Source organism: Amblyomma americanum, chromosome 2 (genome assembly GCF_052857255.1).
Source record: "Amblyomma americanum isolate KBUSLIRL-KWMA chromosome 2, ASM5285725v1, whole genome shotgun sequence".
NCBI classification, from domain to species: Eukaryota; Metazoa; Arthropoda; class Arachnida; order Ixodida; family Ixodidae; genus Amblyomma; species Amblyomma americanum.
In genome coordinates this window covers 136,550,834-136,695,012 of record NC_135498.1, presented here as the reverse complement: position 1 = coordinate 136,695,012, position 144,179 = coordinate 136,550,834, and the positions used below count along the sequence as shown (strand labels likewise).

Sequence of the window (144,179 nt, the reverse complement as noted above, 5' to 3'; positions counted from 1 at the left end):
AACTCACGAGATGCCTTCTGACGACAGAATTCGATTTTTGAATATCAGGATTTTATTTTGTCATGCACAGATCTGCTGGAAGCACGATCCACGCGCTAACACGCCAATGCTTCCATTGGGCTCTATGCATTCCATCCTGGTAAAGACAGGCATTGTAGGCTTATGCTTGAAAAATTCGCTTTGTAAATGTGTGTTCCAGCTTACGGCTGCTAACTTCAGTGAACAGATCCTTTGTCTCACAACCGCGGGGTATTCTACTAATGTTTTGATCTGTGTCGCGGAAACCCTTATTATGCGCCTCTGCTCAAAAGACACGCGTACGTCACTGCAGCCTCAAAACAAAACAGATTGCTGTGATCCCGTACATTTATAACGTGTCTCATAGCATAAAATGATAAGTGAACGGGGCAATGTGATAGTTATTTTTCTGCCCCCGATAAGCTGCAAAAATTGTGCATACTGTTCAGGCCCGGTGATTCCAAGAATCTCAACTGCAAGAAGAAGGGCCGCACAAAGTTCATAGAATGTTCTCATTCTATTGTCCACAGCATCCCTTTGAAATGTGGGAAGAGCTATGTGGGACAAAGCAGTAGGTAACTTGAAAAAAGAACAGTCACAAAACACAATAGACAAGAGAAGGAGTGTACATGCCACCAGTCGTTGTGGCGTGTACACTCCTTCTCTTGTCCATTGTCTTTTGTGACAGTTTTTTTTTCAAGTTACTATGAACCAACTGGCCCCCATTTCAACCCTTCAAAAAGCAGTAGGTGTTTGAACGACCGCTTCCGAGAGCATTGCAATAATGTGTCTGAGCTGCGAGGAGAGCTTCTGGACGCGCACTGGAGAAACTGTAAGAAAAACGGTGCAGATGAAAATGATAGCGATTCAGAAGAACTGTTCGCGTGCCAGCCCGGTTACCTAGATTGCTTTGTTATTACCGAAAGAAAGCGTCGTCAAACGATTCGAGAAATCATAGGTGCTGAAATGATAGACCAGTTGGGTGGTCCTGCGTGGCTAAACCAATTGCTCTTACTCGTAAGGAATTGTTATACTAAAGTAAACATATGAATGTGTCGGCTACGGCGCATGCGTTATGTTTTCCCGATTTTTTTAGCAATATATACTGGTGAGATGTTCTAAATTACCTCTTTCAAGACACCACTCGAAGGGTTCTGTGTGTCTTCCTTGTATCCTCGCCTTCTTTTCCGCTCTACATTTTCATCGAGCAATTAAAAAAAGTGCAAGAGGGGCCTGGCCTTCGGGGTGAGACGGAATACGGCACAGAAAGGTGTTAGTGTTAAAATACTGGGGCTTCTTTGTTACATTAGTTACGCAAATTTCATGCGCATTTATTATTTTTATTGTTATTCTGCTTCGAATGATGAAATAAAAGATTGCTTGAAGCTCACCTGTAGAGCAGACAGAGAACTGCCTTGAAGCGCTACAGAACAACACAGCGGCCATTCGTCGCATAGAGAATTTTTTTTATTGGAAGCGACAAAAAAAGATAAATTTGGCTTCCGGCGCCGCCGCTGCAAAGAGCGGTCAATCTGCTCTAGTTCATCACACAGTTCCAAGGCTCGCACGAGAAATAAAGGGCTAAACATTCCATTGAACAGAAGCAGGCCATGGTTCCCAATGGCGTCAAGAAATAGCGGCGGTCAAGACGTTCAAAGCGCTCACCAGAGCAGACCACGTTTCCCGTCAAGTTCTTCCGATTTCTCTAGATCTGTACTTCTTGTAACACGCTGCTTGAATTGTCGCACCCAAAGCGAAATCAATATGAATTATTCCCTACAATTACTTTGTCGAGCAAGCAGATTCCTGAACAAAGCAAACAAAGCTAAATGAATCCTAGCGTTTCCGAATACCAAGGAAAACGGCTATCAACCTCTGTGATGATTTCTTTTTGAATGAACAGTGATAACTGAACAAAATGCCGCACACCTTAGTGGACAAAACTTTTGAAGAAGCCGACATCGGCTGGCCAAACGGGAATAAAATGGGTTCCACGGTGGCGCTGCAAATTGTTGAAAGCACTCTGCAAGCCACCTTCAATAGTGCCCTGTAAGCGTTCTAACAATCGATAACAAGGTACGAAAATTACGAAGTGCGAGTCCGAGCAATCGCCTGCAAGAAACACAATGCAGTTCGGGTTTGGCAATACCCAGGATAAAAGCTGTTGGTGATTAACTTGATATAGTACATTGATTTTCAGTTTATATTTGTGCAGTAGCTGCTTCTCAAGACTGCACGCAATGCAAAGAGGAAGGGATGTCACGTCAAACCATTGCTATTTATTTCTCTCCTACTATTACTTCTGGTAGGCTGAAACAGGCCCAAGCCTCATGCAAGCGCTGACAGAGTCAGCAAAGAGCCAGGGTACGATGAGCAAGATGCCGAAAACAGCCGATGTTTTTCTTACCAGAACGTTGGGGTATTAAAGAGGCCCATAAAAAAGCTTTTCCGACGCGAAAAGAAACCTAATTAAATCGGTGAGCACGGCTGCTCTTCGAGGTGAGATGGATGGCTTCTTTCCTCCCGGGTTGTGTGGAGTTGCCTCGGACAAAGAGCGTTGCCACCAAGTTGAGGCGATGGGTGTCAGATGGGCGTGTCAGAAGAGAAGGGAAGTCAGGGAAGGCTGGTACGTTAACGAGGCTTCGGCGAGGCTCAGACGAGGCATTAGCAAGCTCAAGGGTCTAGAGCACAGCAACAAGCCGGCTTTTGGCGCAAATCTTACCAACGTATTCAAATCTTCCCAAGAAAGAGAAATCTTTGCGTAAATTAGCTCTGCCCTTTCACCATGCAATTTTTAAAACTTTTTAGAACGATTAAAGAAGCGAAATTTGCAATGAAAACGTTGTAGAACTCTGCACCGCCAACGTCCACATTCGAGAGTTTTTCTGAAAGCTGTCTCTCGAGGTATGGCACTTCGCGATAGAGTTTACTACAAAGGTCAGAGTAATCATGGATGTTGTTATTTACAAATAAAGAGTCCAGGAGCTTCCAACTCAAATTCTTTGATGTTAAAGCCTGAAGCCGGGTTTTAATTTATAGCCACATCAGAAACGTACAGGCTACCAATGAAATGTAACAGTGTTGTGGAATTATTAAATAACAATCTAACGAATTCGCAGAACATCTCCTGTCAACTTTTCCATATAAATTGGATTGGATATAAAACTTAATTTTTCAACAAACCTAAATGTTGTAAATTTTTATACAGCAGGCACATTAAGAAACATACCCTGAAGAAAAAGCCACACTCTTGAATCAGATGTTGGTGCCTTGAGATCGCCATGAGAACAGATAAAAAGGAAATGTTTTAACTTACAAACACAGTCCAAACAAAGATTTTTTTCTCGTTTGGAAAAAGAGGCACCGAGGTCTACCGGGTTCAAAAGAGTCCCGTGGAAAGAAACATGATCGCTGTCGCTCCTGAAGAGAGGTTCTAAAGGAACGTACCAGAAATTGACTAATAGTGAAAGTCACCTGTATAATCCCCAGCCTCGGAAAAATGTGAGCATAGAGGAATGAAAAAAAAAGCAGAATATATAAAAATAAGCGCACAGCTTTCGTTGAAATTCCAGCCGTTGACGGAACAATTACGGGTTTTTTAAGTTGCATGTAATTAATTGGACACGTGGAAGAACTCGACTGTCCTTTCATTGATCAGGTGCACTGCTCTGAAAGGTTCGGGTGCACTTCCCATAGGGAGCCGCGTTACGCCACGTTTTGCCGCGCTTGGCCGCGTAGTCTTAGGAACGAGAAAGCGACAGCGTGCCGTCAGCGATAAGAGCGCTTTTACTTAAGCTCTTGGCTAATGCTTCATGTATTAATCTGCAGGAAAGTAATTATAAATCTCTCTCTCCGCAAAGAACGCACTCCTACAAAAAAAGCGGATGTAGACAGCGCGAGTAAGAGCGCGAACTCTGACACCGTTGCAGCTGGCTTATGAAACAAAGTATAGAGGCGCAATGAAGCCTGACCCGTCTGTGTAATGAACAACGGACGTATGTGATTTTCTTTCGATTTGAAGTAAAGTTTAGATTGAGCATTGTAAAAAAATATTCGCAAAAATTAATAACTAACACCTTAAGGTGTTTACACTCAGAGGAATGAAGCGGCTTTAATTAAACTCGGCACGAATTAAAGACGACAAGAGATGCCTTCTTGTCGCAACATTAACAGGCCCACTGAGGCATTCTCCTTCATTGTTCACTTTGTGAGAAGCCGTTGGTTTAGCGAGATCAAAATAAATTAGTTTTTGCCAGCACTTAGGTTATTATAGCAGCCCGCGTTCACGCATATCTGTTTGCAGAACTTGGTAAAAAAGTGGCTACTCTGCATGATGACTTCTGGAGAATATTTGTCAAGCAGGTGCCTCCTGTTTTGCTTACCGCTCTCTCCAAGCGACCGAACTCCACATCCCTGCAGCTTACGTTCTTCTCAAGGTCGCCTTGAATATTTGAACGTGCTGTTGGATCGCGTCACTTTAGGAGTAAGTTCATTCGGTGTGCTATCAGACTGAATATTCTTACTTTGTTTAGGTGAAGTTGGCACCAAAAATTTTTGCTTTTGTTTTCTTGTTCAAGACATTATATTCTTTTCTTTTTGCAAGCCCACAATCACTTCTCGGAGCATTGAAGTGGGGCGTTGTAAGAGCCATACAACGGGATACTAAGGCAAGCAATCCGAACAAAAAATTGGAGGGAACACTTAAGCTCCTCCTTAAGGGTATGACGCGATAGCATGGTGTGATAATTCTCATATATGCAGAAAGTCGCGACGTCAGTTGCGATATATGCCGAATTTTCATTCACGCAACTCTGGGCGTCCTCATTACTTTCCTGACGCAGCTGTGCAGCGGTTAAGCCATGTGCTACTGCCCCGCCATGGCAGGTGCTCCCAGCGGTCGGTCCTGTGCGGCCCAGGTTGCTCTTCCCGAGCCACCAATCATTAATTTACCTGCCACCTGCCAAGGTGACCAGTTTGCTAACTATCCGGTGGCCAGGTTGTGATGGCCTAGGCGCCTCTTGCCTCCCAGGTTATCCCCTGCCACCTGCTGGAGTCGTGCTCGTGATTTTTCGCTCGCAACACCGACGCCAATAGCGCCGACACCAGATTTTGTGTACAACGGGGCCTTTAACGCTAACGCGTTATGAAACGACAAAATAGTAGGCCTTGCAGCATTAGCGGCAAATTTCCTCCAAAACATGCTAAAAACGGATTTAGGAAACGTGATGAGAAAGAAAAACAAACAAGCCATAAACCTAACAGTCATAGCTATGATGCTTTTCGACATAATGCATTTAGGGGGATTCTGCAAACGGACGAGAATTTCTTCAAGATCTTCAATCTAGGCTGTTAATCGTTTTTTATAGAGCGACCAAGAAATCATCCCTTCCAGCTGTATAAATTCAGGCACTTGGCAGAAGTCGAACTCCCTTCCCAGCGCAGTGCCCCTTTCATTCTGGCGAGAGCCGCCTGTAGATCATGGAGCGGGAAAGGTTGATCCAGCTCCGTGTTCTGTCTGCCCACAAAAGAGTACGCAGATCCACGGGGTATTGGGCTGTACACAGATGCTGGTCACGAAGTTTCTGCGCCAGTGAGTCGTGTTGGCAGAGAAAGCATGCATGACTCGCTGCAAATGTTTCTCTGTTTCGGTGGTTCGATGAATTAGCTTTCGAAAGCGGCGCCATGTTTTGCGACTGGACATTTATCGTGCGTCCTTGTTGCATCTCTCCACTCGGTTGATAATAAGAATAATTGGGTTTTGGGGACAGGAAATGACGCAGTATCTGTCTCATATATCGTTGGATACCTCAACTGCGCCGAAAGAGCAGGGATAAGAGAGGGAGTGAAAGAAGAAAGGAAGAAAGAGGTGCCGTAGTGGAGGGCTCCGGAATAATTTCGACCACCTGGGGATCTTTAACAAGCACCGACATCGCACAGCTCATAGGCACCTTAGAGTTCTGCCTCCATAAAAACACAGCCACCGCGGTAGGGTTCGAACCCAGGAACTCCGGACCAGTAGCCGAGCGCCCTGACCACTGAGCCACCGCGGCGGTTTCCACTCAGTTCAGTCGGAGGAGATGGCTCTGGTAACCTTTATTCCCAAAGCAAGCAAACCAATTGGAACAGATTACCTCCACCCCATCTGTCTCACCTCTTATGTGGGTAACCTAAAGGAGACACTGCTGCGGGACCGGTTATCTGCATATCTTGAACGCAAACATGTCTTTGCGAACACCATATTCGTATTCCGCCCAGAGATCCTCACAGGATGTCTTCCTGCCACTCATTCGGGAAGCCCTCGACCGCTTGAAATGTCCCGTAATCACCGAGTAGCACACGCCTTGAATTTTTAAGGGGCCTTTGACAATGTAACACAGGAGATCATACTCTATTAACCTTATAATATAAGGCAGACCGACTGTGACCTCAACCTATTCCGATACATGCGCCAATTTCTTACCGATCTTATATCCTACAGCCGCATTTAAGATCACCCTCTTTTGTATAACCCTCATTCAAAGTGAATAGCCTGAAACTGAAACTGAACTGAAGATAGAGAGCCTAGTCCGTACCTACTCGGCACGCGGGGAACCCCCCCCCCCCCCCCCCAAGGTGCGGTATTTGGCCCACTGCTCTTGAATCTCGCTATAATGCACCTGCTGTCCCAGCTGGGCGGTGTCGCCGGCGTACCGTACACCCTGTACGCTAATGACATCACACTGCGGGCCACACATGGCAGCATAGGGGACATTGAAACCAGCGTGAAAACAGCGGCGACGATAGTAGACCGAACCCGCCACGGTGGCTCAGTGGTTAGGGCGCTCGACTACTGATCCGGAGTTCCCGGGTTCGAACCCGACCGCGGCGGCTGCGTTTTTATGGAGGAAAAACGGAGCCCTCCTCTACGGCACCTCTTTTTCCTTTCTTCTTTCACTCCTTCCTTCATCTCTTCCCTTACGGTGCGGTTCAGGTGTCCAACGATATATGACACAGATTCCGCGCCGTTTGCTTTCCCGAAAAACCAATTAATAATATTATGGACCTCCCCATCACTACTTCAATACTTCAAATAGCCTTCTTATGGCCCTTGGGGTGGCGAATACCTTGCGGGAACTCCGGTAAGCGCACCTTACAAACCAGTACACGCGCTTGTCGGAAACGGAGTTGGGTCGCCGCCTTCTTGACGATGCCATATCCAACGCACCACTCTCATGGAAGACACACTTCGCATCGCAGAACTGTGGAGACGCGCCCTTCATTTTCTACCTCATCAAGCCAACAGGTTGCACGAAGATTATAATGGTCGGCGCCTGGCAAGAGCAGAAACCCTACACCCAATATTATGGCAACAGAACAGGTGTATTGTGCGTGGACGCCTCCCACCCTCACCACGTGGGATTGTGCACGGCCGCCGTAGTTCACAACAGCAACACAGTTAACGGCCTCACGTTGATAGCCTGCAGTGCAACACACGCAGAAGAGGTCGGGGTTGCTCTTGCGGCGTCACATTCCGATTAAAAATGTATAATCACCGACTTGCGAGTGGCCACTTGGAAAGTCGAACAAGGCTGGACTCCCTTTCAAGCCATTCCAATCTACCTAAATTGCATACGGGATACGGACCCCGTACATTCTAACCTTATATGGGCCCCGGCTCATCAGGGGTTGACAGGAAACAAGGCAGCAGATGCAGCCGCCTGCGCGCCTTCTCACCGGGCTGTTTTATCCCCCCCCCCTATACGGCCAGGAACCCAATTTTAACCCGGCCTGTACCTCTAAAGATATTACAATATACTCTATACTCATCGCCTTTAACCCCGCCCATGTAAATGCATCAAGAAGGCAGATGAATGGCTCCTAATCTGCTTTTTCACCGAAACGTTGCTGTGTCTGGCAGCACAATGATATTTTGACCCCTCCTGTAACGGCAGCTGCCCGCGCTGTAGAGCGGCGTCTCCGGGCACATATCACATGGTGTGGGCCTGCCCCTCCAACCTGGCATATTCTCTCTATCGCCAATCCAACTCGGCAGGACAGGGACGCGACCTTACTCTGCTGCCACGACTTACTGGCCAATCAAGCTTTAGCCGGGCGCGCCTGGGCGCCGGCCAGCGCCACAGGGACCCCAAACTACGAACCTCCACCTAGTGCTTGTAAGGACCTGGTTCCTTACGGGCCGATCCAAGCATACCTCCTTTCCCTTGTATAGCCAATAAATGTTTTCACCACCACCCCCATTTCCTTCGCCAGCCAGCGGCGGGAGTGGAAATGCCACAAGGCGAACTGCGCGAGCCACCCCGGAGCAGAGGAGGGCGCACCTGATTCTCCTCCCTTTCCTGGATGCCGCCGTAACGCAGCGGGGGCGCGTGGTGATCACTGTCATAAGGAGAAAGGAGGCAAACACTGCTCAGGGAGGAGCAAACGATTGCCACCCTGAGCTGTAATCCGGAGGCATTAAAAATGCTCAATTTAGGTCCGGAATGGAACTCACGACGCAGACAGCTAAGGAACCCACTTCGTCTGCCCCCTGGTGCCCATTTCTACCTTTGAGTGGTGCGACGACTGGCGGGCCTCCTGTATTTGTTTTTTTTCCTTGAATGAGCACTTTTCTGGCTCATAGTGCCTCTTATTTGTGCTTACGCTAATAAAAATTTCCTACGAGCCCAGCCTCGATATGTTTCATTTGAATCCTCCGTGGCTGCAATTGGTTGCTCCACGGGCTGGGGGACACCGGAGTTTCGTACAAGTGACGTCTGTGTGTGACTGGCACGGAGACTTGCCTTCCCTGCCGGCTGCACACAATGTCTCATACCATGGCGCCCAAAGTTGGGTGGAGTACCCAATGGAAGAGTAAACTTTGTTAGTGCGGACGTCTATCGATGTTCTTAACACAGGATGGCAGATGGTGCGACTGACAGCCGGGCATTGTTCAGGCTGCCAGAGCGAGCGGCACGAAATCAGGAGTCTCTCTGGTCAACGTCCGTCTACCAAGGATTGAGGACCTCAATCTTGAGCCGTCCACCCTGTATAGCGGAGAACTCCTCCCTGGCGCGTTGGCTGAGCATTGCCTTGACATGAGGCGCACGACAACGAGCAACTCGCCATATCTTGGCGCGGGTACAGGGGCAAACGTTACAGCGACAGGCATACTAATCTATTTTATACATACACTCCATTTGTTTCCGTGCAATGAAGCACCATAACGTCGCCTTTTCATTTCTTGAAATGGCTGACTCCTAATTAGCATATATACATTTGCTTTTATTTTATTATTATAGGATCAGAACACATCTCACAACGTGTTCCTAGAGTGCCTCTCAAACACACCTAACCAACGACCCTTCGCGGCCTACGGGCAATAAAGATCAAGAAAAAAATAGGCTGTGGCTTAACTTGGCTAACCCTGGAATTTAGCGAAAATTAAGGACGCTTGCTATGCGTCTGAGGCTCTTCCATGCCGACTACGCTACACGCTCGCGACAGCCGTTCTATAGTGCCTAGAATATGCAGTATATCCTAGGCATTATAGCCGTCCTATAAAAGTGGGTTAGGCCAGCTAATACAGGAAATACAAAGCGAAAGCTGTCTGCGTTATGTTCATTGGTGTTGGCAACGTTCATGTCGCCAATGATTTTGAGGAAAGGAAAGGCGCATAACTGGCTCCCTGGCTCAGTGGACACCTCAATCGCCCTTTGGCATAAGCGGCGGTGGTGAGAGAGAGATGTGGGCTGCATGCATTAGCGATGACAAAGTTGTGGCAGACACGCGACACTGCAGCAATAGGCCGCAGCGTTCATTGGGTGACAAACCTCTAGCAGGGTGGGCCCACTGCCTATCCAGTGTGCGGAACGCAATAAAAGCAGGTTTTTTGCAGTTGGACCCCAACTCATTGTACTGAAAGCAAGATTGAGGTTTCTACTGACCCAGGGAGCCAGGTGCACCTTTCCTTTCATAAAAATTTACGGCCTCTGCTACATTGCCAACGCCAATGAACGCCGGCGGCTCGCTTGTTTTGTTCAGTTTTTGAGGAAATGAAATAACGCATGTCACATCATGGTAGAGGCCAGAACTGCGCCATTAGGGATGGGATATAAGAGCGAGATAAGAAGAATTTGAAAAGTGAATATTTTTTTTTTCAACAGATTCTCACCCGACTGCGGCGGCGGCCGCGTTTCGATGGAAGCAAACGCTAAGGCGCCCATGTCCTGTGCGATGTCAGTGCGTGTTAAAGATCGCCAGGTGGTCGAATATATTTCGAAGCCCTCAACTACGGCATCGCTTTCTACATTTCTTCTCATAGTCCCTCCTTTACCCCTTCCCTTACGGCGTGGTTCAGGTGTCCACTGATATGCGAGACTGATACTGCGCCAGTTGCTTTCCCTAAAAAGCAATTATTATTAATAAATTGTTCCAATTTTTTGAATTCAGGAAAATGCGTGGTGTCTGTCTCACATCTCTGTGGACACCTGAACCGTACCTTAAGGGAATGTATGCATGGATGAAAACTTTATTGTTCCCTTCCTTAACAACCCAATTCCCCAACAAACGGTCTTGACCCTCACTTTCTAAATAAACAGTTCATTCATTGATTCATTTATCCACCAAGAAGGAGCCCCCAAATTACCGCTCCCGGCACGCAAACCTGTGACGCGTTTAGGGGACGCTCCACAGACTAAGCACTGGTGAAGTTACATTGTTTCTTCACGGCCTCAGCCGTCACGCGGGTGGCTTGCTGTGGGCGCCGGTTAGCTTGTGAAGTTTCGATGCCGAGCAAGGACCATGCCTTCAGAGATCCCTGGTTGGGCTGAAAGTCGTTCCAAATCATTGTGCTGCCTACCCGAAGACTGCTTTACATAGCGTTGTGAAGCTTTTCGCTTCAAAACACTTCGTGGCCTATGCGCTGCGTGCACACGTGGCACGCAGTAGGCCTGGGATGGAAACCAAATGCCAGCTGTTTTCTTTTTCTTTTTTCGAAATACAAGAATTGTGGAATTTTTTTTCTGACAGATAACGGGCGATGCTGGAATTCGAGCTGGGCGAGCTCCTTACGCTGCCGCGTAATACCTGTGACGGTCCGATAGACCTCTCCTGCCTCGAATCGGAGCTGCTATTGTTGGTCCAGTGGGAAAAAATGCCGCGCACCGAGGGATACATAAGCAGGAGAAGAATGCGTGCAACACGTAACAATCGGCGTCTCTGATCGGGAAAATGGGGCAGGGGAGCGATCATCTCAAGAAAAATCAGTTCAGAAGCGAAAGTGGACAGCTTTGCCTGTGGGCCTGGCATGGGCTAGCCCATGTGGTCCTGGCATGGGGCAGGCCATGTAGGTCCCAGCTGCACTGCCACCTTAGCCCCCTGCAAGTCTGCGAATTTAAGCCTATTACTGCCCGTCTGGGTAACACAAGGGACTGAGGATAGCTCACCCTTTTTTTTATATGCATGAGAACCACAGGTGCCCTTTGTTGGTGCTATTTAGCAAGTCCACTGGGCTGGCCTTATGGGTACCGCCCGAAGCCGATTTCAAATTCCGCGCATAATCCAGTTAAAATCGCACCATTGCGCACTGTACATGTCGTCTGTGTTTCTTCATTTTTGCCCCTTTTGTTTTCGCGCAAGCACATACCGCACCACAGATATCGCACGTCGGGCCCCATGGGCAGCACTTGCCGGGCCAACAAGGCCCCGCAATTCAGAGACCCGTTTTAGCTACTGGGGACTATTAAGCTTCATTATCGACAACGGCCGTCTCCTGCCGTGTGAAGATAATCTCGCGGCTTTGCTGAACAATCCTCGCCGAGAGATTTAGGCGGTTTTAGACGCTTTGTGGGGCTGGGAAACTTTATCGCTAGTTCATTCCAAACTGCCCATCGTTGCAGGTGCCTTTGACCAAACTTTTGTAAAAAATACGAGTGTTGGAACAACGGTCCCGAGCAAGAGGCCATGATGCGCAACCTCACCAAGGTGCTCGCTGACAGAGCCAAGTTGCAGCGTCCTGACCTTAACAAGAAGTTTGTGAATCAAACGAATGCAAGCGACCTGGGCTAACGAGCAATTTTGCTTCAGGAGCACGAAGGCGCTCTCTGTCCGGTGGCGCGCGCAAACCGTTCTTTGACGCCAGCAGAAAGGAACTATTTGAAAACGGAGAAAGAATGTTTAGCAACAGTTATAGCCCTGCACAATTTTGATTAGTACGTGGACGGGAAAGCTGCTGTGATAGAGACCGATCACATGGCGCTCACATGGCTGAGACGACTCAGCGAGTCGAGCGCCCACCTTGCACATTGGGCTTTGCCACTGCAGCGTTACGACTTTACCGGGCACTATCGTAAATAGAAAAAGAATGCTGCGGCGGTGCACTCTCGCGAGCGCCAGTCGGCTATGAGGAAGGTCGCACCGCCTACCGCACGACAGCTGGCGACAGTGAGGCACTGTACCCAGCCGTAAAGGGAGCAGGGACTGACCCATGTTACCTGGCGAGAGTGTGAACCACGTACACTTCGCTAATTCCGTCCCTACCGCCCCCATCAAGATTTTTCTGCATTACACTCCAAAACCGAACACACTTGCTCTCCGCATTCTTGACCTGCATTTACAGGAGACGGGGAAAACAACCTCACCCTCAAAACCACTAAAACAGTCCACTTCGTCATCCCTCTACTTAGAAGGGTTTCACACTAACAACCCGGTCTAGACGAAGCAATCTCAAGGTGCTGCATGCCTTTGTGTTAAGTCGCATTCTCTACACCATTCCTTACCTGAACCGCTCCTGTGCGGATAAAGATGACATCAATTCTCTAATCCGCATGGCTACCAAAGCGGCACTCAACCTGCCAAAAAGCACTACCTTGGAGAGGTCCTTAAATTTGGGAATTCACAACACTATACAAGAACTCATAGAATAACATCGACATGCACAGTACCTTCGTCTGGCTGGCACGGAAACAGGGCGGCATATATTGGACTCTCTGAGCATTCGAATACCCGCGCACGCTACAGATTTACTCTCTCTCCCTCGTGCTATGCACGCCGCCTTTATCCGCAAACCCCTTTCAATGGGTGTCCACCCAGAATATCATCAATCCCGGCGCGTCGCACGAGCCAAAGCTGCCCATAAAAATATGGCACTTCAGAGGATGTCAGCTGGGTGCACGCCGCGCGTGGTCCACACAGTTCAGTAGCTATGGCTTATCATTCAGCAGCCCATCACATACTTCATAGGCCCCTCCTATACCCCGGAAGAAGCAGTGGAAGCTGCTATAACATTAGCCATCGCCGAAACCAATGCGGCTTATATAGTTAGCCTGCTATCCTTTATTTCTGCTGCCCCAGCTCAGGTGCTTCAGTATCGATGGCAGATGCCGGGGCTAGCAAAAATCTTTTCCTTCCTTTTTACTATTATTTTTAATAAAACCACTACCACCACCAAGCGAGCGGGAACACACGTTCTCAGAACTAACGCAACCAGTGCGCCTTGCCGTCGACTCTGCCCCCTTCCCAACCGCCCCCTATCCCACTCCCAACAAATCCTCTGGAGTCGACTCCAGACCCGAACTCTTCCCACCCCGCAGCACCTATTCTCTTCCACCCTGTTTCTCCAGAGTGCACTCTCTGCGGAGAATGGCACGCCACCCTGGACGACATGCTGTTCGGTTCCCCTGCCGATCTCCCACTCAGGGACAGCCCGCCATCGAAATATGGGAGGAATGGGACGCCCGCCCTGCGTCCCAGGACCCTGACACCCAATTTATCTGCGTGAACCGGGGTGCCAGTGCTCTGGCCTTACGTCGCCTGGACATATGCGCGTAATGTGAGGGCTTTGTGGTGGCTCTGAGAACTAAAAGGGACCAAACTCGCTTGCTAATTAACTTTTCCATCCATCCATTATCTCAGTACGCTCAAAACGAATGATTCGCGTTTTCGACATCAATTGCAGTTCGATAGCTAAGTTGTTTTCACCTATGGTTTCGGCCAATTCGGATACCAACGCCCACATCACAAAATGCCAGTTTGTTTAGTACCACCCTCACCCGCCGCGGTGGCTCAGTGGGTAGGGCGCTGGCTACTGATCCGGAGTTCCGTGTTCGAACCCGACCGTGGCGACGGCGTTTTAATGGAGGCGGAACGCTAAGGCGCCCGTATCCTGCGCGGTGTCAGTGCACGTTAATTATCCTCAGGTGGTTGAAAATTATTACGGATGCCTCCAATAGGGCACCTCTTTCTTCCTTTCATCTTTCATTCCCTCCTTTATCCCTTCCCTTTCGGCGCGGTTCGGGTGTCCGCTGATATATGAGACAGATACTGCGTCGTTTACTTTCCCCAAAAACCAATTATTGTTATTATTAGTACCACCCTACCGCGGTGGCTGCGTTCCGATGGGGGCTAAACTCTAAGACGCCCGTGTTCTGTGCGTTTTCAGTTCACCTTAAAGAAAATAATAATAATTGGTTTTTGGTGCAAAGGAAATGGCGCAGTATCTGTCTCATATATCGTTGGACACCTGAACCGCGCCGTAAGGGAAGGGATAAAGGAGGGAGTGAAAGAAGAGAAGAAAAATGAAAATAAAAATTGGTTTTTGGGGAAAGGAAATGGCGCTGTATAGTCTCAAATATCGGCGGACAATTTACCCGTGCTGATATGGAAGGGATAAATGTAGAAGTCAAAAAGAAAGGAAGGAAGGGGTGCCTTAGGGGAGGGCTCTGAATTAATGTCGACCACATGTGGATCTTCGGCACTGACATCGCACAGCACTAGGGCGCCTTAGCGCTACCCCTCCATCGAAACGCAGCCTCCGTGGTTGGGTACGAACGCGGGAACTCCGCATCAGTAGCCGAGCGCCCCAACCACAGAGCCACCGCGGAGAGTGGGGTGCACGTTAAAGATTTGTAAAATGAAATTTGCTTTTTCAGGAAAAGAAATGACGCAGTATCTCTGTCACATCTCGGCGGACACCTGAACCGCGCCGATAGCAAGAGATAAACGAGGGACTGTAAGAAGAAAGGAGAAACAGGTGCCGTAGTGGAGGGCTCCGGAATAATTTTGACCACCAGGGGATTTTTAACGTGCACTGACATCGCACAGCGCACAGGAGCCTTTGCGTTTCGCCTCTATTGAAACGCTGCCGCCGCGGTCGGGCACGAATCCGGGTTCTCCGGATCAGGGTTCGAACTTGAGCGCGAGGAACGCCTTGGTGGTGGAGCGAATCGGACGCGCTTCACATGGGCTCTGGGAATTTGCTGCTTCATTCTTCCAATTAACCTTCATACTGCCAGAACCTCCTACCTCAGGCTTTCGTGAACACCCAAAGGAGCTTTAGGGGGACTTCTTAGCCAGTGATTACGCTGTATTTGCGAAATCAGCTTACGAAGACCTCCAAGGCGGATTCGCCGTACTATGCCTAATACCCCTCGGCGTTGCACGGCGGAGCGGAGCGGCGTTCCACGGCTGCACAAGGCCAAGCCTTGTTCCACGTCAAAGCATTATATGGCCGATGCTGTTGCCTTCCCATCCCGCCACAGCGGATCGTGCTCACTGCCGACGGCACCGAAGAGAGTCCACAAACTTGCCGACATGAAAACTCAGGACTACATACCCGGAATTTGTAACACGCACACACCGGAGGAGGGCCTACCGCACGGAACGCCGCTGGAGGTCGCGTACTCCAACTCGTATTCCAACTGGACATCACGGGACATGACTGAAGCCTGCCCGAAGGCTAAGCCATGGTTCAGGACGATCGACGCACGAAAAAAAGCGATTCAAAGCTGTAACGAAGGCAAAAGCGCACACACCTGCGGAATGGTCAGGACCCGCACGCTCCGCCAAAGTACCGAGGCTGCCGCATGATAGAAGGTGGTAATGCGTCTACGCGGAGGGTGGCGCTGCATAACAACTCCGGTAGGTCACAACTTGGTGCTTTGCAATTCAAGCTCAGCCGCTAATTAACCCACTATGCCAGGGTCAGACTCAAGCCGGAGCAAAACATCGCTATTCTGAGCACCCCGTTTCCGGACTTCACTGAACAGATATGCAACATCTAGGCAATCAATCCAGAAGGAGAGGAATATTCAATGAATGCTTTGCAGCCTCACCAGTCAACTCAAGTAGAGGCATCAATACCGGCGCTGTACCCATACCAACAGATGACGAATTGCTAAACTGCACGGGAACATATCCCCACCAAATAAGCATCATTCAAGCAAGGCCTTTCGACACAAACGGGGCGTGTCTATATATCTTCGAAGGCAAAGCAGTACCACGGTTTGTCTACCTCAGCGGTATAGAATACAGGTGCAAACCATTCCCACCAGAGATGCAGGTCTGCGGATGCTGCCTTGTAACAGGACAACGTGCTGACATTTGCCCCACTCCGCAGGAGAAAAGATTTACGATTGCGGAATATGCAATCTTCCAAAAAGATATGTAGATTGCAAAAAAGCACTGCATGATCTGCGGCACATCCAACCACTCCATCATTGACACCAACTGTCCCGGAAGACATAATTACGCCAAAGGAGGAAAAATGGCAGGCAGAACTGATCTAGGCGAAATCTAACGCTACCCTTATGGAGACACTGGTGCACAGAGCACTCTCCTAGATGTGCAGAAGAGGCAAGGGACTGAGCAGATGCAAAACAACGCGCTGAAGCACAAGTCTGAGCAAGAGCACAAGACTGAGCATTGATCCAGGAATGAGCATCGGCCCAAATTGAACCAAAACCAATTAGACCTGCCGGGAGAACCGGAAAGATATAGCAACATCACAACACTGCCCACGAAAGTGAATGAGACCAACGGTCTAAGCAAGGCACTCACAGTCTATTCAAAGAAACCTTGGAACCGAAGCACTGAAGAATGGCCACCCTTCCCACCACTGAGGAAAGAGAACGCAGTGGTCACCGCGGCTGACCAGACAACTCTGGAGCAGGCAATGGAGACCGAGAACCCGGAACCGTCGCACAAACAAGATAACAAAAACCACACAGAAAAACACAGCGTGGGCACCGTAAACGCCGGACATAAAGCTTTCGAGCCCAGTGGTACCAAGACGGACGCCACCAAGCCGCGGGCCTCTGCTTCAAAAGCCAATGAATCCGCAGCCCGCATCCAGAGGACTCAGGAGACGCAGTAACTCCGGAACGCTACACCGGAGAACGGAGCTGGCCCTGCTAAGAAGGGTGAGTGGTCCGTCCAAGCAGCCTACACTAGTAGCCCATATCCAACCCCTGAGCCCCCTATTACACCTCAAGAGGCGGTAAAGCAGTACATATTTTCCGCTGAATTTCACTCAAAAATCGCTTACATAATCAACACTTTAGCTGCTGAACAACTCGGAGCGAGCAGTAACAGCTCATACAAGCCCAGGCGCAACTGATACAGTCCATGACTCATAGGATAGAAGCTACGATCAAAACATGCTTGGAAAAACATAAAGCCGGCATCAACAAGCTTTTCGAATTTGTAACTCAAGATTAACTGCCTCGCAAGCAGCGCAGTTCAACCCACTGCCTGTCTTCATCCAGTATCTCCAGACCAGCAACATGGCACAGAACAATAGCACGCCAAAAGGTCAGCGCCGACGCCAGTCCACCACACCAACATAGACGACTATATGGCAGTGGAACTGTCGCAGCATACGCAGAAAACAAGCACAACTAGCAGCATATATTGCAAACTCCCCTAATCCCCCATGTCATCGTTCTGCAAGAGACGGAAACCAATCGTATTCATATCCGCCGTTATCACACGGCAGCCCTTACGCCACGTACGGTAATCTTGGCACTCGCTTCTATGCCGGTGCTAGACTGCACACCAACAAACACGCCCGACAGCAAGGACACTTAGTATACCGCGATAGAGCTCAGCTCACCTGGACACACGTATGGCCTCACTATTCTTAACACATACAGCGATCCCAAAGATAAAGGTACAGCTATTCCGGGCATCCTGGCCTCCTTTCGTTCCTCAAAGTTTCTTATGGCGGGTGATTTTAATGCACATCACAAGCACTGAGGATACACGTCACATACCCCCAAAGGTAAGCTCAATTCTACCGCAATGGCTGATTACAAACTTGGCCTGATCACAAACCCCACCGTACGCACTCGCATTGACACAAGTGTCACCCGCAACACCACACCCGATCTCACATGGGCCGCACAGAACATAATCGTTAAATTTCCTACGGTGCTCCAAGACAGCCTTGGTAGTGACCACTTTCCAGTCTCCGCTACCATTGCTTACGATTCCAAGATTTCTAACCCTCGTTCACAGCTCCTCAATGACTGGGATAAATTGCGCTTATACTTGGCTGCTGATTCTACCGAACACCGTACTGTCACCGACTGTACAGACCTTCTGGTGGAGGCTACCCGGGCCAACAGCAAACGCATTAAAAACACCCCTACGGCACCGCAGGTTCATCCGCATCTGGCACACCTATGGGAGGCCCAGCAGACTTCTCAAGCGCTGGCGTCACCAGCGACACAATCGTATTTTGAGACTCCGCATAGCCGCTCTCACTCGTCAGGCAGAAGAATACGCGAACTCGCTAGCCCGCGCAAACTGGGCAACCTTTTGTGACAACCTCAAGGGTACCTTAAGCACTAAACGCTTGTGGTCCTTCCTACGCGCTCTCTTAGATCCAAAAACCACTAAATTGAGGCCACAAATAAACACACAGCGTAAAATACAACTAGAGCTCGAGAACGGCACAGACTTAATTAGCCAACTATGGGACACTTATATACCTACACCCCTTCAGTCAGCAGATCCACCATATCTACCTCCACCTAACCCGGAACTTGATGCCGACATTACCTTAAGTGACGTCGGCCGAGAACTCTTTAGTATTCACCGCTCTACGGCGCCGGGGCTGGATGGCGTAATGTACAAGGCACTACTCAATCTGGACGAAGTGCAGGAACTCACTGAGCTCTTTAATAACCACTGGCACGCTGGGGCGCTCCCATCAGCCTGGACGCATGCCAGCATGCGATTTATACCCAAACCGGGCAAACCCCTCATTCTTAAAAATTTGCGTCCGATCTCCTTAACGAGCCGTGTCGGCAAGCTCTTCGAGCATGTCATTATCAATCGCCTGCAACCGTTCCTAGAAACAAGAGGCTTTCTCTCCAACGTTAAATTTGGCCTCCGTCGAAACATCTCGGCGCAAGACGCGCTTCTGGCCCCTAAAGAGTCTCTCTTTTACGCTAAGCGCCGTAAAGCCGCTACGCGAGCCATACTGGCCCTGAATATTCATAAGGCTTTTGACACAATAAGCCATGGCCATATTATGACGACATTAGCCACCACCAGCTGCGGCTCCTGCATATAGAAATTTGTTCGGGAATTCCTTCAGGGTCGCCTGGCAGAACTCCGCCTTGGGGATGTCGCCTTCCAGCCTTTCCGCCTGCTTAGGCGGGGAACTCCCCAAGGGGCGATCTTATCACCTTTACTTTTTAACTTTGCCCTAGCGCCCCTGCCAAAGGCCCTTGCTGCTATCCCAGTGCTCCACACAATCATATGCGCAGATGATATAACCCTAGGGACAACGGGAGAATCCATTGGAACAGCCCGGGATATCCTCCAATCTGCCATAGACATCACCACCACCCAATTAGCCAACACAGGCCTCCGTTGCTCTCCAAATAAATCGAAACTCTTGATGCTGAAACCCGCCCCCAGTGACCCCCCCCCCCCCCATTGAACTGCACATGAACGGGAATCCATTGCCCACTGTATCTCAGGTGATGATTTTCAGCCTTCACTTTAACAATACAATCGATGCAACCGCCACCCCTCAGCTCTTGAAAAGACAGACCAAACAAGTGGCTGCACTAATCAAGCGCGTGACAGCACGCAATCATAGCCTCTCTGATCGCGAGACCCTCAATTTTATCATTAGCCGCATTACATACCACATCCCATACCACATACTCACACAGCGCCAAAAACAACAGGCATACATCCTAATACGGACGGCTGTCACCTCCGCTCTACGCCTTCCTCGGACGGTTAGCACGAAACGTCTCCTGGCGACTGGTACTCACAATACCGTGATCGAATTATAGAGGCTCAACGCACCAACCAATTTGTCCGCCTGAGTCGCACGGAAACAGGAAAATGCCTACGCCGACCGCTCCGTCTTAATCCACCCATTCCTACCCCAACAAGTCCTACACCTTACATGATTTCTCTCCGCACGCAGGATCACTTATATCAGAAGCCCCTAACGCGCTAGCCTCCATCAAAGTAGGTGGCAGGCTCGAGCGAGCTTTTACACCAAAACATACAGCAACCATTCCAATATCCTTCATGTCGAGGCGACAGAAAAAACTTAAGTAGGATTCTTCACGGCAGTCGCAGCCTATGAGAACGGCGCAGTGGGGACCGCCGTCACTATCCAAACTAATTAACCTGCAGAGGCGGAAGGAGCCGCCATCGCATTTGCGCTGACCCAGTCCACCATTGACAAACATTTGCTGTGGTTTAGCTCTGGTTAGCCTTAGTTGAATTGCGAAAGCTTCGTTTCCTCGGTAGGTCGTCTACGCAGCGTCTCACTCCGACGCTCTCGAGAACTCAAACAATTCTCTTCGGCAGTTGAAGAGTCACCCGGGACGTGGCACTTCTAGCCGCATATTCGTTCGGACACTTCTCGATCCAACATAGGATCTACTGGGTACCGGGGCACGCCGGAGTCGAAGGCAATCTGAAGGCGGACAAGCTAGCTCGCGAGCTTACTATCCGAGCTGGTGCATCAAACGCCTCGGACGGCCCGGAAATAACGGTGGAGCTCACGTACGCAGCTATCCTCAACCTCATCAAATGCAGAAGACGCAAATATCACCAGTCACATCCTCTGCTAACACAATATGAAGCGACATGTTGGAAAATACTCCAAACAGGAGCCTTCCACAACCTTCACATTCTAAATAAGATGCATCCGGAGCAGTGTAGAAATACATGTCCGTGGTGCGGGGAAACCCCAAAGCTGTATCATATAACATGGGAATGCATACACAACGCAGCTTTCCGAGGTAACAAAGAGCCAAATTCGGAGCATTGGGAGGACCGGCTAACCTGCGGCCATCTCAAGGTCCAAAGAGACCTAGTAAGCCACGCATGCCGGATGGCCAGGGACAGTGGTGCCTTGGACTAGAGGCGCCAACCACGCTCAGCCTGGAAGACATCGGCAATCTTCGGGCAAGCAGCAAGACTCCTTTATTAGAGCAATAAAGTTTATTCACTCACTCACACTCGAGTCATGCGAAGCATTCTTCTGCTGTCTCTTCAGCCCGTTGTCTCTTCCTCGCTTCGTTCTTTCCTTGTTGCCTGCATTTCGCGCCCTCCATAACAACTAGAATGAACTGAGGCGAAGCGCATATATATATATATATATATATATATATATATATATATATATATATATATATATATATATATATATATATATATATATATATATATATATACACCTCGAGAGGCGACACCTCCTGTCCCTCCACACCAGCGGAGCATATCTGGTGGAGAGAGCGGCGACGGCAGCGGCGTCGACGGTGCGACATCTGTTGGAGCGCGGCTGCGGCGTTGCTAGACAACGCCACGGCATACGGCTGATGTGCGATCACGCGACGAGCGGAGCTTGCTGCCTGGCTGGCGTAGTGTACCTTTCGCAACAAAAACTTAATTGAAATTTGCACAGATTCCCATGCCGCATACCGCGGCTGCATAAAGGGCGTGGCGACGCCGGCCACACACCATATTCTTGCCACAGCCAGCTCTCTCGACCGAACGGTTACTCTGTCGTGGATCCCTGGGCATGCCTCGATCCCCGGTTATGAGCGCGTTCATGCGCTGGCCCGAGAACTCTCCTCCCAGACCCCTCACGATCAAGCACCAAACCCTGCGCAAGAGGCCCCATCGGTCCTTTATCCCTATCATCAAATCACCACATTCGACAAACTCAGCCGCATGATATTACCACCACCCCTAAGTAGCTTTTCGCCCTTATCCGCCCCCATATAGCGACAAATGCAGACGGGCGGCTTTATTTCAGCCTACCGTCTCACATGCTTTAACCCCACCTTTACTCGTTATTGTAACACCAGTGGCGTGCCCAGATCCACACTTTTATTCTACCTTTGGGAATGTCCTTCCCCACAGGCAGTGCCCCCATCCCCAATCCCACTCATTCTTCCTGGGAGGCTGCTTTACAGGCCGCTCAGCCCGCCGGCCAGAAATGGCTGGTGGATCGGGCTTTATGTGAAGCGGGAGCCCGTGGACTCCTGGACCAGTATGGGACCACCCTGGAAGCTTTTTTTCGCCTAATAAAAGCTGTTTCTAACCCGACCGTGGCGGAAGCGTTTCGATGGAGGCGAAACGCCAAGGCGGTCGTGTGCTGTGTGATGTCAGTGCACGTTAAAGATCCCCAGGTGGTCGAAATTATACGGGAGCCCTCCTCTAAGGCAGCTCTCCCTTTCTTCTTTCACTTCAGCCTTTAGCCGTTTCATCACGATGCGGCTCAGGTGTCCGCCGATATGTGATACAGATGCTGCTCCATTTCCTTTCCCCGAAACCCAATTTTAATTTCGTTTTTCCGTGTTTTGATGGACCCGCCGCCGTGTCTGAGTGGTTAAGGTGCTCGGCTACTGATCCGGAGTTCCCGGGTTCGAACCCGACCGTGTCGGCTGCGTTTTTGTGGAAAAACGCTAAGGCGCCCGTGTGCTGTGCGATGTCAGTGCACGTTAAAGATCCCCAGGTGGTCGAAATTATTCCGGAGCCCTCCACTACGGCACCTCTTTGTTACTTTCTTCTTTCACTCCCTCCTTTATCTCTTCCCTTACGGCGCGGTTCAGGTGTCCAACGATATATGACACAGATACTGCGCTATTTCCTTTTCCCAAAAACCAATTATATATATTATATTTTGATGGAGGCGAAACACTAAGGCGCCAGTGTGCTGTGCGATGTCAGTGCACGCTAAAGATCCCCAGGTGGTCGAATTTATTTCGGAGGCCTCCACTACGGCACCTCTCTCGTGATTTCTTATTTTAATCCATCCTTAATTCCTTCCGTTGCAGGGCGCCGCGGTTCAGGTGTCCGCCGATATGTGAGACGAATACTGCGCCATTTACTTTCCCCACAAACCAATTTTCGCAATTTTCGCATTTCTTCATTCTGCCTGCTATCCTTTAACCGCCGCTGTGGCTCAGTGGTTACGGTGCTCGACTACTGATCCGGAGTTCCCGGGTTCGAACCACGCCACGGCTGCTGCGTTTTTATGAAGGCAAAACGCTAAGGGGCCCGTGTGCTGTGCGATGTCAGTGCACGGTAAAGATCCCCAGGTGGTCGAAATTATTCCGGAGCCCTCCACTACGGCACCTCTTCCGTTCTTCTTTCACTCCCTCCTTTATCCCTTCCCTTACGGCGCGGTTCAGGGTTCCAACGATATATGAGACCGATACTGCGCCATTTACTTTCCAAAAAAGACTACTGATCCTGAGTTCCCGGGTTCGAACCCGACCGCGGCGGCTGCATTTTTATGGAAGAGAAACGCTAAGGCGCCCGTGTGCTGTGCGATGTCAGTGCACGTTAAAGATCCCCAGGTGGTCGAAATTATTCCGGAGCCCTCCACTACGGCACCTCTCTCTTCCTTTCTTCTTTCACTCCCTCCTTTACCATTCCATTACGGTGCGGTTCAGGTGTCCAACGATATATGAGGCAGATACTGCGCCATTTCCTTCCCCCCAGAACCAATTATTATTATTATTATTATTATTATTATTATTATTATTATTATTATTATTATTATTATTATCATTATTATTATTATTATTATTATTATTATTATTATTATTATTATTATTATTATTATTATTATTATTATTATTATTATTATTATTATTATTTTATATTATTATTATTATTATTATTATTATTATCATTATTATTATTATGCTATCATTTATTTCCGTTGCCTCAGCTCAGTTGCTTCAGTATCGATGGAAGATGCCGGGGATTGCAAAAACCTTTTCCTTCCTTTTTACTATTATTTTAATAAAAAAACCACTACCACCACCTGAGCTGGGGAAACGGAAATATTGTCCATATATTACCTCTCCCCCTTACCTCCCTTTCTGTCAGCTCACATATTTAATTTCATTTCTTCATTCTGCCTGCTTTCCTTTATTTCGGCTGCACCAGCTCAGGTGCTTCAGTATCGATGGCAGACGCCGGGTATAGGCTCCGTACACTGGTCAGAGGGCGCTACGGAGCAGCGCCGCGCTCAGCGCCGCCGTGGCAGATTCCGCCTTACTGAGCCGGCGGGGGCGGCAGGGCGCAAGCTGCCCACTTGCTCTTTTCGCCTTCGCGTGCACGGCCAGCGTCCGCTTTCGTGTTGCATCTACGGTCGGCACAATCCTCTGCTATGTCCCAGGTGGTTTTAGCAGGGTTTAGGCCCATTAAGGGTACAGAAGAATATTTTCATCCCGCCTCTCTGACGAGCGGGAAGAAGTTGTACGACACTGGACACGTTTCCTCTGTGACGGAAGTTGACGGCGTGAACGTGCGGGCGAAGTGCCGCTCTCAACAAGGGAACCAAGTTTACGACGTTTCTTTGCACGTGAGTAAAGTTGTGGCATATTTAACGTGGCAACAGCCACTGCTGAATACGGACCCCGCTGTCGGCGGTGCACGTTTTGCATCGTTCGTAGCATGTGGATTCGCGAACTGCTTTTCAAATCTCCGTTAGGCTGGTTTCAGCGACATTATCATGTGCACGAATAAGCAACGTCGCTTCTCAGGAATATGATTGCATTACATAGTGGAGTTTTTCAAGTCTCTTAGGAGGGTTTGTAAAGGTATTGCGCGGTGGGAACGTAATTAATCATAATATGCGGGCATTACGTGCGAACGTTCTCTTGTTGTTGGGTGGCGAGTTTGGCGGTCATAGTTTGTGTCAACTGTTGCATTTACATTGTGTTCACCGCAGATAAACAAGAATGACCGCGAACTGCAAGCTGGACTTTGCAGTTGCAGGTGCGGCGCTGCAGGGTCTTGCAAACATTGCGCGGCTGTCGGGCTGCATGTCAACATGCACGACGACATCTCCTGCACATCTGAGAGGCAGAGGTGGGGAAGACCAGCGAAAAAGGCCCGTGTGGACGATAAAACGTCGAAGAACTTTTTGGTGGTAAGCATTGCATTTCACTGCTGAAGTAATGGAAGTTAAATGTACCTATTTTTATTATGTATTGCCCGGCATTTCGGCATTAGTTAAGAAACTTATTGTTTGTTACGCAGTTGTAGAAGACAATAAATCTTGTGCTTTTCAGTCTGTTTCCACAAAGCATGCCCCAGCTTTATTTCAGCTAATGCACCTGCATATTTTCTTTCAGCTAACAAGAACCCACATGTTGGTGGTTGAGAGCCTCCCAAACCGTTGGACCCAAGCTATCTGATAAAGCACTTCCCTGACATTCAATGTCCAATGTCTGGAATTTTGAAAGCACAAAATGAAAATGATGAAAGTGCATGCAAGACAGTCTTGTAAGATATCATAGATAAAGTATTACTTGAAGAAGAAATAGAAAACCTCAGCAGTCTTTTGCAAGAACCAAAAAAAGGCTCTGCACTCTTTAATGGTAACAGCAAAGTTTCCAAAAATATTAATTAAAAAAGGACTACGAAGAAGAAATGCCAGCAGAAGTGGCAGCGTACTACGCCAAGAACATTAAATGCTTAAGTGCTCTGCACCTATGTGCACTGACAAAGGGGCAGGCTAATAATCACAGGAAGGTGCTTCACCTCCTTGTTCATATGTCACCTTGGAGAGTTGCAATGTAACGTATCTCCTAATTATCCTGTTAAAATTTTTAACAGGTGGCACAGAGAAAGAAGATTAAGAATAATTTGTTCGCAAGCACACATGATACTCTGAACAAGGAAGCCTCCTCAAGACCTCTTGAAGACAATTCTACATCGTTGACGGTTTTGCTCTGAGGCCACATCATATGGTATGTTTTCCAATATCACAACATCGCACGTTGGGCTGACTGGAAGTTACTTTTCAGGCATGAAAATGGAGTCAGTGGCACGCAAGAACTTTGAGGAGAAAGTTTGTGCAGATGTGTTAGAGGTAAGCTACATGTGTACAACCTGCTTGACTTAAAAATTTGTGATTTCACATTTGGTAGCCACATTGCTTTCATATTTGCACATGACCATTGCACTTTTATGTCTGCGTTTGCATTATTTGTATCAATTGTGTACTTGTGGGACATAGGCTTCAGAAAAGTACTTTTTCTATTTTCATTTGCTTCACAAAAATATTTCTTTTCCCAGACTGGATTTGTGGTCCATACAGCCCAGCCGTGGCTTTGCGGAAGCCCTGACTTGCTCTTTGAAACGGCAAAGGGTGTTTTTTCCTTTTAGAGATAAAGTGCCCGTTTTCAAGACGGAACAGTGACATCATTGATGTAGAGCAGGAGGTTACATTTGTGCCGTACATTAAGTACAAGAATGGCAAATTGACGCTCCTTGCAAGTCACCGATATTACACACAGGTACAACTGTTAATCTATGTGTGTAATCTCAATGAATTTTTTTTTTGCTTACTCAGAACAACAAAACATCACCATCATTGTAGAGAAAGACGATGACTTCCTATGTTCAGCTGTGCGAGCACTGGAGGACTTTTACTTCACGTGGCTGCTCCCTGCCCTTGTCAAGTCCACAAGAGGGTGATTAACCTTTCGTTTGAATAAAAAGATGTGTGGAAATGAGAATATAGCGTAGGTCTGCTGATTGTAGATGGTGCAGCACTTCAAACCTCACTGTTCGGAGCTTATAATAGGCGGCTGGAGATTTGCCAAGACGCAGCAGACATGAAATACGTCGCTCATCACTGCAATAAGCTCTGTGGGTATGCGTGTGTTGAGGACGTTGAGCATCTTTATGCGCTGGATATTTCTTTCCACATGAATTCGCACCTGTGCAATTTGGTACGTCTCATGCACCTCACTTTCAGAAAATTGGTCCTGACCTTGAAAAAATGGGGGCATCACTAATACAGCCCGTACCTCTTCAAGGCCTGCCTTTATACTCGGAAACCCCTTATCGGCCATCACAACATCGCCTGGTTGCACTATGTCTAGAAACCCAGAATCCACTGTAATAAAGGAATCTGAACACCTACCTCCGTATGCCTTTGAACAGAAGCAGACTGCACCACATGGCGTGATTCCAACAAGGAATTTCAGAGTATATCCTCCTTTGTAATGTGAATACAGCACACGCTGTTGCTGTACAGTGTACGGTTGTTCTGTATGGACTTCTGTACAATCAATTATCATCGAGCAGTCATGGTAGTGAACTTTAAAGCAGTTTGGCATTGTCTGCCTAATGACATGATCAGGAGGGCGATATATCCACTTCTGCGTGGCAATGCTAAGTGTTTTAAGAACACACTTAAAATGACGGGAGACTGTGTTCCTGGACACGCAGAAAAGCACTGCAAGAGATGAGTAAGTGATCCCAAGCTTAAGCTTCATCAAAAACAGCACAAGCCTATCGATTATTGGCCCATCACATGTTCGCTCAGCAGAACGGGGCATTATGCTAAGCAGGAGGGCATATATGTCGGGGGACACGCCGCACAGATCCTTCATGGCAGCTGCACATGCTTGGACACTGTCGTATCCTGTGAAGCAAGCTGTCCTGCTGTCTCTACCAGACTGGTGGGAAACCACTGAAGGCTTGCACTGTACTTCCGCGTCGCAAACAATTTTGTGGTTGACTTGAGTGCACGCCTCATTGCCTCGTGCCGAACACAGGAACACCGAAAATGTGCCGGAACATCTTGCAGTGTCGTCGGTTTGGCAAGACTGCGTAGAAAAGAAATAACAGGTATCAGTCATAAAACTGGACAGCTATGTCACCTGCACTGCAGTGAGATGCATATACATAAATTAGAAGTTAAACACTTTAATTCACAGTAACGAGAGCTGGCCGTAAACTGCTGAAATTTCACACTTAAACTCTGCATGTAACATGTACACAGAGACGGCTTTGCATCAAAATAAAGAATGGCAGCGTCATTGTTCCATGCCCATCCCGGTTGCTTACCTTCTCTTTTTGTGCAGCGTCAACAGCCATGCAGAGTACCTCCAGGTTGGATGGCTCTTGATTCAGGGGATCCGTTTCAGAGGCGTCTTCTTCAGTGCTTGATGCCGTGTCTTTTTCGCTAATAGTGGCAGATGCTTGCTTTGGCATTACTGAGGCAGACGATGCCCTAGCCCTCCTCCTCCTATGCAACCTGAAGCATATGAAACATTCGAAAATTCATATTCTCCTTGTGGTCCTTCTTCTGAACGTTACATAATAAAAATTACCAGCTGCATTCAAATTCTGCAGACTAATTGAACTTAGAATTGCACACAGTAGTTCAAATATTGAATTCTTATAGGTGGTTCACAGTGCTAAAAGACATTTCATACCTTTCATATCATGCAAGCTGCTTAGTCGCATCGACGTGGCTGACCCTGTATACATCCGGGAATATGGTTGGGTAGTACCCTGGATGCGATGCGAACGTACTCTTCTCTCCGTTGACGGAATGCTTAGAGCATATTCTTGTCCTCTCATTCGGCACCCACTCGGAACCGTCGGCCAGGCTGAAAAAGACGACACAGCATAGTTTACACCACAAAATCCTCAACCCACAGAGGGCGGAGGCAGACAACACAGGCATAATGTTTCCCTAATTGGTCTGCAATTTTCCAGAACACAAGTTGTTTACACTACGGAGAAGTGGTCTGCGCACACCGCATAAAAGTTCTACCGGCACGCTCTATCATGTTTGCCACACTTTTCGCCATTTGCAGGGCCCAAAATAGCTTTGACACATGAGGAAACCGCACTCCTAGCGAATGTGCATGCACGATAACTTCTTCCGTACCCAACCCGGTGCGCCGTACGAACGTTCCTAGGCAAGTGCAGTATGTACATACATGTGAGGAAGTTTGTACGTAGGCGCGACTAAAGAAGTACAATCGAAGAAATGCAGCGCGGACAAACGCCATAGAAAGTTAAGTGCGGCGATATATCCGCGATGAGAATGACACGTATACGTAGGTACATATGCACGAGGTTCGAACAAAATTTCCGCAAACTTCACACCCCGGAGCGCGGCGAGGCGTTCACATTTAAAATTACCACGCGCGGTATGAAACTGCTAAACGTACTATGTTCAAAAGACGCTAAGACTGGTGTTAAATGCGAGAAATTACTTACTTAATTCTCCGCACTGCCGTCATCCAGTTCTTTCGTCGATCTCTTTCGTGCGGCCTACCTGGAAATCTGTACAGCTTAATGCCAAACTGTCCTTCGCGGCTATGGCAATCCTTCACGCAGCAATACCGACAACTGCTTTTTCTTTTCGCATTTTTTTTTGCCGAGGCCACCGTCACTACTACTGCTTGCCATCGTTGCAACGCGACTGAAAGCGTGCAGCCGGTGCAACGGAGCGCGGCGGCGGTGCTTCCATTCAGCCGGCCCACAGACTCACTGGAGCGGCGCTAGGTGGCGCAAAGATCGTGACCAAACTTGACTGTACGGAGCCTATAGCAAAAAAAAAATTAGCCAGTGGCTTAGTTCTGGTTAAGCCTGGATATACAAGCGAAAAGCTTCAGTTATGCTTGGTTTGACGTCATTGTTATGCTTCGTAGCTTAGCTGATATTGTATACCTTGTTTATCTGTAGGCGTAGACTTGGTTACTCAATGGCATATTTTTTCGAGTTAGACACAGAAGCGACAGTATTAAACTTCTTTATTTATTATTGCTGGACACACTGTCTTGCCGTTTCTCTACAGCCATAAAGACAGCCCGGTGATCCGAGTAGTAGCAAGCGGCTGTCTCTATGGTTTCGCTCATGTGCAGCCAACTCCCAAGCGAGTACTTTTGGATCGGACGAATTTAGTTTCTCAGCTTTTCTGCGTGGTCTAGCAGCAGCCGCACTCTCCTTCCCTTCCATATAGAGTGCACACGCCTATTCTCTGGCAAGCGCATTATATAGCCTCTTTGCGCATGCACATGACGCACATGTGCCGTACCGTGCGGCTGCACCCAAAGGTCAGGCGACGGAGTCGGCGGCGGCGACCGCTTCGGTAGCGGCGACGAGCGACCACCTGCCGGCGTGTGACATCACTCGTTTTCGCTCATGCGCATAACTTACCAGCCGCCGCCTGCGCCATGCGTGACGTAACTCGTGCTCCGACAAAATCCGACTCACGCGATGCGCGGTGTTGACTAGCATAGTGAAACTTTTCACTTCAAAATCTTGTCCTTCCTTTTAAAGCGAAAGCTTTACTATACGCCAGCCAGCGAGTCATTCCGGTTCGTCGCGTCGTATGTCGTATGTAGGCAGCCGTATGCGACATACGGTGGCCGACGAACGCCCTTCAGTCGCCGTTGCCTAGCAACACCGCAGCCGAGCTCCAACAGATGGCGCCGCCGTCGACGCCGCTGCTGTCGCCGCTAGCTCCACCAGATGTGCTCCGCTGGGGTAGAGGGAGAGGCGGTGTCGCCTTGCGGGGGTATATATGTATATGCGCTTCGCCTCAGTGTATTGAAGGGGGGCATGGGTGATTGTATTACCACCATGATATCTGATACCTGATTTAATATCTGCAGTGGGTCCTTGGACCTAAGATATTAAACTTACTTTTGGAATATGGCCGAGTGCTTGGCTTGAAGCACTCAGGCACGGGTCGGCCCAGTATTGCACTGGGATCGGCCCGGGGCATATTAGCGCGGCGCATCTTTTCTTTCGTTCTTTACTCTCCTATTCTTTACTCCCTCGTACTTTCTGCACGCGGGAGAGAGCGTGGGTCGGCTTCAGCCAGTAGGCAGGCATGCGCACTTCCCTTTTCCTTCTTCCCCTCAGCAACATCAGTAAGTGCATCGTAGTAGTTATGGAGAGCGCGAAAGAGACACAACAACGACAACGAAGCCAGGAAGATATAACGCGCTCTAGAGGCACCAGAAGAACGCGCCGCATGACTCGCGAAGCGTCGTAACGAAGATGTGGCTTGAAGAACTCGTCTTACGTCCTGGAGTGACTCAAACTGCGGAAGATACCGGTTGACTTCTCGACAGCGTCGAAATGGGACGCTGCGTAGACGACGTGGCGAGGAAACGAAGCTTTCGCAATTCAACTAGGGTTAACCAGAGCTAAACCACAGCGAAATTTTATTATTATTTTAATAAAACCAATTGCTACTACTACTTTACCACCCACTCCCCTCCGAGACCAATGGTTTGCCCACCACTGCCCTACGAAGGACGCCCCACATGACGGTTTCGAGTGCCAAAGGTCGTCGGTACGAATCGCTCACACGTACCAGGCTTCAACTCGACAAACATCTTTGTGCATCGAATCTTGCCGATTCGTTTGCCACCTTTCGGTGCCTTCTGCGGCAAAAGGGCTGGCCGAAGTTTATGGCGATCCCAATCGGCACCAGTCTAGGGACCCGGTAAGGCGGTACGTATATAGCGGAACGCCAGCATTTGGGGTAAGTCGGCCGCCTTCGCGGCTCTAGCAGTACGAATGAGGGTCCAAGCTGTGTAGCCTTGCTTGGAAGAGGGTGTGTTTTCATATAAGGGTCATTCCACGCAAAACGTCCCAGGCCCCAAAAGCGACCATCACTGATTTTGTTGAAAAAAAAATTAGGTAATTGACACTGCTTGCCATCTTTCATCACGATCTTCATTCCAATCTTGATGCTAACTTGCAAACTGTCGCCATCTTTTTAAACTTTGCCAAAGTATTCGATAAGGTACCTTATACCTCATCAACGTCTCCTCGTAGAACTTTCCAGACTAAACTTGCATCGAGAAATTATTGCATGGTTAAAAGAATTCCTCACACATCGTTCACTGTCCGTTACTATTAACAACTACTCCTCTAACCGTCTACCGGTAACATCGCGTGTTCCTCAGGGAACTGTCCTTGGTCCCCTCCTATCTTAATTTATGTAAACGACCTGCCACAAAATATAATGTCATGTCCGCCTGTTCGCCGATGATTGTTATTTATGTCCCAATTACTATTACCGCTGATCAATAATTTCTCTAGAACAATCTTAATTGCATTAAATCATTGTGCAATGGCTGGTTGATGATAATTAATCCCTATAAGTGCAAGCTCATGTCTTTCCATCGTTGCCATAACCCGAATTTATTCACTTATAATATTTCTTATTCTCCTGTCTCACTTGTCCCGTCCTATACTTACCTCGGCATCACTATCAGTAATGACTTATCATGGCGCGAGCGCGTAACAAATCTAATATCATCTGCGAATAAAAAAATAGGCTTTGCTAAACGTCATCTTCACGACGCCCTTAAAATTGTAAAGCTACTTGCTTACAAATCATTACAACTTGAGTAAGCATCCGCCATCTGGAATCCACAGCATGCTTACCTCATTGATTTATTAGAAGCCGTGCAAAACAGAGCCCCCCGTTTCATCCTCCGCTCATACTCATCCTATATTAGTGTTTCATCTCTCAAGCTACAGTCCCAATTATAGTCTTTCCTTCCGTCGCCCTATTTCTAGCCTGTGCCTATTTCACATCTGCGCACCGCCATCACTCATGTCTCACCGCATAGGTCATCCGCTGAAAGTTTTATGCCACCGTGCCCGTACGACTATATTTTCAGAGTAATTTTTCCTCCGAACAGCAAGCGACTGGAAGGACCTTTCCCATGAAATTCCACCCATCACCTGTGCATTAGCCTTCCTAGAAAAAATTATATCCCACCTGTCATCATGAAAAAATGTTTTGCTTCCTCATGTTAGCTCCACCCCTTATGCAAAACCCTCACATGGGGTCTTTAAGGAAATAAAAATGAAATGAAATGAAAAGTTAAGCGAGTACGGTTTTTCTGAAGTATTTTTGCGGAAAAAAATATTTTCTCACGTAAGTTGTGAAAGCAGAATAAATAACAGATTCTAATTTATATTATTGCGTATGCATCGTTCTCTGATCCAACGTCATTAGTGCCGCCATATAAGGCTTTGTTACTTTTTCTTGGTACAGTAAAGAAGCAAGGCGCGCGTGTGCTGTGCGATGCCAGTGAACCGTAAAGATCCCCAGGTGGTCAAAATTATTGCACAGCTCTCCACTATAGCACCTATTTCATTCTTTCTTCTCTTAATCCATCCTTTATCCCTTTCCTTACACCCGCCGCGGTGGCTCAGTGGTTAGTGCACCCGGCTACTGATCCGGAGTTCCCGGGTTCGAACCTGACCGCGGCAGCTGCGTTTTCATGGAGGAAAAACGCTAAGGCGCCCGTGTGCTGTGCGATGTCAGTGCACGTTAAAGATCCCCAGGTGGGCGAAATTATTCCGGAGCCCTCCACTACGGCACCTCTTTCTTCCTTTCTTCTTTCACTCCCTTCTTCACCGTTCCCTTAAGGCGCGGTTAAGGTGTCCAACGACAGATACTGCGCCATTTCCTTTCCCCCCGAAAAAACAATTATTATTATCATTACCACCTGAGCTGGGGAAACGGAAATAGTTTGCGTATATTACCTCTCCCCTTACCTTTCTTTCTGTCCCCTCACATCTATAATTTCATTTCTCCATTCTGCCTGCTTTCCATTATTTCGGCTGCACCAGCTCAGGTGCTTCAGTATCGAAGCCAGACGCCGGGGCTAGCAAAAATCTTTTGTTTCTTTTTAAAGCGAAAGCTTTACTATACGCCAGTCAGCGAGCCATTTCGGCTCGTCGCGTCGTATGTCATATGTAGGCAGCCGTATGATGATAATAATAATTGGTTTTGGCAGAAACGAAATGGCGTAGTATGTCTCATATTCAATTCAATTCAATTCGTTTATTTTCCAGAGTGGTACAAACACAAACTCTGAATGGTGCCCTGGACTAAAGGTTGCAATAAGCAACTTGTTTACGGCCCAGGGGCCGCCTTACAAGACAGCAGTCGACCCAGATTATCAACGAAAGAAAACCGCACTCATAAAAAGTCATAATAAATATATATGGGCAATAAAACGGGTCATAAAAGCGTGTATATACAAGAAACAAACAGTGAGACAAAAAGAAAAAAATCATGAAATGATATGGAAACACACGGTCAAAGGACAATTATTCAGTTTTAAATCAGGGCAAGATACATCAAATCAGGGTGACGCGAAAGAATTCAGTTGAGGTTAATGAAATAATTTTTACATTCTTTCTTAGATTGAAAAATTTACTTTCGATATTTGTTTAGAAGTGGTGGTACGTTATGCTTTAATGATTGAAACTTGTTCTGGGTGCGGAAATAGGGAACTAGCCAGTGTGGGGGGTTTCTTGGCGCGTTCACACTTGGACATTCGGCTGCGAGATGAAGCGGAATCCGCGGCCGCCGAAATGCTGTAATATAATAATAATTGGTTTTTGGGGAAAGGAAATGGCGCAGTATCTGTCTCATATATCGTTGGACACCTGAACCGCGCCGTAAGGGAAGGGATAAAGAAGGGAGTGAAAGAAGAAAGGAAGAATAGGTACCGTAGTGGAGGGTTCCGGAATAATTTCGACCACCTGGGGATCTTTAACGTGCACTGACATCGCACAGCACACGGGCGCCTTAGCGTTTTTCCTCCATAAAAACGCAGCCGCCGCGGCCGGGTTCGAACCCGGGAACTCCGGATCAGTAGTCGAGCGCCCTAACCACTGAGCCACCGCGGCGGGGCCGAAATGCTGTCTCGTTCGCACTTCCTGGCCACCGCATCGCCGCTCATCGTGTGTGTGTCGTCTGCTCACGGCGTTCACAGATGTGGCAAGAGGTTAATCGATGCTGTCTACGTACCACAACCTTATGCACGCTTGCGTACGCTCAATGCAGCTATTTTGTCGGACGTCACGACATTTCTAACATTCTCACCTTTTAAACGCCCAGTGACGCCATCTGGTGGTTAAGACAGGAACCATTGTTGTCAACAACTCGACGCCCCTTTTAAGCCTAAAAGGGGAAGAATCGTCACCCGAAATAAAAATTAAAGCAAATTTATCGCTAAAACGTTTTCTTATGGGCGAGATAAGACAAAGCGAAAGACCGCTGGCTCTTTATGGCCTCTGAACGTGCTGAAAAATGCAGTAACAGCGACGAATCCAGTCCGAAGCGAGGCGTCCTGCATCGAAGGGCGCCGCCATGTTTGCCGCCGCGGGTAATCGCCTTCCTATTGGCTGACGAGATTCGGCGGATTTTTTTCCGGCGGCAGAATTCGGTCCTGGACCGATCGGCCTTTCCGCTGGGTATTTCGGCGGAATCTCTGCCTCGGAAGCGGATTCTGCTCGCTCTCGCCTCCGAATGTCCAAATGGGAACGCGCCATCTAGTGAGTTCATCTATTGTTCGCTGTTGTAATGCTGCAACTGTTTTAAGAAAATTTGCAGATTCAACGGACGAAAAATAAAGCCGGTTTAAGAGTTGATATTCATAACTGTGCAGAAAACGAATGATCCCATACTTCGGAAATAGGTTGTTTGTGGATGAGTGCGTTCCAACTATCGCCACACAGCGGAAGACTTTCTTCTGGAGCACGTTAATTTTATCAATATTTCTTTTTGTTTTTGAGCTCCAGACAAGACTGCCATAATATATGCGGGGTGCAAATAACGCTTTGTATAGCTGGAGTTTAACTCTTTCTGGAATGAGGTTTCTGCAGCAGGACAGAGTGCCTGCAACAGTAGACAGCTTCTTGCAGACGTGATCACTGTGGTGATCCTAGTTTAGGTGAGGATTGAAAGTAAAGCCAAGAACAAGGCTCATTTACTATTGTTATGTCTTTATTCTTTTAATTGATGTTATTTTGCAGTGTGAAAACTTTATTTCTTGGTTTAAATAGTAAAACCTTAGTCTTAGTGGGATTGATTACTATGCAGTCAGAGTTGGACCACCCTGATAGTGATTCAAGCGTTCGGTTGCACTGCAGAGCTAAATCGTTTGGAAATTCACCCTTGAAAAGAGTGCTACTGTCACCAGCGTATATAAACCATTTAGCTGACCGATTAATAAGAACTATAATATATTAATATATAGATTAAATATTAGCGGGCCTAAAACACTACCTTGTGGTACTCCAGTTTGAAGGGGCAGCAGAGACGACACAACATTATGTATACGGACGCAGTGGCTCCTGTCTTTCAGGTATGACATAATTAAATTCAGGGGTCCACCCCGTATTCCATACTGTGATAACTTACCTAACAAGACATTGTGGTTGAGGAAGTCGAAAGCTTTACTGAAGTCAGTGAACAGACCAAGAGTAATAATAATTAATAATAATTGGTTTTTGTGGAAAGGATATGGCGCAGTATCTGTCTCAAACATCGGCGGACACCTGAACCGTGCCGTAAGGAAAGGGATTGAAAGAAGGGAGTGAAAGAAGAAAGAGGTGCCGTAGTGGAGGGCTCCGGAATAATTTCGACCACCTGGGGATCTTTAACGTGCACTGACATCGCATAGCACAAGGGCGCCTTAGCCTTTTTCCTCCATAAGAACGCAACCGCCGCGGTGGGGTTCGAACCCGGGAATATAAAAGGAAAGTTTCAAGAAAGGCTGAATAAGCTTTGTTAGCATCTGTCAGATCGAATACAAATTTTCAGTTATGCGCAGTAACATGCACCCGCCGCGGTGGCTCAGTGGTTAGGGCGCTCGACTACTGATCCGGAGTTCCCGGGTTCGAACCCGACCGCGGCGGCTACGTTTTCATGGAGAAAAAACGCTAAGGCGCCCGTGTGCTGTGCGATGTCAGTGCACGTTAAAGATCCCCAGGTGGTCGAAATTATTCCGGAGCCCTCCACTACGGCACCTCCTTCTTCCCTTCTTCTTTCACTCCCTCCCTTGTCACTTCCCTTTCGGCGCGGTTCAGGTGTCCAACCATATACGAGACAGATACTGCGCCATTTCCTTCCCCAAAAACCTATTATTATTATTATTATTATTATTATTATTATTATTATTATTATTATTATTATTATTAACATGTTTAAATGATTCCAAAGCACTTTGAGAAGTAGGCTGATAGGTGAACTCACGGGCTAAATTTTTTTTGTTCGGACCGGGAAATGTCTTGAAAACTGGGCAATGATCGCTTATGTCGGATGCGATTGTGCCCGCACTGCGTATATCTGTATTGATATTTGGTCATAAGAAGGTCAAGTGCTGGACACCTGCACGTTTGACACTTGAACAGCACCGTAAAGGAAGGGATAAAGGAGGGAGTGAAAGAGGAAAGGAAGGAAGAGGTGCTGTAGTGGAAGGCTCCGCAGCCGTATGCGGCTCGGGCTGGACCTGCTGCTCACGCTCGGCCTTCCGCCGCCCAGGGGTGCTCTGCTGCGCGACTCCCGCGCCGCTCTCAGCCGCCTGCAATCTAACGGCGGCGGTACCCCACTTGTGCGGGAAATTCGCTCGCGCAACGAGCGCCTCGCGCAGAGAGGTTGTGCCGTGCGTGCACAGAGGTTGCCCGGTCACTGCGGCATCGCAGGCAACGAAGAAGCTGACGACCTCGCGACCGCTGCACACCAACTACCTGCAAGCGATCTGCCCCTTGCGCTGGAGGACGTGCGTGCGGCCATCCACGACCATCTCCGAAAGGAGCACCCCGACCCACGCATCGCGGGAGGTGAGCACAACGACAGTGTCACCGGCTGTCGCGCACTTACAGGGTAACAACGTGCAATGATCCTCCGCGCGCGCATTGGCTGCGTGTGGCCCGGGGAACGATGGGTGCGTCACGGAATCGCGACTAGTGATGTGTGTGACGGATTCGGTGCAGTGGAAACACTAGAACACCTGCTCCTTCGCTGTGCCGCGTTCGCCGATGCTCGTCGCGATACGCTCGCGGCCTATAGAGCGCAGGTACCAGACTCCATCAAGACGCTATTGTGGCCGCAGGGCAGTGCGCGCACTCATGAGCGAACTTTGGTGAGCTTCTGTGCATTCCTCGAACACACGGGCTTGACGTCCCGTCTGTTCTCCGTCAGGTATTTACTCGCAGTGACCGAACGCTCCGCGAGTTCTACCTTGAACGAATAATAACTGGACGCCCCACTCGTTGTAACCAACACAGTGCTGTGCGCGTGTGCGATTTAATTCCTCTAAAATGAACTAATCACGCGCACAACCTGGACACATTTCTTATTGTGTAAATAGTTTGCACATATTACTTCCCCTATCCTCTCTTCCTGTCCCGTCAACTCTTTCATTTTATTTCTCCATTCTGCCTGCTGTCCTTTATTTCCGCTGCCCCATCGCAGGTGCTTCAGTATCTTTTTACTAATATTTTTAATAAAACGACTACCACCACCAGCCGTATGCCGTGTGCGGCATGCGGTGGCCGACGAACGCCCTTGAGTCGCCGTCACCAAGCAACACCGCACCCGCGCTCCAACAGATGGCGCCGCATTCAACGCCGCTGCTGTCGCCGCTAGTTCCACCAGATGTGCTCCGCAGGGGTAGAGGGAGAGGTTGTGTCGCCTCGCGAGGGTATATATGTACATACGCTTCGCCTCAGTGTATTGCAGTAATTATGGTGAGCGCGAAAGAGACGCAAGAACAACAGAACGAAGCGAGGAAGATATAACGCGCTCAAGAGAAGCCAGAAGAACGCGCCGCACGACTCGAGAAACGTCGTAACGAAGATGTGGCTAGAACTACCCGTGCCACGTCCTGGAGTGACTCTTAAACTGCGGAAGATACCGGCTTGAGCTCTCAATAGCGTCGAAACGAGACGCTGCGTTGACGACGTGCCGAGGAAACGAAGCTTTCGCAATTCAACTAGCATTAACCAGAGCTGAACCAAAGTGAATTTTATTATTAATTTAATAAAAACAGTTACTAACACTAGTCTGCCACCCACTCCCCTCCGCGACCACTGGTTCTCCCACCACTGTCCTACGAAGGACGCCCCACATTACGGTTTCGAGTGGCAAAGGTCGTCGGTACGAATCGCTCACACATACCACACTTCAACTCGACAAACATCTTTGTGCATCGAATCTTGCCGATTCGTTTGCCTCCTTTCAGTGCCCTCTGCGGCAAACGGGTGGGCCCTATTTTATGGCGATTTCAATCGGCACCAGTCCAGGCAGCCGGTAAGGCGGTACGTATCTAGCGGAACGCGAGCATTTGGGGTAAGTCGGCCGCGATCGCGGCTCTACCAGTGTGACCTGTGTTGCCTTGCTTGGAAGAGGGTGTGTTTTCATATAAGGGTCATACCATGCGAAACGTCCCAGGCCCCAAAAGCGACCATCATCGATTTTGTTGGAAAAAAATTGAGGTAATTGACGATTACGTGAATACGGTTTTTCGAAAATATTTTCGCGGAAAAAATATTTTCTCACGTAAGGTGTGAAATCAGATTAAATAACAAATTCGATTTTATATTATCCCGTATGCATCGTTCTTTGATGCAACGTCATTAGGGCCCTCATATAAGGCTTTGTTGCTTTTTCTCGGTACAATTAATAAGCAATGCGCGCGTGTGCTGTGCGATGTCAGTGGACGTTAAAGTTGCCAGGTGGTCGAAATTAATCCGCAGCGTTCTCGACAATAGCACCTCTTTCTTCCGTTCTTCTTTTACTCCCTGTTTTTTCTCTTCCCTTACTGCGCGGTTCGGGTGTCGCCGAGATGTGAGACAGTTTCTGCGCCGTTTCCTTTCCCCCAAAATTGGCAGTGGCTTAGCTCGGCTATGCCAGGATATCCAGAGCTTTGGTTAATTGATTGCAAGTCCAGTTAATTCTGGTTGTCTGGGTAGTTGGTGTAATGATGATGATAACAACTTTAATATTCCACAAGATAAGGAGGCCCCCTACTCCCCGACCCCGGCACGCAGGCCTAGAGGACGGGGACGGGGATCTCCGCGATCACAAGCAGGCAAAGAGGTCTTGACTCTTCGCGGCTTCTGTCGCTAGGCCGATGGCTTGTTGCTGTTGAGCAGAGACCTCGCTCCGCAGCAGGGCTTCCCAGGCTTCTCTACAATTTATGTTTGTTTTAGCTCTTCGGGAGCTAGCGCAATCACTGATTATGTGTTGGAGGGTCCCTCTCTCCCCACAGTGCTTGCACTTATCGTTTTTTCTATCTCTAGTCTGAATATGATAAGCCCAGACCGGTTTGTCGAAGTTCCCAGCTTGAAGGTGCCGCCATGCGACTGCTTCCCTATTGTTTAGATTTTTGTCCGGTGGTGGCACCAGTCTCCTGCATAACCTATAATTTTCAACAATCTCCGTGTAATTTTGCAGACGCTCGTCCATATTCCGGCAGTCGGGAGGCTCCACAGCCACCCGGAAGTAGAGAGCTCGGGCTAACTCGTGGGCCGCATCGTTGTCAGGAACGGAGGCGTGTGCGGGGGTCTAAATTAGACTGATTTTTCTGTTGAGGCATCTACCGGCCAGAATCCTCGCCGCTTCCGGCGTGATCCTACCCTTTCCAAAATTCCAGATGGCTGTTTTCTATCGCTGATTATGAAATTGGCTTCCGTTCCAACGCAAGCGAGCGCTATCGCAACTTCCGCCGTTTCCGTGTTTCGGCTTCTAATGGTGGCAGCCGATAAGGGGGCACCTCGGCCGTCGACCACCGAGGCGACCGCCGCACCCGACTTGCCACTTGCCGCGTCCACGTACGCAACCGACTTGCTGTCTATCGAATCGAAGCGTCTGATTAGTGCTTCTGCTCTCTTCTCCCTCCTCTCCGTGTTGAATATGGGATGCAGGTTACGAGGGAGGGGGGAAATGATTAGATTTGCTCGGCAGTGCTGCGGGATGCTCGATTTGCCTCGTAGTCCCCTATCTGCTTGCAGGCCTACCATTTCGAGGCTAGCTCTGCCCGTGGTCATTCGGCTTAATCTTTCGAGCTGCGAAATTCTGACAGCCTCCGCTATTTCGTCCCAGGTATTGTGCATTCCCATAGAGAGGAGCTTCTCTGTGGGGGTGCTAATTGGTAAGCTCAGGGCCCTCTTTATGCACCTCCGAATGAGTGAGTCTAATTTCCTCCTCTCCTTCGACCTGATGATTAAGTAAGGCTTGGCATAGCTCACGCGGCTCATTACGTATGCTTGGGTTAGTTTAAGCAACCTTCTTTCCTTCAGACCTCGTCCTTCCAGCGCGACCCTTCTAAAAATGCCAAGGGCTTGGGTGGCAAATCCCTCTAGCTATTTGATTGCCCCATCGTTATATCCATTCTTCTGAATGAATATTCTTAAGATTCTGATTTTATCTACCTCGGGAACTGGTTTCCCCTCTACTTTAATGTTAAATTCCCAGCTGCGCTTGCATCGGAGCGATGTTAAGTTATAGACGAGTAATTCCGATTTTTTTGCGGATAGTTGAGAGACACCTATTGGCAGCATAGTCCACGACAGTGTCAAACGCCCTGTGGTCGCATGAGATGATGACTCGAAGCGCGGTAGTTGGTGTAACGTGGTTCGTGACGCGGTTGGTCACGTGACCCGTCACGTGGTTGGTCACGTGGTGCGGTGCAACCACGGTGGGAATGCGAGCACCGTTGAACTACGAGTTCGCTGCCAACGTAGTTGTGCCTACAAAACAAATTTACTAATTTTTTATAAGCCCCGCCGCGGTGGCTCAGTGGTTAGGGCGCTCGACTACTGATCCGGAGTTCCCGGGCTCGAACCCGACCACGGCGGCTGTGTTTTTATGGAGGAAAAACGCTAAGGCGCCCGTGTGCTGTGCGATGTCAGTGCTCGTAAAAGATCCCCAGGTGGTCGAAATCATTCCGGAGCCCTCCACTACGGCACCTCTTCTTCCTTTCTTCTTTCACTCCCTCCTTTATCCCTTCCCTTTCGGCGCGGTTCAGGTGTCCAACGATATATGAGACAGATACTGCGCCATTTCCTTTCCCCCAAAAAACAATTAATATTAATATTAATTTTATATAACCGGTAGGCTCTGAAATGCCTGTCTCAAGGAAAAAAAATTATGGCTCCAATCCACGCTGTGAAGCTGGTTGGACCGCGAAGCTGTGCTGTTTGCATTCAATATTTAGCCTGGCGTATTTTGCCTAAGGCAACGACACAAAACGCAACTGATATCTTTACCGGCAAACACACGCGAGGAGAAGGTAGAAGCTTAGACGCTGCTCTAGAGGCTGCAGAGGAAGCCGCCATCGCAACTTTAATCACCCGCACGGACACCCGGTACATTTTAACAGATTTTAAAACTGCAATTCTAAATTTTGCGCTAGGCGGAGTCCACGTTTCCTATTTTGGAATACGGGGCTCGCCCGATGCACCCCCACTCCGCCATGTTGAGCTTATATGGCGGGCTGCGCACTCCAGGAATCCCTGAAACAAGGCCGCCAACCTTTTAGCCGGAGGTTTTTTAAAATGGGCTCAGGTGGTTTCGAATCGTGGATTCGCGAGGGAGCGAATCCACTCGTTCAGCGAGATGAAGCTGGCCTACAGAGCCTCGCGCCAGCTCTATCCCCTGCCCCACCCCTCCCTAGATAAAAAACACGCAACACTCTGGCGCAAAACTATACAGACACACACTCCCCTCACCGTTAACCCTAGCCCACTATCATCCCTCCTTCCCCACTCCGGACTGCAACCTGGGCCCAAAACCCTTCGCCTCTTCCCTCCATGTCCTGTCCCTCTGCCCGGCCATCCTTCCCCCCCCCCCCCCCCCACCACGGCCTAGAGGACCTCAAGACAAGGGAGGACTGAGAGACCTTGCTGCGCTCGGGGGACCCGGCCGTACAGACCATCGCCACGGGCCGGGCTGCCAGTGTTGAGATCCTTAGGGACATAAACACTTGATTGAAGTGGGGTCTGGCGGGGACCCTTTAATTCCTATCCGCCAATAAAGTTTCTCTCTCTATCTCGGATTGCTTGCAGGCGCCGTTGTCATACATTGTGTGCATTGTACTTCACATGAGGGCTTCGAATGACATCAACCCCTTTCTAAGCAGCTTCAAACCTTCGAAATTATTCCGGAGCCCTCCACTACGGCACCTATTCTTCCTTTCTTTCACTCCCTCCTTTACCCCTTCCCTTACGGCGCGGTTCAGGTGTCCAGAGATATATGAGACAGACACTGCGTCATTTCCTTTCCCCAAACACCAATTATTATTATTAATTATTATTATTAGCTTCAAACCTACTGTTTACCGGAACGCGTAGTTGTAATTGTCAAAACCGAGCGTCGAAAATATTCGTTCACTTACGGCGCAGATTGGGTGTCCACCGATGTATGTGAGACAGGCGTCGTTTCCTTTCCTTAAAAGCAGTTCTCATTTCATTTTCCTTGCATCAAGGTGCGGTTCGGGTATCAACCAAGATATGTTCCTTTCCACACCTACCTCGACGGCTCGGCTACTGTCCATGGGCGTCCACAACTTCCTTACGGATTTGACGAAGGCCCATCACAGGGCCCAGCTGCTCCGTCTCTATCGGATCCGCCCGGGTCGCGCACTTCTCTCGACCGTTAAGCTCTCCCCTCTTATCCCGCTTCACACCTCACTGCCCATCTCTTCCCACGTGTCCTCCTTCGTAACCGTTCATCCCCTCCCTAAGAATACGCATCCTGAGCACCGCGCCTCCCGCAGAGCAGCGCGAGCCTCCGTGCTATGGCGTGAGTACGGACGGCAGCCTGCCATTGCTTACGTAGATGCCGCCCCGTACCGCTGCTACCCAGCCCACACCCTTGAAATCACTGACAACTCTCCGACCTACTCTTACTGCCTCAGTCTACTTTTCGACCTCTGTAGACACCGAGAAGGCAGCTATTGCACTTGCCATCACACACACCTCAGCGGAATACATTTTCAATGACTCCAAGCCCTCCGTCCACCACTATGCGGTTGGACTGGTGGCACCCCCGGCGATCGGCATCTTACGTTCTGGCACCGTCCTTTCTCGCCCCATCAAAATCATCTGGGTGCCCGCTCACGCGGTCCATCTTAGCAATGAGGCGGCTAATTCCATCGCGCGCGAATCGACTGACAGAGCAAGCCCGCCCTCGCCGTGAATGGACACGCGCGACGCGCTCCTCCCGTACCATATTATTACTTTGCACTGGCTCCACTCTATCCTCACTTTCTCCCTCGGCACAAATTCCTTTCCCAACACCACCAACGCTTGTGGCGCCACCGTTAGGCCCACAGCTTTCTTACTCCCGCACGTCTTGCCCTCCTCCACTGCAGAACGTACTCGCCGGCCTGCCGCTTACGTGACAGCCCAAGAGCCAACTACGCTCATATCTTATTCTCCTGCCCAGCACACTTGCCCCCTGCATCTTGGTACCTAACCAGTCCGCAGCTGTGGGAGGCTGCTTTGTCTAGCACCGAGCCGGATCTCGAACTTCGGCTGGTGACCTGGGCAGAGGACGTCGCGACTAGGAGCCGTTTGGATGCCATGACCGGCAGCCTGAAGGCTGGCCGCCAGAGCCTGAAGGCCGCCCGCAGAGCTGCTGCATAATTTTCTTTATTTTAACCTTCATTTCAATAAAAGTTTTCCACCGCCACAATGTGTAACAGACGTCATTCCCTTTCCTTAAATGGTCCAACGGGAAAGGCGTCGCGCTGAACGGACGATGGCGTTCCGTGGATTCTTTGGGAACTCTGCAACACGCTGTCGTGTACAACTTTTAAAGAGGAAAGTGGTTTTTTTATTATTTTTTGGTTGGAATATGTTTTTCCTTTTTTTACGACTACTTTATGATCGCTAGGATCCCTTGATTAGCACTTTCGCATTCTCATTATTTTTATTTTTTTAATTTTATTTCTTTATATATATACATATATATATTTTAATTTTTTATATTTCGACTCTATTGTGATCAGTATGACATACGATTTCTATGCTGTTCGGCACTTTTCCCTTTCTGGTGTTTTTTGCTGACGACGACACGAAAATTTCCTTGGACAGTAGAATTACAGAGCTTCGCTGTTATAAAAGCGGTTAACTTCACCGCACAGTTTGTTCCTCTCCTGTGGCCTGCCTTCCTCTGAAACCTTGTTCAAACAAATTACTGTGCGGCGGTATTTCTGTAAATGTGATTTTTAGTTGGAAGGTGCTAAAAAAGTCCCGCTGCGAAAAATTCCACCATACGTTGTCCCTACAATACGAGCCAACTTTTTTGAATCCATAATGTTATACTATGTGCCATACATATTCAATGAGCTTCCCGACACTATTGTTTTACTGAAACACTTGCAATTATTTGGATGATGCCATTGCGAATTTGGAAGAACTGTGGGCCCTTATTGTAATTTCTCAACTTAAACAATGCGTGACAGCAACAAAGGTTGTCGCTGCTGTGGACGGCGCCCTAAAAGCCCAATTCTGGCTTTTGTGATTCGGCGTCCTGTATCATATACCTGCTTGGAACAAAGTTATTATTATTAGTATTAGGCAAAAAGAAATACTTGGCCTTCTTGAGGACATTCCTAAAGAAAATGCGACAGCACTTGGTTGTAGGGCGGTAACCAGATATTCCAAATAACCTCAAAATCTTTGAAGTATTAAAGCCAAATAAATGCAGGAAGGTGGATAATTAGATATTATTTCGTGAATTAATGTGGACTAGCGCGAAATAGTGGGAGCATTGAAGGATATGAGTGGAGATTAGTGGGTGAATTAAGGTCTGAGAGTTGGCAGAGTTAGTATATTTCATATGCTTATCCAATGAAAGGTATCAAAGAACGCATGAACTTTATTCCCGTCTTCATGGGGCCTCATAGTCGGGGCGCAGCAATTAGAAGGCGGTGCCTCCCAGCCATGTCTCAGCACCGGAGGTCGCTGAGAGAGTTTTGTAGTATGCTATCTCCGCTTGACGGATGATAAGTATTTGCTGATCAGGGTGGTGGCGCCGGATCAGCTCTTTGCAGTTGGCAAGATCTGGGATGCTTTGTGATCTAGCCCCAGGAGACTCCTGACACTCTAAAATAATGTAATTTTGCGGTCATTCTGTGGAGCTACTGCAGAGGTCAGGCTCCGCAGTGTTTACACCATGAATTATCGAGTACAGAAAGAATCTGTTGACCGAAAGCCTCCTCCCGGCCCTGCACTCCAGTGAAAGGTGCTTATTCTAGCTCTGGGATTTTATGATTTCGCTGCGTTGATGACGTCACAACCCTCTACACCAATCGGTAAATTTCATAAACGGGAAGCCTATTGAAAAATGGCTTTTGAGCAAAGTAAATGGCGCAGTAATTGTCTCACTTATCACGGTGGACAAACTGACTGCGCCGTAAGGGAAGAGACTAAGGAGGGAATGAAATACGAAAGGAAGAGAGAGGTGCCACAGTGGTCGTCTCCGCAATAATTTCGACCACCTGGGGATCTTTAATCTGCACTGACATCGCGCAGCACACGGGTGTCTTTTGCATTTCGACTCTATCGAAACGCAGCCGCCGAGGTCGGGATCTAACCTAGCAGTAGACGAGCGCCTTAACCACTGAGCCTCCGCGGCGGTTGGAGAAACTAATTGGTTTTTGCACCGACAACGTAAATGCTATCGCATTGAAAGGCATCATCCGCATCGGACAGGTCACGAAGCGGAGAGGTTGTAAAAGGGCAGAGTCGAAAAAATATTCACGAGCGATTAAAGAGATTAATGCGGAGAGAAACACTCAGTCATGTGGTCTCTGATTTAGCGATCATTTTGTGTCGATAAACCGAATTTCCTCACACCAATGGCAATTTAAGCTATTTTTACCCTGCTGCTGTCGTTTAAATGTCAAGCGTTGGGTGTGACTTGCTTCATGCTCGTCAGATGGCGATAGTGGGCGTTAGAAGAGCACACAGTAATGTAAGGGAGTGGCAGTTTAATATTCCTGACGACATGCTGCGGCGATTTCCAAGTGGTCTAAAGCAGCACAAAGACGAGTTAATGTGTTTGCGCCACCACGAGTTCAAATCCTGCTCGAGACTGTGTTTCTTGCCACTCGCGCTCTCTCGGAGGCTCTCGAAAACGGGTAGTGGTGGTGGCGAAAAACATTTATTGGCAGATGCACTTACAGGAGGTTATGCAGGAGGTGACCCAGAGGGGCCAACCCTTGCAAGTTCTTGGTGGAGGTCCCTAGTTCTGGACCATAGTCGCGTCGGCCGCTGCCTGAGCTCACCCGGCCAAGGCCGGTAGGTCTACAGGTCAGAACAGCCGAACAGGGTCACTTCCCAGTCTTCTCGGGTTGGGCTGCGGTGAGGGTCCGGCACACACCAGGTAGTAGATATCCGAAGACACCGTCCCACTGTGTGGGCAGCTGCCAGAGAAGGATGGGTCAAAATGTTTTAGAGCTGTCAGGCACAGCAATGTATTGGTTTAGAGTCCGATTAAGAGCCGCTCATCCGCTTTTAAAAGGCCTTTACATGGACGGCAAAGGCTGTGGCCAGATTGGCAGTAAGTGACGATATCTTTAACAGAATAAGCCTGACTAAAATTGAGCGTCCTGGTTGGAGGGGGAGGAGGAAACTTCCCGGGAAAGATCTCGCCGGCGGCGGCGTTGCGAGCCTCGTTTGCAGCCAGCCCCTGGTGAGTCGGAGCCCAAATAATGCATCGATGAGCTGACTCCCCAGTCCAGGAGATATGTTGAAGGATTCGATAGGGTAGATAAAAAGCCCAGCCCTGTTTGACGTTCTGAGAGGCCCCTCGCGAGTCAGAATTGTGATGTTTTGACTCGGAGTGGGAAGCAGCCGCTGCTTTGACGACTGCGTGCGTGTACCATCCCCCATAGCGTGGGCCGGATGCATCCAGATAATAAACGCCGGGTTTGGAACCATAATGGCGGGACAGAGCTTCCGCTCGGGACAGGCGCCGGCCATCACGGTGTTCGGGTGTCATTTTCCTTGAAGAGGGCGTATATTGCGACAAACTCCCTCAATTCCCTCAAGGTGTTCACCATTCCAAATGCCGGGAGGCTCAGGTTGGAAGTCTTCACCGGGAGATCCAGGGCCCGCTTAATGATTTCGCTGAGAATGACCCCGACAGTGTCCTCATTTTCTGTCCGCAGGCGGAGGTATGGAGTAGAATACAGAATTGGCTGGTTACGAAGCTGTTTGCCTGCCGGAAGGCATGCTTACTTCGCAACCCCCCGCATTTGTTTTAAACTTGGCGGATCATGCGACCCACCTGGCCCCACCTGGCGGAGTTTAGCCAGTGTGGAGTCTGGAGTGCGCTGTTGATGAATGAAATGCCCCAGTGCTCGAATTTTTTTGTCTTTCTGGAATTGGGCCTGAGTGAAGGGAAAGTTGAATTTTAGTAGTGCATTTAGGTGTCAGGCGGATGTGCAAAAATTCATGCTAAAGGTAATAATGGCCCAGCATCAAGTGACGAGGCCAGCAGGAGAGCACATATGTGCTCTCCTCCTGGCATAGAGGTCCAGAATAGTCGCCGCCTGCTGCAGTTTGGCCTCAATGTGTCCATGCGAGCCCTGCGTGGTTCATAGGGTGATCTCGGTGGTGTACAGAGCATGCTGTGTGCCCGCGACAGCATCAAGATGGGCCATCAGGTGCATACTGGGCAAATTGAATAGCAGAGGAGAGAGCACAGCGCCTTGCGGTCTTCCCTGAAGCCTGGTTGGGAGGGGTCGTCTTGGTGATCCGGAACGCGGATGTAAGGTTGGCGATCGGCGAGCGATCCTACACAATTACACCCTCTTTGAGTGCGTAGCTGTGCAAGAGAATATTACCCGTCTTAACACAGTGGTGGCCTTAAGTGCAAACATCACTGCCCAGGAGAATTTCTCGCCGAGATCTTTGAACAAATTCTTCCTGCCGTCCTCCAGCACTGCCCTCATTGATGAAGCATTCTTTATGACCTCAGCTGCACGCAGCGTTGGCAGCATCAATAAAGGTTCCTTCCTGGTGCCCAACGTGGATAGCTACAGAGCACTCTCATTACCCCAGGTCTTGGGTAGCAAGGCGCTTTATACAGGCGCCCACAAAATTTTATGGAACATGAAAATAACGAAAAACCAGAGGTTCTTCGCTCCCTAGAGGGGAGCCAGGAATTGAGAGTTGGATTATGCACGTCGCGCACAGAAGTGTAGACCACACCATTCAGCTCATGACTGCATTCGTATATTGTCCAAAAAATATGTTTTCTTCAAGCGTTTTTTTTTCAGAAACTTTTATGGGCAGCGGTACAGCGCTGGAAGCGCATGCGAGTTACACCTGCCCTCAAACCTGGCAAATAAACTATATAAATAAGTGCCGATTGACCTAGTGCACTTTTTAACCGTGTCGAAAATCTTATGGTCAGGATGGTGCATTTGCCTCTCTGCTGTGACCTGAAAAATGTGAATGTTTGCGCTTCAGCGATGTCTGGCGATTGAAAGGGTGCAGCGCCACTGACAACGTAATTGTTCTTGCAAGTGCCGTCAAATCCAGGAAAACCGAGTGGCTTATAACAAATGCTGTATTCTTGAGGCCAAAGGAGCATTTGACAACGTCACATTCGAAGATATTCAGCCTTGATATAAACTTTGATTGGTGGCCGCATGTTCAGTTGGCTGTTGACTATCTTCATGAGTGGTCGCACAACATGTATAAAGTCGGTGGCGACCCAACACAGCAACCATGTATCTCATGGAGTTCCGCAGGGAGGATTATCAAATGGAACTGTTTAAAATATCTGTAAACTGTCTTTCGACAACATAATGCCAGATTCGCTGGGAATCTTCGTTTATGCAGCCGACATCTTTGTGTGGCGTCCAAGATAGAAAAGAAATTCTGGGGGACACTTTGTTGACCTAAAGTGCGGTGAGTCGAAAGCCGTTAGCGCGGTGTTGCTGCTTGTATCGCTGATGTGTGGTTAAGATCTGAAGTACTTGCGTTTGCCCGCATTCTTGGACTCCATTCAAGCGAGCGCTAGGAGGGAGGTTGCGCGGCACCCGCCCGACTCGGTCGACAGCTGCGACTGGGCTGGCGCGTGCGCAGCGCGCGCATGCGCAGCGAACTTCCAATTGTGCAATATGGCATCCGAAGTCATACGCTCGCGCTAGCGCGCGGGGGGGATCGCGGAGGTCATGTGCGCAAGAACGTAACGGACGCACGGACAGACGGAGCATGGGCCATTAAAGGCTTGCGCCTTAATACTTCCGATGAGTATGCACGTTTGAAGCAGACAATAGAATCAATTGAAGTATTGTTGCTCGAGAGGGATCTTGTTATATCTCCAGAAAGATGTGCAGCAAGTGGATGTTCAATGCCGACTTTTTGCGCAACGCGTTGCAGGTTGCTGACACCCCAATAGCTTATGTCAAAAACAACAAATTTTTATGCGTGGTACTTTTCACAAGTCCTCCTCGTAGATGCCACATTTATGACGCATAAAACTAAACCCACTTGATTCACATTCATTTCCCGCATGCTTTCTACCTCCAGAAGTGATTGTTGCAGGAAGATGTTAATGTTAAGACCTTCTCGTGTGAAATGTTTCAGCTATCTTGACTTCACATCACTGTCTCTGCTGTCCAGAAAAATGCACTTGGCACCTTCTTCACAGTAAAGGCACACAAACTTAATGTACCTTTCCAAGCGATTGTGTCAGAGCATTATTGACAGTAGAATGCGATAGCCAGATTTCTGCAGAGCCACATCAGCTCTCTAAAGCTAGAGGAGCCTTTCATGGTTGAAAATTCGCTTCAGGTGATAGGTTGCTTTCAGCTGTGTAACAGCCGTTCGGAGGCAGCTACTGCTTTTTCTATAGCCGTTTCAGACCTGTTTTACTACATTCGACAGCCTGAACGATACAAAACACCGGAAGATGATCGCTTATGTCCCATGTTATAACTCCACTCATTAGTTCTGATACGCTGATATTCGTAACACAAGTGTATATGGTTCTAGCTGTTTTAAAACTAACACGTGTCGGTAAAGCAACCAAAATCTCACATCCGTATCACACAACTAACCTCTTATATATCATTCTGTATTGGTCACAACTAGCTGTGTTTATGTTTATGTCAACAACGATTAAGAAAGGTAACCTACTTGTTTGAAAAAACTGCAATAATTCCTCAAGAAAACCTAAAAAGGCGTGTTTAGAGCCAGCTGGATGTCTATAGATGGCAGCAAGCTGGAACTGAGATGTTTTTTTTTTACCAAACATTCAACACTTTCGTTCGAAGTTGTGTACTCCTCGAGGAGGCTATAAGTATAGTTGGGCTTAACATACACCGCCACACCACCTCTTCTTTTTGCTATTCTGTACAAACGTACGCACGCGTAATTGTCAATCACTAGCGTTTCATCACTGTTTGTTAGCCAAGTCTCTGTAAAACCAATGGCGTCGAACCTCATCACGAGGGACTCAAAGAATATTTGCAAGTTGTCCAGTTTTTCCCTTGTGCTTCTGGTGTTGAAATGTATCAGCGAGAAATTAGATTCGTCAGACCTACATGTGCTATTTAATAATTCTGGTGCGTAGAAGTCATGCGTACTCATCGATGCAACAAAACCTAAAGCCTTACATGTCAGGTAACACGTCTCTAACTCATTTTCGCCAACTCATAAGTGCTCGAGATTCGCAGAATAGTGCTTCCTTCATCTTTCCTTGCTAGGACCTTGCCACCAGCTGCCCATACATACTTCCATTTAGGCTCCTTTTTCTTTGCCACTTTTGCCCCAAGCAACTGCTTGTTGTGCCTCGTCAAATGATCGTTGAAAAAGACTGGGGTGCTATCACTAGTGAGGCCCATCTATTTCTTGGTCAAATCTCATTTTATTAGCCTTGGCGAGTATCGAGTTCCTCTTTGTGCGTCTCACGAAGCGAACAATGATGTTTATGGTTGTTGAGTTCAAGGTGGGAACTCTATGACAAAAGTCAATGCCACTGTCCTCGATTACTTCTACAACTCAGATTTTTTGAACGGCTACAAAAGAGTCACACTCATGAAAGCATGAGTCATGAGAGCATGAGAGTCACACTCATGAAAGCAGATGAAAGCATGAGACGATCTGTTCAACTCGACCACGATCAATCAAAGCGGCTACTTTGGGAGGAAGGACTGTGGGGTGTAGATCCTCTGTACGTGGCACTTGCGCCACGTGCGCTGGAGGGCACTTCTTTACGATCACACTTTTCGAAGCCCGCGTCTATTGACACGAGATGACCGTGGTTGGTCCTGCCGCAGCGCTGAAGGTAACCACGTTATTTTTTAGTGATAGCTACACTACGCCAGCCACTTCGCAAGGTCAGCGTGGCTGCGCGCTGAGCCGTAGGACTATTTCTCCGCGAGCTGTGCGCATGCGCGGAGTGACGTCATAGCCAGCAGCTGGTGCGCTCCGGAATTCTTCCGCCGGCTGTCGAGGCGGTCGGACGTGCGTTCGGCGAGCTCCGTCGACATCGGGGACGAAGTCGTGCTCAGGAGCCTGAGGACGACCCAAACTGGCTGGAATCAGCGTCGGAAGAGAACCGGAAGGCTAGGAACACCAATAACCAACAAGGTGGGCCGATTTTCCTGAATTATAGGGCCGAGAAGGCCCCAACGGGAAGGAGACCGGGCTAAGCCTAACGAGGCTTAGCCAGGACAAAGGAGAGGCCTAGGCCTAACGGCCGACGCCCGAGCCCTCCCAGTGCCATGGAGGTGGTTGAGGGAAGAGAGATAGACCCGGAGGAGCTAAAAGCCCCAGGGCAATGGTTTAGGACAAGAAAGAATGGAAGACTAATTCCGGAAAAGGAAATAGCCGACGACCCCGTGGTCGAGACAAAAGCTAAGGACAGGACGGCCGCAAGGCAGGAGGGAAGAAGACTGGCTGCGAAATCGGTGGAGAAACAAATAACGAGAATTCCGCAAGATTTCGACAAAATAATCATGCGTCCCAGAGGTGGGATAGAGAAGCTACTTGTGCACGGAGGAGCGTTTCTGGCGAACGCCATCGCCGAAGCTGCCGAGGTCGGAGAAGGCAGCAGAGAGGACATAATCACCTTCAACAGGAAACAGCAGTCCATCATGATAGCCACCGGAGATTGAAATAGAAGAGAGAAATACGCGTCGCTAACAGAGCTGAAGATAGGCGAAGTAGAGACAACGCTGAACGCGTACCTGACCCCGCCGGAAAACTGCGGGAAGGGAGTGATCTACGACGCCCCGGACTTCTGGACGGAGGAAGAAATTTTCGAAAGACTAGAGCAACACGGAGCCAAGAACCCACCCATACTGGGAGTGAGAAGATTAGGGAAAGAATCCAAGGCCGTCCTAATCCTGTTCGACAGCAACAGGGTGCCATGGCACGTGTACCTATCCCCAACGCCGACGAGGTGCGTCCTCTACAAGAAAAGGTACGAAGTCTGCTACGCATGCGGACGAATGGGACACCGACAGGACGTCTGCCCGGACCCAGAAAACAAGAAGTGCAGAAGCTGCGGAGAAGAGAACCCAGCAGAAGGCCACAAATGCAAGACCAAATGCCAACTATGCGCAAAGCAACACCCACTAGGAGACCGATGATGCAAGGAAATATACAGAACACCGTACGAGATCAAGAAGAAGATCTTGGAAAAAAGGCAGGAAGAAGAGACCCGCAGGAAGGACCCGAAGCCTACAGGAAGAACGGATCGCCGAGACGACAGCTTCCCCAGATTGGGGGAAGGCGAGGCAAGGAACCAGACGCCCCCAGGAAAACCGGGAGCCCCCAAAGGACAGGAAGGACTCGGGGAACAAAGAAGGGCGAGATCCAGATCACGGTCCAGGGACCCGGAGAGATCGAGGCCCAGGGACCCAAAGGACCCCTGGGGAAAAGGACGCAGCGACCGGAGCAGAGAGCCGAGCAAGGAGCCGAAAACAGTAAGCTTTGCAGGAGGGGCCTCCCAGGCTAAAGATGATAACGACAGGGAGATAGAAAAACTTAACAGAGGGGCCTCCCAGGCTAAAGATGATAAAGACAGAGAGATAGAAAAACTTAAAAAACAGGTAGAGGAGCTACAGAGACTCCTGAAAAAGCACATAAAGGGGAGCGCAAAAGCAGCTCCACTAGAGATGAAACAAGCAGAACAGCCCAAAACAGGTACAAAGCAGACCGGACCTCTTACGCAGAAACCCCAGGCGACAGGGCAGGTAACGGAGGAGGCGGAAAAAGCAAGGAGACCGCCACTCAAACGCAAAGGGGACGAGGAGGTAGATATATGGGAAACGCTCAGGAAAGAGAGCGAAGTGAATAGGCTAGCAATCTCCACCCTACAAGCCGAGATGAGGGAATTCATGATGCAGATAACGCAGGCAATAGGACAGCTGCAGTCTGAAGTACAGGCTCAGAGAACAGAATTACAAAGCCAGAGAGCGGAGCTGATAGCCCACGCGGAGCAACATAAACGAACGGAGGAAGCAATAGCACGAATCCAACATGGATAGAAAGGCCAAAAACAAGACCCTCATTTGGCAGTGGAACTGCCGAGGCTTCCGAAGCAAGCGAGCGGTATTGCAACAATACATCGATACATTAGAGGAAAAGCCCCTGGCCATAGCCCTGCAAGAAACTGGTAAGCGGCTAAATCTACCAGGGTATCAAGCATTCCACAGTGATAGAGGGGAGAAATCTCACGTCACCACATACGTTAAAAGGAACATAGCAACATTTGAGCATGAGCTAAACACGGCAGAGACAGAAGTCGTCCTAGTAGAGATGATAACGGGCAAAAAGAATGAACCAAGCCTGTTCCTACTAAACGTGTACTCGAGACCGAAGCAGCAAAAAGTCAGGTTCAGGGCAATATTTCGGAAAGCAATGAAAGTGGCAAACATTAGCCCACTGATCATAGTAGGGGACTTCAACGCCCATCACGAGGAGTGGGGATACAGTACGAGGGACACGAAGGGACGACACCTATGGGAGGACATACAGGAGTTAGGCCTAACCCTGCAAACAGATCCGGGGTGCCCAACTAGGAGAGGGAATAGCGTCATGGCGGACACCACATTTGACCTCACGCTAACCAAAAACGTTAGGGCAGCCACTTGGATGAACACAGGAACGGACCTAGGAAGTGACCACCTCATTATCGCCACGACGGTACGCACGGGCATCAAAGATAAAGCGGGTAGACTGCCCAAAATCACGGAATGGGACAAATTCAGGGCCCAAAGGGACCAGCAAAATTGGGGAACCATCCAAAACATAGAGGAATGGACAGAAACCCTTAAGAAGCACGTGTCGGAAGCGACCGTAACTTTGAAGGGGCAATATGTTCTAGAACTAGCAGACAACAAACTGCTGCACATGTGGGAGGCCAAAAATAGACTCGAACGCAGATGGAAGAAGCAGAGATGGAATAGGAACCTCAGGAGAAGAATAGCAAGACTAAATCGGGACATAGAAAAATATGCACGACAGTTGTGTGAGCAAAACTGGTGCAGCAGGTGCGACGAGATGGAAAGGGGTATGAGCTTAACAAAGACCTGGAACCTATTAAGGCACCTACTCGACCCTACCAACTCTAAAACGCAGGCGAGCATTAGTCTAGCCAAGACAAAGCACATCTATGAGGGGACGGACGAGGAGTTCGTTAAAAAAATTATACAAACATATATAGGGGACACGAAGAGGGTAGATCTCCCAGAGTACCAGGGTCCCCCGATGGAGCTTTTAGACGGCCCAATAACAGAAGCGGAGATAAGGGCGGAAATAATTAAGCTAAAGTCAAAATCGGCCCCGGGCCCAGACGGCATCACCAACAAAACCCTGAGGAATCTAGATGATGGCTCGATAACAGCAATCACTGCATATATGCAGAAGGTGTGGGAAACCGGAAAGCTTCCCGCGCAATGGAAAGAGGCGAACATCATACTCATTCCAAAGCCGGGAAAAGCGCCGAAGCTCGAAAACTTAAGACCCATATCCCTCACATCTTGCGTAGGGAAGCTAATGGAACACGTAATTCAGACAAGGCTAACCAGATACATGGAAGACAACGAGCTCTGGCCAAGCGAGATGATTGGCTTCCGCCCGGGGCTGAGTACGCAAGACGTGATGCTGAGGCTGCAGCACGACATAATCGAATCCCAATCCAAAGATGCAAAAGTAATCCTAGGTCTCGACCTCAAAAAGGCGTTCGATAACGTCAAACACGAGGCTATACTAGAGGAACTACATAGTCTAGAGGTAGGTCCGAGAACATATAACTATGTCAAGGACTTCCTAACTGGGAGAACAGCGAGGATCAAATATCGGGACATAGAATCAGGGAACATAGAACTGGGCAGCAGGGGCACCCCCCAAGGGTCACTACTATCCCCACTCCTTTTCAACATAGCAATGAGAGGGTTACCTAAATTACTTCAAGGAATAGAGGGTCTAAAGTTCAGTATGTATGCAGACGACATCAATGTCTGGATAAACAAAGGAGACGACGGGCAAATAGAAAGGAAACTCCAGAAGGCAGCAGACACTGTGGTAGAGTATGCAGCACAAAGAGGACTGGCATGTTCACCAGAGAAATCTGAGCTGCTGGTATACAACCCAAAAAGAAACAGGCTCGAGCATGGTGAGGACTTTAAAATCACTGTGGAAGGAAAACTGGTGCCTAAGGTAGATATGATCAGGATTCTGGGCCTATTCATACAAAGTAACGGCTACAATGATGAAACCCTAAAAAGATTGGACAAGTTTGCGACGCAAGTCACGGGAATTTTCAGAAGGATATCGCTTAGAGGTAGAGGCCTCAAAGAGAAGAGCCTAATGAAACTAGTACAGGCATATATACTAAGTAGGATCAGCTACGCGACCCCCTTCCTCAAGATAGGGGCAACAGAAAAAAGGCAGCTTGATGCCATAATCAAGAAAAGCTATAAGAAGGCGCTGGGCTTGCCAATAAGCACCTCAAACGAAAGGCTACTAAATATGGGGCTTCACAACAACTGGAGTGACCTAGCTGAAGCGGTAAGATCAGCGCAGCTAGATAGGCTCAGCAGGACGAGCACCGGCAGAGCTATACTAGAAGCGGTCGACAGGCAAACCGACAGGGGGATGCAAAAGAAACAAGACATTCCAAAATGTGCTAGGGAAAAGATCAGAGTAGACCCATTGCCCAAAAATATGCACCCAGAATTCAACAAGGAAAGAAGGAAAAAGAGGGCAGAAGCCATGGCCAGAGGACTGGACAGTCTAGATAAGAAAGCAGTGGCATACACAGATGCAGCAAGTGGGAAGCTAGGAGCAGCCGTGGCCTCAGTGGTCAACGGAAAGGGGGAACCTGAGATAGCAGCATCCATTCGAAGCCGCAACCCGGAAACGGCGGAAGAAGTCGCAATAGCGCTCGCATGCGTAGGAACGCAGGCCAAAATTATAGCTAGTGACAGCAAAACTGCAGTCTACAATTATGGCAGAGGGAGGATTGCCTTAGAAGCAGCACAAATTCTAAAAAAGAAGGAAATTGGGGGGGACGTACGCATCGTGTGGGTACCAGCTCACGCATCCATCCCTGGAAACGAGGCGGCAAACACCCTGGCTCGAGACCTCTACTTCCGAGCCAGGGGAGAGCCGCCCGACTGCAAGGACCTGGATGAGAGACTGATCAGCTATGCAGAAATAATAGAGAGCTATAGAAGTCAAAGGAGGATTTTCCCTCCGCCGGACAAAACACTAGGGAATAAAGAAGCTACAATATGGCGTAGACTACAAGCTGGGAACTTCATAAACCCGGTGTGGGCATCACACGTATTTAGGGAAAAGGAAATAGAGGAAAAATGCAAAAAATGTGAGAATAGGGGGACCCTAGATCACATCATTTGGGAATGTACACACTCCCCAGGGATTAAAGAAGGAATAAATAGCAAGGAAGCCTGGGAAACCCTTCTGCAAAGCGCGGACCCCGCCGTGCAGAAAAAAGTCATTCACCTGGCACTGGAGGCCGCAAGAGACCAAGAACTCTATGCCGGCCTTTAGATGCGAGGCTCCCGGCCCCCACCCCTAGGCCTGCGTGCCAGAGATGGGGAGTTGGGGAGCCTCTTCTCTGGTGGAAATAAAGGTTTTTGGAAAAATGGTGCGCTCCGCCCGCCTCGTCAGTTGTGCCCATGCGCGGACTGACGTCAGAGCACGCAGCTGGTGTGCGCGCCGCGCGCCTACATTACGCTAGCATTTCGAGCCTTCAGCGTGGCGGCACCGTGGCAGCTGCCGGCGGCGCACCGGCGAAACCGAGAGGGGGAGGAGTTTGGAGAGCGGGAGGGAGGAGAGAGCGAATCCACGTCCACGGACGATGAAGAAGAAGGGACGCCCAGCGAAACGCAGCGGCGAAAGTCTGACTTTCCAATTAGACTGAGCGAGTTGCACTCGGCCAGTTGTAGCTATCGCGTCACTTCAGCTTTAACGAGAGCCAAACCACAGCCATTTTTTAAATCTAAAAACTTATATAGCGTTTACCAACTGATGACTACAAACTTTTAGTTTCAACCAGGTGCTAACTATAATAAGTAAATGGTAATTATAAGAAATTAGATCAGATTAATCCCCTCTTTTCTTACTTCCACCCAATCTATTTAACTCTGGTCCCGAAGCCGTCTTCGTACGTCAATAAGCGTATTCTTAAAGTTAGTGGCAGGCTTCCCATCGGAAGTATTCAAAAAATCATGAATCACAGCGGCAACAAAAACACAGGAAAACACAGGGTGCGCAATGTAAGCGCAAGATATGTATCCCCAGTTGAGGAAATAATTAATTAAATTCTTTAAATGTAAACGTGAAAATAAGCCTTTTGTTTTCATGTTTTCCTTCTTGAAGATTACAACCGTAAATCTTAAACTTTACGTGTGCTCCGGCCTTTAGGCGTAACTGTGATAGGCCTCGAGCAAAGGCCACATGGGAACATGTTTTTTTTTTTCAACCACTACGGGGTTCGCCAAGAGTCAGCGGCTCATATCTGCTCAATGTCTAAAAAATAGTCAATTCCCTGTGTTAAACTTTTTTCTACATTCAAGTATTCTCCAGCGGAAACCAGCACTTGCGTTCGGAGTTTTTTTTCAGTCCCAGAATCTTTGTGTTTTTAAAAAAGAACTTTATTGCATAAATGCAATTATTTTCGGTTCTTTCTGTGAGCCTTCCAGGATCATCTTCTTTCTCTTGTACATACCATCATCATCATCCCGCGGCTGCGCTTGTGGCACGCGCCTCGGGTCCGCCATTAGAAAAACGCCAGGCACAGCCATCTTGCCGTCTCGGCCTATACTTTCACAAACGTCTTGCCGTCGCGGCCTGGCCTTCCTTCACATTTCATATACTTCTTTCAAAAATACAGATCGACCAGCACGTAAAATATAAAGGTGCACCCCAAAAGAAGACACTTTTTGCCTGCAGTGGCCGAATGTCCTACCTTATATTCTGCCCTGAGTTTTTTATGAGAATGTAGTGTTAACTCAGTAGACATACCGGCCGTTTCAACTGTGGGGCACCTGTTTTGATAAGAGGTGCCGCTCTTTGGATTCAGCATGATAAATCCAGGCGCTCACAAACAACGACACAGAGGGGACACAGCGCTTACTCGCAACTACAAGAATTTTTATTCAGAGGCTTCTATATATATACTACAAAAACCGAAACAAACCCAGAGTAATCGCACACCACATGCCGACCGATGAGCAGGGAAAAAATTAACACGCGGTTTTCAGTCGCTCTTTCAAAAAACATTCCTCCCCATCAGCGCGACTGAAAACTGCGACAAAGAGCGACTGAAAACAGCGTGTTAATTTTTTCTGTGCTCATCGGTCGGCATGTGGCGTGCGATTACTCGGGGTTTGCTTTGGTTTTTGTAGTATATATATAGAAGCCTCTGAATAAAAATTCTTGTAGTTGCGAATAAGCGCTGTGTCCCCTCTGTGTCGTTGTTTGTGAGCGCTTGGATTTATCATCATGAACGTATACCAACTAGCTCAGCTTTCTGCCCTGTTCCAGCTGTTTTGATAACTTGCTGCTCGCTCCCCACACTCACAGCACTCGCCCAAAGCACTGTCGAAAACAAAATTCTATTTCCGCGAAAGGAATGGGCAATGAACTACAGATCATGCCATGCTGCCACTTTTTTTTTTCTTTTTGGACATTCTCGTAGCTACTTTTGTGCGACCTGGCGACGCACATGTGTTATGAGCCTCGGTGCTATATTCGTGGTGCCGGTCTCTTTTTTTCTGAATGCTTTTTAGTAGTTTTCACGCGACAAATTTTTGTTTTCCCTTAGTGTGTTACAAGAATACTACCAAATGCGTATATTGCGGCCAGGAAAGAGTAGCGCACCAGAGTGGGCATGGTTTGCTTGTAAATTTTGGCTAATTCACACAAACATTATGAGATGGCAACGGCAATTGCACGAGTGTTATCTTTTTTTAATTGCGTAGTTGGCTTATATTTATTTACGGTACAGGCTGAAGCGTTTCGGCTACTCGGGAGGGTTCCAAATGAGAGAGAGCACAGCTCGCCGCTGAAAGAATCTTAATATCTAAAACGTGAAAAAACTCACAGGATGGCTACGACTATGTAACTCTAGATTAAGCGATAGATGTTTAGGTGTTTAGTTTGTTGGATATTTTGAAGTAGAAAAGATACAGTGACTTCATATTGCGCTGATGTAGTGCTCCAGTGATGCATCCTTGCACTGGCAGGCGGCTGTTCTAACAGAGCAACCAGTAGGCTGATAAGCCCAGGTTGAGCGTGATATAATGTGAGTGCATTCATAACTCGCATTATCACGGGCACATTATATCCTGCAGCAAAATATAAGCCACAGAATCTGTTCAAGCAACTTTTATTAAAAACACTTCGTTGTGTGAAGCTTGTTGCGACATTATCTCAAATGATTATCATCAATATCATCAGCCTGGCTACGCCCACTTCAGGGCAAAGGCCTCTCCCATGCCTCTCCAACTAACCCAGTCCTTTGCCAGCTGCGGCCACCGTATCCCCGAAAACTACCTAATATTCCCAACCCACCTCACCCTCTGCCGCCTCCTAGTGCGCTTGACTTCTTTTGGAATCCACTCTGTTACCCATGAGGAACAGCGGTTATCTTGCATTCCCATTGCACGCCCTGTCTTAGGACATTTCTTCTTCTTGAAGAGCGGAGTTCGAGTCCCGGTGCCGTGCAGCGAATTATTAAGGACTTAGAAAAGTCTGACGGGTGCTCAGTTGGACGCAATAGATGGAGTATTACTCCATCCATTGCGTCCAACTGAGTACCCGTTATTTATAAGTACGGGTGCAGTACTCAATTTAGAGTGGAAAACAACTACTGAGGCACGCTTAATTTCATGTTTGAAATTCAGTTTTAACAGAAAAGGGCCCCTATCATTGACATGCGTACACCGTTTTGCGTGATATTGAGAAGCAGTTGCACTTAATAAAGCAAACGAGGTACAGTAGCCAGGGGCGTGAATAGACAGTGCGGTTCGGTTAAAGGGCGCAGTTTTGCATTTTCTGGCCTTAATTCACTACCCGTTACCACAAAGAACTATGCAGACCGGGAGGTTTAACTTCTCGCCAAACGTCGTTCAAATTGGGCTAGTTGGTTCTCCTCAGTATGTATAAGGACAATGCATAAACACCAGTAAAAAGTCGTTTGTGCCTAGCACAACGGCTCAGCGCCACTTGCATCGCAGTAGTCAGCACGCCTACCACGTAATGCCCCCTGCTCTCTCTTAACCAATCCTAGCAGCCCAACGTTGACATGAGACCTCCGTTTCTATAAGTAAACTCAAGTTACGCAGTCGTCAATTAGTTCCACCACTTAATTTCTGCGTCTTTTTAAGTGGGGACATCATTGTCTTCTACAAGCAGAACAGTGTGTACGATAATTTGTTTTTTTAATTACAGGCATCTCGACTGCTCGCATTTACAAAATGGCGAATATATACTCTAAGTGACTAAGTGAATTATGCTCTTTGACTGCACAGAGCCGACATGGGAAGGAAAAGAATGAGCTCATTACGACATAGTTATGAAGGAATCCAACATGCAACGAAACCACGGAGCATAGGGCAATGTTTCTTTTTTTTAAATTGTGGTGGTTTGAATGGTAAATTAGTATTGTAATTATATAACGCTGAAGATAGCTTATTAGAAAGTAGACGATAAAGAACCACTGTCCGCCAGTGGTATTCAAACAAACGAACTCTCCATTTCACTTCTGGTGGTCTACCAACTGAGCAATGGAAGCGGCTGCCCAATCTTCTACTTTCGGGGCTTTTACGTTGCATGCTTCCTAACGTTGAGACTGTTCACCACAGTCATCTTCTATAGTGGCGGATGGAGCACGTCCTTTGTTACTGCGAGTGTCACGAGAAGCGTAATCGAACAGTGAGGGTGAAAACTGTGCAATAACTCTTTATTGGGATCAATACCACAATATATCACCGCAGAAGTCGGCTTTTCATCCGTAGAATATACTATTTAGCCGAAAAAAAGCCAAACCTGCGCTCCAAAATGAAAAAAAAAAACAGACGGCAGGAATATTTTAAAACGAGACCGAAAAGTGGGAGCCCCCTAAATGACCAGTTTAACCCTTTTATACGCCTAAATGTTTATTTAGCTCAAGCGACTGGATTCTCAAATTTTCTTCGCATAAGTGAACTATCTATACCAAATATGTAGCACTCCAGTGTGCAATAACTTTTGATTCCTGAGCAAGCATTGAATGTAGGACTACGACAGGCGGCCTTGGAGACTGACTACCAGATATAACCAAAATGGCTTCTACTTTTTCGTGACGCGTCACAGCCGATTTTCTGCCGCTGCAGCAGTTACAGTGACATGTTCCGAACGCGAAAAAAATAAAGTTCAGCCATGAATGAAGAAAGGGCATTACAACACACACACGCACACGCATACATAAATTTTATTGCAAAATGTATATATGAAGCGCATAGCATGTGCCCGCAGAAGCGCATGCGCTTGTAGGCGTGCCACGGCAGACACAACAATGCGCTGTCAATACAAAAGGCTGAAAGTACACAACTGTCATTCATAGCAAAAAGAAGAAAAAAGATAACAAAACAATGCCAACATAGGGCATATTGTTCAGTCACCGAATTACCGATTCATAATATTGTAAAGCAAAGGAAATCTGCAGTCAATAAACGGAAGACAAATTTCAATAACAAGATATAAATTACAAAAGAACTCAGTAGTTTCTTCCGTTGCAACTTTCAATCCAAGCTTTCTGTCCAGATTTCAAAGCCCACATAGAATCACAGCCCAACACCATTGCAGGTAGTTTGTTAAAATAGTACGGTATATATAACTATGGTAACCTTGTACCATAGTTGGTATAAACCCTAGGAACTTTATAACGCGCTACGTGCCTAAACAACCCTGGTGTTTTGTCTGGCTGTTTAAACTGCACAGAAAAGTAATCTCAAAGAACTTGCACTTGCACCTACAAGTCATGCAGAGAAGTGAATAACTCCTGCTTTAACCATTCTGGGGTTGTGGTTGGACTTCTCATTAGCAGTGCCGTAGAAATAATTAGTGGGAATTCTGCACAGGAAACTATCAACATTATGCACCTTACAAGACGCACAAGAACCATACACTGAAACATTGCATCTAAGGAAGGATCCTCCTAAAGATCTATACACAGTCTGACACAAGTTCACAGCTGTAGTGTATTTTATACGGTAAAGCTGCACAGAAAGAGCACAGAGTAACTTTAATAAATATTCACTTTGGGAAGACCAACTCATGTTGGAATCAAGATACAGGAAGAGATATTTCACACTGTTCGAGTGGGGTAGCGGCGAATGTTCCCAATTGGCGCAGTTGCTACCATGCATGAGAACCGACGGCGCAAGGTCAACATTATTAATCGAATTTCTGAAGCATATTAACTAATATTTCTTTTTGTTTATATATATTTGACTTCTAGAAAACCAGTCTACTATTGTATTAATATCGTACTGAAGTAGTTTGAGTGCGAGTGGGCTTTATTCATGGGATATTAGTAAAGCTGTGTCATCAACATATTGCAACAATTTAGCATTTATTTTAGGGTAACCATAACATTTACATAAATATTAAACTAAGATGGTCCGAATGCAGAACCTTGTGGAACGCCGTACTGAATATCTGAAAAGTGCAAAATGATTATTTCGTTTTACTAATTGCTTACGGCACACAGCGTGGCATACAGCGTGGCATACAGCGCGGCACACAGCCCACGCCAGCCATATCATCTCGTTTGCTCCGTCGAATCACTCGCTGCAAAGCCCCGCCTCCCTCTTACTCCAAGTCAAAAAAACACCTTCACCGGGTTCATTTTGGAGTTTTTGGAGCACAGGGAACGGCAGGCCTTCATGGGCGAGATGTGTGCAATAATAATTTAAACGGTGCATGGTGGTGTGTCTGAGAAGGCCGGCGCAACTTGGAAGGGCATCACAACGACTTGGCCCAACACACGGCACGTGACAGAATAGAGCACGGCAGAAGCATTTCTGCGAGTCTCACGCGGCGAGAGGGCGACCAGAGCAGTAGTCCAGAGTAGACCAGAGCAGGCTACCAAAGTAGTGGTCGTAGCAGTCGTTCTCTGATGCCTGCGATTTCAGAGGTCGGGGGCAAGCTAGTTGGCGAGCGTGGGTGGACAGTACGGGAAATGGTGTCACGGGCATATCCTGCACGGGAAGAGCCTGTGCCTGGCACGAGTGTGTTCAGAGGTAACATTGGCTCGAGGCCCTATAAGAGGTAAGAGAATGCGCAGCTGTCAGGTTGTGGCAAAAGGTAGTGTCATACAAGCGCAAGCCTTTCAGAACTGTTACGACAAACATTGTTTCGGGCATGGCAGAATGTGAGACGGCCTTTTACTGTTGGTGAAGAAACAAAACCAAGAAATATAACAAATCTCGCTTTTAATACTCTAAGTAAAAAACAGCGAGATATAACGGCCCGTATAAACATTTCCCTGTACTTGGCGCATTATCTGCGCATATGCGAGTTCTGTACCACGTTATTAGCAACGGACGAGCGCGCTCTTGCTAGACTTCCGTGCGATGAAGAGCCAAAACAGAAGCGCGAAGGTTTTACAATCCCCTTGCGAAGTGCATCCGGCATAAAAAAAACTAGGCCGCGTATATGATGGAGCGCGTTTCTTAAAACCATGACGCCTATTAACGCTCAGCCGTGAGGAAGTGCTTTGTTGGATTTGGTCTTCGAGATGAGTACGCACACCAGGCCTGGTTTTGCAATTCCATCTACACGTAAATTATTTTTACCCGGCAAAATATCCGTGGGGCACCGTTATTCGAACAGCGGTCCTATTATACATGATGTGGATTCGCTTCCTCTAAGCCCTCGCTGCACCGCGGAAAGTATGAAGGAAAAGTAATGTACACAGAATAGGGGGGGGGGGGGGGGGACTGGCATGAACTGGCAGAATAAAGCCAATTCTGACACCGAGATCTTGGGCAGCATTGAAGAAGGGAAGAAGGCTTTTGCAGCGTGCCATTCACAAAAAGAACAGCCGAAGCTTCCAAGCCATCGCATGATGCCCGCCATTCATACGAAGTACAGAGGAGCCTAATTTCCCACGAGGCAGCTGCATTTACTCGCTGTCTACTTTGATGTGTTTTTTTCTGTGTTTGTTCTGTTGCCTTTGTTTTGATGAAGAAGACACTGACCTTCCCTGCTAGACTAGGAAGTCGCTATAGCCGGGAAATCGCATACGGACATCATATCAGACGAGGGGAACACAGCAAAGTTGGCGGAACACCACGGCCAGCAAAAAAATAAAACGAAGCTTGAGCTTCCGAGGTCTGTTTCTCTAGCTTCACTGTTCCTTCGCCAGATCACTTCCCCTCCTCACGTATCATTCTTTTGCTTCCGCTAGACGGAAAAGATAGGCATTGTACTACGCAGTGAAAGGGGGCCGAAAAAAATGGCGTTAAGTGCGGCCTGTCTCAACTGCTTGCGAGGACCTGCACTGTACTCTGCACACAGCAATGATGCCTGACTGCTTTCCGTTCTTTTCATGGGTGTGTTGTCTTCAGTTTCTCGCCTTCTTCGAGTTCCGCTTGTCAGATCCGACACGTCCTGAAGGAATGACCCAAAAGGAAAATGAGACGCCATTGGGAGCCCCAAATGTATTCTTGGAAGTTTTTCCTGCAGCCGAGCTCGAATATCTTCTGCTCTTGAATTCCTTCTATTTCTATTGTTCCGCTTTGTGTGGTTCTTCTTTTCTAGTGGTAGCTACGTCGCCTTTAGAAGGTGCCATGTTATCCTCTCTTTCATGAAGACTGTGCTTTCATCGAGTGCAAGTGTCGATGCATAAAACGTAGTGATAAATTTCGACCCATGCATCACATGCATGTTTCGGTCTCTTTTTAGTACCAAAGCACTGCTGCACAGCAATCCTGAAAAAGGCGAGGTTTTTCTGAAGCCTCAGCGATACCTGCAGAAATAAATACTGCCTGGACTGGGTTTCGAACCGGCGGCGGCGCGGACAAGCTTCGCTGGCCACAGCACTAGAGCACTTTGCTTTCGCCGCAGCCAATCACGCCTCGTGTTAAACTGCCATAATATCACGCTAGGCATTGCACGTCGACATCTTCATCAAGTTCCATCTGCATAATAAAGTCACGAGAGAAAATTAAGTGCGCATAGCTGGCTACCTTGGTCAGTGGACTCCTCACTCGCGGTTTGAGCCGAGTGGCCGCAGTGACGGAGAGATCTGCCCTGCTTGCGTTTGCATTAACAACGCTTTCGTACAAACGCGCCAATATACGTCGCAGTATACGCGACTCTCGCAGACGGCATATGGGCGCCGAATGCTAGAACGCCTGCACATCCAAGACGAGTGCACTGCAGAGGACACGTGTCGGATTCGGGAACTATGGCGTCACAGGGTCTGGGTCCTTCCACTCTCGCGCAACATGGACACGCAGACACACGAAGGCAGACGAAAGGCGCGCGCTCGGGTCCTCGAACACCAACACGGATCCACACAAGGTATATACTACGTTCACGGGTCATAGCCGCTACCCATTAGATGCTATACGGCCGCCTTAGTTCGCTGGAACGAACACGTAAACGGCTTCTCATACCGAGCTCCAAATTAAGCGCAAGCCGAGGAGATGGCCATTGCGCTTGCCGCCTCGGACCCGAATTCGAAGCTAATCATCACAGATTCACGTCGAGCCATGTGAACACTACCTGGCTTGCGAGGTTTCACCTTTAGCATACCACATTTTAAAGCTGGCAGTAAGGCAATCGGACACTTCACCCAAGCGCATAGTTTGGACTGCGGGCCATCAGGGCCTTATGGGTAACGAGGCTGCGGACTCGGCCGACCGAGCGCATACCCATCGGGCACCTTATCTAGGCTCCTCCGGCTCAGAGATTAGGCAACTGCTTCTGTTCAGGGAAATTCTGCAATTCTATTGTGACCGAATCGGTTTTTCCCGCTCCCTGCGAAGGGCCTAAGTAAAGCCGATAAGCGAACTCTGAGGCGCCTGCACACCAACATTTTTTTGTGTCCTGCAATATGAAAACATTTTGACCCAAAAATTGATGGGCGCTACCTTCACTGTGGGGAAGTGTCCCATAGCTTCCACATAGTTTAGGCCTGTCAGAAGAATCTTTCCCATCCCCCTAACCCCTCTCCTTCCCTAGGGGCATGGGAAACAGCCCTGCTCAATTGCTCGGGGCTGGAGTCTCAAAAGTCTAACACCAAACGGGCGCGAGTAGCGGCTTCGTCCAGCGGGGTCTCGGACTAACGACTGAACATATGTGAAGGGGAACCCGCTAGGTGGCGCCGCCCTGTTTAGCTGGCTGCCTATCGTGCTCCGCTTTCACCTGCCCCTGGCCTAGTCCAGGGCTTCGCCCGCCCGTGGATTTCCTCTCCATCGTTTCCGGAAGGCTTCCGAAGCACGTGGATACCATCGGCATCACGGCCCGCTGCCGGGCTGGCCCTCCAAGCGCCTCCAAAAGTCTGAAGCGGCGCGGCGCCTCGCTAACCCTAACGCGCCGCTCCTGCACCTCTGCAATGCAGCGTCTGACGAAGCCCCTGCAGCCCAGACCCACTGATGCCGCCATCGCGGGGCCTACTCCAACCGCCCACGCCACCGCGCAAAATCCTGTCGCAACCAACACTGTGAGCGACGCTGGGAGCTCCGGATCGACGGCCACGGCGCAGCCGGCGGCGTTCACCGTCGCCGCAGCGTCCACTGCTAGCCAACTCCACGCTCTAAGGGATGCCAACATCTTTGGGCCTATAGACGCGTCGCAGCCGCCTGCGTTCGTCGACGCCGCCGGTGCCGCCGCGCCTACACCAGCCACATTACCCGCTGACACTAAGACCTGCAGCCCGGCACCAGCGTCGCAGATTGCGCCTCATGCTGACGATTCGTCGGCAGACATGGACTTCATGGCGTCCCCGGTAGACGACACTCCATCCCCGGAAATCGGCTGGAGCACCATCGGTGCCAGCCGTAAGCCTGCTTCCGCCACCCGACCCCGCTCCGAGCTCATCACTGTTGGCATACAACTCCCTCCTGGTACCCTGAATCCCAAGCTGCCTCTCTACGACGTGCTCGCTGCAGTCACCTCCGCTGCACAACTTTCCTCCCAGACCAGTGCAGACATCACCCTTCAGGCCAAGCCAGGCCAAAGCCTTGTGTTTTTAAAAACTCATTCTCCTCTCACCGCCCACCTCCTACTTTCTATCACGCACCTTCACCTTCACGGTAAGCCTGTCAGCATCAAAACTTATTCCCCCCGTCCTCCCATCTCATGTCTCGGCGTCATCCATAACGCCGGTGGCCACTTCACTCCTGATGAGCTCATGCATGATCTAGAATCTTTTAAAACAGATATTCTCGCTGCTCGCATGATGGGATCCACTCAATCAGTGCTCATAACGTTCGCTGGTACCGTCATCCCCGACTTTGTATACTTCAAACGCGTTGCCTTCCGGTGCCATCCTCATAAACCTAAGCCTCCCACCTGCACCCGTTGTCTCACTCTAGGCCACCGCGCCCACCAATGCCCCCAGCACAGCGTTCCGGCAAAGTGCCGTCGCTGTGCTGCTCCTCTACCCGCTGACCCTTCCGCTCATGTGTGTGCCCAGCCCTGGTGCGTTCATTGCCAGGTGAACACCCACCCCTCCCTCGACCCCACTTGCCCCTTCCTCCTTGCTAAACAACGCGAGTGTGCTAAAGCTGCATACCTCCGACGCCTAGCTTTGCGCCGGGCCACTCAACCCACCACCCCCTCCTCCTCCTCTAATCATGAATATCCATCAGCTCCGATCACGTCACCACAAGGCTCCTTCGCCGCCATAGTTAAAGGATCCTAGGTGCCAGCGTCCCTCTCTTCCACTACACCACCCTCTCCATCCTTGACTGACGCGAGCCGCACCTTCGACCTCCGGCTCGCAATGCTGAAACGCCAGCAGCGAGAGCAGCAGCGCATTTCCCACGATCTACAACAGCAGATACATGCCTTGACTCAAACCCTCCAGACAACCACCTCCTCTCTTACCTCCCAGCTTAGCAAGCTAAATGAGCACCTTGCCACGTTCCCCACTCCCTCCTCCAGCGCCCAGGTCGCCCCTCTGGCTGACCTTGTCGAAACCACCACACAGGCACATCACACTCGCTTGGTTCAGCTGGAAACTTCGGTTCTCCAGATTCTTACCACCCTCCAAGCACAATCAAAGCAATTGAAATCTTTCACATCTATGCTCCAATCCGTCCATGAGTCACTGCCCCCGGCAAAAAAGAAGGAACGCGTACCATCGCGTTCCTCTCCACTCTCATAATGGCGTTTGGCGAGGACCTCGAAATTGTGCAGTGGAACTGCCGAAATCTTTGCCACAATAAGACCCCCCTCCACCAGTATCTACTCACCCGCCCCTCTCTGCCTCATTTTCTCCTTCTCCAGGAGACCCGGATGGCCCGCAATGTCCAGGCTACCGCGCCTACCATGCCACTATGGCCACACCACTTGCGTCTATTTATGTACGCAGTGACGTGCTTGTGGAGCAAATTGACATCCCCTCCACCCTCCTTAAATATTTAGTTTGTGTTGTTTATTACCACCCTTCTTCCCGCATCTCACTCGTCCTTTTTTCTTTTTACAACCCCCCCTGTCACTTCCTCTTTATTCTCTGCTCTGGGTAAATTCCTTCACTCTCTTCCTTCTACCTCCCATCTCCTCTTTGGTGGTGACTTTAATGCCCCTCACACACTCTGGGGCTACCCACAAACCCTCAAACCCGGCCGCCTCCTGCATTGTCTGGCCCAGGAACGCCACCTCACCCTTCTTAATACTCCTGGCTCTCCTACTCGAGCGGGCATTGCCTCACAACGCCCCACGACACCCGACCTCACTTTCTCTCGGGGTTCACTTTCCTTTCACTGGCAGGTGACAGCCGAAACTCTTCTAAGTGACCACTTTCTCATCCATATCACCACCTCTCTTTCCCACATCTCTCGCTGTCATCCGGTTATTCCCACTGACTGGCATGCTTTTCGCACTAATCTCGCCTCCGACTCCTATCAATCCTACGACGACTGGACGTCGCGCATCTCTGCAGCGCTCACGTCCAGTATTCGTCGCGTTCGCTCTCGTTACCCAATCCAAGACCCAGATCCTCACCTTATCCGTTTATGGCGTCGCCGTAAACGTCTTCAACGCTCCTTTCGCTCCCAACCACACAATGCCCAACTTTCCTCCCGGATCACTCCTCTGCGGGCTGAGATCGTTGCCCACTGCGCCTCCCTCGAGCACTCTCGTTGGAGTGCTCTTTGTGATGGCCTTGATTCTGCATTGCACTCGCCATCCGCATGGTCTCTCTTTAACTCCCTCCTTGGCACTAAGCCTGCCCTTGCTCCAACTCTAGCTAAAGCCCTCACTCAGGGGACTCCCTCCGAAGTTTTTGATCAACTCGCCTCTCTCTACCTCCCGCCCCCTCTGGCACCCTCCTACGCGGTGTACTCAGGTGGACCTAACCCCGATCTGGACCAATGCTTCACTCTCCGGGAGCTCGAATCTGCTCTGGCTGCTAATTCTACACGCTCGGCTCCCGGTGAGGATGCCATTACGTACACCACACTTCGTAACCTTCCTGACTGCGCCAAAGAATTCCTCCTTCAAACCTACAATGAGGCCTGGGAGAGCGGCTGCTTGCCGAGCTCCTGGACATCCTCCCTTACTTCTATGATTCCAAAGCCGGGCAAACCTCCCTCTCTCTCTAACATCCGCCCAATTTCCCTGACGTCGTGCGTAAGACCCTTGAGCGAATGGCTCTGACTCGCGTCTCTGATTTTCTTGAGGCACGGGAGTTCTTCCCCCATTCTCTCATTGGCTTCCGACGCCGCGTCTGTGCACAGGACAAGTTTCTGATTCTCCAGCAAACGTTCCTGTCCCCTACACCCACTCAAATTTACGCACTTGTGACTGTCGATGTTCGCAAGGCCTTTGACGGTGTTTGCCACGATCACATCCTTTCTCAACTCGCCTCTTTGGATTGTGGCTCCCGCATGTACTCTTATATCCGCTCATTCCTCTCTTCCTCTCTAAACATGTGGCTCGATTTCGAGTAGATACCCACTTGTCTAATCCACACCACCTCACCCGTGGCAGTCCTCAAGATGCTGTTCTCTCTTCTACCCTTTTCAATCTCGCTATGGCCCCTCTCGCCTCCCAGCTAGCTGAAATTCCCGACCTGCATCATATATTTTCCGCCGATGACATCACTCTCTGGTGTTCATCTGGCTCTCCCGGTCACGTACAGGACACCCTGCAACGTGGCCTAGATCTCATCGACTCCTTTCTCCTCACCGCTGGCCTCTCTCCTGCTCCTGAGAAATCCGAGCTTCTCCTTCTCAACCATTCCTCCTACCAGCGCTCACACAACCACTTCGTCTCTCTCCACCTTTCTGGCTCACCCATTCCTGTCGTCACACAGTGCAAAGTTCTTGGCTTCCCTTTGCATGCGGCTAAGAATGTGCAAGCCCTCCACCGCGCTGTCACCACCTGCTACTCTGTAACTCACCTCCTGCGGCGCGTGGTCACTCGACGCTCAGGTCTCCACGAGGCTCACGCGCGCCGCGTTGCCCACGCGCTGGCCCTCAACAAGGCCTTGTACTTTGCACCCTACGCTTCCTTCACTCAGACTCAACTTAACGCTCTCGAGACTGCCCTTGTGGGTCTCTACAAGGCAGCTCTCAACCTCCCTATCACTACCTCTACCACTAAGCTCTTTGCCACAGGCCTCTTCCATCCACTTCGTTCTCTTCTCAGTCTCCATCGTGACTCGCAGCTTGCCCGGCTTTCCCTTACCCGTCAGGGTCAGTGGTTATTGACTCAAGCAGGTATCTCGCACATTCCAATCTCCCCGCTTACCTCTCCTATTCCCACCCCCGCTCCCAATCTTCGTATCCTTCCCCTCCCGACCAACATGTCCCCCGTCCTGCACGCCGGACGTCGTCATGCGGCCGCACAGCACCATTCCCCTCTCTTTGATACCCAGGGTGTAGCTTACACGGATGCCTCCTTCGTGGCTCCTCGAGGCTCCTCGAGGCTCCTCGTGGCTTCGTAGCTCTTCGTGGCTCCTGCTCCTGAAACCCACACCAGCGGGCCGTATCTACACCCTCCAGACGCATTGTCCCTCGAGGTCCTCGCCATTGCGCATGCCCTCCAGTCATTTGCCCTCCTTCCCTCTCTCCAAGAGTACACAGTCTACGCAGACTCACAAGCCGTTATACACCACATAGAGAAACGCACCCTGACCCGTTCTCTCCAACAGGAGGTCGAACGAGCAGTCTCCGCACTGCAGCCTTCCATCGTTTTCCTCCGCTGGGTCCCTGGGCATTCAGGGATTGACGGCAATGAGCTGGCCCATCAGCTCGCCCGCGACACACTTTTCCGGGCACCGTTGATCCCCTGGCCCAAGCCCTCGGAGGACGGTGGGAGACTCACCCTTCGCCGCACCATAAAAGAGGTCTACCTTGAGCTCCGCCTCGACAAACGCCTTTACCCTCCCCCTCATCCATCACTCACGGTGCCGGAGTCTCGCCTTCTTCGGCACATTCAGATGAATGCAGTTATCACCCCGTCCCGCCTCTTCCTCTATCGCTATCGATCGGACCCTTCCTGTCCCAACTGCCCCTGTATCTATGCGGACCTGGCCCATTGCCTCTTCTATTGCCCGGCTGCTCAGCAGTCGGGTTCCTTCCACTCACCCTTTCTATCCATCACCACCTGGCTCGACTGGCTTGGCGCTGAAGGGGAAGAAGAACAGCGGCTTCTGGTCGCCCAGGCGGCGACATGCTCTGCCTATAAATTATGGTCGAATAAAAGTCTTTTACTACTACTACTATGTGAAGGGCCATTTTAGGCCTGCAAACTAGCTTCACTAAAAAAGTTTTCACCACCGCCACTGGAACAATAGGCCGCCGGCGTTTATTCGGTTCATTGGCGTTGACAGCGTTGTAGACTCCGCCGATTTTTAGTGAAGGAAAGGCGGATGAGTGGCTATTTGGGTCAGTGGACACCTCAATCGCGCTTTCAGGTACGTGGCGGTGATGTCCGCCTGCAAAACCTAGCTGTCACGTAAGAAATGGTACTCAGCAAGACTGAACCACGAGCAGCTTTTTCTAACCTCACTGGCAACAGCAGTTTCCTTTTTCACAGGCTCCGACTGACATCCCGTTTTCTGGAATGCAAAAGAATAAACAGAAGTAACATTTTTTAAAAGTCCTGCGCGTTGCGGAGAAGTCGAGGTGATATTTCGGCTTTGATAAAAGGGAACACCTATAGACTTAAACTTACTAGCAGTGCTCATTAGTCAGCCAAAGCTGTTATAGCTGTGGAAGAGTCAATTAACCGTTCATTTCTTTCTGCAATGGACTTCGTCAGCCATAAGAGAAAGCCTACAGGTGTGGTGATGCGAATCAGTGAAATCTGATCTGGTCAACCGTCGCATACAACCTCCGCCTTTCTCTCTCCCCCATCATCGCTAAATGTGAAAACGGTAGTTCTGTTTTTCCAAATTATCACCTGCCGCCGTTGGCAGCTGGGGGCCATAAATTGAACTGACTTAATTTATTTAAGCTTACTCTATTTACCACTGGCCACCGTTAGAAGGTGACGCCGATTGTACTTAATTTCTTTTAATGAAATGGAATGCAGTCATTGTGTTAATTTACCAAAAAATTAGGGTCCTAGTGCTTACGGTTCAGACTCCACGCTAGAATGAAGGGTTATATTGCTGAACGAAATATATGTGGTTGTGACACTTGAATGAAGGGCTGTATTGCTGATCGAAATATATAACAGCTTCCGCAGTTATATAGTCTGTACTATAAGCCTTTGGTGGCGTGACGCTGCGATCGTGATATAATAAGAAACGTGGAATGCGTAGAACGATGCAGTATGCGAGAAAGGTAGAGAATTATGTAAGATCTTACGATTTTACGGTCCTCTTAATTGAAGAGATATATGCGATACCGGTTGCCAGGATAAAAAAGTTTAGAGCTGTTTTTTTAAGATTGTAGATTTATTCCAAATTTGTAGCTTCGGAGACGATTTTTTCTGTACTTCTTCATACTTAACAATACATTTGCACTTATAATGAAGTGTGTTCGACCGAAATATTTAATGTCTTCTTTCGGCGGCATGCCCGTAACAGTACATCAAATAGAAAAAACAGAACTGCTCCCTGGAATGCATACTCCGTACCAGAAACGTGGTTTTTATTTCGATTTTTTCTGTTTAATTTTGAAGATGATATTCACAGCACACGGCCTATCCTGTCTCCCTCACTCCCTCAGGGGTAATGGTGCTCAGCTACTGAACCGGAGGAGGCAGGTTCGATCTCGGCCGTGGCGCTCGCGTTTCAATAGAGGCGATATGATAGAGGCTTTGTAATGTGCGATGTCAGCGCATGTTAAAGAACCCCAGGCTGTCGAAGTTACCCGTAGCTATTCACTACTGTGTCACTCATAGCCTGAGCCGCTATGGGACGTTGAATCCCGTGAACCAATCTAACCCAACCTTTTTTCTTTTTGTGTAGTCTAAGCAGCTCAAAGTGGCATTTATTTTGATTATTTACGTATCGCTTTACCCCTAACGCCATTCAATTGTTTTAGAGGGGCGTGGAGGGATTTGCGACGTAGGAAGTACAACACACTCGCAGACAGCAAATATGAACCACTAACAATGTTGTGCAGTTAAAATTAGCAAACCCAGAAGTAGCACGGAAGCAATACGAACCAGCTTAGTCTAAAAACATACAGAAGCATTATAATAATAGTCCGGTGACTTTCTCTAATCATTTATGGTTTTCGAATATAAGTGCGTTTTCATCAGATTACTTGCGCATTAGATTTAGTGTACTTTCAATGAATTGTCCCTTTTTGTTGGCGCCTAGTCTGACTAAAGGAAACAGTGATTACTTTCACTAGCGGTTTTATAGCGATGAATATTGTCAGAGTATCACAACCTAATGATCTACGTGCGCTTCTGAAGTGTGCCGTTCAATAGAGCTCTTTGCTGATGTCACAATTAAATGTATGCTGTAATTTCTCAAAGAAAGGGCAAAGCTAAATATTTTACCTGTCGACATTTGTCAAAATCATTTTTCATCTTTGCGGTTCCTACTGCCCGCACATACTCTAGAATTCATCTCACGTTAGAACGGAATACCAAGTTTAACTGTTTAAAGAAACCAAACAGCATTTCTTCGAAAGAAGCGAGAGACCCAACCTGCCTTTATGGTTATATGATTTCAGTTGCAATGCCAAGACAACTACGTGGTTAGGTAGCCGACTATTCTGATTCGATGGCGGACAATAAATTTGTTGTAGAATACGGCAAACAATGTTAAGCATCCCTGATTTTTACTGAAACTTATGTTATTATTTTCTTAAAAGTTCATATTCATGAGCCAGTTAACACACCATCCAGCTTTCCTGTTTAGGTGACACAGGAAATCATTATGATCTGCAGTATTTGTATTTTTCCGGTATGAAACAAAAACGTCGGCGAATACTATAAAAGAAGCAGATAGACAGGAAAAAATGCCGGCTTCAAAAATACACATGAGAAGAACGGTTGGCAGTTCAGGCGCTTCCACTGAAGTTTTCCCGAATGCCTTGCTTACATCGCCCGTTACTTGCTCGCTTGTGCGGCTTGTTCCTCGAGTTGCCGCTATTCGCCGCTCATTGCGTTTTTCTCTCACTAGTCGAATAAGCGACGAATGTATAAGAAGAAACAAGGTTAAATATGTATTTTCAGTGCATGTCGGAATCCTGCAGACAATGCCATCATAGCCACGCAAGCCTATCGCACTTTAAATAGGGACGCCCCTCGCAAAGTTTTCTGTTTTCTTTGGGAACTGACTGTCGTTGCAGACGCGCGGCATAGGTTATAGCCGTGGGGCTCTACGCGTTCAGTGAGTGCTGCCTGTGCATTCCAGATTTCCCGCGGGAGAGGTTAAGCGAAGCCCCGGGACTGTAAAGTGGACTTCGTACGAAAGGCAATAAGGAGGGACTTCTTCCGATCACGCAGACCGGCCAGAGGGTTGATCCCGGCTGCGGCAATGGCATAGTTTTTTCAGTTTTTTATTATCATGGCTTTACTTTTGAAGCTGACACTCAGTGTTGCCGAGCTTCAGTGCCAGTTTAACAACCGCACATTTCATGGCCAGACTCACGTCCTCTTGAGCGTACACGACAGTCGCTTCCAATCGCGGTTCGTCGGTCAGGTTTGCACGAGTTGGTTACCTATTATCGACTTATCAATGGTTTTTGTCTTCTTAGGAGATCGGTGGTACCAGCCTGAAACCCAGACTGCAGCGAACTTTTACTTCTGCTGAGCCAACGACTCTCCTGACCTTATTTGTAGTTTCGACTGTTATTCTTTGCCCATGTACTTTCTCGCGCGCAGATCTGGCCGTTTGTTTTCGTCTATGGTTGCTTTTTGTACTACTATTACCTGTGTTTTTTGTTTCTTAAACTTCACTAGGCCGTTGTTCTCGTAACAATGATGCTCCTGAATGTTTTGTCTTTCCCAGTTCCAGTTTTTATAATCATGTTAGGAAAACACGATATCTCCAGTCGTGTTATGCGCTTTGCCATATGGTACCACAGCTACAACCGGATCACAATGTTTTCTGCCCAGAAGAGCGGCACGCTTGCATCTGATAATGCAGTGTTATCCGCTCAATAGTACTGTATGGTCGCTTGCTCTTCCTCAGATTTGCAATAAACCGACAGAAATTGCTTATTTGCATCCTTTATTACGGTTACAAAAGGTTTCCTGCGCAGTTCTTGTTGTAACCAGGCAAGTACTTCTGCTATTGTCGTTGTGTGCGTGCAATTTTGACAGTATACTAATGACAAAGCACAATAACCCCTAACTCATCGCTGTAATTTCATTTCACTTATGCTGGCGCTTAAACCTACATTTCAAAGGACCTGAACAAAGATATTTCTTTTCCGTTATTTGAAGAAAACCATTGTTTTTCCGATAGGCTGCTTCATTTAACGGCTCTTTTTTATAGTCTTTCTTTGCATGAATTGTCTCTCTTTTGCTCTTTTTGATAGAAAAAAGTTTCAGCATTGCATTGACGATGCTTAATGAAGCAAATTGATAGGCTCAACGCTGCCACATCGCTTCCTCGCCAAAATTAACTTCTCCAAACAAGACCAAGAGAGAGGATCGGACTGCTCTAAATAAAATATTGCTCTTAGAAAGTGCTGCATTTTCCATGCTGAAATGTTTCTGGAAGCAGAAAGTAGCAGCTGCCAAGCAGTCATCTAGGTAGGGATTTCCTCAGTTGAGTCTGTTTAAATACTTGCCTTGTGATTTTTGCGCAGTCGTGTAATATTTCTATTAATGACTATTTTAAAGGTTGTCAGTTGCGCGCACCAAGTGTATATGAGAAAAAGAATTACGGTTTTGAGGGCTCGGGGTAAAAAAGTTCATTTTCTTGCGACCTGCCAGCAATATGAAATGATTTCAAGGGAAACTTCCTTTGTGCGAAGCTATGGCTTGCAGTTCGGGGATTCAGTCTTGCTGGGGCTAAAGCCTAAACAAGAAGCACGCTGGTTTATTCTGAAAAGTGTGCATACGCAAAGAGGAAATCCTGAGTTGAAAAAGGTTGTACGATATATGCGCTCACCTTTGCGTACCCTCTCTACTTTGTATTAAAACCTTCACATTATAGTCGTTGTTTTATTCAGGACATTTTGGTCTTCTTGATGTGCGCTTAGTCTGCGTACTAAATGGAAAGCTTGATCAAATCCATTAAAATTACTTCATTTTCATCGTCATTCCCAAAATTAACCTTCACTTTAAAAGCATTGCTTTACTGTTACCTCTCGTACATTTTACATCAACTCACTGGGTTTGAAGAAATTGTGCAAAATGCGGATGTGTATAAAATTGTCGCATTAAGACCACATCTGGAATTTAATCTGCCCGCTATGTTGTGATTTACAATTTGTAAACACAACACTAGGCGCCAGTATATTAATACGAAGTTTAATTCTTTGACGCAAGGTTATCGCCTATACAAGACCGCAAGTGCATCCTAAGACATTCACTGGACGAGCGGTTTCAACATATGCAGATTAGGTTCTTAACTGCCCACATATACCTATGCACGAAGTGATTATTCGCGCTCATGGTTCAGAAGTAGGGCATGGTTATGCAGAAATTTTGCCTATGTAAGCAGCAACTTAAACAGCTTGTAGGATGCTACAGGACCTAAGTGTATTAAAAAATAAACGGTCTACATAAAGAGAGAGGTTATAGGTTCCCCAATTTGTGCGCACTGTTCGTGCATGACTAGATTCGACCCTTTGTTAGCTCTCAGGTTCTCCGGAAATACACCTTAAAAAGTGATCCTCATCTTGTCACTATACCCACATTCCTTAACCTTGCGCTGTGCATTAATTTTCGCTTACCTGGAGGATAGCAAAGCAGCTGGGTGCAATTTCAGCATATTTATCCAGATGTTAGCAGTACTACTTCGAAGAATACACTTCCTTTGACGTGGGTGCAGATCACAAGTTGCCAGTATTGTGCAATTACTGGAACCTCAGTTTATGAGCATTAGTCATAACCTGCACAAGGGTACGCGTGTTGCCTTCTTACAGACCACTGGAAGTATTCTTTAGCCACAATTGTCGCCAGTGCATGCCGTCCACCTCAAAGACCGGACAGTCTAGCACTCGTAAAAGCGCTCTTATTAGGTGTGTAAGAGCATTCTATGAAATACTTGTCTTTTTAATAACAGGACTCAAAATCCAATACCGCACGTACACTATCACTCACTGTTCCATATACATAGAAATATTTTATTAAAATTCAACAGTACAGGTATAGGTGTATTTAGTGCTCCTGACTGTTATTGTCACAATCACTGCTGTCCCGAATGCGGTCTAAAACGTGGCTCATTCTTCACTACTCGATTTGTGCTGCGAGTCTATCGTCAGCCTGCCGAAACCTGGTTAATCGACATGATTTCTGATAATGTCGTTTTCATCTGCGCCTCAGAATTTAAATAATGCGTTATGACTGCGTGGGCCTTAGGGGTGGTGGTGTACTTTCTGCCATTAAGAAAGAGGTCACTGCTATGATGATTCAAGTACGTCCTGCCTGCAGTCAGTATGGATCCGCTTTAAATCTGGCCCTGCTGATGTCGTTATTGGTGTAATCTCCAGCCTCCTGGTATGAACGCTTAGTTATGAAGCGAATTCTGTGGAATGCTAACGAACATAATGGTCGATTTCCAAATTCGAGTTTTTTGTGTATAGGCGATTTTAATAATCAAGCTATTAACTTGTCCCAATTAACAGCTCCTACCAGTGATCCAGAAGATCAGGCTTTCCTCCAGTCTTGTCTGGGTTTCTTCTTGCAACAACCTGTTTCTGATCCGACGCGTCTTTCCGCCATTTCGGCTTATGTTCTCGATTTTATCCTAACCAATTTACCTAACTCCATTTTCATTCAAATTAGCCTTTTCGTTGACGGTTGTGAAATATATTGTAAAATTTATTCCAATGATCATTACCAAGCCCTTCAGTCTAACCTCGATTCAATAGCGGCATGGTGCTCCACTTGACTCATGTATCTAAGCCTTTCGACAACAAAAGTTATGTAGTTTACAAACCGAATGTCTCGAATTAAAACAGCGTACTCCTTAATTAACGTTCCAGCTGATTTAGTAGCCAAGTATAAATACCTCGGACTTCACTTTCATCCATAGCTAATAAGGAGCAACCATGTTATCTTTATTCTTGCGTCCGCTAATTGGTCATTAGGTATCTTAAAACATTACTTAAAGCATGCTCCTTCCTAACTCCGAACACGTGCTTTTCACCACTCTAATTCAACCTGAAATTGAATATGCTTGGGTTACTTGCTATCCTGAAGAAAACTTTATCAATATCATGGAATCATTGCAGAGTGCGTTTTCCTTTTGTTTTGTAAGATTATTCACGTCATAATATTATCACTGCTTTGTAGAAATGCGCAGCTCTTTAGGAATTGCGTATCCACGTAAAAATTACACGATTATCACTTTCTTACAGGCTGTGTCAGCCCTTCACAGTGATATTCTGCGCTTGCCTTCTTCTATTTTCGAACGACGCGACCATCACTTTGAAGCTAGGCGTTTCTCGTGTCGCATATTCAACTACGCACCTTCATTCACATCACGCACAATAACTGACTGGAACGCTCTGCCTTCACATTTGTTAACTGCCCCTGATCCCTAAAGATTTTACGGTCTCATGTCTAACATAACTAGTGCTTAAATTCTTGCGCAATTTGCAGCAATGTCAATGCATTGTGTTCAGTTCGCGTTGTATTTCTGATTATAATGTTTTATGCTGCTATTTGTATTAATTTTTATTAGCTGATATCAATATTTTACTGCATGCTGCTCTCCTATTTCTTTTGTTTCTCTCATTTTTGTTTTATCTTTATCATTTTAACGGTGAGATATAAACAGTTAGCATTTTAATCCAATGGCACGTTATGTTTTATTATTGATAATTTTGATTTATTGCCTGCACTTTATTATGTAATACCTTAAGACATGGGGGTCCATAGGGGTGTTTAGTGCAAAAAAACTCTAATGGCAAGACACCCCTCACAAGCGGGTCCCTCCCTTCTTCATGCTATGAGGTAGAGGAGAGGCCATTAAAATCTCTGTTGGTGAGGACGCAGCCTGAAATAATCCTCTACACTAGTTATCGCCGGGTCAGCTCGACTTACCTGACACTTAAAACCCACCCTCGCCTTCTGAGGCGGGCTGGCTTTATATTTAATCATTCAGTAATCTCCAGTATGCACAATGAAGCCTTGATTCCGAAAAACTGGAGGGTGTGCATCATTCCTAACGTATTTACGTTCACATTCTTCTCCCGTGCAGCGTCTACATTGTAAACGCCGGAAAAAAAGCTACGAGCTCAAACTCGTACCCCTTTTTCGTCACGCCTTTCATGCCTTTTGACTCCTCCATCCCAGTTATGCGAGCCGCTGCCCGCCACCGTTTTCGTGCAGGCCCTACGTTTTGAAACGTGATTAAAGGTTGCCTCGACCGGCAAATGAATCGTTGATATTTCATTTAGCTTGGCTGTTTTCTGAATTCCGCTCGTGTGCACATGAACTCTCTCTGCATACTCCAGGTAGAGTATGCGGTTATGAGCAACGATGGCTACGCTACTGCGATGCCGAAGAACTTCACCAAGCACTGATTGGCGCAAATTCACGCCGCTCAAGCTGTATTATAGCTTCGCCTGTGGTTGATAGTGTGCCCTGTTTCATTGAAATATTTCTAATTTCAGCTTCTTCGTTGTTTTGTTAACCTTTGCAGCAGCGCTAGGCAAGGTTCGCTGCTTGGAAGAAAGAACTTGTGAAAAAATACCGCCAAACCATGAAAACTACAAGGAAGAACGAAGACGAGACACAGGCACCTTCGTTCTTTCTGAGGTTTGCATGGTTGGGCGCTATCTTTTAACCAATTCACGCATTCACCAACTAGCCCAAAAGAGGCGTTGATTGGAAGAATGACCCCTTTGCCTGCGTTCCTCGGGCTTCATTTGAAGGAAACAATAGATTTTCGTAGGAACTGATGCGGCGAATCTCCGAGGGCAGACGGCGTTTGCCTTTCGCTTAACACTGACCACTTTCCTATTGCGTCTGAATTTGATTTCGCCGACACTTTTCTCTCCGCTTTCGCATTAGATTCAGGCTGCTGGAAGCTTCTGGAGGGAAGAGAGAGGTTCGGCCCTTCTGCAAGGGTGTGGCGGGCTACCGTGATGGGCTTTTGGATGGGGGAGTTCGGTGCTTGGTGGCGCTTCTGAAGGGTGTGGGTGGGTGGAATGAAGCCTTTGGTCTGGTCGATGGAGTTGTCTAGAGTGTGGAGGTGGATGTGTGAATGGCTGATGGGTTCTGGCCAATAGAGGTGGGTGCAACACGAAGAAGGAGTAGGGTACAGCGCAGTGTGACGCAAGAGAGCGGTCTTGAGCTGGACTTTTCGACAGTGGAGATCTCCGGCGGGTGGAGGTGAGTGAGGGTGCAGTTTAGAATATGACACTTCTGGATGTCGAGGGCTTCACTCTTTCCTCTATTTTCACATGCCCTCGCCTTGAGTTTGCAGAATTGCACTAATATTACTGTTCTTTCAGTAAAACTGAACGATTTCTGAAGGACTACATCATTACTGTAATCAGCATGCGGTCTCCCCCAACTCGTGCTTGTGCATTCTGTCAGGCAGCACCTCATATTTAAAGTAACCTATGCGGCGACTAATAATGTGCGGGCCGAAGTATCGTTTCATGAGTTTCACCCACAGTCTGCGACTGCGTACCGATGTACACACTAAGACCTTGTCTCCAGGCTGAAAATGGACGTCACGTGGGCGGAGATTGCACAGACGAGCGTCGGTGTGCTGTTAGTGTTGTATGCGGACTCTCGCTAGTTGCTGAACTTCCTCCGCTCGCTTGCGAGCTACTCGGGCATGATCGGCTACGTCGACAGGCGGCTCGTGAGGCATCATAGCATCATGCATGCATCGTTTTGACTTGTTTGTCATGCACCGGCTGGAAAGGAGACATACTTGACTCCTGGAAAGCAGATTTAAAGGCGAGTCTAACATAGGGCAGTACCTCGTCCCAGTTTCTATGGGCTACGTCCACGTACATGTCGACCATATAGCCCATAGTTTTGTTCAGCTTCTCGGTCAGCCCCTTAGCTTGCGGATGGCACGCAGTAGTTCAGAGGTGGCTGATACAGCTTAGACACAGGACCTCCTATGTGAGCTGTGCCGTAAATGCAGCCCCACGGCGAGAGATAAGATTGGCAGGCGCACTGTGACGGAGGAGAGCCCTCTGATTAAAAAGTTACCAGACTCAACAGCTGCTGCCGACGAAAGTGTTGGGGACTCCGCGTATCGGCCTGGTAGTCCATTGCTATGATAATTATCTTTTGGCCGACTGCGACGTTGGAAGTGGGCGGAGAAAATCCATTCTAATTATGTGAACCTGAGCAGGTAATCGTTCGATTGGCTGCAGAAGACCAGCCGGTCGTGTGGGCGGTTGCTACGGCCTTTGGCACGCTGTTTCCTTGTCGTTTCTGTAGTCGAGTACACATTGTGTGTTGGTTTCCGTACACACCAAAATGCATAAACGATTTGGAACGTGCTGAGCAGAAAGTAGCCAGGTTTATTTTCAACAAATATCGACGTTACAACTCTCCAACCAAACTCTTGAGCAACGCAAGTCTCGCCACTATTAATAACCAGGCTAGAATGTTGGAAGTCCTCCAGATGTCGCTTTTCCTGCGTCCTAGCATCTCAGGTTGTTTATCAGACTGAGGCAGGCACTCGAGAGTCCAGGGCCGGAATCGGCAGTGCGCTGGTACTGGCGACTGGCGACAGGCGGATGGCGGCTGCATAGCTTACAGCTGGTTGGTCGGCTGCAGCCACATTTGAGACGACTTGTGGTGCAAGCACGTGTCGCAGTTCGTCCCGACCAGCCGCCGTGAAGGAGGCAGGTGCAGGCAGCTGAGGAGCTACGAAGATCCTTTTCAGCTCCACGAGGGCGACTTCGTGGATTATTTTGCGAACATTAGAGAGGCTAATACCGCCTAGACCCGACGAAGTAAAGCTTGAAACTGCAGGAAAGGCGCTCATTAGCTGAAACTGGCTTGTTCTCGTGGTCAATGCGCGTTTGATGGTAGTCGGTTCGCACACAACTTCAGCTACTATGGTTCGAGGATTACGTCTGAGGCCTCCACAGAAGTCATTCCGGACACCAGTCATCAAGGCCTGCAAATTTTTTCTTCAGTAACCCGAGGGTCAGCGCAGGCACTCAGAGTCAGCACGTCTTCGACAAAGCTTCTGACGCTCTCGGCTGAGCCATGGATACGAGCCAAGAAAACATCTTCAGGATGCTATCGTTGGTGCTGGTTCGCGAACGTGCATACCATTCCTTTTTGCACGTGTCTCATGACAGCAAATCTTCATGATTATCGAACAGTAATAAGCGGTTACAACCAAGGAGAAGTAGACGTTCTGGGGGTATTAATCTTATCTCCACCCTTTAGATCGAGCTACCCGCCCATAATGCTGAACCCAGTCCTCAACGCAAGGCCATCGCCACAAAGCAGAGCGACAGTTTTTGGGGTTTCAGGCACATAGACGATTATCAACGTAGTTGCTGGGTCGCCTTTGCTGCGACTGGGAAGCCATGGTTGCGTTTGTCCTAGATGTCCTCGGACCCTTGAGCAAGAGTCCAAATGCCGCCGCTAGGACTTGTTGATGTCGGCTAGCGCGAGTCTTATTTTAAGGCCAGGGCTCCAAGAAAAGCCGACTGCCAGGGCTTACAATCGTGCTCGAATCACGAGGCAGGGTGCGTTGCATGAGCTTCATGCCCAGCACCTGCTCCGAATGGGACGGCTCGGCGCAGAGGCGGGCGGCGAGAACAGTTCATAGAACAGTTCAGCAATCTCCTGCAGCAACGTTGTCATCGGCACGCCACAATTGCTCTACGTTCAGTCGCTTCAATATTACCAACCAGGAGGGCTTTGAAATCAACTAAATATGGAGAATATTGATCGCCTTGACATGTGTGAATGCTGTGCGCTGGCACACTTCTCAGCGGATATAGACGGTCAGTCGACGGATGGGCTATACAGAGTGGTTTATTGAAGATTTACTGCAGAAATCTATAGACCATGTGTACACCTGTGTCTACTAAACGTCAGTAGCGTTTATAGTGTTTCGACTATCTATTGACAAATGTCTGCAAAGAGGGCATGGCTATAAATCTGCAGATTTTCCTGCGAATTTCGGTGTACCTGTTTCAATTAGGCTTTTTTGACTTCGGTCTCTAGAGTTTATAAAAGGGTGCATTTCTAGTTTATAGGATTTGTCTCATAGACAGTCTATACACTTTGTTCACTGAAGGCTATGGAGAATCGGAACACTACCTGATTAAATTTTTCTAATGGCGCACTCCAGAATAAAGAACTCGAAAAATGGCAGCAACTCACATTAAGATATCTTTATGAGCATAACCTGGTTTTAAACTTTCTTTTACTGCAGTTAATCTCCAATGCATTCATATCCGCACTGAAAGGCTATGCTCCTTCAGGTGTCAGATCTCATACACACCGCTGAAGATAGACTTGAAACATTTACGCCTTTGTGATGTCCTTCCGCGAAGGTATCCTTTTGTGACCTGCACCCTTCCTGTTGGCCGGGTTCTTCCGCACTCCGCACAGAGATATGAGAAAACCTCGCCGTCTCTAAAGAGAAGTTTTAAGGTTATGTACATCGCATTCCCGTGTCAGGCCCAGCAGGTAACTTTCCCGATGGTCGTTTCAGTTTAACCTATATATCGCAGTTGGCCATGTAATTTATACGCGCGGATTCAGTACACGCAACTTAAAAACACGGAAATAGAGGCCGAAAATGATATTAATCCTGAAATATGGACGAATTTCTCCTTTGCTTATGTCGCCGCAGATTGCTGTGTTACCATAACCTGAGTGTCGCAATGTTTTTCTCTTGTACCTAGGCAAAATGCGATGTAAACAAAGAACCGTATTGGGGCAAGCGAGAGCATAGCCAAATTAAAAAAAACTATAGGTCACTCTTATTCTCCACCATAAGTGCATGTCGCCATAAGATAATTGGGTTACTACCCAATGACGGGAGTGGTCATTCGCTGCTTTAGAAACATAGGTCCCTAGGAGCCATCACAAATTTCTTGGCACAGTGGTGAAGCTGCAAACCGAGGCGCCACTGCCTTGCAATGGCAAGAGTTGCCACCGGTGAAGCTTGTATTATCCTCGTTGCTCTTCCCTATATAATTCTCCCGACTAATCATTAATATAAGTGCCGCCTGCCACGGTGAGCAGTTCGCCCAAAATATGGTGGTTATGTTGTGGTGACGTCACACGGTCACGAGACATGGTTTGCTCACCTGTTTCTTCTCTGGGGATTTTCCGCGGACATCGCCGATGACGACGACGACGTGTTTTCCGATTAACAAGGTCCTCAGCTTTATTGCTTTAGTACCAGTTAGCTTCCGCTATGGTTGCTGTTACTAAGCTAAAATATTTTGCAGAGATTGAATGCGAGGTAATAAATGTTAAAGGTTTTTCTATGCCATTCTCGGATTCTTTGTAACCTTCCATTGCTTAAGCGCAAGATATGTTGTTATTTGGCGTTGCCTTGCCGTTCTTCAAGATCCGCAACAAAAGCGGCCGGTAAACTGTGCCGGAAAGATTCGGGCCTCCATTTAGGTTTTTCTGGTTTTCTTTCGAGTTGCTCATTTAGTTAATCTTAAATTCGGTGTTGCTTGCAGAGCACCGGCGTGGGTGTAGTCATTCAAAGTTTTGAGTGAATTTTCCAGCGTACATTTGAACTTGTGACGGTCACTATTCGGATTTGGGACAAAAGCGTTAAGATAAAAATGTTATAAGAATTAAAATATTTATGCTGCCAAGCCGATTCGCCACGCCACCTCTTTTCCGCTCCGCATGTCGTGTGTGGCTTACTAGCGTTTTGAACTGCAGAAAATTAAGATTTGGGCTGTTCGATGCAGGAGGCTTTTGTTGCCATCACCGCGCATTCTTTATTGAAGTAACCATGATTTAAAATCTCAGTTCTCTTTTAAGTATTTAATGATTTTAGTGCCTGTTCACGGCAAACTAAGTCAGCTAAACGCGCAGCCGAACTAGAGGCTCATTATGAAGCACAACCTATACAAATTTGTTGGAATCCCATCTTGGGCCAAGCAGTAACATGCAATATTCTGAAAATAAATAAATAAACGACGTGCTCTAACTAGCCCCAATAAGCCCTCTTTTCTCCAAAACACTGCGAAACGTTTCGGCCGAATGGCATCCAGGGGAAAAAAAAACTAATGTAGTACAGCCTCATTTCGGATTAAAATGAACGGCGCCTCATGCAAGACACCTTTTTTCAATGCTTTTTTCAATCGACCATAAAACAGCCTTTAGTGTTGTGTCGTGGTAACCTCTGGAGCCGCGTGTTGGAAAAAAGATTTTCTCACGCATGACCAATACTTCCTGAGAGCGAATTTTTTATCAGGCACGTGCCAGCAGATGATTGGAGGGCGCGTCGAAACGAGAAACCAGCTTGCCCTCATTTCGCTTAACGAAATACGGACTGCTCTCAATTCCTAAAATAGTAAAAAAAATAACACGTTGGTTTCGAATTATAAAGAGACCGAATTGAACTAAAGGAAACCCCATGCTGATTTGAACGTTCTTGTAAGCCTTCATGCAGTAGATGGAAGAACCAACTGGTAGTGAAAAGAGGACCAGAAGCTTTGTTCCGCCTTAGCGCCTTTCTCGGCCCACCTGCTCCAGCTCTACTTATTAAATTATGTTCTCGGTCATTTGAACTACTGACCTGAGACACTGCTGATCACTTGTCTATGTTCTAATGGCTTCGCCATAAAGTGTTTACGAAGCTAGACAAATTTAGCCTACATGTTATCGCATCGAATCCAAAAAATAAATGGAGGACACATAGATGACAAGCCCTTATTTTTGCATTCTTCTCAGGATAGTTAAGAAAAGTAAGAACACGTTTTGAAAAAAAAAGAAGACCAGTTTTTGAAAACGTATCTGCCGACAAAGGGTAAGGCTGGTGCCCGTTTTTGGGACAGAGAGGAAAGAAAAAGCGTTCCGTGAAGACAAAGTCCCTGCCTCCTAAGAGGGTCTGCCTGTTGCGAAATGAGTATTTAATTGTTGGTCCCGGCATAGGCTCGCGCCGGGCGAGGTTACCTTGGCGCAGAAACTAAGAGCCTAATCAATCTTTCACGGTCTCTAAAGTTATCTGGAACAACGCACAGCGAAAGATAGCAGTTAGTAACAGGCTTGATAACATCAAAAATCAAGTTGAAAAGGCAATAGGTGAACGGGAGACGAGGTTGCGCTGTGAACAGTGAGAATAGGAAATAAAGAAAGGGTGTTGCTGTCTCAAGACTTGTATATAATGATAGCAAGAAACGAGTACGAGCGACGGAATAGCGGCAAAAGCGCTGCTGCTTTCATATCCTTTCAGCAAGAAGTCGCAGCGAAAAAGTTTCTAAAGAGAGGCCTATGCACACATAAACAAACAAGACGAAAAAAAGACCTTCTAAACTAATTTTATGGCTTAGATTGGTAAAGCTTCAGCAGACAGGCATGAGCAAGGCCACAATCACTGCCTCTTGCGGATAAAGGAGAGTATAAGGGATGTGAGAGCACAGATTGAAATATGAGGCGCCCGTCGCTACAACCAAGTCTGCGAAAGCGATGAGGCTAGTTCTTAGCGGCAAGTACCGCTGTAACAAGAGCCCCTATATTCCAGTCCCGAAGGTCCAGGAGGGCCCCATATCAATATCAGCGGGGCAGCCGTGGACGGCTCCTATATACCACGGCTGGCAGGTGGCGTGTAACGCTGCTATATTCGGATACAACTCAAAAACGAAGCAGCGATTCCCCTCAAATGATCCCCCTCCAACCAATGGCGTTGGCCTACTGCCATGACGTCGCGATCAACCTCATTGTACCTACGACTTCATCTGCTGGCAGTTCCTGAAGACGCCGTTATATTAATCAAGAATAAGTTGCTTGGTGACAGTGCTATGTGCCCGCTAGAGTTGAACAGTAAAATGAGCCACTTATTTTACAACTTAATTAGCGTGCTACCGAAGTTAAAGTAATGGAAGTGTTAACGAATGCACGATGTTGGGGAAGTTTAGTATAAGGGATATGACAGCATATGGCAGTCAGGCCATGGTAGAGTAAAAAAAATATATCTCTTGACAGGTAAAGTTAACTGTCGCGCATTTACTTCGTGGAGTTGTCAGAACTTCACGGTGGACAGAAAAACGGAGTAGGGAGAGAGAGTGCTTCAAGGAGCCCGCCTTTGCAAAATTGTCTACCTCGACGCCCTGAAGCTTTACCGCTGCGCGCCAATTTCTGGAAAGGTCTGCGCCGAGCGGTGTGCTTTAAGTATTCGTAGGGAATCAGGGCGGTCACTTGCGTGATGCTCGAAGTAGTTACTTCGTAAAGGGAAGATTCATTGTGCGGCATCTTCACTGCACCTCTCCGGCACGCGCTTCGGGTGCTGTTAACGACCCACCATGTAGCAGTTTCTTGAAAATCACCGAGACCACGAGATGAGCTGCATATGTCGATGCTCAATCGTCTCCCCTTCATGTGGGTACTGATTAGTGCACTCAAGTTGTGATACGATACGGCACTGACGTCTACGTTGCAATTGTAAATTACCACAAATAAAAAAATTAGGCAGTGGCTTAGCTCTGGTTAAGCCTGGATATACAAGCGAAAAGCTTCAGTTATGTTTGGTTTGACGTCATGGTTATGCTTCGTAGCTTAGCTGGTATTAGATACATTGTATATCTATAAGCGTAGACTTGGTTACTCAATGGCATATGTTTACGAGTAATTCTCAGAAGCGACAGTATTAAACTTCTTTATATATTATTCTTGGACACATTGTCTTGCAGTTTCTCTACAGCCATAAAGACAGCCCGGTGATCCGAGTAGTAGCAAGCGACTGTCTCTATGGTAGTTACAGAGCATGTAGAATGCACAGTTTGTCTTTGGTATACAAGGTCTATAGTGGTCCCCCATTGAGTTGTCTGTCACACATCACAAACGTGGCCGAAAGAGTTGTTCACAAAGTCTGTCGTAAACACCCCGGTCGTACTCGCACTTTCACTAAGTCGTACCATGTGGTCGTTGTAACGGGGAGTCTTGGGATTTTCCTCTTCTGACTCTCTTGTTTCTCTTCCTCACTCGCTTGGTTGCTGCTAGCTGAAGATGCGGCCAAGACATGTTTTCGGCTTCTTTCCGACTTCGTTTAGCAAGGCGTATTTCCCGTTGTTCAGGCGTTTCGGCTGCACGTTTAGCTTTGGCTTTATCATTTTTCGCTGTTGTGCAGCCAACTCTCAAGCGAGTACTTCTGGATCGGACGAATTTAGTTTCGCAGCTTTTCTGCGTAGTCTAGCAGCAGCCGCACTCCTTCCCTTCTATGTCTAGTGCGCACGCCTATTCCCTGGCAAGCGCATTACATAGCCTCCTTGCGCATGCACATGACGACATGTGCAGTAGGCGCGGCTGTACCGAAAGGTCAGGCGACGGAGTCGGCGGCGGCGACGGCTGCGGCAGCGGCGAGGAGCGATCACCTGCGCGGCGCGTGACGTCACTCGTTTTCGCGCATGCGCACAACTAACCAGTTCGGCTCACGCAAAGCTCGGCTCTGAACCGCGTAGTGAAGCTTTTCACTTCAAAACGCTCCTGCTTCCTCTTCTGGTATCCTCTTGCCATCTTCGTTATTTTGAGACGAGAAAAGTAGGCACACTGTTTGTGTGGCGATGGTAATGCCAGGGTTAAGGCTTGTTTTGTCTCATAACAGCAATTCATATTGACCGAAAAGGAACTGCGAAGCGCATGCATTAAGTATAAACGACCAGACTGCCCTTTCAAAAATTTCATTAGACTGTCTACAGACTGTCAGTACACTTCAGTCTATAAGGACTATAAAATCTCTGTAGACACACCATAGAGAACAGTCTATAGGCACTACGAATTCTATAGGCAGTTTGTAGACTATGAATAGACAAAAAGAAATATCGATAGGAAGAAAACAGTCAACAAGAAAACCATAGACTGTCTATAGGCCATTTTTTAAGGCGTTGCACGCTCAAAATCATGTTACCTCGCTAAATATACATGCATACAACTCGTATTTTAACCCGAAGAGCAGTCCTACAACTTCTTGTGTCAAGCTTTTATATGCTGCATTTTTGATACAGCATTGCTCTGACGGGCGCTATGGCAATTTCATACGAAGCCCGCCTCCAGTATAACTTCTACGGTGTTTGATATATGTTTCATATAAGACCTAAAAGCAGAATCTCCACTTGCATTATTGTAGCTCGTTCTCAATCTTGTTGCAACAAGGAATGCACCATGATACCACTGATGAGCATAAGATGGATGATTTCGTTCCTGGAAGCTTGTCGCACACAGGGCACACTTTTGAGCCGCATTCGTTCTGGTGAAACCTCTTGGCCTTCTTTTCAGTAATTGCCAGAGTCTGTTTTATCAAGAGTATGTGAAATAGCCTTATTTTATTCACCACAATGGCTACTCAATTATTCAAGTTCCCTGAATGTCAGAGTAATGCAGCCGCAATGCGTTAGGCAAAATTTTATAATCGCGACTCTCTCGGCCAAGAAATACAAAGCCAGTGAACCCATCCAATGAAAATGTATTGGTGACGCTACCAGTATGCTAATAAATAAGGCAGCGCACATGAAAGCTATGTCGAGAAAAAATGTCTACGATAGCGCAGTGCCAATTGTGAAAGCTCATCGCTTGTTATCAATGCATATTTTAGCCCGAAATATCTGCACCTCCCTCCCCCCTCGTCAGGCATTTAGAGCAGAGGGTTTGGTTTTAAACCGTGCTGTGGAGCATTAAAGGCACCCATGAAGATTTGAACTCCTGCAAGGCAAGAAGTCTGGTCCTAGCTTCTCAGCCTGTCAATACGATTTTCGTCTTTAAGAATGGTGTGAGCGATCCTCATGCAGCTCAAAAGCAGACAGTGTGACCGAAGAGTTTCGACTATTACTGAGTATAAATGTGGGCTACATGCATCCTTCTGTCTGCACAAAACATGTTGCCACTGTCAAAGCTCGGGATGTGCTGCTAGCTCAAGGTAAAATAATGATGCGGGAAGTGCCACACTACTTAACTAAAGAATGCACAGACAACGATACCTAGCGTGTTAGCAACACAAGATTTATGATAGCCGTTTTAGCTTCCTGATTCAGATTTAATTTAGATCACATGAAGTGTGCAATGGAAGGACCAAAATTAGAATAACTGGCCAAAGAACATGAACGAGCATTCATGCAAAATACAAGTACAAAATGCTTCATGAAACATGCAGAAAATACGAGGTCCACACTAACGAAAAAAGTGACAAGCTGATACAAAAAATTCATAATTGATCATTTCATTCACTTACATGATGTATAAATAAACTATAAATACGTAACTGCTTTCAATATAAAGCAGGAAACAAGAGAACCAAAAGAAGAATACACATGGAAGAGCGCACTATCTGAGGTTCACTAGGCCTTGTTTTTTCTGATATAAATTGTGACACATCGTGCCACTCCTTTTCTTCTTAGGCTGCAGTGTGTATCGTCTTTCCTTCCTGCTTCACTGTGTATCTTACCACTGTGTATCTTACCCACCGGTAATGCTGAAATGGGCACAAGCCATTCCCCGGCCTAGTGCTCGGCTGCCTAGGGTGCATGGCATGGGAAAGTAGCCCACGCCTTAAAATCCCTAGCACTGTGTGAGCCTTGAACAGTTGTATCTTTGGCCACGGTGAATTTTTCATGATGCTTCTAAACGAACTGCCGGCAAGCTAACCACGTAAAACTTCAAACGCAGCCATATACGACAACTTTTCAGGAAGATGACTCAGTTCAAATCGGCTAGTTATCTTCAACAATATAAATAACGATTCAGTACAATAAATTAAGATTAACTATAGGCGGTGTTCAATATTCGTGGCACACGCCTGTGCAGAAGTTTCTTCTCGATGTTAGGATATATGTGTGTATTTTTTTTCTTTGATCTTTAATCCACATGAATATTGGAGAGAAAAGAAAAAAATATGAAGCGCGAGAGTAGATATTAACTTTAATTTTGTGCCCAGTACCCCTCGGCTATAAATCCCACGGTGTTATCTCCTCCGTGAGTCATGCATTTCTCGTTTTATATCGGTGTTTCTTCTTTCTGTTCACTTCTTTCTTCCCCAGCATTCAATTTATTTTCGTCCATGAAAAAATTAATCTGCAAAACTCTCTGTGCACCAATTCATGGCAGATGCCGCTGTGTAGATATTTACTTTTGCATTAGGATAACAATAACAACAGGAACAGTACCTCACGCACATACCTATTTGACAAATTCGACGCGCTTTATTCTTTAGTTTTTATTAGCATCATTTCGTGCTCATTTTCTTCAAAGCAATTAATTTACATTCGCCAGTACTTTTAGTCTGGCTGTCCTTTGCTCGGGCGTATGAACCAACCAGTTTCTTGGAAGGTGAATGTGTGAATGATTCGGTTTTATTTAAAATCGTTAGCTTGTTCGACTAGGTTGAGGGCGAGGAGTGTTTGGTTGGCATGGAGAAGCGCGAGAGGACTTTGAAGACCCTTGTTCGCGGTGACAAAAACACGTCACATTACACTAGATTAAACTGCTAAAGGCCCATATAGGAACAGTACGCCTTTATGTAAGGTGAGAATGCAAAATGTCGGTAAGAATACGCTTTTGTAGTGCATCTCGCAGCAGCACAACAACGCTAGTGCGAGTAGCCGAAGCACATATGTTGAGGATTCCGTAGCTTCTCTGCATCATGCGTAGTGGGAATAACGACAAGACACAGGAGCACCAGCAGGAGCAGTGCACACCACGTAGACAATATGGTTATCGTCTTACGACTGTGCACCCCTAATCACGGTTTCTGAATCGCTGACTAGGGTTTTTCAAGCCAGATATCTCTTTTTGTGAGACGGGGGTCTCTTTCAGGCGTGAGTTCTCGCTCCGTGGAAGCGAAAAAATACTTTCTTCCTGCCGAACTCTGTCTCTTTTCTTCTACATTTCAACAACTGATAGCAGCAACTGCGCTAAACTTAACGCAAAGATCAACGCTCACTGAATGTCGGTACGGTGTAGGACACGAAAGGGCTCCCACGAACGGAAGAAATCGCCCGGATAGGAATTTAATTACATGCGTCCCATAAAGCGGGTACAGTACGCGTGCTCGTTCAGGGAATGCGGAGAGGCCCATATCAACTTTCCTGCGAAGCTGGTTGCGAACAATTTGAATGTTATGGGAACTTTACCGTACGAAGCGACCTTCAGATAGGAACGCCTTCTGGAAAGAAAGAAAGCGCATATTTTCATCGTAACGGCACAGGCCGGAGATTGTGCATCCTGCTGTTACAAAGATCGCTCTTATGAATTGATTCGAAATATAAACGGTCAATAAATAAACCGAGACATTGAAATCTATTATTCCGCGTTTCTTCGAGATGCAAAGAATTTAAATCCTGTCACGTCACTGCGACGTCACGACCTATCTGCAGTTGTCTTTAAAAAAGGCTCGAAGCATCTACGCATTACTGCTCGTCTTACACCAGTAATAATTACTTATCGACGCTGAATATGAGCGTACAGTTATCAATTATTTCAAATTACGAGAAACACCCTGAGTAGTGTTCACCTAGAAGCATGTTCTCTGTAGTGCAATGGGAACTTATAAGAAAAAGTAAATAGAAATTTGCTGCCAAGTGCGCACTAACGATTGCCTAATTTATTATTTGCACTTGTACTTGCAGCATCATATTTTTAACCCTCATTTACTGCTCAAACAAACAAGCTCTTAATCCACCTATCACAGCAAATAGCTCTATTTCTTCAATACGTACAACTCGGTTATTTTAAGAAGGATGGAAAGTTGGGAGAGTTGGTAGCAGTTCATGGTGGGTGGAACAGCGCGAACAGACGAGAGACAAGAAGAGTAAGACACAGACAAGCGCTGACTCACAGCTAATGGTTTTATTGAGAAGAACATGCATTCTATACCCAAAAAACACGTGACATATCAGTAACATAGTGATTGCTCCGACACTTCCAATGGTTACATCGCTGCACACTTTTCAGCCGCAAGGTACACTCTCATCAACAACGAGCCTTCCCCCCGCCCCCTTACTTTCAGTTCATGAATTATCTAAAAACAAATCCTCCTTATCAACCAGGAACAAGGAAGACTGGCTAACACACTCTGCTTCTCTTTTTCGAAATAAATATGCCTCCATTATTTCCCTGGTTCCTTTGTCTCTGTGGTGAAACAAAATCTTTGTTTTGGTGACCAGGGGGCGGCATTTTTTCTCTTTTTCTTCCTGTTTCCCGCACTCGCAGCAGTGAACTTTTTTGATATTTTTTTGTTGTAGCCTTAGAAGGCATATTTGCAGAAAAGCCTTCGGAAGCCTTCAAGAACTGCTTAAAATGGGTTAATGTAGATTGCAGTGGTGTAAAAGAGCGGGCCGTTTCGCTGCTAAACGAGTGATATCTTGGGTCCTTGGCAACGACGACACTTAAAGTGCAAGGTGATAAGTGAGATTTGTTTTTCTCTGCAAAAACTTATAAAAGCAACATTCCTTTCAGAGTCATCGTTTCGAAAGCAGGGATTTGACAATACTCGGTATCCAGTTACCTGCAAAAGCATTTTTCAAAGTTTGTTGTTGACGATTCATTTAAGGTTGATAAAACAGATAGGTTGACCCAGTTCCTAAAGCTTAGTAATCCGGCGTTGTGTTCAGGTTTCCGTGTCGACATTAAAGACCTATGTTATCCTCGGCCTCACAAAGGCATGTTGGAAGCAGTCAAAAAGAGCATCGCTGAAGAAAATAATGAAGTACGTTTTAAGGGTCAATGCGGGGTATCTTTCGTGATCTTTCTTGAAATATTGTCGTTTTATTTCAAGTCTACATACGTTGGATGGCCAGGTGAAGTGTATGTGCAAAAAAAGGGCATATGTATTGGATCGAAGGCGGCGACCACATTAAGCAATTTTTTTCTAAGTCAAGTGGACAGAGCTATTGACAAGCACATCGATGGACTGGCAATACGCATTTTCAGATTTGTAGACGATTATCTGGTGCTGGTTGAGAAAGTAAACTTCAGCAGGAGGATAGTGCACATCTTGAAGCCCTTTCGCGATAGTACGAAGGAATTGTCATTCACGTTTGAGGTTCCATCAAATGATGCTCTCAGTTTTTAAGCCTCAAATTTTTTTTCAAAAACGACCACGTGTGTTGGGAGTATTCACCAAGGTCCCAGAACCCTGTTTTGAGCTATTCATCAGGGCACTCGAAAATTGTAAAAAACGGAATTGCTATGTCTTGCATTCGCTCTAGCCTCCATAACTCATGTCATTATTGCATTCCAGATAGTGTGCTGTCATAAGTGCGTAGGCTAAGAAGCGCAGGTTTTCCAGACAGTGTTTTTTCATAAACTTGCGAAAAGCTTTTGCGATTGGTAAGGGGGGAATTTCTGAAACCAAAAAGCGAAAAGTTACATAAGAAACTGGCTGTTATTCCGTATGTACACAAGATAGCACACAATTTGAAAAATGTGACTGGACGTTTCGAAGTCGACGTCGTTTTTTCGGCGCCGCATACGTTGATTGGGCAATGCCGAGTCGTTAGCAATCGCCATGAACAAATAATAAGTGTTAAACCGTTCCAATGCCACGAGGCACACAGGTCACGGTTGGTCGATTGTGCCTGCTTAGTTGTTTATGAGCGTCCACTCTCTAATAAGAAAGTTAACATAAGCCAAACCGGGCGTTGCATTAATATGCTTTTGCGGGAACACTTGAATTCAATCTCGGATTCAAGTTATTCCCGTCTGAAAGATAACTGCCGCGAGTGCGGAAAATAGGAAAAGAAAAAGAAAAATGACGCCCCCTGGTCACCAAAACAAAGATTTTGTTTCGCCACAGAGATAAAGACACCAGGGAAATAATGGAGGCATATTTCATTCGAAAAAAAAACAAGCAGAGTGTGCTAGTCAGCATTTCTTGTTTCTGGTGGATAAGGAGGTTTCGTTTTTAGATAATTCATGAACCGAAAGTAATCGGGGGGGGGGGGGGGGAGGCTCGTGATTGATTAGAATGTACCTTGCGGCTGAAAAGTGTGTAGCGATGTAACCATTGGAAGTGCCGGGGCGATCGCTGTGTTACGGATATATCACGTGCTTTTTGGGTATACAATGTAGGTTCTTCTCAATAAAAACATTAGTTGCGAGTCAGCGCTTGTCTGTGTCTTTCTCTTCTCGTCTCTCCTCTGTTCGCGCTCTTCCACTCGCCATGATCGGTTAATTGAGATTCGCGTCGAATGTCCCATGCTCACGAAAACTACCCCTTTGCCTTTCAACCGCAAGCTTTTCTTATTCGGTTCCGAAAGAACTGCTCTGTTTTACAATGCGCTCAGGTCGCTCCTTCCTTTGCTCATAACCGAATCCCGCAGACCATTTGGGGAGGCCTTTCGAGGCCTTGGCTTGCAAGAGATGCCTTGTTTCGCAAACATGACACGAAACCCGACTCTAAACGCGATGGCTTTTTTGTTTTGGTCTCAGCACTCCTCCCCAGCCTTCGTGCAGAGGAAAACACTCACACACTACAGGCCTCGCTGGTTCATGCTAAAGTAAACTACAGTTCCAACAGCAAATGCTGACCGCGACGGTGTCGACAGACGAAGGTTCATCGCGACGGTGCGCATTACGACCCCGGAAGGCAACACCCGCTGGCTTTACGACATATCGTTTCGGAAAGAGCCGGAAGCTAATACCTTCTTTTCGGTGAGTGGACTGAACATAAAAAAGAAAATATGCTCGAAGCATGTGCACCAGAACAAAACGGTTCATCTTCGAGACAGCATCCTGTCTTTACAAGAGGGAGGAAGAAAATGAAAGGAAAAAGACAACCTCCAGGCATTAAGTCTTTATTTGTGGTGCGCCAACGGCTCCTGATCCGGTATAAAGAAGCCGATGACGCTTTATGGGTGTGGAGAAAAGAACCACGTGTGAATAGAGTGGTAGCAGAAGGAAATTAATGTTTCACGCAAAAATAAAAAGGCGTGAGGGGCGCATTCTGAAAGCGGTCTTTCAATGTTAGGAAGAGCGTAATAAGATGGACGAAGGATATTGTAGGTTGTGTATAACCTCTTCATCTCTCGTTCATTTTTCCTCATCGGAGTACATTGTCTTGTGCTTCACTGACGAAAACTCTGGTGAGAAACATTTCAAAATATTCGCTGGCACAAGTTTCAACTGTTCCCAGTCAAGCAGAGGAAATGCACGCGGGTGCTGGAGGCGGCAAGAGCCTATTTTTTAGTCAGCGCGACGACAAAATCGCATACGCATAAAAAACTCGCACAAAAAAAAGAACAAACGTGGACACTCCTGGACCACTAATATTAGTTTGTGCCTAAATATTGCTTTAAACATGAATAGCTCGTTTCGTTTTTCCACATTAACCTTGCACAGCGCATTGTTCTTTACAGAAATCGATACCTCAACTTACTAACGTCTGAGTTGATAAAAATATTTCTCGACTGTGACATTTTCAAACATTTTACTCTATAACCAGACACGCATACATGAATATGATAGTTAGGCCAATCAAAGCTATCAGCAATAACTGACGAGCCGTATGAAGTAGCCATCCCTATTTGTGAAACGCATATGAATTGTCGCAGCATTTTTATTGTTGCCCAGGACAGGGTGAGAGCGCCTTCTAGCCTCTGTCACCTGCACTGAAGAGGCCTTATCCTTCAAGACAGCCATCACTGAGAATAAGCTTTTTCAGAATCACAAAAAACAGCGTAGTTTGCTTACAGCCATGTAGCGAGATTAATGGGGCATCCGTGGAAGTCCTAACCACCTTAGAGGAGGACCTGAGTTGCTCTTAACTAGCTGATATTTGGAACGCGGTTAATGCGTGACAAGCCACGCCGCCGGACGCAAAAGCGCACCCCCTATGCTTTAACTTTTTCACAAAGATTGTCCATTCTGGTCTACGAATTCGCTACATCATTGTTACTTGCCTATACTTCGCATTTTCAGTGACAGATAATTTTCTTGGTTCAGTTCCTTCTCCGCCATTGCTCCCTAAAACGACCTCGCGTGCCTGGGTAAGAAAGAATAAAAGAAAACAGCACATAAACGCTCGAAGTACTAAACAAAAAAATATCGGGAGATAGTGCAAATCTAAGCTTTCGAAAATGTAAAAAATGAAGCTCCCCTCGACAACAGAAAGAAATCTGATGGTGTCAGATTATAGAACAAATTTTTCCTCGGGTGTAAACCAGATGTAATCGTATTCACCACGAACGGTTTGTCTGCCTTGTTTTTCAAATATTTAAAACAAACACGACAGTGGATTACAGATCCTACAACAGGTGTGCATACAAAAGCGTCCATTGTGATTCTCAGGGACGTGAACTTGCAAACCTCATCGCCAGCAACGCAACGCCATACCTGCTTCCCTCACTGCTCATTGCATGCTAGAATTTCTTGAAATGTTATGGTATTGCTTAATTTACTAAACTATAAATATGGTTCCTCAACATATAGCTTAGATTTGCAAGTTTATAAAAATAACGTCGTCATCTTCATTTATACCTTATCATGGCCGCTAGGTGGGCACTCAAAAAGGGGTAACAAAAATGAATGCAAATTGTGGTTATTTCGCTATGGCACACAAGAAAAAAGAGAAAACCTTTAGGCACTATACCTTGCGTGGACGCAAAAGACACAAGCTCGCAGTGCTCATATGTCACTATAATCATAAAAAGACACTTCGAATGTCGAACCGAGATTGAGAGTGAGGGCTAAGAGTTCAGGGTCGTCCTTGTGCGCGAGCGCACGCTATTATCCACATTCTTTGGCTCCCCTTGTACAAAGAGTTATCAGCAATAAGTAGATAAAAAGAACCAGAATATGACCCCTGCCTTGATTTTACTGCTTTCCTTCACGTGTAAGTCGAGTGAAAACTTATATTTTGGTTAAGATGTCGTTTTATACCTCGATCGATGACCTAAGCAATTACGGGCTTTTTTGCTTTCTCTGGGACTTATCATTTCGCCTGTTTTTGGCTAGATGGCCTGTACTCTACACGGGCACGTCCGACATTCTTGAGTCATTGCGTGTTAGCCTGAGAAGGGCATCACTGCGAATGGGTGTGAGCAAAGCCGCATGGCCGCGAAGGTGAAACGGTGTTGCTTTCAATGTTCGCTATCCGTTGATGACGTGAATAGGCGCGATGTCAGTCTACACTTAATTAGCTATTGCCGATGGTAACCTTTAAGTTACAATGTAGATGTAGGGCGCTTGGATAGCAACACCCATTCACTCTTGCCAAAAGTTAGCAGGCTGGGCTCTCAGTCCCACAGTGGAACACTAATGGCACACCTTGTGATATGAATCTCTGTAAGCAAAGGAGACCCTTGCGCTCGCCTTTGAAGACATTTTAATCGATAGGGAAGCCCTAAGTGCTTCATTATACGAATGAGAAGCATATAATGCACCCTAGTTACGTTTGCAAAACGCCGTACCTATCAAGGTATTCGCCTCTGGAGAGCGGTATAAAAATCAAATTAGGTTTGGCCCTTTCATAACTAGGTCTCCTCTAGCTGCTTTGGCAGATACATATGGGGAATTTTAAGGCACAGATTTACTTGCTCCGCAGGTGTGAAACCATGGACCACGCGTTTAGGGCTGGGAGAGGGTGGGCTTGCTAACTGAGATCACTAATTAACAGATTCAAAGGTAATTAACATAGCGGCATAAGGTAACCGATCATCTAGTTTGACCCACATGCTTACAAAGATGCTTACGAAGGGAAACACAAAGAACAACCGCTAGTTGATTGGATCAGAAACTTCGTCAGGGGTAGGCTGGACGATGGCTGATGTAATCCTCGCTTGGAGCAGAAGTCGGCGAACTGAACATTCGACATAGAGACCGTGCTTTTTGGAAGCATTGACCTAAAGGGGCATATATACAAAATTTACAACCAAGTACAATACAACACACAGATACATACAGGTAAAGATAAAAGAAAAAGGTACTTTACACAATTTCGTGATGTATGCATTCCTTTGCACCCAACGCTGCTCTTAGGTTATAATGGTTGGTTTGGTTTATCGGGGTTTTCGTCCCAAAACGACTCAGGCTATGAAGGACGCCGTAGTGAAGGGCTCCGGCAATTTCGACCACCTGGGGTTCTTTAACGTGCACTGACATCACACAGTGCACAGGCCTCTCGAATTTCGCCTGCATCAAAATCCGACCGCCGCGGCCGGGATCGAATCCGCGTCTTTCGGGCCAGCAGCCGAGCGCTATAACCACTAAGCCACCGCGGCGGCTTTAGGTAATAATGCAATTGTTGACTTGTCTTGTGTGTTTAGCTTCTTAACAGACGCAGGTTTTCTCGAGAAACTCCAATTTCTGACCCATTATGTCGCTTGATTTTGTAATACAACTCAGCCACTTTTGCATTACTGAGAAAAGGGCTGAGGCCTTTGTTTTTTTTGTGAGATGCGAGGTTCTTGGCCAGCCAAGTATGGTCGCTCAGCTTACCCGAGCTTCTATAAAACTTGTCTAACAGCAATTTCTAAAATTTGTTTAATTTTTCATCACTAGCTAGTACGAGCCAATCTTTTACGCCATCTACACCACCGATGCTTTTTCACATTTTCATAAAACTCTGGAGAAAATTTTTCTATACCTTGTGCATGGCGCATGATAGCCTTGGATGCTTATATGCCACGAAACCCAACACAACGGAGCACAAATTGTTGGGTGTCCGCTTTTTTGCCTTGCAAGAGGCCTGCGTGCCTAGTAGTAATGAAAATGAACTCAAAACAGCTGCACCCAGCGCGGATAATTATGAAAAATTAATTTGTGATGGCAGTTCTAGCTTTTATCAGCGCCAGCTCTGGGGTGTATGTAACGTGACGTCAAAGTCGACCAGCCATCCCCTATCACCACATTCGTGGCGACGTCTTCTCGCCAGCAAGCACCGGTTCATCTTTAACAACCACTAGGTTCGCGGACGCCACAATAATTGCCAAAAATGCTCCTTGACATCAGTCTGCGCCGATGGATATGCGCATCAGCCCTTGGGAAAACATGCAGATTTATAATAAATTATGTTCCACTCTACGACTGCAACTGAAACTTGCCGCAAAGTATGTCCTTACTTATTTCTTTATTTTTACATAGTGCAGCCCCTATTGGAGCTATTGCATGAGCGGGGTTAACAATTCTTGTAAAAACGGCAATGTACAACGCACACACACACAACAGGATTACAACTAACGTATTTTGAATGCATAGCGCAAATAATATGATAGGCTGTAACTAATAAACTGAAGCAATGCACAATGAACACAACACAAAGAAAACATCATGTGGCACCGACAGCTGAAAAAAATGACCCCAATAGAAGAGACCGCGTTATGCCAGAAATTAAGTTCCAATGTTCCATAGTACGAGGAAAAAAGCTGTGTTTGAAATTATTAGTACGGGCTAAGTATGGATTAACATTAAGGCTGTGATGACTCCTGGTTGATCGGAGAATATCAGCGGTAAGGTAGACATTAGGTGTGGCATGATGAAGTGAATTCACGATGCAGTGCAAGAACTCAAGTGAATCTACGTGGCGGCGCACAGACAAGTGGGTTATATTCACAGCGGACAAGGCACAAGAAGGTTAAAAATGGCGATCATATCGACGCTATAGGAACCTGATGGCCTTCCTTTGAATGCTCTCGATTTTATCAATTTCACATTGGTTATGGGATTTCAGGCGGGAGACGCGTATTCAATTACGGGATGAATTAAGGATTTCTACAAATGAAGTTGTGTTTCACACAATGCATATTAATGGTGAATGTAGCGCCGAGATACTTCTATTACGTAGCTCCCACGTGTGCCTTTTTTCCCCTCATTTAAAGAAAACCCCTCAACATGAACAAAAGCCATGTAGTTGCACTCATGCGCTATTATACGAGTATACCAGCGCTCAAAGCCCTTGTTTCGAACGGGCGAGCGAGCGCGCTGGCTGTGCCCAAGTAATCGGCCCTGATCAGTTCCTGGGGCACCACAGTCATACAAGAGATGAAAATGGAGGCTACCTTGAAACAGGCGCCTTCACTGCTCTCAACCCGCCGCGGTGGCTCAGGGGTTAGGGCGATCGGCTGCTGAGCTGTAGTATCCGGGAGTGAACCCGACCGCGGCGGCCGCGTTTCTGTGGAGCCGAAACGCAAAGACGCCCCCGTACTGTGTGATGTCAGTACACGTTAAAGATCCCCAGGTAGTCGAAATTATTCTGGAGCCTTCCACAACGGCACCTCTTCATTTCTTCTCTCAGTCCCTCCTTTATCGCCTTCCTTATGGCGCGGTTCAGGTGTCCAACGATATACGAGACAGATACTGCGCCATTTCCTTTCCCCGGAAACCAATTATTATCAGCTGTGACAGAAGTACGCCAGCCTTATTCGGAATTTTATACAGGATGTTTCCTTTCCGCGTACCGCGCCAGGACTTCAAAGCTAGTGCCGGCTGAGTACAAAGATTTCTAAAGAGGAAGGACCTCTCCTTTCGGCGAAAGACCACGCTGTGCCAGCGGCTGCCCCCCTACTACACTGACAAGGTGCTCAGCTTTTCAAAGTAGGTCATTAGCCTGTGCCATGAACACAAATATATAATGTCTCCGATAGCGAACGTCCAACAGACCCCAGTGTAGTTGGACTGTTTCGAGAACTGCACAGTTGAACTGAAAGGGAAGAAGTGTTTTTGTGCGGACAACCGGCGCGGAGCGCCAAAGGTCCACCGTTATGCTGTGCGTCACTGCCGACGAGCGGAAGCTGCCCGCCTATGTTGTGTTGAAAAGGAAAAAGATTCCTAACGACGTTTTGCCCAAGGAAGTTGTAGTTCGAGACGAAGAAAAGAACCGGTTGGGCGATGAGCTTGTGCTCGACTGGGCGAAAAGCGTTTGAGGGGAAACGCCCAGGCGTCATGTTGGCCCGACGATCGTTCCTCGTCTTAGACAGCTTCCGCGGTCACTTTGACAGACAGGGTTAAGGAACGCCTGCGTGGTATACGCAAAGACATGCCGTTATCCCGGACGGCCTCATCGGCATGCTGCAACCCATAGATGCCAGCATCAGTCGACCTTTTAAGGAATTCCGAAGGCAGCTGTATTCAGAATGGATGGCCAACGGCAGTCATGACTGGTCGCCGACAGGGCAGCTCAAGGGGGCGCCGCTCGCGACTGTACTTGGTTTGATTTTGCCCGCGAGGAACTCCGTGTCAACCGACATTGTATCCCGGAATTTAAATCTGGCCGGGAGTACGAACAGTTTAGACGGCACTGAAGACGACTTCGTGTGGGGTGAACATTTACAAGAACACAGCAGCAGCTCGGAGTCGAAAGACTCCGTGAGGGATGATTGAACAGTAAATAAATGCCGCGCAATCCAGACTGGTGTGTTTGTACTTTAAAAAAAAAGTTATTTTTTTCGAAAATCGTGTGTATGGGCCGCACCCCTAAATTTTGCCCAGTAATCTGGAAAAAAAAGTGCGGCCCTAAATACACGCGTTTATACGGCATGTCATCGATCTTGCAAAGCATCATAACGCCGGTTTCTTTAAATCCTTAGTTCAAGTACGTAAAATACCAAGCAGTTGGTCGTAGGCTTTTTAAAGAATAGCCTTGATCTCCATCAAGTCCGTTAACGTCGAGGGAGAGTTGAAGCAACGAGACATTTTATATCTATTATGCCTCTAGTAGAATGAGTGCCGTGAACAGCGAGTAAAATAAATAAAATATTTAACTTGATAGAAATAAAATAAAATAAAAGCTGTCATCAAACGCGCATTTGCAATAATTCTCGCAGAAGGTGGTGGTGGTGGTAGTGGTTTTATTAAAAAAATAATAGCAAAAAGGAAGGAAAAGAATTTTGCTAGCCCCGGCATCTGCCATCGATACTTAAGGACCTGAGCTGGGGCAGCTGAAATAAAGGATAGCAGGCAGAATGAAGAAATGAAATGAAAGAGGTGAAGGGACAGGAAGAGAGGATAGTGGGAGAAGTAATATGTACAAACTATTTACACAATAAGAAATGCGTCCAGGTTGTGCGCGTGATTAGTTCATTTTAGAGGAATTAAATCACACACGCGCACAGCACTGTGTTCGTTACAACTGGAGTGGGGCGTACAGTTATTAATCGTTCAAGGTAGAACTTGCGAAGCGTTCGGTCACTGCGTGTAACTGCCTGACAGAGAACAGACGGGACGTCAAGCCCGTGTGTTCGAGGAATGCACAGAGGCTCACCAAAGTTCACTCACGAGTGCGCGCACTGCCCTGCGGCCACAATAGCGTCTTGATGGAGTCGGGTAGTATGCCCTGCGCCCTATAGGCCGCGAGCATATCGCGACGAGCATCGGCGAACGCGGCACAGTGAAGGAGCAGGTGTTCTAGTGTTTCCACTGCACCGCATCCGTCACACACATCACTCGTCGCGATTCCGTGACGCACCCGTCGTTCCCCGGGCCGGGCCACACGCAGCCAATGCGCGCGCGGAGGATCATTGCACGTTGTGACAGTGTAAATGCGCGACAGCCGATCACACTGTCGATGCGCTCACCTCCCGCCATGCGTGGGTCGGGGTGTTGCTTTCGGAGATGGTCATGGATGGCCGCACGCACATCCTCCATCGCAAGGGGCAGATCGCTGGCAGGTAGTTGGTGTGCAGCGGTCTCGAGGTCGTCAGCTTCTTCGTTGCCTGCGATGCAGCCGTGACCGGGCACGCACTGTGCACGCACGGCAGAACCTCTCTGCGCGAGGCGCTCGATGCGCGAGCGAATTTCCCGCCCTAGTGGGGTACCGCGGCCGTTAGATTGCAGGCGGCTGAGGGCGGTGCGGGAGTCGCACAGCAGAGCACTCCTGTGCGGCAGAGGGCCGAGGGTGAGCAGCAGGTCCAGCCCGAGCCGTATCCCCATCAACTCCGCCGTGGTGGAGGAGCCCAAGAAGGCTCCATGTTGCTCGCTGTGCAGTCGCAGGGCGGGTATGGTGGCCGCCGCAGCAAGGGAGCAGCTGTCGCGGGCCACAGAGCCGTCGGTGTACACGAGGAGATGGTCCTGGAGCTCCTCGTGTATGACGGCTGCTGAACAGCACAGAGGGTTGTGCTTCGCTTTCCCGTAATGCCGACGATCTCTCGCTGTACCTCCGAGGCAGCAGGCCAGGGCGCGCAGGAGCGTAGGGGGGTGGGCCTTGTGTCAATTGCTCATACTCGAGCATCGCCGCGGCCATTCGTGAGCGCGGGTGCAAGCGCACACGCTGCAGCAGCGAGCCGCCGTCCGGTGCGCGGTGAAGCCGGTCGACGTGATTCAATGCCCTGCGCGCTGCTTGGAACTCAAGTGGCCACCCTCCTGCCTCGGCCAACGTTGCGGAGCCTTGGAGTTTTTGGGCAGGCCTAGGCACACGCGCAGGGACTTGCGGTGCTGAAGCTCGAGTTGCTTCCAGCACGGCTTGCGCACCGTGACGAGCGGCAGCGCATAGAGCACCGCCCCCAAGGCTGCGGCATTTTATAGACGCAGCGCGGCTTGCTGGGAGATGCCCTGGCCCCGAGCGTGAGCTTGTGCACGGCGGTGGTGATCCTCTTCATCTGCAGACAGGCCTTGGCGGAAGGAAAGGCGCCAGTCGATGTCCAGGTCAAGGTACCGCACCGATTTACGCCAATGAATCGGAGTCCCGTCCAGTGAGAGTGGCGCAAGGTGCGCGCGCGAGCGCGAAACGCAGGCTATGGCCACCGATTTGTCCGCGCAACCAAGACCAAGGCCGCACAAGCTGGCATCGATTGCGGTCAGGGCTCCCTGAAGGCACCTCCGCACGCGGACCGCCTCGCCCGGTGGTCCCCGGCACCACAGAGCTATGTCCTCTGCATATATGGACATGTACACATAGTGTCGGCCGCTCGTGGGGAGGGAGGCCGGCACCACCGACATGGCCACATTAAACAGAAATGGTGATAGGACAGAGTCCTGCGGCACGCCCATGTCCACCGGGCGAGGCTTGGAGAGCTTACCCCCTACTCGTAAGCGCATTGTGCACCCGCTCAAGAAGCCATGAACGTATCGCAAAAGGCGCCCGCTCACACCAGCCCCCTCAAGCACCGCGAGAATTGGTGCTCGGTGAACGTTGTCAAAAGCGCCTGAGACGTCCAGTAGTAGCAGCTGCGCAACCGGGCCTGCCGCCCTGGCATGCTCCAGCGCTGTAACAACGTCCGATATAGAATCAGCCGTGCACTGCATCCCACAGAAACCCGTCTGCCGCTCGTCAAACAAATCAGCCTCCGCAGCCCGCTCGTTCAGACACTGCAACGCCATATGCTCCATGAGCTTACCTGCCGCCGATGTTAATGCCACTGGCCGGTATACGCTCAGCTTCTTAGGTGGGCGCCCTGCCTTTCGGATGGGACAAACGACCGCGGTTCGCCAATCCTCCGGTAGCTCCACGCGTTCCCACACCAGGTTGATCTGCTGCAGGAGGATCTATCGTTGCTGCGCATCCAGGCTGCCACGCTCGAAGTTTTTCCAACTAAGGTGTCAAAACTGGTAATACATCAAAGGTGCATATACATACATAGCGAATAAAACGTTGTCCCAGCACAAAATCTAAAAAGTTCGACGTGCGCACAGCAATTGAAAATGACGTGAGCATTTCAGTTTGCCGCTTCCAGAAACGACAAGGGCCATTTAGTCCCTTAGAGGCCAAATTGAGGGCTCCATGAACATGCATTGGGTTCCAATTCGTCATCAATCCGCGAGCAGTGGAACGAAACGCAACCGCAAGCGATACCGGCGGCCCTCTTCTCTGGGCCTCGTGTGAAGTCAGCAGTATGACGCAAAGCGTATGGCAGAGTGAACTGCGTCAGACGCACTCGCCGATGATGTTTTGCGGTGTGCAGCCACCTACCAGGGGTGACTTTTTTAGCTTCGTAACGCGCGCAACAGCTTTGTTGGTGGATTTTTTTCCTCTCTGGGCTAGACTATTTTCAGGATGTGCTCACATTTTGCGAATACAACATTTCAGCTGAAGTAAAAATAAGAAAATTTAACAACACAGTTATTTAATTGGGAAATAAACTAAACTATTCTGCCTGTTTTTCGGCGCCTGCCATAGCCCCCAATAATTGCCACAGTGCTGAAATAAATCTGAAGCTGGTTACCTTTATATTAAGTTCCTTCAAGAAAGTGGTACATCTTGTTCAAATATTAAATTCAGGTTGTGAAAAGTTCATTCAACTATTTATTTGTAGCGGCTGGTACGCAGTATACAAAAAGGATATTAGGAACTATGTAATATATTCTTAAAAAACTAAAAGTATAATTTTTCTAACCTTTTTTCACTACCCAGATGCTTATTCTGCTCTTTCTTGCTCGAATTGAAATACTGACCTTTATGTTCTTTGAGACTATTCTGAGCTATAAGAGATACCCAGATGCTCCTTTGTAAACAAGGAGGGTTTGCGCCTTGATTTCACTGATTCTTCAGTCCAGAATTTTCCGTTTTTTTTTTGTTCTGGGAATATTGAATCGCAAACTGGACTAAAAGAAAAAAAAATATTTCTTAGCTTTTTGGAAATTTTCAGGGTTGTCAATTGAACGAGAGAGGTCTTTACGCCTAGAGGCTTTCTCAGGGCAAGGTAAAGATCGCGGCAATCTTAGGACACACACGTTGCTACGGATGCTGAAAAAAGGGAGAAATTGTAGAACCAGTGAAAACACAGGAAGATAGCGGCGGTGGTTTTGTGCGATATCGATGGCCTTCACGGCTGCTTTTGAGCACTGATTTTGAAATCGCCCAAGCATTTTGCGCGAGCAAAGTGCACGGCAAGAAATCAACTGGCAGGAGCATTTCGAAAAAAAAAATCGATTACTTTGGATCAGCCCTTCCGGATACTCCGGAGGGGCAGTGTAGTGCGCACCGGGGCAGCTTGCAGTAAACTCTGCCCGCTAAGTCGCTGGTGCCACAGAATCGTTCGGAACAGAGTTGGTACGTTCACAGACGCCCGAAAGCAGTGAATCACTTCTGCAACGGCGGGATAACAATATTTCCAGACAGGAGGTACCTCCCGATGGTCAGGGCTGACCGGACGAGTCATCCTTATCTAAAGTATAATATGACGGATGGGCGCCTTAATATTTTCACTCAAAGCTGTCGCTTGCACCTGCAGAGACATATGTCGATACGGCGAATTCGCAAGAACACTGTCGCTGCTGAGCAGGGTGAGTGCGAGACGACGACGCCACTTTGGTCGCCGTTCACGTTGACGGGTTTGTCCGAAGCGTAGAATACTCCTCATACGGCCGACTAAAAAGCAATTACGGGACTGAAGTATTGTCCTCAGAATCGGGCATTTCGCATGATCGTTTAAGTTGAATGATTTGAATAGGCGCATTACGGAAAGGGCTAAATATGCTTTTGTGGCTCACAGCACGCGAAAAGACCGCAAAAGTCAGAGGGTGGCACGGAAAGCTGTCTATATGACTGCAGTGACGATGCTGATGATCACTGCACGGCAAAAGCCCGCCTTCATGAACGCAAGTAGTACTTTGTGCCAGCATGGCACAAGCGCGGGAGAAGCCGACGGGTTAGAAAGGAATCAACAGCAGAGCGTTAATCAGACATCTCGCTTTAAGCTACTGATATAACGCGTTTCTACTCAGCGCAATGAACCGTTTATTGTGACTGCCACGCGCTGCATCACTCTGCTCTATTTACATTTTCCACCACATTGTTGTTTTCTATGACATGCATAGGAAATGTAAAGTCTCGTATACACGGCCTCTGTGGAAATAAATGAAAGAAAAAAAGGTTTCTTTGGTCGTCATATCCCGTTGTAGTCTTTGGCCTCTCGTTTGGCTTCTGCTTTTCATTGTGTGTATTCTTAAACTACTAATAAAAATTGCTGTAAGAACGCCACATACTTCTTGGTTGTTTTAGAACAGTAAGATTGAAATTTTTTTTTTATTGCTGTACTTAATCTTTTCATTTGAAGGATTGTCATTCGTAATTTGTGTCCGGTAACTTGTGACGAAATTATGTGCTCTTATCGACTTTGATGGCTTTGGTGGCAATCGCTTTCGGCGATTAAGCGCAAAAACACGGGATCTCTTCCGGTTCGCGGCCGCTACATTTCTGTGTGGTCAAAATGGAAACGCTCTTTTCTCTCTTCGATCTTAGCGCAAGTTGCACAACCCCATATAGTTGAAAATAATCTGGACGCCTCCGCTACGCCTTTGTTATAATTCATGTGTAGCTTTTGGAAAAAAAACCATAGAGACCAAATGACATCAGCTTATGCATTGCTCTATATTATGTGGCGACTTTCATCTTCCTGCCTTCAGAGAACAGCAATCCCTTCGGTGGCCGAAACAGAGATCAAATTTCCCGCCGTTTGACGAGATCAATCACTGTGAAATCCCGCACTGTATGCCCATTCACAGTAGCGTTCGAACGTAAGGCATGCAGCCAGTCAGATGCCAGCTACCAAGAAACCGAAGGTCAGCCGCAATCCACTTCTCTCTTCGGTCTCTTTCAGCTGCCTGGTGCCTCCAGCAGCCTTAGCAGATTCAGCTCTCTAGATCTTTTGCGCTCGGCAATGCAAGCGTAGGTTAATAAACGAAATCAAAGTTCTCACCCTGTTCCACAGTTATCACACTCTTACCGGCATCGACATATTGCCCCAAACCAGCTGTTACCGCAACTTGAGTAAGTGCAATGTTAAACTTCCAGTGAATTTTTTCCCATCGTCTCGATGGAATGCGGCCTAATGCGACAGCCGGGCTTTTTTTCGGTGCCCTAAAAGTGTTTCACATAGCACTAGCGGTGCTTGTTCTTCTGCGGCTGCGTCAGTTACGTGTACTCCGATGCAAATTCTCACATTCCAAGCAAAAGGGAGGCAGTGAGTTTTAAACTATACCACAACCCAAGCTATCATCTTTCGTCTCATTGTTGATATCGTGGCCAACAGGTGGCATGACGTGTCGTCGCAAAATACATTTCATACTGCCTTTAGACTAGAAGGCTCGAATGCTTGTAATCGAAAGAGGATGATTTGAGGATGCTGCACAAAAAAAAAATATTTGAGGTCATTGCGGTAAACCGCATTGGAGGAATGTGAAAGCATTGATGCCTCCTCGTTTCTCTTTGTCCCTCTTTTCTTCTATTTGCCTCTCTTTGCTTCACATGTCCTTTCTACTCACATTCACTCAATTAAGCACTGATGTAAATTCGTTAAATTTCCAACTATTACAATTAACTGTCCTACTTAGTCAAGTCCTATCAATTCCATTTTTGAGCTTTCAAACTTGGCGCCAAGCTTCGTTTTTAAATTTGGCGTCACGCATTGGCTCTGCCCACACATCAGGTTTTTCAAATTTGGCGTCACACGTTGCCCTAGCAGCGCCCACTTTTGAAATTTTTTGGCTCTAATTAATTAGGTAATCATTCGTTCGACATCATTTTTAAAGCGAAAGCTTTACTAGGCTACGTCGACAAGGTCTTGGCCGCAAAACGTGTCCGCAGCAGTTGTGAGGAACTTTGAAGAGGTAGCGCCAAAAGAATGATTGTAAGCGAAAGAGGATGATGTGAGGAAGCTGCGCACAAAAAACATGTCGATACAGTGATTATTTAATTTATTAGAGCCAAAAATGTTCAAAAAGTGGTTGGAGCCATGGCAACGTGTGGCGCCAAATTTGAAAGCCGGAAGTGTGGGCGGAACCAACGCAAGGCGCCAAATTTCAAACCGAAGCGTGGCGCCAAGTTTTAGAATTTAAAATTTGCAATTGATAGACATTGAATAATTACGACAATTAACTGTGGTTATTGGGAAACTAGATGAATTTATATCAGTTCTTAATCGAGCAAAATTTGAGGCGAAGGGACCAGTGCAGCAAAGAGAGGTGACGAGTGAAGCAAAGAGAGTCAAAGAGAGGGAAAGAGGGGGAAAGGGAAACGAGGGGCGTCAATGCTTTCGCATTCCTCCATTACGGTTGACCGCAGTAACCTCAAACGTTTTTCTTTTTTTGCGCCGCATCCTCACACATCCTCTTTTGATTACAACCACTCGTTTGGCGCCAACTCTTCTAAGTGTAAGTTCCTCACAACTGCTGCGGACACGTTTTGCGTACACGACCTTGTCGACATAGACTAGTAAAGCTTTCGGCTTAATAATTTGTTGATTCATTTACGGTGTCAATTTAATGATCTTTTTCTTTTCGTGGGTAGAATATTATCTATTATATAGTGAATATATTTCTTTAAACTTATTCTAGATACCCATGCATCCTTTCCGGCAAAATTGTAAGACATGTTTCCTAGCGATGTACTATGTAGGCGTCATCGCCCGTGTGTAGTCCTATTTCTGTTTTGCTGGTGTTACGGTGCACTGATTGTATGAAAGACTACTGAAATGCTCACAAGGTGGTGCGTCATAAAGCCCTTGCTCAACCAATGCAGTGCAATCAGAAAAAGCGCTAGATATAAATGCGAAATCTTAAATCAAACTAGAAGTCTGGATACGCGAGTTAGGCTGGCGAATGACTTGAGTCAAGTTTTGTATGGACATAAGATTGTTGACAGTATTCACAATTTTTTTAGATCCTGTACATTATTCAGGGATCTCCAAATCATTACCTGGTAGATTGAAATCAGAAATCAATATTATTTTATTTTTCTTGTAGTTTAGCATATGCGTCTGTAACATCGAGGTATTCACTGGTCACATCCTGGGACCTAAACAGAGCAAGACAGTTTTTGACACATACACTAAAGATTAGGAATAGCTTGATTTAAAGTGGCTTTTATTTGTTTTTGTTTTTTAATAAAACGGCCACGCTGCCGCATCTTTAGGGCCTGCCCTTTCGGAGTGTTTTATAGGAGGGTGAAAAAATAATATCATCGCTTATGTCTTTATGTAGCCAAGTCTCAATTATAATCTGCGTCCGAGAATTGCATTTAAGGAATAAAATTTTGTGTTCTTCGTTTTTTTACAAGGCTTCTGGCGTTAGGACTAATTATTCTCAGCCATATTTCTTGTACTAGTCCTGGTGCATAGCCTCGAGTATACTTATTCAGTGAAGCTGGGTGCCCGCAAGACGGGATTGATAAGCATTTTCAGATTAGCGATGGTTTGTTTTCCCCCATATGCACGCTTGTCTTCGTCCGTGCCTGATTTTCATCGGCAATTTTTTCGACTGGTACCTTGTCGTTCAGTTCAACAGCACATAGGAATGTGTACTGCTAATGCATAGCTTAGTAGAGACCATCGACGCTTTGTCACCCTGATCACTGTTTGGATTAGCACTGTCCCATAAGTTTTCTTATAGCTCTGATTTTGGAGCAAGATTCTTAACAGTCCCCGATCTGTTTTTCAGTTTTATTCCTTTCTTTAGTGTTCCATTATCTGCGTGTTTTCAGTAACTTCAATATAATTGGCATTTGTCTCTTTCATGGTTTATAGTTTATGGGGGTTTAACGTCCCAAAGCGACTCAGGCTATGAGAGACGCCGTAGTGAAGGCCTTCGGAAATTTCGACCACCTGGGGTTCTTTAACGTGCACTGACATCGCACAGTACACGGGCCTCTAGAATTTCGCCTCCATCGAAATTCGACTGCCGCGGCCGGGATCGAACCTGCGTCTTTCGGGCCGGCAGCCGAGCGCCGTAACCACTCAGCCACCGCGGCGGCTATTTGTTTTTCGAAACTGTGAAATCGTTCAATTTCAGCTTTGCTGTGACCTGGAGTTTTTAAAGACGTTTTCACAAACAGCGCTTTCCAATGTTTCTCTAGTTTCCTCCTGTTCTTACGGTAGGTCATAAACAATCAAGCTTGACTGTTTACTCCGATTTTTTAAGAAGTGAATCCTATTTTCTAGGACATGAACAAGATCTTCACAGTGTCAAGCTGATCATGGCTAGAAGCAAACTTTCTTTCTAATGCCTATGGGGCATTCAAATTACCCTCTAGATCAGTCAGTTGCTTCTAATCTGTCTCGTTTATGCAGTTCCAACGCCTTTCAATTGTTTTGCAACCTGTGACATGCCGTGAACAGGGTTCATTTCCACATCTCCGCAAAGTAACATCAGTTTTCTGAGGAAGGCAACAACTTCGATTAACTGAAAAAAAGGTAAAGGGTCGGCAGCACAATTAAGCTTGATGAACGTTGCTAAGAAAGCCTTCGGTGATCGCTCGTGCTTCTGGTGATGCAGGTAACCTGAAAACGATGCTTAGCGGCTTTGTTCTCTTGCTTCTTTGGATGAAGCATGTCGGCTCTTGTGCATTTGCTGTTGGTATATGCTTGAATAGTATACAGCAGTACTGGCTGGGTGATGTATCTAATGTCACGGAACATTAGCGATTGATGTTTTTCGACTTTTCATACCTTGGTGCTTTTCTAGAGCTCATTTAGAGACGGTGAATAATACCCATTATCCAGCTCGTCGGCTCAGGAATATACGACATCATCTTTGATCTTTCACAACTCTGCCCATATAGAGGACGTCGGCTGCTGAAAGCGACAGGTGAACATTTGCCTGGTAGAGGCAACAGAGAAAGCACCGGTGGAAACTTTCCTTGGAAGATGAACGGAAGATTAATATTTTAGTCTCTTGGGAGTACTGTTAAACTGCGTAGCTCAGAGCAACCTCAAGTAGCCCGCCTTGTGGGAGGCAATTCTTTCCATTGACGTTATGGAAGAGGCTAGAGTTCATGAAGGAAGAGCCTAAAGTAGTTGTTAATGGGCTTGGTGAGAGCACGGAGACGTAGGAGTAGCACTTCTTGGCCAAAACAAGATCTGTTGTGAGCTATGTCGGTAAGATCAAGGAAAGAGATTCTTGGCTTGAGTACATGCTGGAGCTGAGTACGTATTGTCTTCTGGAACGTGTGAGGGAACTCACTTGAACAATGCAAATGAAATTATTGTAATGCGCAGTTAATTTGTACCAAAAGATGTCTTACAGCAAACAACGCTTAGGGGTGACCGTATATGGAAAACCACCCGGACAGGATGCGGATGGATCCATACATGCGGGATGGTTTTCTTTCCCACTTTCGTATTGCGATGTGGCATATATTCACATGTTGAGTAAACAAAAGTGGCATATTGTTTGCCAAGTGATCATACATGAAAAATTGCGGCTTTTCAATTCTCATCCGATTGCTTTTCTACTCTTTCTATAAGACTAACCTGAAAAACTGGCTTTGGAAAAATGTTTACTGTCAGAGCTCACCGCTGGCGAACTCGAGCTCTTTACGCAATCCTTCTAATGCTTAGTATCCACATGTCTCTCAACGACACAAAGTGCTTTAAAATACCTTTCGCTAAGAACGTTTGCGGTCAGTTCTCGATATATTGCAATCAACAAAACGAAACATAATCAAATACCACTAATGTTCGATATTTATATTGGTGCGGTGGAGGAAGGTGGGCGATCGGTAGATCTAGTCAAGCCTCTGGTACGCTTTCAACGTACAATCGTGTCCATTTTGTCCCTCCAATACTAGAAATACTGCTGCCCGTACGGCTGCGACAATCTATACGTTACTATACTATCGTTAAAAACGTGAGAAAACAGCGGAATTCTAGAATCAGCAGTACGACAATGGCAAGTTGTCAGAATATCGCTACCTAATACGAAGCACTGAAGTGATACTCCACCAAAAATGAGCGGCACTTCATTTAACAGAATAACCGAAACACGTAAGACCATAGGTGAAAAATATTACGAGCAAAATATCTGTAACTTGAGTCTATGATTTAAAAATTAGCCGATGGAGAGTAATGCAGGCAGGGTTCATTAACTCTTTTACGCAGCGGTCTTCGCTCCTTAGAACTGAATATACAGTGCTCTAGAATTCTTTTTTCTTCTTTAAAAGCCTTCTTTCCGCTTTTTCTTGTCTTATTAGCGTTGAATTGGGCGCTGAAAATATGTTGTACTGCAAAATTTCCTAACAGTGCTTCAACTCTGAAGTTTGGGTGGCATTTTCGCGATAACCAATTACGAATATGTTTCGCAAGATTGGTTAGTCGCGATCGCGTTGCACGCTTGCTTTTTCACGCGCGGTTCTTCGCCGCAAGCGGCCCCCACCATTATTTTGAAAGGATGTTGTTACGTCTCGCCTACAGCGCGCGGTATAGCCGGCGCGGATGCACCGGATGCCGCGGCTTCGTTCATCGCTGCCGCAACGCCTCCCGCCAAGCGCGTCCAGGCAGGTTTCAGTGCCACGTGTCGTCGTGCGTGCGTGTGTGTGTGTGTGCATGTTTTGCCCACGCTTGTCAAAGCGCGGCAGCCGGGGAGAGGAGCTCTCCAACTGGGAGGCGAGGAGGTCTGACCGGCGCCGGCCTGGCGGACGCGCCCGTCACGTCTGGACATGTTCAAGCGACGCCGTATCGGGCGCCTCTTCCCAAGCCGTTCCCTCTTGCCCTCGACTCCGAGGGTATAAAAAAAGACAGCTGCGCCGGACGCAAGAGAGAGACTCCGATTTCTTCCTTCGAGTAACGTGGTCGCCCTGACCGGCTGCTCTTTTGAGATGCCAGAATAAACAAGTTGTTCTGTTGCCAGTCGACTCATCCTTTGCTGGGACCTTCGTATGTTTCCAGCTTTGCCCCAGGCCGCCAGGCCAACGCTACCCTTGGGGCTTGCAACCCAAATGCAACAACTGGTTGCCAGCGGTGAGATCCCGACAACGGAGGCCAGCAGCGAAGATATGCGGTCAACTGTATGCTGAGCAGCACAACGACCATCCGGGAGCAGTGCAACGAGCCCTGTGTGATGACTGGTTGCCTGCAGCGGAACGACTGCGCTGAATTCTTGGCTGCGAGGTTTGGTGAGTGCGGGACTTTCTTCTTCTGAGTTTTGCCAGGCTTTTGTTAGTGTCAGAAACAGAGCTGGTAATTGTGGTTGTCGTTGCTGCCGGGTTAGTTTGCGGCAAGACAATAGTAGGCAGTAGAGAAAGCAGCATTCGGAGCAGCCATGGATTTGAAGTCGTTGCGCAAACCGAAATTGCTGGAGCTTGCAAGAGAGTTGGGTCTGGATGTCTCAGACAAACTCAGAAAACCAGAACTGCTAAGGGCTATTCTTGAGTTGGAGGCTGAGGATGACGAGCTGTCGGAATGCCTTGAGACCATTGAGGAGAGGGAACAAAAAGAAAAAGAGAAAAACGAGCGCGAACGTAAAGAGCAAAAAGAGAAAGACGAGCGCGAACGTAAAGAACAAAAAGAGAAAGAGGAGCGAGAACGTAAAGAACAAAAAGAGAAAGAGAAAGAAGAGCGCGACCGTCAACACGCTTTGGAAATGAAGCGTCTCGAGGTAGAGATGGAACGCGCTCGTAATGGAAGTCAGGCACACGGTGCAGGAGAACGGGTATCGTTCAAAATGACTGACCTGATGCGGCCGTTTAAGCTTGGAGAGGACATTGGTTTGTTCCTGGTTAACTTTGAGCGAACGTGCGAGAAGCAGGGGTTCTCTCGGGAAACGTGGCCACAGCGCTTGCTCACTTTGTTACCCGGCGAGGCGGCCGACGTAGTCGCTCGCTTGAAGAGAGAGGAGGCAGAGGATTTCGACCAAGTGAAATCGAGTCTGCTAAAAAAGTACAGGCTGTCAGCGGAGGCGTTCCGTCGGAAGTTTCGGGAAAATGAAAAAGGCAGAAATGAGTCATATACAGAGTTTGCCTACAGGCTTATGTCAAACATGCAGGAGTGGCTCAAAGAAGAGAAAGCGTTTGGTGACCACGAGAAAATTCTGCAGTGTTTCGGGCTGGAACAGTTTTATAGTCGGTTACCTGAGAACGTGCGGTACTGGGTCTTGGATAGGCCAGACGTTAGTACAGTGGCTAAAGCCGCCGAGCTAGCCGAGGAGTTTGTGACGCGTCGGGCTCGCGGAGCTAAGGACGGTCAAAAGGGTGAATTTGGCTCCAAGTCTGAGAGGCCGAAGTTCACACCCATGAGAGCAAGGGGGGACACGCGTAGTGCGGATGCGAGTGAAAGCAGTCCGACCGAACGTAAGGAGACGGCGGCAGCCGAAGCCGAACGCAGAAAGCGGTTCGAGGCGAGGCAAGCGCGCGTGTGTTATACGTGCCAGAAGCCGGGTCACTTTTCGGCGCAGTGTCCAGAAACAAAAACAAAAGTCGTTTTTTTGTCATTATGCAGCACTGACGAGAACATGAAGCTTCTCGAGCCTTACATGCGAGACTTCCTCGTGAACGGGAAAGAGTGCCGAGTGCTTCGTGATTCCGCAGCTACAATGGATGTAGTTCACCCCTCTTACGTAGAACCCGATATGTTCACGGGCGAGTGCGCATGGATCAAGCAAGCCGTGGAAGCTCACAGCGTGTGTCTGCCCGTAGCAAAAGTGGTTATTGAAGGACCTTTCGGAGCAATTGAGACGGAGGCCGCAGTGTCATCTATGCTGCCCCCCCAGTACCCGTACCTATTTTCGAACCGGTCCGATCACCTCCTACGCGAGAAGGGTCTTTTGTTTGGTGAGGCTAGCGTTCAGGCCTTAACCAGATCGAGAGTTCGGGAGCTCGCTGCAAAGGCGGTAGTTGCGGGGCCGACGTTGTCCAACAATGAGAAAGGGTCGGAGGCGCAGCAAGCTGATATTCAGAGCACGTCCGAACTGAATAAAATTGAGCCTGTAGCGCTTAAGGCACCAGGTACTGGAGAGGAAACGCCCGACACGGGAAAGTTAGAAGAGCTATCTGCAGATTTGCTCATCGCGCCTACGTCCGATGGACTTAATAGGTTGCTAAAAGTCAGCCGGTCGGCTTTGATAGCAGAGCAAAAAAAAGGATGGCAGCCTAGAAAACATGCGCTGCAATGTCAAGGAAGGTATCGCCAAGAAAAATGTTCGTTTTGTGGAAAGAGGTGGGGTCTTGTACCGGAAGTATCTAGACCGCAGGGGAGTCGAATTCGATCAGCTGATCGTGCCTCAGTGCTACCGTCAGGATCTGTTGCGCTTGTCGCATGGCGGTTCGTGGTCCGGACACCTAGGAGTTAAGAAGACTAAGGACCGTCTCTTGCAAGAGTACTATTGGCCAGGGTGTTTTCGTGACGTAGAAACCTTTGTGAGGACATGTGATACCTGTCAGCGGGTTGGCAAACCAGGGGACAAATCGAGGGCGCCGTTGAAGTTGGTGCCTATCATTACGGAGCCTTTTAGACGGCTCGTTATTGATACAGTGGGACCTCTGCCGGTAACAGCCACGGGGTACAGACACATTTTAACTGTGATCTGCCCAGCGACAAAGTTCCCTGAAGCAGTGCCGCTTAAAGAACTCAGCTCAGTTGAGATAGTCAATGCACTACTGTCCATATTTGCGCGAGTTGGTTTTCCTGCGGAAATCCAGTCAGATCAGGGCACAGTGTTTACTAGCGCTTTGACGACAGCCTTTCTCGAAAGGTGTGGGGTAAAGCTGTTACACAGCTCAGTGTACCACCCACAGTCGAATTCCGTTGAGAAGCTCCACTCCGTCATGAAGCGCGTGTTGAGAGCATTGTGTTTTGAGCAACAAAGTGATTGGGAGCTGTGTCTGCCTGGGGTGATGTTTGCATTAAGGACCGCGCCGCATGCGGCTACGGGGTTTTCGCCAGCTGAGCTGGTGTACGGTCGCTCGCTGCGGTCTCCGCTTCGCATGCTTCGAGACTCGTGGGAAGGCAGGGGCGACGACCCAGTCGTGGTCGAATACGTGCTTAGTCTCCTCGAACGCTTAAGAAGGGCACAGGAGTTGTCAAGTGAAGCAATGTCAAAGGCCCAGCAGAGGGCCAAGGTTTATTATGATCGGACAGCCAGGGCCCGTCGTTTTGAGGTGGGCGATGAGGTAATGGTATTGCGCACATCGCTAAAAAACAAACTCGACGTGCAGTGGGAGGGCCCAGCACGGATTGTTCAAAAACTGTCGGATGTTAACTACGTGGTGAGTCTGCCAGGAAAGCGGAAAGCACAGCAAGTTTACCACTGTAATCTGCTCAAACCCTATAGACAACGGGAAGCAGTGGTGTGTATGATGGTAAACGTTCCCGAAGAGCTTCCGGTCGAGCTTCCGGGACTAGGCTCAGTGACGAACAGGGAAGACACTGATCAGGTCATTAGTGACTTAATCATTAAAGCACCGCTGTCAGCTGAGCAGAAAACCGAACTACACCAACTCTTACAAGAGTTTCAAGGTCAGTTCTCTGAGAGGCCTGGTAGGACTTCTGTCCTTACGCATGATATAGAACTTACCTCCCCAGAGCCAGTACGATCCAAGGCGTACCGGGTGTCACCCCGCCAGCGCGATATTATGGAGGCTGAGGTAAAGAAAATGCTACAGCTCGGTGTTATTGAGGCGGGTGAGAGTGATTATACCTCCCCCTTGATTTTAGTTGAGGTACCGGGCAAGGAACCTCGTCCTTGCGTCGACTACCGCAGGCTTAATTCCATCACTAAGGATCAAATTTATCCGATCCCTAACATCGAGGAGCGCCTTGAGAAAGTTAGTAGCGCTCAGTTTATTTCCACCCTAGATCTTGTCAGGGGTTATTGGCAGGTTCCACTTACAGAAGAGGCTAGTAGGTATGCGGCGTTCATTTCACCAATGGGAACATTCCGTCCTAAAGTTTTGAGTTTTGGTTTGAAGAACGCGCCATACTGCTTTTCAAGCCTCATGGACAAAGTGTTGCGGGGACAGGAAGAATTCGCTTTACCGTATTTAGACGACGTAGCGATATTCTCTGCATCCTGGTCTGAGCATATGGCACACTTGCGGGCAGTGCTAACCCGCCTGCGCGAAGCGGGCTTGACAATCAAGGCTCCCAAGTGCCAATTAGCACAGGCCGAGGTTGTCTACCTCGGTCACGTGATTGGACAGGGTCGTCGCCGCCCCTCTGAAATAAAGGTGGCCGCTGTGCGAGACTTCCCGCAACCGCGCACGAAGACCGATATTCGGTCGTTCTTAGGTGTCGCCGGCTACTATCAGAGGTACATCCCCAGGTACTCCGATATCGCGGCTCCCCTGACGGATGCTCTAAGAAAAACAGAGCCCCAAACAGTCGTCTGGAGCGAGACAAAGGAAAGAGCTTTTAGCGCCCTAAAGAGCGCCCTAACAAGCCAGCCTGTGCTACGATCGCCAGACTACACGAAAGGGTTCGTTGTTCAGTGCGATGCTAGTGAGCGAGGCATGGGCGTTGTACTGTGCCAAAGGGACAATGGAGAAGTGGAACACCCCGTCCTGTATGCTAGTCGTAAGCTGACCTGTCGTGAGCAGGCGTACAGCGCCACCGAGAAAGAGTGTGCGTGTCTCGTGTGGGCCGTTCAGAAATTGTCATGCTACCTAGCCGGCTCGAGGTTTATCATTGAGACGGATCACTGCCCTCTCCAATGGCTGCAGACCATATCTCCCAAAAATGGCCGCCTCCTGCGCTGGAGCCTCGCTTTGCAACAATATTCCTTTGAGGTGCGTTACAAAAAGGGGAGTCTCAACGGTAACGCCGATGGCTTAAGTCGAAGCCCCTAACGTAGGAATCCGCCTCAAAGTTGTTGGTTACTGATGTTTTCTTCCTGAGGCAGGATTTTTAACATATTGCTTTTGTTTAGTGTTTCAAAGTGATTATGTGCTTTCTAGTGCAATTTTCCAATTTGTGGACGCGTTCTGAGTGCTGCTTGACTACTGTAAGGAACTAGGCAGTAGTATAAAAGGGGAAAGAGCCTGGCAGAGCTTAGTGAGGGTTGTCTCGTGCTTGCTGACTGAGCGGTTGCGTTTCGGCGTAGTTCTAACGCTTGCTGGGAACGAGCACAAAAATGGCAACTCTCCCGAAGTGACTTTGCAGTGTCCTGTGTGATCCTGAACATGAGAACGAGGCCTTCTCTGTGCGCTGCGCTCAAGCAACGTCGAGGGACGACCGGTTTCGTTTACGAGCATCATCGAGCGACATCCCTCTGGACAGCGGATGCAGTCCCCTGACCATCGGGATCTCCTTCTCCCGGCGGGGCGGTCTGTTACGTCTCGCCTACAGCGCGCGGTATAGCCGGCGCGGATGCACCGGATGCCGCGGCTTCGTTCATCGCTGCCGCAACGCCTCCCGCCAAGCGCGTCCAGGCAGGTTTCAGTGCCACGTGTCGTCGTGCGTGCGTGTGTGTGTGTGTGCATGTTTTGCCCACGCTTGTCAAAGCGCGGCAGCCGGGGAGAGGAGCTCTCCAACTGGGAGGCGAGGAGGTCTGACCGGCGCCGGCCTGGCGGACGCGCCCGTCACGTCTGGACATGTTCAAGCGACGCCGTATCGGGCGCCTCTTCCCAAGCCGTTCCCTCTTGCCCTCGACTCCGAGGGTATAAAAAAAGACAGCTGCGCCGGACGCAAGAGAGAGACTCCGATTTCTTCCTTCGAGTAACGTGGTCGCCCTGACCGGCTGCTCTTTTGAGATGCCAGAATAAACAAGTTGTTCTGTTGCCAGTCGACTCATCCTTTGCTGGGACCTTCGTATGTTTCCAGCTTTGCCCCAGGCCGCCAGGCCAACGCTACCCTTGGGGCTTGCAACCCAAATGCAACAATGTGTAGGTAGTTAGATAATTTAAGGTGATATTGTCAGGGCTCTGAGAAGTTTGCAAAAGTTTGTATAAGGCACAGCTTCCTTCTTACATTGAGCAGACTGGTCGAGGCAGCGATTTAATCCAGAGCACTGAAGAGAAAAGAGCTGATAATGAGATTTCGTTTAATACGTTAATTGCTTAAGATCAACTGAATCTAGGCCGGACGCATATATTAGTTGCTGCTAATGTTCATGTAGAGGTTTGTGTAAGCTGACTTCGTTAAATTATGGTTTTGCTGCTGTTTTGCCCCAAATCCTGAATGTTTGAAAAGATAAGCGGGTGAATGTTTCGCACAGAGAAATCTGATTATGAGTTTAAACTCTCAGATTTATTAAGCGTACTATCTGAGTAAAGCGTGCGCTAGATTCATTAAAACCCCACAGTTAGCACAGGGAATGGGCTGCGGAAGTAATATTTAAGCTGAAATGGTGAAGTTGGTGCTACGGAAAGTGAGATAAAGCAGAAAGAGGGAGAGAATTATCAGCTTATCATTAGAAAAAACAAGCTTCCTGATGAATGCGCCCTGCGCCGGCGTGTAGGCGTCCTCAGTTAGGCGGCTTATACCATGTTTAGTTTGAGCAAGCCACGCTTGTTTGCATTTTGCGTTCGTAACGACCCTGGGCTCATTAAAACTTGCTAGGTTTTTGCCAATGCTAATACAGCATTCAAATTATATTATTCGCAGTGAAGAAGCGGAATTACTACCTCTAAAGTCAACAGCATCAGCATCATTGAAGGCCTGGTTTAGTTCGCTTGTGATGTTTTAGTACCCTTTGCAGCATTCTGATATAGATGCCTTTTCAGAGATAGCAACGGCTAACTTGGCCGTGAGAGTAGTTGTTAGGAAAACGACGGACCCACCGAGGCAAGTACGTGAAACTGTTTATTAGACAACCACCCTTCACAGTTAGTAGCATTGGTAGGACGCCTACCAGGACCATAGCTGCTTCTTGCTCTGATGAGCTGGTCCATCATGAGTGCGTCCAAGAAGACGTCCGCCGGATCACGTGGAAGGAAACGGAAGACGCAAGGAGGGATTTTAGGAGAGTAGGAAAAGGTACGAAATGCAAAAATAGGCAGAAAAAGATTCCAATTGCAAGATGCAGTTCTAAATGAAAATATAGAACTGCAGCGATAAGACATAGAACTACACGCATACGAAAAGGTATAAAGCGAAACAGCATTAAAATAGGAAAAATACATATATTTGAGAAAAAAAACACTTCAAGTCATGTAGCTACAGATCAGAAGCGAAGAATTACAATGAATGCATTTGCAGTAAGTTAACTCTTTTGGGAAAATATTAAGGCTGACAACAATTATCTTTGCGAAAGGGCATTATGCGAGATTTTCACTCTACATTCAGGAGCAAAAAGTTGTCAAAAGAAACCAAACACACCTGTTAATGTCAGTTTATTATCTGGTAACAAAATTTTATACTTGACGTGTGATTTCGGTAAACTAAGGATGATACATTTTCTCTAGTTGGCAATGACGGCTATAGAAATTTTGCGGAAAGGATTGTCGATGAAATGGCGATGTTAGCACTTTCAATTCTCTTGATATCAGATTGAACGAGAAGCGCTGTAATGAGGGAAGCTTGATCTAATACTTAAAAACCAATTGATTTATATACGAGTGCACAGTGTAGGTGCACATCGAAGGAAAAACAATTTGATGTGAGCATCAGCCTTTACGTAACATACATATTTATTCCAGTTAGGATCCATCGTAATCAAAAGTCATTTATACTTCCATTTGGAAACTTGCCCTAATTAATGTTAGTTTAACAAATTATATTTTGGAAGGCAATTTCTTCAAGACTCAGGGACATGAATGCTACATGCGTCCCAAATAAAAGCCTATAATACGACGGATTCATGAAACAGATAACGTGTAGAGGGAGCAGCCAGAAGCAAAATTCACAGCGCATGTTTCGGCAAAGACAGAATAAAGTGTTCGGATACCACGGTGAAATAGAGGCACCTCTTCATTAATAAAGGCTGCCAGTATCTTATTCAAATATAAAACATCTTTTTGCAATGAATATAACTTCAATTGATACAGAATGTTATAGCGACATATTTATGGAGATTAATGGTAGCATTCAACATATTATCCGCGAAAGTATGTGCTTAGATAAACGTGCTCTAGGACGTTCGCTACGAGTGAACATGATGAATTCGGCTTCTAAAAGCTCATATTCCGAGATATAATATTTTGTTGACTTCATTAAGGTTTAGTAGAAAAATTCAGTCTGTGCGAAAAAGAAATGACTTGAAATAGTAAGCATAAGACAGTATGCAAAGTTCTCGTACGAAGTAATGGTTAACGAGCTCAAAAAAGACGAAGACGCAAAGGAGATGACAACACGACAAAAGCGCTTTTTTGCGCTCGCTAACCATGAACCTAGCAAAAGGAGCAGCGCCAAAGCATGCAACCACAGACGAAGAAAGGACAAGGCACAAGCGCTAACAACGGAAGTTACTTCCATCATCGCTGACTAACAACTGATGATACTTGCATCAGCACTCCCTCATTATCACTCTTAGAAGTAGAGGTAGACTTTTTAGAAGCAGATAACGATTTAGTTTTTGTCTTGATGCTTGCTTTTGCTAGATTTTATCTTTCACAATTGTTCGCTCTTCTCCTCTTCAGCTCTGTTGCTCGCCTTATTTAAGGTGTGCCTTCCTTTAATAAAATTCAGTGTGTAGTCAGCGCTTGTGTCTTGTCCTTTCTACGTTTGTGGTTGCATGCTATGGCGTTGCTCCTTTTCCTAGGTTCAAAATGCACCAACTAGCCCAAAAAGAAGTTTTACTGACGTTAACCATGAATACGTATCAACTAGCCCAACTTCTCGTGCTACTGCTCACGTTGTTTTGAGAAGGATGCTTTCAACATCTTGTTTCGCAGTGGCCATAGATTTTAGCACAGAAAACATAGGAATGGTCATAGATTTTACAAGAATGTTAAGAAAATTAAGAGGACACTTAAGCTTCGCCTTAAGGGTATGACGCGAAAGCGTAGTGGGTTAGGGCTTTAAATCTAATCAGTTTGATACCCCTGAATGCATTCGTCGTTTTCTTCAATTATTTCAATTATTGTGTGCTGAATTACCCAGAATAGACGTTCTTAATTAGCAGCATCAAATACTGGCTTTTCATTCGGAACATTCTGACACCTTTGAACCCCTTTTTTCATTAGTTATTTTTGCATTTCTTTAAATAATCAATTATTTACAATTATTTCATCAACTTGTCATCGTCTATCACACACACCAATCAATCATCAATCACTAGAAACACAAATTACCATGGTACATTTTTTTACGCAGCCCCTGATTATTTCCGGCACGCGGTGCCGACTAATTCTACGCCGATGGCTTTTCGACCGAACGAGCTCTATACGGTCTTGCGTAAAAAATCCTCCTTTATTCCACCTCCGCCATTTAGTTGGCAGCGACGATTATTGGTCGGGCTCAGCTGGGCACATTGATCACGCGATATGTAATCAGGTGGAAGCAATTACTCTCATTCTGCAATGAAGACTTTTTAAAGAATATTAATCTTCGAGTGACAGCGGTTTTCCGCAGGTACCGTACTGCAATTTAGCATTATGTAGCTTGCTGGTGAATAGTTGAACTCTTCGGCAATATAAGCTCAGCTGCTCGTGTTCAGCTGAGGACTGGCAGTTCAACTGACTAAACTGAGGCTTTTCCGTAATCTAATACGTGGTCGATGCTGGCGTTTCACTGTAATAGGGCACTAATATGACGTTAATGACTGCAATGTTTCTATTAATTTGGGGTACTGAACCGAAACGTGTCTTTAATTAACTAGGTCACAATACCAGAATCCACCAGGAACTTTCCTCTATTGGTCGCTTCTAGCCACTTCCGCATTTTGCGCGGCACGTAGTGAGGAGACTGCCAGAAGCAGCCAGACCTGCACAAAAGCATTCGACTACTATGTTTCTGTTCCAGGGAAGGTATTATATACTAATGCTTCATCTTCTCGCTTTGTTTTTCATCGCTGTTCTGTAAAGCAGAGACTGGATATTATCAGCGATACCACGCCTAGTCGAAAGCCCTAACAGATTGTTTTTGCCGCCACAAGAAATTTTCTATAAATTATTTCACCATGAGCTCGTAGTAAAAACAGAAATGCTTGAGGAACAATAAAATTTTATGTAGTTATTATTACAAAGAAATACTGCAGAACTACAGATACACTGCAGACTACACAAAAATGCTAGAAAAGAACAGAAAAGTTTGTTGTTACGAAAAAGACAACAAAACACTGTCGTACATTTTTAAGCCCACTAGCAGGTTCTCCCAGCACAATTTCAAACGGGGCAAATAAAGAACTTGAATAGAATTGAAATAGTGTTACGTTCATCCCGCTTTGAGGTCATTTCTTCTACTGCCTGAAAACACTGTCTTTGAGCCAAAGTGTAAATGTAGTGTGCGTGCCGATGCCGTCTGCGTCGCTCCTTTGAATATGGCATGTTCACTGTATTGGTAGTCTTCCTTTCATCCTTACCTCAGAATTTGGACAATACTGATAGACTGGGCATCAGCGGTGACACTGTACTTGGAGCAATACGAAAACGTGGTAGCCGAAGTCACAATTCATTTCTTTGATGTTTAGCAAGAGAAGCTGATATTATTGAGAAATTCATGCGGTGAATAAAGCATGCCGAAATCTCAGTATAGATGTCATGTGTATCCATTGATACCCTGCGAACAGGTGCGCATTGCGCCAAGCAAACCGTCTCTGCTCTTAAAACTTCCAGCGCAGTTTTCATATTGTGAACACCAGGAAAAGCGCAAATCTAAAGGAATGGCAGTTATGACCGTGGGTCATCTCGGCCTCATGTGTTTTCCGCTAATTCAGTCACACTTGTCAAAGAAGGCTACATTCTTCTTGTTGTCGAACTTCCCATCTTTCCATTTGAGCATGCGCCTCATGATCGAATGCTCAGTCCGAAGAAAATTCGCATCTACAATGAAGGAGCGATTAAATTACAGATCCTTCTAGCCGTAGACTAACTTCTCCATGTTGCCATAGCATTCGAGCGAAAAAAAATTCTGCAAATGCCAAATGAGCAGAAGTCGCTGTGTAAAAGTAATACTGACGCTTCTAAGTGCGGCACTCAAGCAAACATGGCAGATGGTTCCACTAACCTTGAATAATTCGAACGAAGGGCTGCCGAGCCAAGCAAAAAGTGAGACGGATGTCACTGAAGCACTGACAGCTTTCGGAATAACCGTAGTTCTTTCGCACAAACACAAATTCTTCATGCCTGGCTTATGACCGGAGGCTGGCCACGTCCAAACTCACGAAAAGAAAGTGTTCACAGGAATGCAGGTAGCCTTCCGGCTTCATATGCGAAAGAAGCGTCAGATATTCACTGTGTTGAGATGCAGGCCGCATATATAGACAGCAATAAATCCCATGGCTTTAGCATTTGATGTATGAGCTGTAGTTTACGCCGAAAGCCAAGAGTGACGTGAGCGACGATATTTTAATCTTTGCAACTGTACACCGTGCCGCAAAAACTTTTGGCTTTGGTTCGGTAACTCCGTTCAGGCTCTATACTCTATTTTGGGTGCTATCTGGTATTTTTCTGAACATTGCTTTAGAGACTTGCTTAATCTTTGTGAATAAGAAAATTATTCCCACGGGAGGAGGAGCATAGAGATAAACTGGTGGGAATATTTTTGTTGCAGAGAAACATAGTATAGTCAAGATACCTTGCTGTGTAGAGATGCAATTTTTTCTTTATATTCCAAACTGACATGATGAACACACTAAAATAAGCACAATGACAAGACGTGCACTAATGAACAGTAACGGTAAAAAAAATGAAAAATTGAGAACGATATAAGATTTGCCAAAGAGCCCACAGAAATAGAGGAAGAGAGAGAGAGAGAGAGAGAAAGTTGGAAAGGCAGGAAGGTTAACTAGGCAGCGCCCGGTATGCTACCCTACACGTGGGAAGGGGAAAGGAGGGAGAGATAGAAAAGGGAGAGAACAATGGATATGATCACTTTTCCACGTGTCGGTTGGCCGTTACTTGCAGGGTACACAGGGCACACACTGATTGTTCACAATCTAGCACTCATTCCTGAGTTCCTCAAGAACTTTAGGAGTGCCTTCAAAGCTGTCCTCTGCGATGAAGGCTTCCTCCAAGGACCCTGAATCGTGGCTTCAGTAAGGGGCCGAGGATCTAAACGGCGGACTGTTGCAGACAGGAGTGCACGCTCACGCTGAAACCGAGGGCAGTTACAAAGAAGGTGTTCTATAGTTTCACATCACCCACACATCTCACACGCAGGAGAGTCTGCCATTGCGATTAAGTGGGAGCAGGCATTTGTGAACGCCACTCCCAGTAACAGGCGACACAATAGCGTACCATCGCAGCGGGAGAGGCCGGACGGAGGACTGAGTTGGAGTAAGGGGTCTAGGCAGTGTAGACGGCATGAGGAGTTGGTAGTAGAGGACCATGGCGCTAAAAGCTCTCTTCAGCCAAGCATTCGCAGATGTCTTGCTGCGCCGGCTCTTGTCAACGGTATCTGGACAATGTTGGCACTGCCGTGAGCCGCTCGAGCTGCAGCAACAGCTACGTCGTTTCCAACAATGCCAGAGTGTCCCGGTATCAACTGGAAGACGATGTCATGACCCCCTTTCTGCGCCTGGTGTTGGAGATGTCTTAATTCAGCTACGAGTTGATCGTGATCGCCAAGGCGTAAAGCAGAATTAAGACACTGTAAGGCTGCTTTTGAGTCACAGAACACAGCCCATTTGTGGGGTGTTTGTGCACCGAAGTACTGCACAGCCGCACGAAGAGCGGACAATTCTGACCCGATGGAGGTTGTCCAATGCGAAGTTTGCTGAATAATACTTATCTGTCTTGCAGGAATGACCACGGCGTAGGCTGAACTTGTACCGGAGACCAAACCATCTGTATACACATGAGTGCGGTCACAACCTGCGGCGTGGAGTAGGCAGAGTGTCGCCTGTTTAATGGCCGGTGTCGATAAGTTCGATTTTTTCGTTATGCCCGGAGTTGTAAGGCGCACGCATGGCTCCCACAGACACCATAGCGCAGAGGAAGGCCGTGCTGCCGGGGTGAACTGCGAAGGGATAGACGACTGGTGGGCTGCTATAACCTTTGAAAACGATGCTTGTGGTCTTTGATTCGCCACTGACACAAGGTGGTGCTGTGGAATTCTTGTTAGAAGCCGTATGTGGATCCGCAGGGTTTAAAGGGTTATATACGTCGAAAGTGGGTTGTTCTGGGCTACTGCAATGGTTGCAACTGTTTATGCGCTGCGAGGGAGACCCAGGCATGTGCGAAGTGCCTGACCTTGTATAGCTTGCAGGACACGCAAATTCGTCTTGCATGTGCTTGCAAAGCACTGGTGCACTATACCGCAAAAATAAAAAAAAGTGCTCTTTAGAGTTCCAGCAATGATCGAATCGACAATCCCCATTATTTGCCGCCAAGAAATCTGAGCAGATGTGTGATAGAGATTAGTTTTTTCTTTACAATGGTGCAGTTCGGGCTCCATGATAAATTCCGATCTATAACAATTCCTAAACGATGAGATGCACGATAGGCAATGACATGGCAGTCAATGGTTAGCGGATAACGAGTCATACTTTTGCGCGTGAATAACACTATAGCGCATTTCTCGGCTGACACGCTCAGACCTTCCTCTCGGAGATAAGAGAAAGTTATGGTTGCTACCTTCTGAAGTCTTGCTCGCACCGAGAGACGCGTCACAGAGGAGGCTCAGATGCAATGTCATCGGCATACATAGAGACATGGACGGTATTAGCTAGGTACTCCTGGAGTCTTATAAGTGTTAGATTAAACAAAGTAGGACTGAGCACTCCGTCCTGGGGCACACCCCGGTAGGTGTAAAGCACGGGCGTGGAGACATCTTCACACATAATAAAAAATGTCCTGTTGGTCAGATAGCTTAGGATCCACCTATGCATCCGACCACCGATTCCAACAGCCTCTAGCGCATCAAGGATGGCCTCATGTGAAACGTTATCGTATGCACCTTTGATGTAAAGAAAATTGCCGCGCACACGAGTTTTCTGGCGTTTCTGTTGCTGTACTGTAGACACGAGGTCAATGACGTGGTCTATAGAGGAGCGACCCCGTCGGAAACTCGCCATGGCATTAGGAAACACGTTATTGTGCTCAAGGTACCACTCAAGACGCGCCAGAAGCATTCTTTCTATGACTTTTCCCACACAACTGGCCAAAGCTATTGGCCTGCATGATGACCGGTCGAGCGGGGATTTCCCTTGTTTTAGTAATGATATCATGCGACTGGATTTCCACTGGGGAGGGACAACTCCGCCTTGCCACGAGTGGTTGTAAAGGCTGAGTAGCTCTATACGCGCGTCGTGGCCAAGGTGGCACAGCGCAGCATATGTAATGCCTTCCGGACCTGGTGCAGATGAACGCTTACATCTGCAAGGGCAGCATCAAGTTTCTCACAAGTAAAGACAACATCCATCGATGAGTCCTGTGATGCAGGAGGAACAAGCTGGGAACCCGAGGTCGTCACTTCACCCGCGATCGTCCTGCAGAAATCAGTTGGAACTTCAATCTGATGACGATTTTGATGTAGAGCCAACGCATAGAAAGGCTGTCTTTGCTGTGGAAGCGTTCGAAGCCCCCGCACTGTCCGCCAAATGAGAGACATGGGCTTTCGAGGATCCAGAGATTGGCAGAAGGACTTCCAGCGCTGTTCTGCCAGCGTGTCCAGTCGTCGCTTGATTTTCCTCTAAACACGACGCGCCTCTCTGAGGTATCTTACGCATTTGGTCCGTCTGTAACGTCTTTCTCCACGCCGACGAATAGCACGTAGGCGGTCTAATTCCACATCAAATTCGGTGCGCATTCTAGTTGACGTGAGGAAGCCTCTTGCAGGCTTCATTGCTGTTGCTATATTGTCCTCCTTAACTGGAATGAGGGCTTCTTTACACTCCTCTTCCATTCGAGTTTTATATGCCGTCCAATCGATGTGCGCGTGTTTAGCTGAGCTGGACGCCCCAAGACCTGGAATCTTGAAGTAGGTGCGTATGTGGTCACTCCCGCGGGTCTCCACATTACAAAACCACTGGACACGCCGGCGCAGAAACCGCGAATCTAGCGTCAGGTCTAGGCAACTGCTGTATGAACTGCCTCGCAGGTATGTCGGGCTCCTGTCATTCATTATGGAAAGTTCATTTGCTGAAGCAAATACGGCCAGATTCCGCCCTCTGGCGTTGACTATAAGACTTCCCAACAGTTGGTGGTGGGCGTTGAAATCTCCGCTAATAATCCAAGGCGCCCAGGTTGCCACCATAATTGTCTTCAACCTCTCGCAGTCCAGTTGAGAGGAGGGGGAGACATACGCCGCAATCAGTGTGAACTCGGTGGATCCTTTTTTGACCTTGAAACACACGTACTGATTGTCATTGTGGTGTTGAACTGGTCAGCAAACGTACGTTATGTTGGTGCAGATGTGGACCAGAAATTTGCTGTGCTCTCCGCATGTCGGAGCGAAGAAGGGCTCGAACCCGGAAAGCCTGACTGCTTGGGATAAGTTAGGTTCACAAATGACTAATATCGGGAAGTGGTTGTGGAAAACATATTGCCTAAAACTTGCGATTCGTGACTTTAGGCCTCTTGCGTTCCACTGGAAGACCGAAGCGCCACTGACTTCCTCACGAAACGTGGGAAGCTGGCCAGCCATTATGTTTTAAAGATCTTGTAGTGCTGGAACCAGAGAGTCTAGCACCTGTAAGACGCTTCGGGCGGTTGACGATGGCAGGGCCTGTATCAGAGGGCGAATGGCGTTGACCACCGTCCTGAGGATAACGAGGGCTTGGCGATCTTGCTCTGGGAGCCTTTCTCTAACGACAGGTGAGCTCGGCAATGGGAGCTTGCGCTGAGAAGGCTCAGCAGGACGTAACGGTGGCAGCGCTGGCAAAGCATCCGCACATGAAGAGGTCTGATTATCCTTGGCGATTTTTCGTGGACTGGGCACACTTGTACGTGGCGACACGGGAGGAGGTTGAGAAGGAGGTGCCGTGGGCGCATCGATGCGGTTGCTTTCTGCAATACACTTTCTTGGGTTCTTCTTGCAGCGAGAACGCCTTTTCCGAACAGTCGCGGCAGCTTCTCGGTGCGTAGAATTGTCCGGAACCATTTGCATTAGAATGGCACGCTCGTTTCTAAGCGCGGACAATTCTTAGATGAGGCGTCATGAGGCCCGTTTCAGTTGGCACACTTAAGCACTTGTGCATTACATGACTTAGCGCTGTGAGCTCCGGCACAACGAGAGCACATTCTCGTGTTGTCGCAGACCCCGCTCACATGACCCAGTTTCAAACATTTGTGGCACTGCAGGGGTTTCAGAACTAATGGCCGCACGGCATGACGGAAATGGCCCACCTTCACGTGTGATGGAAGGCTGTCGACTTGGAACAAAATCTTCACACAACGGGAATTACCCAGACGTGATACCCGTAGAATTACGGTGCCATCATTTGCCGGCGTCACGAGAATGGGCAAATCATCTCGCTTGATAGCCTCGTCGACACCATAAATTACGCCGGAAGAGGACTCGTTCCTGCTGAGGGGGATAACAGTACGTACTTATAACCCACTGAGCTGAGTTATGGCCCGCAGTGGTTCCAACGCAGCCGCATGGTGGACATAAACGGCTAAAATGTTATTCCGCGCATTTACTCGAACGTCTTTGATTTCGTTAGGCACGAGGGCCTCGTGTTCTAAAGAGATGACTTGCCTGTTAAGCCGCCTCATGTTGTCTGTTGGCTGTACAGGAAGAATGAGGATGGTGTGTTGCCACTTGTTTTTACAGTGGACTGACTGGATTACGATCCTGCTCTTAGCAGTCTTCGCTTGGTCCTCCGGCTGAGGTAAGTCTCAAAGCCGTCCTCACTGCTGGACTCGCTGAGATACTTGATGGTGTCATCGCTGTCGGGGTCGCTCGGACGGCTGCACTGCTTCCTCAACGAGCTCGAGGAGGAGGCCGCCAGGCCATTCGGATGCCCTGGAGGGTTCAGGTCCATCGCTGTATCACGGGGACGGCGTCCCCGCAGTATACACGCAAGAACACAGAAAAAAGCTGGAGACTGACTGAAATGAAGGAAGGAAGGAAGGCCTCAGACGTTGCTGGCACATACCCACTACGGGAGAGTGGCCAAGACACAGGCGGTTAATTAGTGGATACAGGAAAGTTTTGACGGGAAAAGGAGTGGTAATATTATGTAGTCTGAGAGATTGGAAGAGGCAAAGGCCAGGGGTCCTGTTAACTTGGAGATCCAAGACGGGACAATTGCTTAATGTGCATAATAGTACACAATGCCTGTAAAGTTGCAATGTCGTACTGACTGAGGGCGGGAAAAAGAAATTAGAATGGGAGTCGCTGCGTTTCTTGAAGAAAAGTTTGCACAGCAGAGCGCACACTCCTGTCGCTTCGTCCAAGCAAAGAAGCGCCAATGGAAAGAACAACCGCGGAAGACACAGGCAAGCCGAGTTGATGAAATGGAATTTGCAAAAGACGCTTCCTCAAATGAGAAAAGCGGCGGCAGAACAGCAGAAAGTGGTCTATTGTCTCAGGTTCGGCACAAAAAGGGCACAGTGGGGAACCTGCCAGGCCAGATCTGTGAAGGTAGAAATTTAGAAGGGGAACCCGGCAACGCAAGCGCGTGAAAGAGACCTCTAGTCTGCGTGAGCGGCAGTCTTTGCTACTCCAAGGATGCAGAAGATGCTGATATTCGGAAGATGATGTTAGAGCCGAGGCAGCAAATTCCTGAAATATTGTGTAGCTGCGAAACCTCGCCGCAGCTGTATATGCACACGATGGCAGGACAGCAACAATTGGGCCGCTGAGAGAGGCTCTTGCTAAGGAATCTGCAACCTAATTTAATTGAAAGCCCATGTGACCGGGTACCCAAAGCAACCTTACCGAATTTAGATGGAGCAGAATTAGGAACTTAAAGAGGCGTAATGGCCGAGAGTCAGTGGGTGATGATAAGGAAGAGCAAATGGACAGAGAGTCTGTAGATTCTAATTTTCGTAAGGCTAAGATTACTGCTAATAATTCAGCCAGAAAAATTGGAGTGAAGTCAGGAAGACGGAGAGAAAAAGACCAATCCAGTGAAGGCGAAAAAATTCCCACACCTGCCTTTTCGCGATCCTGCGAGGCATCGGTAGCAATAAGAACATGAGAGGGAAAGGACCTTAGGTGGTCCTGCAATAGACCCTGAAGAAGCGGGAAGGGCTGCAGCTTTGCATTCGATGGGGAAATGTCATCGAATTCCATCTGGACAGATGAGGAGTTGTTATATATTTGGCGGACATCTGTGAAATTAATATTTATGTGATCAAGGAGGGACTGCATGTAACATATCTGCGGGTTATAAAATCGAGACCAGGTAGCACTAAAAAAGGCGGAAGGTTGAATAAGAAATATTATACTGGAAGCGTGAAGAGGTGAGTCGCACAATTTTAAAAATGTTTGAACTGTTAAAAGGCGAAACCTGGCTGATAACGAAGGCATTCGCGTCTCAAGGTGCAGAACAGCATTGGCGACATATTTTGGAAGCCCCAGACAAAGGCGCAACGCCTCACGCTCCAAAAGCACAAGAAGGCGAAGTTTATAGGCAGGAGCTCCTGAGAATAAAACACACCCGAACTCTAAAATTTGGCGGACGTGCATTTTATAAATCATCAGAAGCGTATGACTTCTCATGCCTGACCTAGCACTACAAAGCCTGCGCAGGATGTCAATGGCCCGAACTCCTTTTGCAGAAATTTGCTCAATGTGTGGCTGCCAGGAGAGAGTAGAGTCGTATATGACACCGAGATACTTCACCGTTTGAACTTGAGGTATAATGGTATTTCTATAGACCAGGCAGATATTTACTAGAACAGAAACTGGAAACACTAACAATGCGCATTTCTTCACATTAAGGGACAGTTGAATTCTTCCTAGCCAGTTGTCAAGAACAGAATCAGAATCAGAATCACAACGTTTATTCACGCAGAAATTTATACACAAAATGCTGTGTAGTCATCTGGATCCTTAGCCGCTATGGCTAGTGATGGATCCATTACAAACATTGTCAGAGTTAAACAATCACTATATGGAGCATTGCTATGAGCAACAACACGTGTTTAGCTTGGTGCATCAGATTGCTTGTTAAGGTAGTGGCGTTTTAGTTTAGAAACAAAGTTGGACGTGTATTTCATGTAACACGGCACGGTATTCCATATTTTAGCCCCGATAAAAGAAATTGAGCGCCGCCCGTATATGTTGTGAGCTATGGGTAAATTAAAATTATTGTGCTGTGCCTGCCTAGTGTCACGTTTGGGAGAGATGAATATGGAAGAAGGATGTGGAGAGTTCGTGCTAATTATCTGGCGGACTAAAATGGCCGTTTTGTACTCACGTACATTGGTGAAGGGCATTATGTTTAATTCATCAAAAAGAGGTTTGGATGGTATTGCTCTCGGTGCATATGATATTATTCTGACAGCCCTTTTCTGGAGAGTGCTAACTTTTGCTAAGTAAGATGCGAAGGTGAAACCCCAGGATTCAATGCAGTATATTAAATGGTTATGGAAAACGCTGAAATACATCATTCGTAGTGTGTTCTTGTCAAAATGTTTTTGTGCTTTAATTAGTGCATAGCACCCAGAGGTTAACTTTTTGCATAAGTTTTCTATATGAGGTGCCCAGTGTAGATTCTCATCAAGAGTTACTCCTAAATATTTGTAGCTTTGAACCCGTTCAATTGGTAATCCATCGAGATGCAGACTACATTCTACGGGGATAGATTTACGACGGGAGGTGAAAGCAATGAACTTTGTTTTTTTAACATTTAGCGCTAGTTTGTTAGTGCTAAACCAATTTGCTGCTTTTTGGAGGCTATCATTTGCAAGTGATTCAGCCTTTTCTGCCGACTGATGAGGTATTAGTAGAGCTGTGTCATCTGCGTACATGACTGCTTGTCCATGCTCAATGAAACGAGGAAAATCATTTATAAAGAGGGAAAAAAGCAGGGGGCCAAGTACTGACCCTTGCGGAACTCCTGTCCTAACTTCCCCCATTGAAGATCTTTGATCTGAGATTTGCACGAATTGCATGCGGTTAGTTAGGTAATTACATTGAGGTAATTTTGCAGGGTTTGATAAAGAGTGTGAATGTAACCTGCTGATGCAAAGAAATGCAATATCGTCGGCGTACAGATAAGTTTTCACATTTTGAATGCATGGAATTGAGCTTAGAAAAATGTTAAAAAGAACAGGTGAGAGAACTGATCCTTGTGGAACACCTCTTGTCTGTGGAAATCTCCTTGAGGAAACACCATTTTGTCAGCAGTAAAATTCTATATTTTCCAAAAAAACAGAAATCCAGGCTACAAAATAGCTTGGGAAGTTGAGTGTCTGTAATCTTAGTAATAGAGTCGAGTGCGCCACGCTGTCGTATGCTTTACTGACATCCAAGGTGACAAGCGCAGCAAACGTTTTTCTATTGCGAGCTAATTTAATACGACTCTCAAGGTCAGTATGAGCACACCAAATTGAACCACCCGGCCTGAAACCAATTTGGCATGGATTCAATACAGCATTTTCTAAAATGAATGACATGACACGGCTGAGAATGACCCTTTCCACCAATTTCACAAGGTTCGATGTTAACGACATAGGGAGTATATTGTCTAAAGTTAAGCCCTCCCCTTGCTTTTTAAGCAATGGAACTATTTCAGCAACACGCCACTCATGCCCTATCCAAGGACCTTTAATAGAATGGTTCATTAGAGCCAACATGTCTGCAGGAGATTCATTGAACAATATTTAGATCATAGATGAAGTGACCTTATCGGGGCCAGGAGCCGCTGGGGATCAGCGCAGAACAATTTGCGACAGCTCAGGCATAGAGACCTCAGTGAAATCACTTGAGGTGCATGTGAATATAGTAGGAGAAGGTAAAACAGATGTAAAGCGAAGCTCTAGGCCACACGCAATATCCTCTAAGGCCTTTTCGATGTCAGCAGGGGACTGAACAAGGGATTCAATGTTGGCAGCCGGAGGAATAACCTTGTTGCGCCTCATGAAATTAAACAAAGCTCGTTTATTTCCTGATTGGGAAAGGAAATCATAATGATTTGTATTATACTGCTCCTTTGCACGGGCGACAGTGCGCTTAAATGTTGCTGCAACATACTTATAATCCAGCCAATTTTTTGGGCTTTGATTGATGAGAAGTTTCTTCCAAGCTGCTTTCCGTCGTCTATATGCACGCGTGCACTCAGCATTCCACCAATTGTTCGCGATTGCACCCTTTGTTCTCTTAAGCAAAAATTCAGACTTTTGCCTTGCATGGTCCAGTACTGAGCATAGATGTGCACCCTTGCTTTCGGCACTTCTCTGAACGCGAGTGTCTGAAGTGATTTGGAGGGCTGATTTTAGCGTGTCTTTAAAGCAATTGTAATTTATTAACGTGCGCTGATGTCGCTCAGGAAGAGTTAATTTACACGCAAACTTGAAACTAATTGGCAGATGATCCCTGTTTGTTGCACAGTCAACAGGCGCCCAAGACATAACAGAGACTCCTGGGGAGGGAAAACTTAAATCCAAGGCAGAGCGGCATTGACTGCGAACAAACGTAGGCAATCCGGAATTGTTGCAGATCAAGTTGTTGCCAGAAGCCCAATCAAATAGTCTAGAACCAAAGCTGTCTGTTTTAAACCCCCAAGTCACATGGTGCGAATTGAAGTCGCCAAGTAATAGAACCTGAGATCGGCTACTAGATATGAGTGAGTCAAGGGACCGAGTGTCACGCACACCAGACGGGAAATATGCATTAGCTACCGTAAAGGGCTGTTGACCTGGGACACTGAGGTCAACCGCAAGGATTTCACATTCATTGTCCGCATATTGAAAAGAAATGCATGCCATGTGGCAAAACTTTGTAGATATGAGCACTAACAACCCTCCCCCTCGTGCTGACCGGTCAAGCCGGAACGGATGGTAATCCTTGAGATGATCATTGAAATTTGAAGTTAGCCATGTTTCCTGTAAAGCAACTAAATCTGGTAGAAGCTGATTGCATAGGCAATTTATATCTGTTGAAGCGGAGAATATAGATCGACAATTCCACTGGAGTACACTTAAGAACCCTATCTTGGCGGAAGTGCCGCAGCCGCGACTGCCTTTTCTAGAATACTGGTCTTAGCGTTTTGACTTGCGTTACTTTTCTTTGTCTTTGACTGGGGCAAGATGGACCTGCAATATTCAGAGGAGACCCACTTCGTTTCTGGGCGCGGAGATCAGACTCCATATCCATACAATCCATAGAGGATGCGTCCATAACGCTATGCGAAGGAGAGGCCTGAGAGGTATTTTGTTGCTCACATTGTTTTTGGCCCTGTGGAGCGGAATAGATTACTATAGGAGGGGTAGCTTCCGAAGCCAAAGAACACAAGAGCGGAGCGGTGGACAAGATTGGTCATCTGAGCAGCTATGACCTGCGAAATGCACGTGGACACGGTTTCCATAATGCGATCCATTGCATTTGCCACAGCTTTCTCAACTGCCGCTGTAATAGCCTGGGACCAACTAGAATCCACCATGGGTGGACATTTGGCGGCCACACTAGAGTAGGCTGAGGCTCCCTCCTTGACTGCGGCAAAAGCCTCTCTCCGCTTGCATCTGCGCTTGTCTATAAGCTCGAGCACCTGAACTTCTTGTGCTCGTGCAGGACAGTCAGGCCAATCAGCAGGGTGAGCACCGCTACACAAACAATATTTCTCTTGCTGTTCAGGACATTCCTCTCTGCAATGACGTTCCCCACAGGCACATCAGCGTAAGGCCTATTTGCAGGCTTTGCCGCTGTGGACAAATCGCCAGCAGTTTTGACACTGAAGGGGCCTAGAGTTAAAGGCATCTACTCAAAAAACCAATGGCCACACCTTAATCTCTGACGGGCAAAATATTCCTGCAAATGTGGCAATGACGGACTCCGTAGGAATTTTTTCTCCGTCAACCATCCTGCTGCATCGATGGACAGCAATCACTCCCGCTGGCGAGAGGTTCTCAAGCGTTTCCGCAGGGCTCAATCGAGAGTCGACCCCTCGGACCAAGCCCTTGGAACATGCTAGATGAGGCGGAATGAATGCGCTCACCGGGTGGTTGGCGTACACTTCAGCAGGTCTTCAATACAGGCTTTATCCGGCGACCTGCACAAAATACCACCCCTGCCGAACTGCCGGACGTCGGTAATGTGCATGAAATGCTGCGATGTGGACCTAAGAGCCGCCTGCACGGCCTCCGGGTTGTTCAGGCGGATAGCGCCTCCATCGGAAGGCACTAATGCGACTGGAATGCTTGAAACACCGCTGCGGAAAAAGAGATCATTGGGAGCTGGTCTTTAGGAAGAGATGCCGACAAAGGGGGAAAACCCCTGGCCAGGAGAAGAAGTAGACATTAAGCTCTCGTCCCGCACCCAATCACCCCAGAAGAGGAGCAAACAGTCACAGACAAAAAGAAGAAATTTAGCAAGCTAGAGCAACACCGCCAGGTACTTAGCCACTGCCCCGCAGCCTGGGTAGCTGAGCCACGTCAACAGAACAGCGACCAGATCTTTCTTCTTCCTCGTCAGCTGCCTACAGAACAGCCTACAGAACAGAAAGCGTTCTACAAAGATGCACTTCATTGTCTTCTTCAAAAAAAGAGGAAACATTATAAAACAAGAACGAATCACAAAACCATTAAAAGCAAACCAAACCTCCAAAGGCAATGAATACATTTAGGGTCCCGAGCAAAACAAAGGCAAATTTGAAACACCAAAAAAAGGTAAACAGTGACCCAGACTGCTAGCGAAGGGGGCAACATAGCAATCATGCACGTTCCATGAAAAGCATTTCTTTCTCTAGTAGCAAACTCAGATGCTGTGATGCAAAACCATTTCTGGAATAAAAAAAAAGCATTGATGATTTACACCACTGATGGGCCCTTTGCCGTCACGTGAAATTTTGTGCTCCAAAGTGAACGTCTGCCTTTACGTCTAAGTTGACTGCAGTAAACCGAAACATGTCGTCCAGTCCTTTTTTTTTTATTTCAGGAAGTCCGCCTTGCTTCTCTCATTAAAGCACTTTACGATCTGTAAAATGCTGATATTTGCTCTGCAAGCAAGAAAGTTTGTATAGCCGGTACTGGCCTTACCTGTCCTGAGCGCTTGTGCAGTCTTTCCGCGATCGTTGTTTCGCGCTCAGTCATAGCCAAGAATTCTGGACAAAACAAATTACTTACAAAAATGATTTTATGAACGCAACTTTTTCATAAATTGTAAGGTATCGCTATAAAATTTTATATATCCGCAGATTTACCTTTCCCAGGAGTGCCTTTTCTTGTTATTAACTTTTTTGCCCTCTTCAAAAACGTTCCCCATCGGCTTTATATGGCATAACTGCTCGATGCGAGCTAGGGAAAACCTGTAAAAGAGGTTGCTACGTATCGGACGAATAGATTATTACCTTCAGTTTCCATAGCAGTACCTTACAATATTCTAATATTCAAAACTTTGTCCGAGAAAGCTGGACTTGTCGCGACTGACCTTCGCTAGGTGGAGTCCTCTCACGGTAAGCAAGGCTCAGTCGGGGTCCTCTAGAGGCGTCTCTCGCTCCTCTGCCTTAATATCCTTGTGCGGCCTACCTCGTTAAATGGGGTCCTTTTTTGTTTCTTGTTCTCCGACTTCTGGGTGTACCCGACATCTCGCGCTGGTGTAGCCATCGTCAATCTGACATTCCCGCATTCCACTGCTTTTTTCATCGACCTATCTTCGACCCCGTTTTTGGGACGAAAGAAATGCGAGTCGTCGAAATTGCAAGGAGGTCGATTACTCCCGCGCGGCGCGCTATTCAGACCGGCAGTTTCGTCTCTAAGCAAGCAGCTGTCACAAATGAAGCGCATTTTTGCCATTTTGCATGTAGCTGAAAACCGGATTATTACATTGCTCTTTCCAGCTACCATTTTGGCGTTCTGCGACACTTAGTGAAAGCCCGCAATGACTGCCCCGCGGTTCATTTTTTTTTAGCTTTCATGTCTGTCCATCTTCTTTCACCGTGTGAAGCATGGCTTCGGGAAAACCAGAAATGAGGGAAAGTGTTTGCCAGCATTTTAATGGCGTTGAACTTGGTTGTCGAAGTGATATTCACCTAAGCGCTAGCAGCGTTAAGTAACGCAGCTTGTGGTGCACCATACATTACCGCCCACTTAATCAGTTTCGAGAAATTTTGTTTGCTGTAGCTGCGGCGCAATTTTCAGTGTCTTTGAAAAGCCATGAATGTTTTTCATTAATTTCAAATAAATCTACCGCCTGCTCTAACGGATAATTTGGAAAGACCTGGTTCCAAGCTCAGAAACTAGAAACCTTCCAGGACATGGAAGAAATGCGTCGAATAAAAGACTGAAAATGCTGCCCTGCGAGCAGCATTTCTTACCAGACGAACTCCCAAGGACACTGGGCAGTTGAACAATCACTGTTTTTACGCTGAATTACACATGAGGGGAAGTTCCATAACGTGCTCTATCATGCACTAGGCCGAGAACCAAGCAGACCTCTCCTATTCAATTAAAGTCCTTCCCTCCTCCTTCTCCTCCTATAATGCACTAGTGTTTTTCTAGAACCGGGCCTGTACACGCGTGCTGTTAAATCGTCCACTTTATTTTGTGAATGATATACTTGGCGTGAAGATTTTTTTTAAATTATATTATCCACTGAGCAAAAATATGTAAGCAAGAGGCTTGCCGGCCTATTGACAAAGCAACAATAATTTTAATGCAAGCAAACACCACCCTCCGCTACCAAAATATGGCGCTGCGCAAACAATAGTTGGCGACACGTTCACAACTACAGCTTTTATTGGTGCTGTATATCTAGAATAATGCACAAAATTGCAGCATGAAAGTCGTTTTTTAGTACACACGATAGTTTTTGTAACTCGGGAAGAAGCTTTGATAATTGAAACTAAAACCGCCCACTTCCAGTAAACATCGCATACGGTTAGAATGAAACCAACACACCCAGAAGTTGCCGCTACAATAAATCTATTTGTGAGATTGGAGTCTCTGCCGCGTGGCGTCGCAGAAACGCGATTGCAACAAGGCGGCATGGTGAATCCAGGAAAGCGGGTTTTTCTTGAAAACATGTTTGTTTGTACTTCACGTGGCATTGAACGCATTACTATATTCTAGGCGTCTTGGTTATCTGAGTTAGTTAAGCGACTGCTCCGGTGAAGCAATTATTCCTGGCTTGAGCCTCTGACCGGGACGAATTTCTAAACTACGAAGTTTCTGTTGAAGCCGTACAGCTTTGCAGCTTTCATCTGTAAGCCCTATTACTGCGCTTGTGTGTCCCATATTACTAATGTACTCTATCTTGAAGGATTGCCCTAAACATCTCACCAACGCAGGTCTCACAAGCCCCACCGGTGGCTGTGTTCGGTACTGCCACATTGTGTGGCAGTGACGCTTCGCTTTTCGCTGCACCATTGCACCAGTAGGAGTATGAGGACTTCACGCTATCTATGATTGCGATTGAGACTGTCAGGCCATCAACATCACGTGACCACTGGCGGACCGCTCATAAGGCACCGCTATATTTGAAAATCTGAGGGCCCCAATAAGAGAAAAATGGGTTTAAGTGCATTATCGGGTGGATTAAGAGGAATTAGAGGGAGGATTAGCATAATCTGATATTATAATTCAATTCATTCTAGAAGGTGATGACTCGTGGTTACCTAAAACGGGGAGCTGAACCGGCTCCTACGGAAGTTTTCGCAAGAATATTACGGGAAAATCATTGTAGACATAATAGCAGGCAAGCTTAAAGTTATTTCATTTTTTTTAGGAACGCGGCAAAAGAAGCCACCCATTTTTATTTTTTTATGTCTTGCAATTCGCAATGCCAGTGCAGGGCAACCAACCAAAACATTGCCTGCTTAAGCTCTTCGTTTCTTTTCTTCTTCTCTCTCTATCATTTTCATAGATCTGTTTGCTACACCGTAGTATGTAGCCTACCTAAATTTACAAATCACCATCCGTCTAACCTTCCTGAACACTTGTTTGCAACAGAATGTCTGGCAGAGAGAAACAGTGAGGAAAAGATCTACGTGCAGCATTAAAAAAAAATTAGCGTGCTTCTGCGGTTTTGTTTCCACATGAATCTCGTACTGCGAATGCGCTGGTTCATTCCCAGTCGCCTGATGTTTCTGATCCCTCGTCTGTAAAATGCCTGCAGCGCCTTCAGGTGCACGGGTTTCTTAGTGTTGGG

The 144,179-nt window shown here is 47.4% G+C and overlaps 1 protein-coding gene and 1 non-coding gene across 2 annotated transcripts; both read right to left on the bottom strand.

The window, feature by feature from the left end:
- Positions 1-26,846: 26,846 nt before the first annotated feature.
- Positions 26,847-133,908, bottom strand: LOC144120082 (uncharacterized). The gene is made up of 3 exons (XM_077652546.1): positions 133,715-133,908; positions 28,556-28,688; positions 26,847-27,899 (listed from the first exon to the last, which is right to left on the bottom strand). Exons 1-3 carry the CDS (start codon positions 133,906-133,908, stop codon positions 26,847-26,849), a joined length of 1,380 nt encoding a protein of 459 aa, XP_077508672.1.
- Positions 34,696-34,767, bottom strand: TRNAS-ACU (transfer RNA serine (anticodon ACU)). Its single transcript has one exon. It is a non-coding gene; the product is annotated as a tRNA-Ser (tRNA).
- Positions 133,909-144,179: the final 10,271 nt, after the last annotated feature.

Excerpts from the sequence above, each read along its gene's own strand:
- LOC144120082 (XM_077652546.1), bottom strand. The coding sequence starts at position 133,908 with ATGGACCTGAACCCTCCAGGGCATCCGAATGGCCTGGCGGCCTCCTCC. Across the intron at positions 28,689-133,714 it reads AGACTGCTAAGAGCAGGATC|CCTGGCCGACGGTTCCGAGT; the intron begins GTAATCCAGTCA and ends CGTCTTTTTCAG. Across the intron at positions 27,900-28,555 it reads TATTCCCGGATGTATACAGG|TCTTGCCAAACCGACGACAC; the intron begins GTCAGCCACGTC and ends TTTTCTACGCAG.